Source organism: Euleptes europaea, chromosome 10, assembly GCF_029931775.1.
Source record: "Euleptes europaea isolate rEulEur1 chromosome 10, rEulEur1.hap1, whole genome shotgun sequence".
NCBI classification, from domain to species: domain Eukaryota; kingdom Metazoa; phylum Chordata; class Lepidosauria; order Squamata; family Sphaerodactylidae; genus Euleptes; species Euleptes europaea.
In genome coordinates this window covers 47353908-47498086 of record NC_079321.1, presented here as the reverse complement: position 1 = coordinate 47498086, position 144179 = coordinate 47353908, and the positions used below count along the sequence as shown (strand labels likewise).

At 41.8% G+C, this 144179-nt stretch overlaps 1 protein-coding gene across 1 annotated transcript; it reads right to left on the bottom strand.

The window, feature by feature from the left end:
- Window positions 1–46790: 46790 nt before the first annotated feature.
- Window positions 46791–142091, bottom strand: CD109 (CD109 molecule). Its single transcript, XM_056856180.1, has 33 exons — window positions 142006–142091; window positions 139945–140105; window positions 124459–124487; window positions 120005–120235; window positions 119130–119255; window positions 117157–117196; window positions 114716–114800; window positions 111511–111607; window positions 110194–110323; window positions 107421–107530; window positions 104515–104694; window positions 103046–103147; window positions 102883–102945; window positions 99984–100166; window positions 99575–99727; window positions 98317–98391; window positions 96022–96085; window positions 95655–95805; window positions 93164–93278; window positions 92042–92155; window positions 90598–90813; window positions 85282–85435; window positions 83804–83980; window positions 81657–81738; window positions 76098–76326; window positions 72714–72879; window positions 71468–71658; window positions 69470–69625; window positions 69313–69378; window positions 56613–56755; window positions 51255–51411; window positions 50368–50470; window positions 46791–46966 (listed from the first exon to the last, which is right to left on the bottom strand). Exons 1-33 carry the CDS (start codon window positions 142089–142091, stop codon window positions 46791–46793), a joined length of 4311 nt encoding a protein of 1436 aa, XP_056712158.1.
- Window positions 142092–144179: the final 2088 nt, after the last annotated feature.

Sequence of the window (144179 nt, the reverse complement as noted above, 5' to 3'; positions counted from 1 at the left end):
ACATGGTAAGTATGCAACAATCTCCCAAGAAGTTGGGTTTCTTTCTCAATGGGAAATCACCACAAGAATCTGGAATCATAAATGCAGAATCTGTAGGGGAGGAAAGTATGCTTAACCCTGTCCCCTGTCACTTTTATGCTCAGAATTGCCTTCAGTTTTTCTACCAATGGACTGATGAAGATATCTGTACAGTTTCCTTGATGGGTAGGAAAACCATTTAGTAAGGTAATTCTGAACAGACAATTGGTGGCAGGGAAAGGGTAAGAGCCTTCTCTTCCACCATTTGTCTACCAATCATAGCCTCCTACAGTTGCTTTTCATTTAAAACAAAAATCCATCCACAGTGTTTTGTTTGATTTTTTAAAATCATTGTAGCAAACTTCAGAATTAATAACTTTAAAATGCAAATCTGTGAAATGTTAAACTGGTACTATGGGCTTATTCAGAGATTGCCCATACAGCATACACAGATCAAGAACTCCGAAAGATATTTCCAACTAACAACAGGATGGACTGGGAGCAACATCTACAATCTACTTACCATATGACCTGAACTGCAAAATGTGAATGAGGTCTTATGTAACAAGAGCCTTAAAATTCCTCTTAGTTGTAAACTATGGACAATTTAAATGGTCAGAAAGATCAGCCTTAATGAAGTTACATTTAAATCATGTCTGTAAACCAGTTCTCTGTGGGGAAAATACTTGCAGTGTACCATTTGGACAAACACTTTCAAGTGCAATCATAAAACCTTTCTAAGAATATATTTTGCCTCCCTTCCACCTTCTTAACTGTTGAGCCAAGTTCATTAAAATGATTTAGATGGTAGCAATGGATTTTGGGCTGAAGGAACAAGCTATGTACTTATGTCAAGGAAGTCTGATCCCAGTGGACTCCTCTTTCAAGGCCTAACCTGGCTAGCGAAGAGAAAACTTGCCTTCCAGATGTCATAGAAATACCTCTGGCCAAATTTCTTATGCCAAAAAGTCTCCAATTTATTGATGTCTGATGCTCTAGGTGTAAGTAGCAAAAGAATACTAGTTATTCTTTGGGGAAGTGATCAGGCAACAATATCAGGCTACAGTACAATTGTTATTCCCATAGACAACGCCCTGTAAACTGGCTGGTCATTCCAGGGGTATCAAATGAACATTCCTGGTACTGTTTTGTTGTTGTTGCTAAACAAGAAAAAAAGAAAGCGGAAAAATACCAAAAAACAAAACAAAACCCCACTCATTACAAAGTTTCCAAAACACAAAAAGAGAGAAACCACCCTTGACCTTATCATTCCATGACTTTATAAACAAACCTCATCTTTCCATAACTTACCAGCCCTTAAATCTTCTTGATTTATGTTTCTACTTTGATATGTCATTTTAGACATGACAGTAATCCAGTCATTAATATTTGGGGCTACAGAGGTTTTCCAGTGTTACAGAACACCCAGCTCATGATACACTCCCTTTCTGAGGTAGGTACACAATCTTTAACATAACACAATAAAGCAACCTCCAGGATCACATGGTCTTCTAAATAATGGCACTTCCAAATAATGTGAAATACCTTTTCATCACTTTCTTATAGTTCATATAGGCTGCTGGAATTCAGAAAAAAAATACCACATGAGTAGAAGTGGGAGATGACTGGGTAGGGGTACCTTTTTGTTGTTGCCATTGTTTTTACAATAAGTATGTTAGAATTATGTTTAAAGTGGCTACAGTTTGATTTATGTAAAAGTATTTTTCCAGTTATGAATACTTGAGAGGAGCATCAGTCCCATCATAGCTTTTCCTAATGCCACAAGTGTTCAGTCTCAAAGGGCAGATCGTTCTAATTGCTCTTGATCTCCTCTCTCTGCAATGCATGGCACCTGTGAGACAGATCTTGGTTAGCAAAGCAAGGCTTGTAAAAAAAAAACGTGGCTGGAATTAGCGCTCACATATTTGAGACATATGCTTCACTTTGCTTTTTCCAATGAGCCATCTCTGCTGCTCTCTTTGTGCTCCCTCTTAGCAAGCTGTTTCAGAAAAGTCTTGAGTTTTCATTGCTAAAATAGTTTCTTGGCAGTGGGCTATAGCTGACATTGGGAAGCTCTGTTTTATTAACTGACTTGTCATGTACAGTCTGCCCCGTGCCAATGGAAGGCAGCTTCAGCTGCCATGAAGCACTCCAAGCAGTTTGCTGGCCAACATAGACCTTGAATGGCTGCAACCCACATATACTCCTTTTAGTTGGTTAGTATTGGTGATGTTGGTATATAAACCATTCCTCCATAGCCTATATCCTGCTTTTCCAGATACTTCATTACTTTGAATAAAGACACAATGCCTGACAAATTGAAGGAGCAGACATTCACTCCTTTTCCAAACCTAGGGAGAGGTTTAAATCATCCGGCTATGCTTTGGAATTTGCATGAACCTTCATACTGGACCTTAGACCTTTTAGCCTAGCTTGCCCATCTCTCGCATTGTTACAGTGGATCCAGACAGGTGTCCATTTCCTTTGGAAAGATCCAGGATTATGTGGTATGGTAGGTTCTTAACCTCTCCATGACTCACACTTCCTCTTTCAGCACTTGAACTAACATGCAAAAGGCTGCAGAGAAAGGTGAATTTTCCCTCCTCCTTTCAATGTATCATTAGGTGTGACATGATTTATGGAACCATCAGAGTAGTCATTTTTATAAATCTTTTACTGTTGTGGTTAATATATTTGTAAAGTTTTACTCTTTGAGAATTACCTCAAGACAGACTATGGTCTAAAACGCATGGTCACTTAGCCCAGTTCCAGCCCATTTCCATCCCTGTACCACCCAGGATCAAATGAACCCCCATTACCTGGAATGAGCAGGGACTAAACTGTGTGCAAATGGATCCATGTAAACAGAAAATGCGGGTTCCTGCTAAGTAAGCCCTTCCCCCCCCCCCGGTGATTGGTCCTTTCAAATTGACTAATGGAGGCTTCCCCCCCTTGTAATTTTAAAAGCATTTTAAAAACTAAAAAAACTAAAAACGGAGCTACCTGAAAGAAGGGGGGGGAATCCAAGCCTCGTTTTAAAAAAGACTTTCTTTTTCTCAGAAAAAGCTCCCAAGTAGCAGCAGGCAGGAAGCATTTGAATTCCTGCCTCTTCACAAACTGCCATGTGATTGGCTGTGAGTGATGCCAATCATCTCTGTTTCCCCTATTTCTGTTTCTGTTTCTCCCAGAAGAGGAATGGGAAAAGGCGGGTTCATTTCGCTTCGATATAGGGCTGAAAGAAGAGTAAATAAGTTATCGTCCTGAAAGCCTCCAGACTAACAAAGACTACAGTCAACAATAGCCATGCAGATTAGCTTTGGATTTCACACATTAACAGATCACTTCAGGATACAATTGGTTCCATATTAACATACCATACCCTCATTAGCACATTATCTTGATACTTACAGGACAATGATTAGCACATTACCTTTGATACTTTTTGCAGGACAATGATTCAGCTCAACCCCCCCCTTTCTGACTATATATTACTTTTCCTACACACTTGACACTGAGAGACACTGTCCTTCAGTGTTACTCCTCTGAAGATGCCTGCCACAGCTGCTGGCGAAACGTCAGGAAAGAAAATACCAAGACCACGGTCACACAGCCCGGATAACCTACAAGAACCAATGAACTCTGACCGTGAAAGCCTTCGACAATATATTAAGGTATCATCCGTTTGTGAAGATTTGATCCTGGGTGAAACTGGGAGGGAACTGGGCTGGAACGGGGCTGGAACTGGGCTAACTGACCATGCGTTTTAGACCTAAGAATAAAGGACCTGATCTTGTGGTTAACATCTTTGTAACGTTTTACTTTTTGAGAATTACCTCAAGACAGACTGAGAATAAAGGACCTGATCTTTCTCTATACAGATTATTATCTTGGGGGGGGGGGTTTATAACACGAGGGGAATCTAATGGGTATTATGAGTACTTAACCAAGGAGACATAGGGCCTATTCTTGCACCCAAAAACTGAAGCAGTTACATGCTAGTACCTCATACTGAGGACACTGTAAACACAAAACGCCAAGCGCAAAAATATATGTAGAGTGGCTTTTTGAGCAGCCGCAGAGATAAATGCTAATGCTCACACCATTCTGTGCAGCTGTGGCTAATGGCAGCTCCTCCCCTAGCCCACCCCGGTACACCTCCCAGGATGCTGGCTTGGGCTTTTATGCCGGTGGGACGCCGGCAGAAGGCCCTGTTGGCATCCCGGGGAGGAGCTGCTGCAGCAGCGACCAGCAACCGGGCCTTCCCACTGGTGTTCATGCCACTAACGCCGGCATAAGTAGCTCAGATGCCAGCACGGGGGGCCCAAATGCCGGCGAAGCGCCTTCCTGGCCTCCTAAGGGCTTTTGCCCTGGAGGCTCAGGAATGCGCTGTAAGAAGCTCCTAATGGGTGAAACTCCGTATTATTTGCTCCCAACTGCCAAATGTTGTGATACTGCAATTAAAATACGCAAAATCAGGATGAAATTTTTTTTAAAACCTTCTTATATTTTTAGAAATATTAATATGAAAAGTTTAATCATGTGATATGTAGTAATATCTCCTATTTTAATAATATTTTAATAATATTATATTTTATTAAACTTTGTAATTTGTATTCGTTTTACAGTTTTATCAAGTTGATAATTTGTAGTATCAACATTTGGCTGGTCAAATAAACCGTATCAATAAATTCATTCATTCACAAATTTCTTAGAGGAAGGTAAATATGCATGCAAATCACCCACAGAACAACTGACGCCCGGAACATAGGACCCCTGACCTATCTGGTGCTTTACTCACCCAGGAAAAATGGAGAGCTTGTAGGTCCTATTGTACTGCACTGAGGATGACAGAAATGCTACTGCATATCACTAAGGCATTTTTCAATTAGCTTTCTTGAAAACAAAAACAGAAAAAATCATTGACACTGTGGGTCACTCTAAGGTTAGATGTAGTTGTGGAAAAATATGTGGCTGCACATTCCATGGAAGGTATTTGCACCATCTTTGAAAAACTCTGGAAACCTAAAGCATAAGGATTTTATAAAAATCAAAGAGCTATTGCTGGCATCTGGAACCAAAAATGTAAGGTGGAAATATTTGAGTTTCTGGGGGCGGGGCGAGTGAAAGCTTTAGTCGATCTTAGGTTTTGTGGCAATATACTGCCATCTAATGGACAAGAAACAGAACTCTTTTGCCATTAGGTCACAGCTGACTTATGGCAACCCCATAGGGTTTTCAAGGCAAGAGACGTTCAAAGGTGGTTTGCCATTGCCTGACTCCACGTCACATCCCTGATATTCCTTGGAGATCTCCCATCCAAATTCTAGTCAGGGCTGTTCTTTGGGGGACACAAAAGATAAAAAAAATATATAGTGTGTAAAGCAGGGCCCCCCAACATGGTACCCATGTGCGCCTTGCTGAGTGTCTTTCCAGTTGCCTTCCTGTTGCCAGCCGAGTATTTTTAGAAAGCGAGTGGGGCCAGGTGGGGCTCTAGCCCAGCAAACCTCTGATTGGTCACTGGAGGTTTGAATGGCTGTGCAGATTTTTAAAGGCATTGCTTTGGCATCTGCTGCCACCACAGCACAAGTATTTTCACTGGGCCACTGAAAGTAAGCTGCAGCAGCTATTTTGTGGATGGCTCCACCTCCAGCAGTCATTTTGTGGCAGCTGTTTTCCGGCGGCACCTACCACACTTTGTCAAAATTGCAAAGCTGCCTGCAGGCTTTAAAAGGTTGGAGATCCCTGGTGTAAATTATATCAAGAGCAGCTTGTACAGGATCAGTTTCCTTTTTGAGGAGAAAGATAGTATTGGAAAGTTTAAATTTCTTTGTAATAGTCTCTATGTTAACAGATTCACGTGAAACTTACTGGGTGATCTTACACCAATCATTCCTTCTCAGCCTCTAATGGTTTTTATGAGTATAGAATGGAAGAAGGGAGATCCATGTAAACCACCCTAAGTATTTTGGAGGCAGGGTTTGATAAAAAAATACACTAAGATCCAAACTTAGGGTTGCCAGGTCCCCTTTTGCTACAGGTGGGAGGCTTTTGGGGCGGAGCCTGAGAAGGGTGGGGTTTGGGGAGGGGAGGGACTTCAATGCCATTGAGTCCAATTGCCAAAGCAGCTATTTTCTCCAGGTGAACTGATCTCTATCGGCTGGAGATCAGTTGTAATAGCAGGAGATCTTTTGCCGCTACCTGGAGGTTGACAACCCTATCCAAACTAGACCTTACTTGTGACATAAGTTGGGACGTGGGTGCCTGATCTGACTCACTGTCACATGTGTGAACTGGGGAACTTATATCGAAAATGCTCTGTTGCTCCTTTTGGCTCCAGAATTCTGCAAGGGGGGGAGGAGGGGCTTCCAGTTTCTCACCCATGCAATTTTTGCCAGCAGATAGATACATGGCGCCAGAAAAACGGGCAAACAAGGGCTTCCCCACCACAGAATCCTACTCAGGTCTATTCAATGAGGCTTACTCCCAGGCAGGGCTGGACCTAGGGGGGTGTAAGGGGGCAGGTACCCCAGGCGCCGGGCAGAGAGGGGTGGCGGCAGGAAGTAAGGGAGCCTCAATTGTCCAGAAGAGATGGCTCATTCTACAGCGCGCACACCACGTCCCCCTGATTAGGTTGCTCCATGCCTGTAATGTGTACCCCTCGAAGATATCTGCTTGCTATATCTCCTCCTGATTTCATGTGTTGGCCTCCTTCCAGTCACTCACCATTCAGAATGGAAAATCTTTGCATCAGTTGTGACTGGATTATTCAGACCCTCCTGATGGAAAGAAATAGTAGAATCACTTGACAATTTTTGCCTCTCTATGGCTCCAGGCTTCTCTCTCGATATTCAAGAGGCATGTCCAGTTCAGCTACTCATGTGGGAACAAAGAGGGCAGGCTCCTCTGAGAGTAAGTAATTTTTATACACTGATGCTAAACCTAAACCTAAGAGTAATATGAGATGCCAGTTTTCACTCTGAAAGAAAACTGAAGCATGCTATTAGAAGTTTGGACAACACTGGCATCTCCAACATTGTGCTGCTGTTACTCTTCAGCTCAACAGAGGAGAAGCAAATCTACAAGGTCTGGGGCAGTCTATGTACTGTAGCGTGTGCACAGTTTTATTTTCTGAAATGCCAAAGTCCCCTTTCCCCAGCACATAATAACATCAAAATTATCCCGCTCAAGAGCAATACAACATACTGTCTGGATCAAGCACTGCTATAGCCCACAGAACCACCCAAGGAAACACACAGGAATAATGTTAGAGACCCACATGGGATGTCAGGCCCCCCACAACAACAGGATGCTTACTAGACTGTTCCAATGCAAAAGCTGGAGCAGTATCACCCTTTTTATAGGCCCTGTCAGAAAACAGCTGCCTGCTTAACATGAAGCAGCAATTTGTGGTCTGTGGTAGCAATATGTGTTTTTTCTTCTAGTGCGATGCTAGAAATTCTTCAACACTTCGTACAGATATATTTAGGACATTTTTTTTTCTTACAACTGCTGTTATAAATTATGCTGATAAAGGCTATTTACTCATCCCTAGCCATATTTGGAAATATCTTTGCAGGGATGAGCACATAGTTGGGGATTTAAACAAACAGAGAATATTAAGGACTCTGAAAGCAGATCTAAAGCAATCAATGAACTGAAATTCAGAATTATACTCTTCAGCCGTCCTCGAGTCTCTTGCAGTGCCATCCTAAGCAAGGTTAGACACTTCTAAGTCCATCGGCTTCAGTGGGCATAGAAGACTGTAGCTTTGCTTAGGGCAGTGCTATCGCTCTCAGTTTTCTTGATTTCCTCCTCTTCCTCAGACCTGCAATCTTCATCTGTTACTAAAACTAAACCAAAAGCATGTATATATGAAGCAGAAGCACATTTTTCTTGTTACCCTTGCCTTCATTCCTCCTCTCAAAGCCTCCGTCTATGAAAAATTAAATTGTAAATGCCTCAGGGCAGGGACCAATCATTGTGCTTACTGTGTACTGTGCCATGTATATTAATGCTGCTATATAAACAGTGAACAATATGTGATTCTATGTTACCTATAATTGCCTGTATGTATTGATTTTTTTTTCCGATTGGCAAGCCATCTTCCATTTTTTAGAAAGGCAGGGTATGTATTTGTCACATAAATAAATAAACAATAGTTCTGAATGGAATTTCTTAATGATCTGAGAAAGAACAACCTATAAAATGTTATTTTATGTGAAATGTCTTGATGTTTGGTCTGAATTTGTGAATTTGTATTTGGTTATTTTGTGTGTGTGTGTGTGTGTGTTCATCAGCATTTACTTTCCATTCCTCCCCTGCCTATAATTTCTGTCCTGCTTCTGTATTTCTCCAGCATCTAGATATGTAATCTTACTCTCCCCCGTTCCTTTCATGTTCTCTCTCTTAAACTATTGTGTTGGTTTGTTTTATATACATAAATTTCATTCTTTTCAGTAAAAAAAGATACATGTTGCCTTTATAAGATCTGTTCCAAAGTAAGGTTGTAGATTGGATCAATAAAAGAAATAAGAGCAATAGAAGATAGGTTTTCTATCAAGTCCTAAAAAGGTACAGATAGTCCCCTGTGCAAGCACTGGGTCATTACTAGGGTTGCCAACCTCCAGGTGGTGGCTGGAGAACTCCCGCTATTACAACTGATCTCCAGCTGATAGAGATCAGTTCACCTGGAGAAAATGGCCACTTTAGCAATTGGACTTTAGCATGGCATTGAAGTCCCTCCCCTCCCTAAACCCTGCCTTTCCTCAGGCTCCACCCCAAAAATCTCCAGGTATTTCTCAACCCAGAGCTGGCAACCCTAGTCATTACTGACCCATGGGGTGATGTCACATCACAACATTTACTAGGCAGACTTTGTTTACGGGTGGTTTTCCATTGCCTTCCTCAAGATGCCTAATTTGACAGGCTCTGTCTCTCATGTCCACTTGCTGTCCACTGTGCCAGTTTAGTGCATCATTATTCTAATTGACTCAAAAAATGAGCAAACTCCAAATTCCCGGTTTCTTTCCTACCACTGCACAGCTGCACAGTTTCTTCCCAGGCCTTTTGTATCCCCTTTGAGCTATGATTTTTATATATTTATTCATAATTAAAGTCATCTTTTCCCTTTGCTTTCCCCTATTGAGACCACTCATTCCCATTACCAGGCATGATTTAATACATCTGCTTCTCGGACTCTGAGGCCCAGCTGTAGCTTCCCCATTCGAACAATGGGAAAACTCCTACCATATGCTTCTTGGCTTTAATGTTGGGCCACAACTAAACTTTCAACAATGATGTCATGAGGGCCTTGCTAATCAAATTGTCTGTAACAACCCTATACAGATTAACGCATATATTCCAGACTGTAATGTGCAAGAAGACCAACTGCCAAGACTATTCTGTAAAACCAAATTCAGCAAACTAAGCTCTACATTGTGGGCCTGTTGGCACTAAGGTGGCAAAGCTTTGTTCAAGTTGTACCTCTTCAGACTGCGGGCGGGGGGGGGGGGCTCACATGATAGAATGGGTTCCCCACTAAAGAACTAGAAAGTCAAGGTGAAAACTAGGCTGGAATCCTTCTCCCTGACGCGAGAGCTGGCGGATTGTGCCAACGTCCAGGAATGACCACCAGAACCACTAGAGCTTATAGAAATGCAGTTGTTTATTTACAGTGCTAAATACACACTCTATCCACCATATCTCCCGACACAGACTCATGGAGCCTAACACTTATATACCTAATGCCACCACCAGGCATCAATTAGTAGTTCAGGCTGAGTCACCCTACAGGTGCAACACATCACCTCAGCCTCTGGCCTCAACTGGTTCTGGCCAGGGTAATCAGGCCTCCTAGGAGCTTTCCAGGCCATGACATCAGCCCAGGTTGACAGTTAGATCCCCTACATCTAACTCTGCCTGCCACAGCTAATATGGCAGCCTTGCATATTCCAACACTCCCTAACGTTTAATTTCTGTGTGGAGGAAACTTCTTGGCGTGGAGAGTCACGCATGAAGGACCACCTCCTCTCGTATTGTCCAGCCTGCCAGTTGAGATTTGCCTCTGGAGCCCTGGTCTCTGTTCCTCTGCCTGCTGACGTAAAGTAAATTTATAAAGGTGCAGGTAAGTGCAAGGAGTGAACATATGTACAAAAATTAAGGGAAACACAATCAGGGTTTTTTTAAAACAATTAGCATAAATAGTCCAGCAAGATATGCAATATGACAAAAGAAATTGTCCAATGGATCACATAAAAACAATATAGCTGTCCATGAAAGACTTTCCTGTACTTCTCGGTAGCTGGACACAAAATGTCAAAAATGAGGACCACAGCGAGGAGGTGCCAGAAGAGGTGCCCGGACGTGTCGTCTAGATCATGCACACGTTTCGCACATGGCTTCATCAGCTACACATATCAGAAAAGTTTATAACAATCATATCAATTTCAAAGAGGGACCGAGAGGATTTCTATATAGGTCTCCAAAGCATGGACAGCTATATTGTTTTTATGTGATCCATTGGACAATTTCTTTTGTCATATTGCATATCTTGCTGGACTATTTATGCTAATTGTTTTAAAAAAAACCTGATTGTGTTTCCCTTAATTTTTGTACATATGTTCACTCCTTGCACTTACCTGCACCTTTATAAATTTATCTTGTGTTGATATTACCTTGTAGTGCTGTTTGGATCTTTTCCATCATCTATACAGCACTGAGCCTTCATTCTCTCCATGCTGACGTAAAGTGGCAGCCAGAAACAGGTCTTGTTGTTGCTGAAGGCACCTCACCTTTGGAATGACTTTCACTTTGAAGTTTGCCTGGCACTTACTTTGCTCTCCTTTAGGTACCAGGCCAATTTTTTTTTTCTTTACACAGGCTTTTAAGTAAAGGGTTCCATCTTTTTAAATGTTTTATGGTCTGCTCCTAGCCTGAGGACTGTTTTATCAATACTATTTTAAACTAGGGTTGCAAACTGCCAGGTACTAGCTGGAGATCTCCTGCTAATACAACTGATCTCCAGCCGATAGAGATCACTTCCCCTGGAGAAAATGGCCGCTTTGGCAATTGGACTCTGTGGCATTGAAGTCCCTCCTCTCTCCAACCCCTGCCCTCCTCAGGCTCTGCCCCAAAACCTCCCACCGGTGGCGAAGAGGGACCTGGCAACCCTATTTTAAACTGTTCCATTTTATGTGCTCTGGATTGTTTTTATTGGCTGGTTTAACTGGTGTGATTTTTAGTGAATTGTGTCATTGATGTTTTCATTGATGTTTGCTTTTATTATTATTTTTCTGTGTTCGGTTGTGTTTTACTGTTTTAAGCTGCCTCGCATAGGTCTAGAAAGGCAGCCTATAAATTTTTGAAATAAATAAATAAATAAATCCAAGAATGTGAGGCCCCACTTGAGGTCTGAAAAGCTACAGCCCAGACACAGATTATCACCTCAGTGAGAAGTGGGCTATTGCGGAAGGGAGGGGAACAGATCTCCAGCCAATCTTTCTGGGAAGGAAATTCCTTTGCTCTCAGTGCTAAAATAAAGTTCAGCAGTCACCACCTGAGCATGAAGCAAACTTCAAGAGGCAACATCTTATGGGAAGATTGTAAACCAGTCAAGCACATCTCACTTCCTATTTTGAGTAACTGAAGTTCTTGATGCCACAGGGAAAGCAAACAGTTCCAAATTCTTAAGCAGAAAGAAATAGTCTCACAACTAGGCCATTCACAAATCAAAAATCCTACCTCCAGCTCTACAGTGAAACCATTACCATTTTAGGGAAAAACTTTGCAGAATGTTATTCAACCTCTAATCATTAGAACGATTCTTCAGATTTCCAGCTCTCCACAAGTCGGTGGGGACAGGCCCTCGTCATTCAGGCCAGCCAGCATTGCCACCGCCCCCTCACAACTGCCCTGTGCATCTTGCAGGAACGGCAGGTTAAAATGTACCAAATAAATTCATAAACAAAGCCTGTTTTGTGTGCCATTGCCTGCAGAGGGGAGGCAGGTGATAACCAGAGAAAAAGCTTCCTCAGTGGTGGTGCCTACATTTGGAATACCGTCCCTCCTAAGGCTCACCTTTATTATCCATTTCTTATCAGCAATAAGACGTTATTTCAAAAATAAGACAGTAAAAGCAAACACCAGTTCAAGCTTGGTTATATCCCATGTCAGGGGAAGTGGTCTGCTTTAGGCATGACTGATTAAACATCTGCAGGACTAATGAGTCTAACTTTATCACTGCTCTTTAAGAGGGATATAACTAAACAGGAGGTGATTCAGAATACTACAAAGTTGATAAAGTCTTTAGAACTGGACTCAAATACTGCTCATAGCCTATCCTAAGTACTTGGTAGGAAGGGAGGAGGCAGACAGAGTGAGCAGACAGAGATCTGGCAACGGCTTTAAAGAACTCACCCTCAACAATTGGTATGAGTATGTCATACACAACAGAAGGTGCAAATATTATCGCTTTCGGGAATGTACTTGGGAAATATCCTGGTGTACACATTCAGCAGAATGAGGTGGTAATAAGGCAGCAAAGTCTTGAGGTGACAGAATGGACTTTATCAGATGGCAAGTAGAAGGGGGTCACATTTTTAATATTCTGTATGGAAAAGTCTCCCTACAAGTAGAAAGCTAACTAAGCAGAGAACAGGACTGTGATACTAGCTTTCTACCTCATGTACTAGGAACTTTTTTTATTTGCATGGAACATTTAAAAGTGGTCCATCTACTGCCTGAAAAAATAAGCACATTCTACCAGCTCAAGATCAACTGTGAGTTCATTCAACTGTGCACAGGGCATGCAGAATAAGTCCACCAGTTACCAATGCAAGGTCCAGCCCAATCCCACGAATGTTTATTCAGGAATCAATCCAGTTTTTTTCAAGTATCTGAGCACTGGACTAAAACCTTGTTTTTACTGATCAGTTCAAGTTTGGAAAGCTGGCAATTTATTTAAAATGGCACATATGAGACAGATTTAGACAGACAGGGGTTATTTACTTTAAATCTTTGTTCAAAAGTACCACTACAAGTTGTCACTGTTCCCTCAGGCCAATCAGTTGAGGACACAAAGCACTGGGGCAAAAATTCTCCTCACTTGCAATAGCTCCCACCTTTTCTTCAGATGAAGGTCTAACATGCCTGAAATGGATCATTCTGAATGGAAACGCCTGCCAGTCCTTCAAGCCACCCCGCTACATTAGGCATTCACACTAAAATTGTCAGCCATGGAATGTTATTGAGGCTTCCAAAGTAGGAAGTCTGGTGCATGGAAAGATGTTAGACTCTGCAATGTTTCTTGGCTCTAGAACCTACAAGAACAGAGTTTCCTAATTATTTCTGCATATAGTTTTGCCATTTCCAAAAGCCTGATTATCCTTACAGACTCAGTGGAGATGACTGGCAATTGCAGTACAACCCTAATTCACTATGAAAATCGCTATCAGTGGGGCTGTAATGGTTTCTACCTTAGAGATGCTTTTGACATATACTCCCCACAGAAACTTCATCATGGTGGTGAATTTTTTGTTTGTTAGTTTGTTTGCTCTCAGAGGTCATTTATGCATGGGACTTTTACCTGAGGTTGGTTGCTGCCTAGACCCATACTTTCCAGTTGGGAATCTCTGCACCAGCAGTCTCCAAGCTCAAATCAAGTTCTGCCCCTTTAAATGCTGCTTTGTAATTGGCTTACTTCGCAGTGCTCACTGTGAGAGAAGATTCCCCACCCCAAAACCCAATTGTTGCATAAAAAACCATTTTAAGAACAAAAAATTGAGTAATCTTAAAGAAGGGGGGGGAGAAAAGCCTCGGTTTTAAAAAACCTTTCTTTTGCTCAGAAAGAGCCCCAAGGAAGTAGGAAGCAGGAAGTGTTTGAATCCCCGCCTCTTTGCACGCTTCTTTGTGATTGGCTGTGAGAGATGCCAATCTTCCTTTTGCCCATGTTTTGCCTCCTGCATGGAGATTTCAGCTGGTCTGAGCTCAGGGAAGATGGAAGAGTCAGGTTATCAGAGGAATGGGAAGACCCGGACATTGCGAGGGCTGGCAGCGAGGTCATTTCTAATGGATGGAAAACATGTGCAGAACTCCAAGGAACAACCAAGTTAGACAGGAGACAAACATGAGTTCAAGTACCTATGCATAAATGACCTTACACAGCCACCATGTAGTGGAACTCACTATGCATATCCTGCCCCATACTTGGCAATGGATATAAATAGGTTTCACCTATCTCTCCCATTTTTATCCTGCCGTTCCTCCAAGGAATTTTACATCTTCCCCTTTGACTCCATTTTATCCTCACAATGATATGAGGTAGGTTTGGCTACTCAGTGAGCTGACCAAGATCACAAAGTAAGCTTCACAGATGAGAGGGAATTTGAATCTGGGCTTCCTCAGTCCCAGTCTGATAGGGTTGCCAGGTCCCTCTTCGCCACCGGTGGGAAGTTTTTGGGCGGAGACTGAGGAGGATGGGGTTTGGGGAGGGACTACAATGCCATAGAGTCCAATTGCCAAAGCGGCCATTTTCTCCAGGTGAACTATCAGCAGGGGATCAGTTGTAATAGCAAGAAATCTCCAGCTAGTACCTGGGAACCCTAGTTTCTGGCCATTAGTCCTAATGGGCTTTGATGAGGAAAGTTCTATGGCGGACAAACAGGTAACTGATTGTGGGGATGCAGTTACACTCGCAAGTGGCAACAATTGGTTCTTAGATGTTGTCTTTTTAAAGGAGTTAGACAAAAATGGATGTTAAGTGTCCTCTAGACACTAAGGAGTATCTTATTGTACTCTGAGTCAATATGCCTAGGATCCCTCTGTACATCTGTCACTAGCAATTAACCACAACAACTAAATACAACTCCCTATTCAAAAAGAATACATCTGCTTTGCAGGTGCTGGGCACAAGAAACGGGATGTCTGCATCTTGTCCTGCTTGTGAGTTTCCGGGAGCGGTCTGTAGGAGAGCTGGATCGCACTCCCCATTCCGCTTGTGTTGCTTTCATTTCTTCAGGATGACCCAAAACCTCTAGGGCAGGGGGAGGTAGGTTTCTTGCTTCTTAATATTTGCTGAAGGGTGCAGTGTGAAGTGGTTTAGCGATGGTGGGTACTTAGATGGCAATAATTCTAAACTCACAAAATAGGAGTAAAAATAGTTTTATCCAGTCCATCCATCCATCCCAAAGAGCATTTAAAAAATTGAATTCTGGCTCTGTTCCACATTAGTGATGCGGAGAATATCCTCAGCAATGTGTGTGTGTGTGTTTGTGCTGTATAAAGGAGACTTTATGCTAATTAATCCCAAACATAGACCTCCTTCTGGCTCAAAACATAGAATGTTTAATACAGATCAGAATTCTAGACAGTTATTACACATTGGAAGGGTAGGGAAAATTTATTTCTGTTCCATCCTGCTCATGAGTTCAGCGATGTGGTTAAAGAGTGTTATTAAGGACTAGCTAATCTGCATTAAGTGATCTTGAATGATCCCAAACAGCAGTTTGGACCTTGGGTATGCATGAGGTTTCCATCTCTTTCCTAACTGTGCTCCTGTGCCATTGAAAGCTGCGCGGCTGTCAGAAATACAAAGCAGCCGAGTTGCTTTTGAGCAGGCATGCCGTGCAAACCTTTGCTTGCCGAGCCATCGCATGCCACGTATCCGTTAGTACAGTGTCCAAGTGGCTCCTCGTTCTCAGTCAAAGTACAGGCACTGGCCAGAAAATTGTCCACACGTCAGGACAAAAGCCATCCATGCTGCCTCTTGCGTTCAACATTTGTTCTGTTATGATTGACGGTGAAATATCGAGCGCCAGTGTGGTGTTGTGGTTGGAACGTTGGACCGTGAAGTTCCCTGGGTGACCTCAGGCCCGTCACTATCTCTCAGCCTAATCTATCTCTTGGGTTTTTTGTGTGGGTAACAGGAGGGAGGAGGGGGAAACCAGATATACTATCGAGAACCCTTAGAAAGAATAGAGGGGGGGGAATAAAAGGAGAGCATACCATCCTCTTCCAGTTCTGACAGGGAGACTCTCCTTGCCTAGATTCCTCACTTTGATTTGGATCTGCACAAATTTTTTCCATCAGTGGAATGGAACTATCCTGCTTCTCCTCACCCCACTGCAGCCAACTGATTTCCATGTCTGCCGTGGGAAGGCTGGTGGGCAGTGTAGTCTGGATCCAACCCCCTTTATGAAAAAAACTGCAATCTTTCTACATTCTGGCTCTTTCCCTCTTTCCCCCACTTCTATAGCCTTCCTTTCAGATTCCACTTCATGCCAGTCATCTGAACAATGGTTGCCATTCACATGGTTCTGCAACTGCTCCAGCCCAGCAATGACAGTAACCACATAACTTTGGGGGCATTTCTGGCTCTATTCCTGAGCTTTTAACAACATATCAACAAAGAGAAATTCAGCAAGTGATGCATGTCCTGCTACTAGGGTTGCCAACCTCCAGGTAGTAGCTGGAGATCTCCTGCTATTACAACTGATATCCAGCTGATAGAGATCAGTTCACCTGGAGAAAATGGCCGCTTTGGCCATTGGACTCTATAGCATTGAATCCCTCCCCTCACCAAACACCACCCTCCTCAGGCTCCCCCAAAAAAACCTCCCCCCGGTGGCAAAGAGGGACCTCGCAACTCTACCTGCTATGGAGGTAAATAGTTAAGGAAAAGTTAATGTGCTAAACATCAGAATGTCAGCCTGCTAGTCGAAACACTGGATTGAGGCCAGTAAAAGAGACAGTAGTCCTCAGAAGGTGTTAGAGTGCCATCCTTTCTTGGTTTGTGTCTTACTGCAGTCCTAAGCATAATTACACCCTTCTAAGCCCCTTGACTTCAATGGACTTAGAAGGGTGTGATTGTGTTTATTATTTAACATGTACTTGAAAAGCCAAAATTCAGTTGATACCTCCTTTCCCAAAATAATCTCTATAACTAGGGGAGGTGAAGAAAACTAGGTGTTGAATAACTGTCTGCCATGCAACTGTTCAAGGAACAGCAGCTATGGAATGGGGAGGGCCAGTAAAAGACATAGGCATAGCAGCAGCTATGCAAAAACATTCCCTCAGCTACATACTAAAACCATGGTGGGGGGAATCAGATTTTACCTCGCATAAAGCCCTACAGGGTATCATTAACAAAAATGTTGCATAGATCATGTCAACTGGAACCAAAAAGCTAACCTGCCTGGAAGAAACGAGCTCTCCGTATTTAAACTCAAGCCCAGGAACATCATTACTAACTGCTCATGAAAGCAAGAATTAAATAGAGGGGCTAAGAGGCACGATTCCAGCAGACACAAATGTTGCCGTTTGGAAGTGGAGCTCTTGGAAGGGCGTCAATAGCTAGAGAGGGAGAATCAATAGCTGAAAATACAAAACAGAGGAAACATGCTTTTTTGTTTTTCACAGAATTAATCACAGCTGTGCAGCCCCAAACACTAAAAACAGAATCATATTTGCAGATGAATTTTGAGACAAAGAAGTCAGAAAATTATTTGTTCTTGATTTTGTCCAGAGCAAAATAACATCAATCGATTTATCTGATTTATACAACTGTTATGCATTGGGAGAGGCAGCACAGGAATATTGTATTATATTGAACCGTTAAATAACTGTGATTTTACCAGTAACAATTATATTTCAGAGTTCATTAAATTAAAATACTTATTTAAAAAAACAACTGTAAGGCCCACTTTATGCGACAGCTTGGTCTAAGTCAAGGCCCAGCTTTGGAGCATACAAGAAGATGTCTCTGACAATGTTCAGCATCGTTTTCATCCCTGCTGTGTTACCACAACCTGCTCCCACTTCCCTGTGTTGAAAGGAACCAGGATCTCCAGGTCAATTGCTTTTGCAGCTCTGGTTACAAAAACCTAGTTCTACTTCCAAACCACCTCAGTGTAGTGCATAAAACACTGAAAATCCTCTGTTTAAAAATTTAAAATGAAATTGATGTGCCTCATCAAGAGAGCCAGCATGGTGTAGTGGTTTAAGTGTCGGACTAGGACCTGGGAAAGCCAGGTTCAAAACACCACTTGCGCCATGGAAGCGTGCCAGGAGATCCTGGGCCAGTCACACACTCTCAGCCTCAATCCTGGCAAGTATTTGAATGGGAGACCTCCAAGGAATATCAGAGGTGTAACATGGAGTCAGGCAATGGCAAACCACCTCCGAGTGTCTTTTGCCTTGAAAACACTTCTAGGTCGTCAGCTGTGACTTCACTACAAAGTAAACAAACAAATAAATAAACAGCAAAAAGTTACAAAATGGAGAGTAATTTACCCTATTCTTGCCTAAGCAAAACACTAGGATTTGTCCTAGGAATATAAACGTTCCATGGAAGGGAGAATTTCTCAACATGCAACTTCTCCCATCACTGCATCGCTACAATGGGAAGATAGTTTCAGTTGGGTAGGCATGTTGGTCTGCAGTAGAAGAGCAAGATTTGAGTCCAGTTGCAACTTATCTGATGTATCTGATGAAACGAGCTTTGACTTTCGAAAGCTTATACTGTGGAAATCATGTTGGCCTTTTAGGTGCTACCAGACTTGAATCTTGCTCTACAATAGGAAGAGCTGCTCCTAGAGAAATTCTGTCTTCTATGCAATGCTACCAGGGACTTCTCTAGACCTGGTATCCCTAACAGAGCAATCCTAAACAGTCTCACAGTCTTCTGAGTCCATTCTTCCATCTACTTAGAAAGGTTTTACTGTTCATCGTCACTTACCTATCTAATGCCACCTAGCAAAATTGTCAAACCTTTCAGTATTTCAAAGTAGTTCTAGATGTCAATCCTGGAAGCACTGTGATTTTCCTAATCTAACAGGATATAATTGATAATACCATAAAGACTTTATTTCTGCTACCCTATTGTGATATGACTATTGGATTTGCCAGATTATCATAGCTGGTTTTTTTCCTGGCAGGTGCCAGTATTCTGTGCCTTCAGCACTTGCATGACAGAAGAAAGTTCTAAAGGTGAAGCTTTTCCCATCCCTGTATCTACATTGTAGATAACTGTCTGTAATTATCCTTGTTTTACAGCTTTTAAAGACACAGGAATAACGAAAAATGTGGCAACTCTATCCACAAATAACAAGTGGTCCTGAGCATGTTTAAAGAAGGGTGACGGGAGCTAAAGAGGAGAGTTTATGCACTTTTCATAGTTGTGTATTGTAAATTATCATACAGAGAAAAGTCAGGCTGAAACAGTTCTTTTACAGAACCCCTGCCTTCTCTTATATTGAACACCCTAGAAGTAAACTTCACAAGAGTTCAGCATGAATTATTTCCAAATAAATGTGCTTAAGACCGCAATTTAAGACCCTCCCCGAGAATTTTTAATAGTTTAGTGGGCTGGATGAGCCTTAGTCATTTTCAAAAAATGCCTTATGATCTCAATTTGTGGCCTATCTTTATTAATAATCGTGTTTATATAAAACATCTTTAACAATATAAACTCCCATTTCAAATGGAAAAAGCTACTAAAGTTCACTTGGATTTTTTTTTTCCATCCATGCTTCAGTCCCACATTGCAACCAACTACAGAAAAAAAGGACAATCTTGAAAGGCCAAGTATCAGGTAAAGAATAAAGCAGAACAGCCCTGCCAGCTGCTTGCTATAAATTCTCAGTGTTTGCAAATAGGTTCATATTTTCTGTAACAAAAAAAGAAACAAAGGGAGATGTAGAATTCCATCATGATGATGTCCAGTGTTGCTTAATGGTTTGAGTGTCAGTCTACAAAGTCCTGGATTCAAATCCCTATTCAGCTTTCAAGCAGTCTTTTTTTTTTTTTAGATCCTTGGAGGAGAGGAGGAATTGAAAAAATGTGGCAGATATTCTACTGTCTTGATTGTCTACTGTGTCATCCTGCTCAACTTTCCATGTATCAGCCCCCCAAAAAGTGTTGCCAAAGTGAGTTCTGAGAGACCAAGGGGGCCTTCACCCATGCCCCTCTCAACATAGGCAAGAGATCATGTGTGAACAGGCAAAATGCTGAGATGAAGAGAGATGAAGGTGACAAAGAAAGAGAGGTGGCAACAAGAGAAAGAGAAAATGAGAAAGGAAGGCAGATAAAATGGCAATGCTATAAACTACGCCAGGATTGGGAAATAGACTGAAATCATATCAATGCAAATCATGTAAATTGGGGAATAAGCAGTCAACAAACAATTTGAATAGCAGAAGCTATTCTACAATAGCAGAAGCTGTTCTACAAACTAGATGTATTTTGTCCATGGCTAGTCCAAACGAGGAGGGAAGGTAGCATGGTATAGCCTAATCTTGTCAGATCTTGGAAGCTAAGCAGGGTCGGCCCTGGTTAGTCCTTGGATGGGAGACCACCAAGGAATACCAGGGTTGCTGTGCAGAGGAAGGCACTGGCAAACCACCTCTGTTCGTCTCTTGTCTTGAAACCCCCCATAAGGGGACACCATAAGTCGGCTGCGACTTGACGGCACATTACATACACATGCACAGCCCAAACGAAGCCCTCCTATGAGGGATGTGTGTATAGTGTCAACAAGAGGGAGAGGAGGGGGAGATGGAGCTGCTGTGCAAGAGGAATGGTGAGGTGGAACAGACAGTTCGAGCTCAGTCAAATGGAACTTGGGGGAAGGAGGTTGCCGACATAAATCACAAAGGACTAATGAATGAACTGGTAACAATGAACCTATAGTATACTCTGGAACAGATAACTAGCTGAGTGCTAATTTGTAACCTATGAATATACTCAAGCCTCCCTCCTCGGAGACCCTCATTGCCGCTCATTCTTTGACACATTTACTGCCTCCTGAACTTTGTCCTCTCAGGTATCCTCAACTCTCTTGGTGTTATTAGCAGATTTGGCCTAACAACCCAAATGGGCCTGTGTTGTCTTTCAGAGGTTTAGTTGCTCTGATGTCACAAAAGGGACTTGCTTGCTTTATGTCACACAACTGACTAATTATTGGAAATGGGGGAAGCTTCACCGCCGATGGTGAAGAGGGACCTGGCAACCCTACTGATTCATCAGCAACCCACACAAATTTAAAGTACATTACATGAAGACCTTCAGCTATCATTCATGTAATGTGTCTCCTGAAAGGGATCATGGTTCCAAGCGCCTGCCTAGATTACTGACAATCTGGGAAGACAAGCCATAGTCCTGGAGAACACATTGGGAGGAACATGAATGCCAGCTACTATGTTTCTGTTTGCTCTGCCCGTTTCCAGAGAGGCCCCACCCTTAGCCTGCAGCTTTCCCCTTTGGCCTTGGATGAAATAGTCAATTAAATCCAGGTCTAGCCCAAAATATACCTCATTACAGGGTTTTTAATTGTACTGATTCTTAATTGTTTTTGTTGTTGTAAACTGTTGTGGAGGCGAATAAATATTCTAAGCAAGCAAGTTCTTCTTCTTGCAAATAGTGGACATGGATTTACCATTCAGGATAACAACTGTGAATCAGCAACCTGCAAAACTGTGAGCATCCCTGATTATAAAACCAGATCAAAAAGTACACTTACTCCTCCTCTACAAATGAAAGAGTGGTAGATAAAAGCTCTTTTGGGAGGTGGGCTGGGTGGGGGGAGCTTTCCAACTTCCATGACATTTTCCAAACTAAAAACATTATTGGTTTTAAGCATGTTATCAAATCAAGCCAGAAGACTCATTTGTGAAAGCCTTTCCAGGTTACCAAGTGTGGAACATCTGAATCAAATTCCATTAAAGTTTCCAACCTTCTGCCTCATGTGAGAAATATCAAGGTTTCTTGACTGTCATACTATGACTATTTCCCCTAATTTAACAACCTTTTGCATTTAATAATCTTTACAGAATGAAATCATTCTCATAAAACACTGTGTGACGACACAACAAAGCAATTTCACATGCTCATAATGAAACATTCAAGGGTTATATGTGGAATACATCCTGTAATACTTAGTAAAAGCCTGAACTGTGTGAATAGATATTAATTTATTTAAATATGAAATGTTGAGGATTTGTAAAAAAGTAGTTCCAAAGAAGTAACGAGCATATTCAAGTATACCAAGCATACTTAAATGGGTTGCTCATGGTTATTGGACTTCGTAATCAAAATATGGCTACTTAGAAGTAATGCCCTGCAATTTCTATTGGATTTATTTCCGAAAACCATAAAGGTTGGATCCAAAAGGCAGAAAATGGAGCTGTGCTTACAGAATGGACCTCTCCAACCACAGCCTGCTGTACTCCCAAAATGCTGCACCGGGGGGAGGAGCGGTTAGGGGCTCTTGGGAACAGCATGGAGAGCAATAGGGATCTGCAGTGGGATTCGGGTTGCCACCTCTGCACTGGCAAATTCTTAGAGATTTGGGGGTGGATCCTGAGGAGGGTGAGGGTTGGAGAGGGGAGGGACCTCAGCAGGGTATAATGCCATAGAGTCCATCCTCCAAAGCAGCCGTTTTCTCCAGGGCAACTGATCTCTGTCCTCTGGATAAGTGCAGAGTTCTACATCTGGGTAACAAAAATGAGAAGCAAGCATACTGGATTGGGGATACAATTTTGAGTAGCAATTTGTGTGAACAAGATCTTGGAGTACGGGTGGAGTATAAGCTAAATTTGAACTGTCAGTGTGATGCAATGGCAACAAGGGCTAATGTTTTCTTGTATCAACAGAGGCATAACCAGATCGCAAGATGTCATAGTCCCGCTGTACACTGCATTGGTCAGGCCGCACAAGGAATACTGTGTGTAGTTCTAGAGGATTGTCTCATTATACTATTATAGGGTTTCAAGGTAAGGGTTGGTCGGAAGTAGTTTACCATTGCTTTCTTCTGTGCAGTACTAACCAAGGTTAGTTGTAGTGGCACTGCCGTGATCTACGAAAGAACCTATACCAGTGTCACCTTCCACTACTGCTGGTGCCCAGTAGCTAACCTTCAAAGATTCCTCTGCCCCCATCACCATTGGAACTGCCTGTTCTCTTCTGCAGATGTGGCCATTGATCCCTGAAGTGGGTGGATGCATCTTCGTCTGGTGTCTCAGCTGTGACCATTCCGTCTTGAGTGATTCTGCTAGGAGTTTAGTCTCTTGACAGAGTCTAGACCCCTTACGGCATTGCTCCCAGCTTTGCTGACACACAAACCCCCTCACCACATTAAGGTGTGCGTCCAAAAGGGGGACTACATTATGATGATACTACATTACTGGCAGAAAATAATGAAGACTTGAAACAACTACTGCTGAAAGTTAAAGGAGAAAGTGCCAAAGCAGGACTACAGCTGAACATCAAGAAGACAAATGTAATAACTATAGGAGAATTACTCAACTTTAAGGTTCACAATGAGGAAATTGAAATTCTTCAAGACTTTCTATTCCTTGGCTCCATCATCAACCAAAAGGGAGACTGCAGCCAAGAAATCAGAAGAATATTGAGACTGTGAAGGGCAGCCATGAAGGAGCTAGAAAAGATTCTTATGTGTAAAGATGTGTCACTGGCAACCAAGATCAAGTTAATTCATGCCATCATATTTCTATGTATGCTTGTGAAAGCTGGACAATGAAAAAAGTTGATAGGGAAAAAGATTCCTTTGGAATGTGGTGTAGGAGGAGAGTGTTACAGATACCATGGACTGCCAAAAAAAAAAAAAAACTAAATCAGTGGGTTATAGATCAAATCAAGCCTGAACTGACCCTAGAAGCTAAAATGACTAAACTGAGGCTATCGTACTTTGGTCACATTATGAAAAGACAAGTCACTAGAAAAGATAAATCATGCTAGGAAATATTGAAGGCAGCAGGAAAAGAGGAAGACTCAACAAGAGATGGATTGACTCTATAAAGGAAGTCACGGCCCTCAATTTGCAAGACCTGAGCAAGGCTGTTAAAGGTAGAATGTTTCGGAGGACATTGATTCATAAAGTCGCTATGAGTCGGAAGCGACTTGACAGCACTTAACACACACACACAGTTCTAGAGGGGTAATTTCAATAAACGATATGGACAGAATGGAGCAGGTTCAGAGGAGAGCGATGAGGATGATCAGAGGCCTGGAGACCAAGCCCTACCAGGAAAGGCTGAGGGACTTGGGAATGTTTAGTCTGGAAAAGAGGAGGTTGAAGGCGAAAATGATTGCTCTCTGAAGCAAGGCTGTCACTTTTAGGAAGGCAGGGAGCTGTTCCTGTTGGCAGCTGAGGATAGGACTCGCAACAATATGTTTAAATTACAGGTGGAAAGGTACTGGCTGGATATTAGGGGGGAAAGTTTTTTACAGCAAGAGTAGTTCAGCTGGGGAATCGGCTGCCTAGGGAAGTGATGAGCTCCCTCTCATTGGCAATCTTCAAACAGCAGCTGGATGAACACTTGTCAGAGATGCTTCAGGCTGATACTGCTTTGAGCAGGGAGTTGGACTAGATGGCCTGTATGGCCCCTTCCAACTCTGTGATTCTATGATTCTATAAGCAGAATCGAGTTTATACATTCAAGTGTGAGACATCTCATGAGGAGCAATGTGTATGTGTGAAATAATCCTAAACTGCATTGTTGTTCAGTTCCACTTATATTTTTTACTTACTTGCACAGCAATATCCAGGAATGCCAACTCAGTTTGGGTTTTGAAGTTTTCCTAGTTAGAGAGTGATCTTTGTTTCTACCCCTTACCAATAAGGTGAGTATCTTGTGAGTTGCTCTGAGGAGTTGTTTTTTAGCTTCAGGGCCATGGAAAATGGTAGCTGAGCCTGTGACATCACCACTTTTCAGAGCTCATGCTCTACAAATGTGTTTCCAATCACCAAAGAGGCTGGTTTGGTTCTTCCAACATCTCTACTCCTCTGATGACCAAGGCAAACTTGGCTCCAACAATTACAGCTTGTTGATGTAGCAACAGCTCAGTGTTCTAGTGTCCCGCTGTGTGGCTGAACTCCTAGCACACTCTAGTACATTTTCCCCCCCCACAGGATCTGTATAATTAGAGCTTTATAAGAAAGGAGGGAACCTTGGAAATTTTCCCATATGAGAAGAAAAAAATCTGGTCACTATCATTATATCAGCACTGGCCCCTTTTGAAGGTACAATGGAGCAGGCAATAGTATATTCCTGGCCACCCACGTGCTGAGGACTAATGGAAGTGACACTCTTGTAATCAAGTCCAAAGTCTGAGTCACTCCACTCTCCTCCATCTGCATGTTGAAAAGAAGCCACTACTCCCTGGTGGGCTTATAGAATAGTGCTATTCCCAGGATGGAGGGTGGAAATGTGGAGGCTCTTTAATTCAGTCCAGGTTTGTTTTAGATGCTCCAGTGTTATTAAATCAGGATTTTTCTCTCCCTTTTGACCCCACATAGCTGTCTCTTGGCTCCTGTCTCATCCTGAACTAACTTCTGAATAGCTAATGCCAAGTCCCAGTGCTACCTCCATTCTATTTCTGAGCAACACATACAGTGTTCCTTGAAAAGGAACTCAAGCCAACCAAGTGTGAAGTTGTTTTTAGTGTCAGCCTTTTGTGTTTCTTCCACTTGCTACTTCACAGCAGAAGATGGTGTCGCCAGCAGACAAAAAGGGGAGGGGAGGAAATAGCTGCTTTTATTTAATTAGTGTTTTTAAAGATTCAGATGCAACTCTTCACCAGCTGAGTTAATTAAAGACCATTATTCTTTTTAATGAGGACTGAAGAGGTGAATATAACATGCCTCATGTGTCACATTCCTTCTCAGACAAGTTTCCATAATCACAGTTCAGTTACAGTGACAAGTAATGAAACAGAAGATACAATAATTGTAAAATATTCAAGTTGGAAGACAACAATACCAAACACGCACTGTCTTGTAAACATTTTAAAAACCATTTCTAATCCAAAATTGATTAAAACAAAATGTTTAAAGCAGGTTTTAATATCCTTAAAGAGTCTTAACTTTTTTATGTAGGCTAAAGCTGAGTTCACTCATACACTTCCATGGACCATCAAATAATGACTTGATACGCAGGGTCAGTTTACCCACTGGGTTCAGAAATTCAGTTGAGCTCTATTCACACATTAGAGTAAACACATGTATATCCTGTATGTACATGCACATGTCTGTTCGTAAGTGAACACTGGACAGAGGAAAATGCTGAGACCTGACTACGCTGTACACTTTTCATAGACCCTCCCCAAGTCCACCCCAATAACTTCCAGTCAGACAGCTGCACATTTCTGATGAGGAAATTCCCAGGTGCATGGGGCTGATTAGCATCAGGACAATGGCATGTAGGGGGATTGAGGGGTCATAGTTTCCCCTGTGCTATTTTTCTGATTTGAAATTATCCAAGGAGGTCTATTTGCTCTCACTGTACCCCCCATTGTGATGGGACAAATAAGTCTTTAATCCAAACTGCTCTCACATTGCTAAGATGTAACTATGGAGTGAGAAGTATCTTTATTGTGGTGTGGGAGTAGCTAGTGTGTTGCCCTTCCTTCAGCACTCCAGCAAAATCTGAAGCCCTACATCAGGAGAGAGGAGTAGTCCCATACCATCAGTGCACAGAGATTTCTATGAGAAATGGTGCTGTTGTGCAAAGTAATTGTACTACTGGCACCTCCAACATCTCTTTGAGTTTCTGACATTCCAAGGTAGCACGTGAAGAACTCTGTGTGTGTGTGTGCGTGTCCTACGTACTACTGCACTCTACTTCAAGATAAACCTTGCTTATAGATGAAAATCTAATTTCTGTGGGTATACATATCAAAGCTATTGCAAAACACAGATACCATTTTTAGTAAATTGTTCACAAAACATTACAGCATTCTAGATCCATTTATTCAGCAGTAAACCATAACAGGAAACACAACAAAGGAACACACTTGCCTCATTTAGTTTTCATATGTCCCATCTTCTATAAGAATTTAGCCCCTGTAAGCATGCTAGATAAAATCACAAATACAGCGTTACTTCTCAAAACTATAGTTGCAAAATGTGGTTTGTAGTACTGAATGGAGAGTTGATAAAGACTCGAACTTCAGAAGATACTGGTTTTTTTAAAAAGGTCAGCTAATAAACAGTTTGTTTTATGAAGGTTCCATAATGCAGTACATTAATAATGCTTTCAGGGATACATCCAAAATAAACTTCACGAGGCTGATGGGAGAGCTCCATAATAGGATGTCCACTGCACAAATGGGAATATTTGTAGGGTTGCCAACCTCCAGGTGGTGGCTGGAGATCTCCCTCTATTACAACTGATCTCCAGGAGAAAATGGCCACTTTGGCAATTGGACTCTATGGCATTGAAGTCCCTTTCCTCTCCAAACCCTGCCCTCCTCAGGCTCCCCCCCCCCAAATATCCAGGTATTTTTCAACCTGGAGCTAGCAACCCTAGAATATATGCTATATTACTTTATGTCATGGTTGCAGGGGGAATCATTGGATGCAAAGTCTGGGTATTCCCTGCTGTGAGTAATTCCAAAGCCTTGAAGACAGATTTAAGAAGGAGAGAAAACTGGTGTTTTTTTCCAGTATTGATTTTGTTGGGAGCCAGATAAGCTGGTTGATAAAGTATATATTTGTTGCACAAGTGTAAACATAGTCTGCCTAGTAAACATGATGATGTGACATCACCTCATGGGTACTTAATAGTGAGATAGTTCCTGATATGGAATCTAAATTTCTTTCTCTGTGCCTTCAGTCTAGTTCTCACAAACAGAAGAGGAAGCAGTAAGCCTTTCTTGACTTACTTGGGATGCCAAATACCTTCCTGTGCCAGCTCTGTAACAATACATGGCTTCTTTGGGTGCCAAATGTCTGTCTCTGCCTACCTTGCAAGTAAAAAATGGTAGTTCCTGTAAAACTGAGGCACTTTTTCATAACTGCCTGAAGTTTGGCCAAAGAGAGCCCTTGGGTGAGGGGTACTAGCTCTAAGGATTTCATCCCAACTGGCTGGAACATGAAGATGTTGCAGCCTAAGTGTTTATGCTATCCAGTGAAAATTTCTTCCATTGTACACAATAGGAGCATGGAAACAAATGAAGGTCATGACAAATGAAACAAAAACAAAAAAGATGAAAACAAAACTTAATGGAAACCAAAATATCGCACACATCTACTCACTATAAAGTACAGGTAAGTGAACTCAGAAAATCCAGACTTCAGTTTCATATTCTATTAACATGAATACGAAGTGTAGAATTGAATATAACTTATTACTTGTATCTTGGCTAGATGTTTAGTAGCAGCTGCAGTAGTACAGAAGCAGGGAGTTTTATAGTTACATCTATGGAGAACAGCATTCTTCAAAGTCCCTTGAAGTCAATGGGCATAGAAGGGTGTAACTTGGCTTGGGACTGTTGTTAGTCCCAGAAATCTGTACTGCATCAGTAAACAATAACAACATTCATAAGTTGATTGGGAGAGAAGGCAGCATGGTATAGAACACATCATGCTGTCAAACCTATGACCATAATTGATATCCTACAGAGCTTGTTGGCCGGCCATTTTTGCCATATGTGAAACTACAGAACATTAATTCCACATGTGAACATAATACTTTTCCCCACTTGGATCAGAACTTTTAAAAGCATTCCTCTAATAGATATATGTCTATTCTCTTGCATGGTTCTTTGTGACTGATTCTACTCTCACATCTGGTAAGTCACAAGGGTCTCTTCTAAACACACTTGAGTTACAAAAGTATGAAACCACTTGTGTAAGATATTCAAGCCAGGTTGTTGTCTTTAAATCCCCCAAAGCCTTTTTTCTAAATAACTCACTGGACACTCTTCCGTCTTTCACCACCACAATGGCCTGCCTGGGATATTCATTCACTGTGCCAATATGACACCAGTTTCTAAATTTATAGTCATCCATACTTGTCTTTGCAAACATTCTGAGAGTTTGGGAGTAATATTATACCTGTTTTGTAGAATGGTAACATGGTTACAAGGAGGGAAGGCAGCATGGTACAGCTTGATCTCGTCAGATCTCAGAAGCTAAGCAGGATCAGCCCTAGTTAGTATTTGGATGGGAGACCACCAAGGAATATCAGGGTTGCTATGCAGAGGAAGGCACTGGCAAACCACCTCTGTTAGTCTCTTGTCATGAAAACCCCATAAGGGGTCGCCATAAGTCAGCTGTGACTTGATGACACTTTATACACACACACACACACACACACATAACATGGTTACATGACCAAGACAGAAAAACTATAGGGGTACATTGGATTGGTTGCAGCCAGCTTTTTCTCTCAATCTCATCCAATTCTCCTCCTTATTATAGCCTCTATGTCACACGGCTTTTTGTACAAGTCAGATCCCCATGACCTTTCTGGGTGGTCAAAGGGAGCCCCTCCTTCCTATGGGGAGCAGTTAAGACACTTAAGGCTGTTTAGCTTGGAAAGAAGGTGGGTAAGGGGAAACATGATAGAGGTCTATAAAATTATGCATGGTTTGGAGAGAGTGGACAGGGAGAAGTTTTTCTCCCTCTCCCAAAATACTAGAACGCAGGGTCATTGCTGAAGCTGGAGGATGAGAGATTCAAAACAGATAAAAGGAAGTATTTTTTCACACAACGCATAGTTAAATTGTGGAACTCCCTGCCCCAGGATGTGGTGATGGCTGCCAGCTTGGAGGGCTTTAAGAGGGGAGTGGACATATTCATGGAGGAAAGGAGTATTCATGGCTATTTAGAATGGATACTTGTCATACTGCATACCTATTCTCTCTAGTATCAGAGGAGCATGCCTATTATCTTAGGTGCTGTGGAACACAGGCAGGATGGTGCTGCTGCAGTCGTCTTGTTTGAGGGCTTCCTAGAGGCACCTGGTTGGCCACTATGTGAACAGACTGCTGTACTTGATGGGCCTTGGTCTGATCCAGCAGGGCCTTTCTTATGTTCTTATGTAGAGAGCCAGCGTGGTATAGTGGTTAAGAGCAGTGGACTCTAATCTGGAGAACCGGGGTTGATTCTCCACTCCTCCACATGAGCAGCACACACTAATCTGGTGAACCGGGTTGGTTTCCTCACTCTTCCACATGAAGCCTGCTGGGTGACCTTGGGCTAGTCACAGCTCTCTTAGAGCTCTCTCAGCCCCACCTAACTCATAGGGTGTCTGTTGTGGGGAGGGGAAGACGAGGTGATTATAAGCCGGTTTGATTCTCCCTTAAGTGGTAGAGAAAGTCGGCATATAAAAACCAACTCTTCTGCTGCTGCTTCTTTGCTACCAAACTTTATAGTTCCTACCCATATGATGCATAAATGTCTAATACATTGCATGGTCTATTTATGGACCTTTTTGACCCAGTTTCTGTGATAGATGTTGGTAACATTCCGGCTTCAGAAGGGACTGGAGTAGGTGGTCCTTCAGGTATGTTGGTCCCAAACCATATAAGGCTTTGAAGTTCAACACCAGCACCTTATATTGTACCCAGAAACAGAATGGGAGCCAGTGTTGATGAGCCAAGGCCACTTCAGTCAACATCCTGGCTGCAGCATTCTGCACCAATTGAAGTTTCTGAACACTTTTCAAGTTGGGCTGTGGCTCTGTGGTAGAGCATCTGCTTGGCATGCAGAAGGTCCCAGGTTCAATCCCCAGCATCTCCAGTTAAAGGGACTAGGCAAGTAGGTAATGTGAAAGACCTCTGCCTGAGACCCTGGAGAGCTGCTGCTGGTCTGAGTAGACAATACTGACTTTGATGGACCAAGGGTAGCACATTGCATGACGATAGCACATTGCAGTAATCTAATCTAGATGTAACCAGAGCATGAACCACAGTAGACAGATCTTTTGTGTCCAGGAAAGGGCGCAGCTGACTAACCAGTTGAAACTGTTAAAGGACTCCTGGCCACAGCTGTCATCTGCTTATCCAGCAGGAGGACTGGGCCCAAGAGCACCTCCCAGTCTATGGAACTTCTCCTTCAAGGGGAGTACAACTCCATCCCAAACAGGTGACACCTTAAATCCTGGATCAGACATTCCTATCACCAGTAGCACTTACTTCTTGTCAGGATTTATTAACCCACATCCACCTCAAAACTGCCCCCAGGCACCAGTTCAGAGTTATTACACCCTCCCTGAGATCACCTGGAAGCACAAAATAGAACTGAGTGTCATCTGCATATTGGTGACAACCCAGCCCAATATCTGAATGTAAATGACCTCTGGGAAACCCAGACCCAACTCTTTTCATTTGGCCCTACGCTCCTACTTCCCCTGGCTATTTTTCTATTTTTCTTTTGGAAGAGCAGAAAGTGCCAGGCAGAGCAAGGGTTAAGCATAATACCTCCCAACCTCCAGTTCTTCCCTGCAAATGCCTCCTCCAAGTGCTATGTTAATATTTCCTCACAAATGCAGATTTGGGGGATTCTTTTGTTGCTTCATGGATATTGTTCAATTTCACTTCATGAGGTTGAACATGTGGGCTATGACTCACAAAAGCTAAATAAATGCATTTGTCTTTAATAAGCCACAAGACTCTCTTTTATTTCAGCTGCAACTAACATGGTGACCTTTCCGTAAATTGCTGCATTGGATCTCTGGCACTGTTTTCATGCAGAACAGCAGAATGGACTGCTCAACTAAAAGCAATATTATAAGGAATCTCTATGACAGGCTGATAAATCTACGAATGAAAAACTGGTCTTTTTCTCTTGCTAAAATACTCTATCAGTTTAAGATACTTCTGTCCGTGCTCCAGAGGAACACTGCTGCCATGTCTGCACCAGTGCCCGTGCATGGCACAGCCATGCTGCTCACCGGTGTCAGTGGTTCTGCACAGGTGTCAGTGCCCATGTGGATGGCTCAAGTGGCACTTACCGGCGCACAGGTCACAGTGCATCGAAACCCCTTTTAGTCCCCCCTCAAAGTACTGCTCTGTTAGTCTTTCTGTCATGATAGTTGTAAAAAATTTAAAGTCCACATTTAGTAACAATATTGGTCTGTACATTTGCGGTGGTGTTGGATCATTTCCTTTTTTATATATTAATGTTATATGTGCATCTTGCCACTTAGGTGGAATATTTTTCCTCTTGTGTATTTCATTCATTACCTGTTGTAAAAGTATTGCTAAAATTTCATCAACATATTTATAATATGTTTCTGTTAGTCCATCAGGTCCCAGTGCCTTATCTTTTTCAATTTTTATAGCATGATTGATTTCTTGTATTGTTATTTCTTGATTTAAAATTCTTCTATTGGTATTTCTGCTAAATATTCTTTCATGCCTTCTTCTATAAATTATTTTTTATAAAGATTTGAAAAAACGTCTTTATTGTTCACGTGTCTCTTGCTGTGTGTTCTTGATTTGGTTTCCTTTCTTAATCCCTAATATTGCCCTTTTTTCTTTTTCTTTTCTTAAACAATATGCTCAATATGTTCCGGGTTTGTTAGCGTGTTCAAAATGCCTTTGTTTTTCAAAAAAATATTTTTTTTCTGTGTTTCTTCTACCTCTAAGAGGTCCAGTTGATTCTTTAGTTGTTTTAGCTCCTTCAATTTGTCTTTGTTCAGAGTGATTTTATGTTCCTGTTCTAACACCATCATTTAATCTGTTATTCTCTTTACTAGTTCTCATTTTCTTTTTTCTTTCTTGCAGCTATTGCCAACAGAGTCCCTCAAATAAAAGACTTGCTTGACTCCCAAAGTGTTATTGTAGCAATTCCGTCTGTGTGGTTGATTCTAAAGTATTCAATCAGATCTTTCTTGCATTTCTGCATAACCACATCTTCTAATAATAATGTATCTTTCATCCTCTATCTTCTTTCTGTCCTTTCTCTTATTTTCCAACTTAATTCAATTGGATTGTGATCAGCTAATGTCCTTGGCTGAATTTCTACTTTTTCAACACTATTGCCCAATGCTTTTGTAATTCAGCACATGTCAATTCTTGAATAAGATTGATGTCTCTCTGAAAAACATGTAAAGTCTCTTCTGTAATGTTCCCCAGGCTTCTATCATTTCTAAAATGTCCATGCACTGAAATACATCATTTTTGGGAGTCCTCCCCCACCTCTGGGCATTTTTAGATTTATCCCTATCCATTTTCAGGTCTGAAACTCCATTCATATCTCCAGAGATCAAAATCTTCCTCTCCTTCATTATTTCCTGACAAGCAAACCCTGTCTTCAAATACGGCACCACTCTGTCTCCTCTTCAACCCGTTCTGTTTTTCTTGAACAACCCATATCCATCCAGTACTATATTCCAATCATGGAAATCGTCCCACCAAGTCTCTGTAATGTGTACTAAATCATATCCCTCTGTCTGCATTAAAAGCTCAAACTCTTCCTTCTTAATGCCCAGGTTTTGGGCATTGGTACATAGGCACCTGTAGCCTCCCATCTTCGGCTCCATTTGACCTGGCCTTCCCAGATGGGCCTATACTGTTTGTTCTCCTTCATGGAAATTCCCATGTTGGTGGTCTCCTGACAGCTTGACAGCCCATGTCTTCTGTGGGGGAAAGCAATTTAAAGTGGAAAAGTGGCAGGAGGAGATAGTGAACTCTTCCCCAATTGCTACTTTCCATTTGTTAATATATATTGGAGCCCTTACTTCTTATAAGATCTTGACAGCCATGGGTTTTGTACTGATTTCCACGTTTGAGCTATTGAGTGCATATTGGCCTCTGTAACTTGCCATAGTTTAAGATACGTCTGGGTTGGCTCAATATCATAATCCTTGTCCAGTTGTGATCAAGTGTAAAGACAAATGTGCCAGTGATAAGTGATGTCAATTTGGGTGCACACCAACACAGACTGGCGTAGGTTCTTAAAAATGGGTGTGTAAATTTCTCAGCCGACTTACAATGCATGGGCATAATCCAGTCAGGCTCCAGAACTTTGACATTCCATTGATTTCAATGAGACAAAATGTACAAAACAAACACACACACACACACACACACACCCTCAATAACTCTGGTAGAAATGCAGTTTTCCAGGTACGATTGGAAGGGTGAATTTGACTTCCCATTAGCCACATGATTTGTGAGTAGCTTCTGGAGTGTGCTACCTCTGTGGTACGTTGTAATAGGGATTGTGTAGATTAGTTTACAAGGTGATTGGGTAGCCATTTAAACCTTTAATTCTTGAGTTTCATATAATATTTATCCACGTGGTATGCTAAAGAGGTTACTTTTCAGAGAAAGATCTGGGGAGAGGTATCACCACATGAAGAATTAATTTTGTGGCATTTGTGCTACAAACATTTACCTCTGTGAGTGACGTTGTGTGTTGTTACAGTTTACATTTACAATGCCAGGAAAAATAATAGCTGAAACCAGTAAAAATATTTGTGATCAGTAATTTTGCAGCCCACACACACTGATAACTACTTTTTGAAACCCACACAGATGTAGCTCCTGACCATTATTCCACAAAGCACAGCTAGTTGGACTGGCTTGATTCTCCTTCCAGATCAGTTCCCAAAATTATTTGATAAATTGAGAAAATAATTCTTGCTGAATATTGAAAAAGAACCTATCCTGTTTCATCTGAGTTAGGATTATAATCAAGTAATATGTTTGCAATTTTAGGTTTCTAAAAATCTACTTTTAAAGTAACATTCTTTCTGCATTGTAAAACAAGAAATACACAAAATTTAACACTGATGTTTTATTTCAGGATTATTGTCTGCTATCGTTTGTAAATTTTACAAACATTTCTGACAGAGGGATCAGCTGTATCTTTTCTAAATAATGTGTTCTTTTATTTTCTAGTTAATAGTATGAGACTTTTATATGTTATGATTATTTTCATATACATATTTATTAAAGGACATCTACTTATTTAGTTTAGAATTTTTGGATTGATAGTTCAGTGCTTATATTTTGATTTCTTTTTGTTTTCTAAATCATATTTGAGACCAGGAAAATATTTGTGGTCAATAATTCTGCAGCCCATGCACAAAGAAAACTGTGCATCCCTACAGACCATTCTCCCACAAAGCACAGCTAGCTGGACAGGGGCTAGGGCTTGACTCTCCATTCAGCTAAATTAGCAGATTATTTGATAAATTGATACAAGGCTAAAGAACTCTTGCCAAGTACTGAAAAAGAACTGTCCCCATGGGCAATCATAGAATCATAGAGTTGGAAGGGACCACCAGGGCCATCAAGTCTGGCCTGCCCAGCATCCCCATAATTATGCCTCCCATGCCCTCTGGGGCTCGGGGGGGCAGCCATCCAGCCCAGTGGTGACATGTGCCCCCACTGCTTGAACAGTAGTTGACTCAGCCACTGCTGGGCACACCCTCCCAAACTGCATGGGGCAACAGCCACCTCTTTGACTCTGGGGAGGCTCAGGTGGGAGTGGGCCAGGGTCTGGCCATGATTGTGGAGCCCCATCCTGGGCTTTTGCCGACGGCCCCGCATTCACTAAGAGCACCCCTGATTGCTGCAATGGACTGGGATGTGAAAGTGCTCGAGTAAGCCAAGCTGAGTGGCTAGGGTTGCCAACCTCCAGGTACTAGCTGGACATCTCCTGCTATTACAACTGATCTCCAGCCGATAGAGATCAGTTCACCTGGAGAAAATGGCCGCTTTGGCAATTGGACTCTATGGCATTGAAGTCCCTCCCCTCCCCAAACCCCGCTCTCCTCAGGCTCCGCCCCAAAAACCTCCTGCCAGTGGCGAAGAGGGACCTGGCAACCCTATGAGTGGCCCTGTGCTGCTACAATCCAGCGCAGCAAAAGTCATTCAGCTCTGTGGTGCAAATGGGTATTAGGTCACCCATTGCTCCCTTTGAAAACTAGCAGCAGTTTGGGAAGAGACAAATCGGTGAACTGATACCAGTTACCATTGCTGACAAAGGGTCTGAGCCAAGTTGCCTCTGAGGTTCAGGCTTTACCTGTTTACTTCTGACCGCCATATTCTATACATGGGTTCAAGTCTTTTTAAAGAGTCGCTATGTAACGCTATATAAGAGCCCCGTGGCGCAGAGTAGTAAGCTGCAGTATTGCAGTCCAAGCTCTGCTCACGACCTGAGTTCGATCCCAATGGAAGTTGGTTTTCAGGTAGCTGGCTCAAGGTCGACTCATCCTTCCATCCTTCCGAGGTCGGTAAAACGAGTACCCAGCTTGCTGGGGGTAAAGGGGAGATGACTGGGGAAGGCACTGGTTAACCACCCCGTAAACAAAGTCTGCCTAGTAAACATCGGGATGTGACGTCACCTCATGGGCCAGGAATGACCCACAGGGGACCTTTACCTTACCTTTTATATAACGACTGGATTTGAACTTCAGTAGTTGGAGTCCTTCACCAGGTTTCCGTGGTTGGCAATTCAGAGGTTAAATTGTGCAGACCCAGTAGTGTCATAAGACCCTTTCGCTTGAGGCCTTTTCCAGCACAGTCAATTGATACAACAGTTCCAGAGCTACCTTCTAAAACCATCCGTTAATAATGATCCAGTTCACAGCACTTCCACTGAAACCTCACCAACTCTCACAGTTCCAGAATTGCAGTCTTCCCTCTCTGCCTCCTGTGCATCCCTCTCCTTTTTCCGGCCTTCTTTCTCCTTTCTTCACTGAGAGAAAGAATAGCTGCTTTTTCCAGATCACAAGGAATAGATGGACTGCTAAGAAATTTGGTTGTTAGAATTTATTTATTAGTTCTTCAGAATTTGGACCCTAACATGAAGCTCTTCTGAGAACTTTGATTCCCTAATTCTTTGACCTCCTTTGCCCTTTCTCTTCTACTATTGCTGTTAATTTCAGCGCACAGAAGAACTTCCCAGGGAGATTTTGTCCTAAGCCAGTTATTTCTTCAAGAAGGAAAATGCGTTATTTTGGCAAGATTTGATCTCAGGAAAGTTGTGATGCCTGCTGGTAGTTAAATCAATTAGATGCTTTTTTAATAGGAATGTTTATTTGTTTATTTATATTGCACCTTTCTCCCCAGTAGGAACCCAAAGCAGCTTACAACATTCTCCCAGCCTCCATTTTGTCCTCCCAACAACAACTCTGTAGGGTAGGTTAGACTGAGAAAGAATGATTGCCCCAAGGTCACTGAATAAGCTTCCATGACAGACTGTGGATTTCCACCTGGATCTCTCAGAACCTAGAACAACAGTCTAACCACTACACCACTCTTGAATTCTAATGACTTTCTGGGCACAGAAGTTAAACATCGGAGTCTACCACCTTAAAAAAATCAAGTGACGATATCTGTTCTTCAGTGACTCCCCATAAGAGTCATCCATTTCCCACAAAATTCTTGAATACAATTGCTTTGAAATACGCCCAGAACACTTCTTTAGGAATGCCATCATCAATTATTCCACCCTCCCTGTTCATCTCACTGCAGAGCCATGCACTTGGAAGAACCCCAGGATCATGCATGTCTTGTAATGGAATAGATTCACAATCTTATGTGACATTTGTAGGCCTCTTAAGACAGATCTGAAGATGCGTGTCTAACAACAGTAAGAAGTCCTGAGGGAAAAAGAGAACCATTGACACTCCAGCATGCTGCTTGCAACACCATTGAAGCATTGCTTGTTGTGATATTGTTTGGCTGCTGTGGGTGAACCACAAACGAAATATGTATTTGCTAGCCAAGGGAGTCTTGGGATCAAATTATAAATTGTTTAGATTTTAGAATGATCAATGAAAATGACAGCTGTCATGAATCAAATAGTGTTCTGATGTTTTATGCTTAATTCTATCAGCAGATGTAAAATCTAGTCATCACCACTGTTGCAAGGCACAGGCTGGAGATACAAGAATCGTGTTTGGGATTTTTTCCAGCTGTTCGGCATTACATACTATTTCCACGGTTGATTTGCTTAAATGTGGGGAAAGAAAGTCCTTGTTTTCTAAAGTAGATGACACCCAGCTCTGCATCTCTTTATCTAAGTCTCCTGGCACGGTAGAGATCTTGAACCACTGCCTAACCACTGTGGTTAAATGGCTAAGAGAGAACAAATTGAAACTGAATCCTGACAAGATAGAAGTAATGTGAGTTGAGAAAGCAGAGGCCTTGAAGGCCATTGCACTTCCCACCTTTGATGTAGTTCAGCTAACTCTTGCTGACTCGGTTAGAGCCTAGGGCTTCCACAGGATCCAGCATTACCGCTGGAGAAGCAAGTTAATGCAGCTGCCCAAAAAAAAACTTTCTTCCAACTTCATCAAGCCTGGAAGATGGCCCCCTTGACTCAGCAAATCTAGCCACCTAGATCTATTTTACACTAACACTCTTGCCCTCCACATGGGTTCTAACCTTGAAGTTAACCTGGATGGGTTGGGATGGAGTAGCACAGCTTGATCATTATCAGGAGCTAGCTGGGGCATGCACATTACACCCATTCTGCAGTTACTCCATTGGCTGCCCATCAATTACTGGTATGAATCCAAGCTATAAACTATTACGCTCAAGGCCCTGCAAGGCCTTTGATCTTCATATCTGCAGAACCTCCTCCCCTCCTGTGTTCTGCCACAACTGCTCTGTTCATCTATTCTATTGTGCCTAATACGCTGTTTATGCTATGAATATTCATATTTCAGTAATCCTAGTCCTGGTACGTTTTGTTCAATGTCTCCTCATATGGTTTGTATTGACCTGCATTGGGTTTATTAGATATCTCTTTGTATATATCATTTACACCGTGTAATCTGCTTTGAGTTTCACTGAGCAAGGCAGGCTATAAATACAGTAAACAAATAAACAAAAAAATACTTTCTGCAATCAAGTATGATCTACGCATGCAACAGAAAGAGGTCGGAACAAGGCAGTAGTACCCCCGAGACGACAGAATGGTCTGTACCTCTTGAGACAACAGGTAGGGAATAATATTTCTGAATGTTCTTCTATGTTGGAATAGGTAAGTGGGAAACTGGCAACTAAGAAACGAGCACAAAAAAGCATTCCCCCCTGATATGGTAGCCTTCCACTCACATCAAGTTTTTTCTAAAATAGAAGACATTTTAAAAAAATGGCACTATGACAAGGTGCAGTACCACTTCAGAATGCTGCCACCACTTTGCTGCAACTATAGTGTAGGTGTAAGTCAGTTCTTCTAACCAATCCAAGCAAAAATAGGTTATGTTTCCAGATGGGGTTAAAAAAACCTTGATGTAAGATTCAAAAACACAATCCAATTAATGAATATTCTGATGCAAATATACTTAATTTCCGTTTGGGAGTATTCAGTCATTCACTTATGTATTGGTCTACCCTTCAGTCTCTCTTTCTCTGAAGTCTATCCTGCAAGATGTAGCATAAAAGTATTGAAAAACAGCAGGTTATCACAGCAGAGTCCACAAATCTCAAGAATATTTGGAATTTAGCTCTATCAGAGTATACATGTTTGATCTCTACTTCCACAGCTTCCCCACACCTCATTGTTTAAATTTTAACTCCAGTCTGCAGAACACTTGCACTGGCATGAGATCAATATAATTGATCGGAAGAACTGGTAACCTGTTCCTTATTTATAATCTGGTTTTGTATTGCTATAGCTCTTTTTCTAGAGAATCAGTAAAGTTCAAAGGCTGCACTCCTAAACTTACTACAATGTAACCTGAAATCAATAGAACTTACATCCATGTAAATGTTTGGATTTGAGTGTAAATTTTTGAATACTTGAAATCACACATGCTTTTAATGATTATTTTATTTAAAATGCTTTTCTCTCCCCTTTCTCAGAAACCATGGCTTAAGGTGGCTTATAATTTAAAAAAAAAAAATGGAAAGGGATGATATTATAGGTGAAAAACCTAAAGCTGAAACAATAATCAAAGAAGGTATATCCCATCCCACTCTACAGCCCCATCCTTTACTATAACAGTCCTCGTAGAAGAAGGATTGAACCATTCCACCAAACAAACAAAAAAAGATTTTCAGTCATACACCTATGAACAATCTCCTCTATTGTGCTTTAGTGCACTTCCAATCTTGGTCAAGTAACCCTATAGCCTTCACTGGAACAATGGAGACAGTAGGTGCTGTCCTAACCCTCTGCCCTGAGGCAGCCATGGAGAATAGCCATGCCCTGACCGTGGCAGATTTTACAGCCTGACAAAAGGGAACAGATTTGACCTGATGAATAGAACTGACTTGCAGCCCTTCGCATAAGACAACTGCAGGTCCTGAAGGGCTTTAAAGGTTACAATAAGTATCTTAAATTGAATTCACATTAAATATCACATTTTTCAACTGGAATGCAAAACAGGATGTCATTCATGTTTCAATCACTTATTGCCATCTAGTGGAAAGGAAAAAATGCTTAATATAATGCAGGTTAAAATTGGATGGCTCTCCTTGGTTGCATAGGTTTCAAATCAAGTTTCCTGTGTAATATTTGTTTTGCTACAATCATTGTATCCTATACAGAATTACTTCCAGAATCAGCAAAGGCTTTTTTTTGTTTAAGATGGGATAAATTCAGCAGAGGAATCATTAAACAATTATTGTTAAGTTCCTGGAAGTAGCTGTACTGATCATTGTTTGCCTCTGCGTGCCACATTTGTCCCTGATAATTCTGGGCTAGGTATACCGTGCATTGCAACCATTTGCCCTGTTTGCCCCTTAGTGTAGACGTGTGTTTCCTTATGAGCTCTTAGCATGTTAGCGTATTTCCAACTATTGCAATCTAGTTTTTGATGTAGTTATCAACCCTCTCCAAATGCCCGTTACAGAAGAGGAAGAGAAAGGAGGAGTTGGTTTTTATATGCCAACTTTCTCTACCACTTAGGAAGAATCAAACCAGCTTACGATCACCTTCCCTTCCTCTCCCCATAACAGACACCCTGTGAGGTAGGTGGGTCTGAGAGAGGTCTAAGAGAGCTGCGACTAGCTCAAGGTCACCCAGCTGGCTTCATGTGTAGAAGGGAAATCAACCCGGTTCACCAGATTAGCGTCCGCTGCTCATGTGGAGTGGGGATTCAAACCCAGTTCTCCAGATCTGAGTCCTCCGCTCCAAACCACTGCTCTTAACCACTCCACACATGTCCTCTGAGTGCTGCAGGATGATGAGTACCTTCAGATGATGTGTGGACCAGTTGATTGCTTGACAGTCCTTTGATTTAGTACAGTAGTGATTTGTTCACAAATACTGAGTTCACTGATTACATAAGTAGGTATGAAAAAGCTTTAGTGCCTAGCAAAAGCCAGTGCAGGATAGGGCAGCTCTGAGACTGGTGTAATATACTTAGTAAAGTGTCTAAAAGTATACTAAGGGCTAGGAGAAAAACTGAACATTTGCCTGGGGGAAGCTAACTGGACAGTTGTTTTGACATTTTTGTGCAACAGTCACAAGTCTAAAATGGAAATTGATGCATGGAACATGTTGTGTAGATCTTTAAGACTTGTGTTCATATTATTCCTTCATCCCATGCCAGTAATGGACTCTTAGAACATTCTTGCAAGAAATATTGTTGAAGGCTTTCATGGTCAGAGTTCATTGGTTCTTGTAGGTTATCCGGGCTGTGTAACCGTGGTCTTGGTATTTTCTTTGCTGACGTTTCGCCAGCAGCTGTGGCAGGCATCTTCAGAGGAGTAACACTGAAGGACAGTGTCTCTCACTGTTACTCCTCTGAAGATGCCTGCCACAGCTGCTGGCGAAACGTCAGGAAAGAAAATACCAAGACCGCGGTCACACAGCCCGGATAACCTGGAAGAACCAATTATTGCAAGAAGTTTTACATTAATTTCCATTAACTTCAGTAGGTTGGATCTAAATTGGCAATTTCTACTGATTTCCCCTTTCTGCTGCAGACTCCTTTTATATCATTTCTCAGAGCCCCAATCCCCCAGGAGCAGCATTTTGTGGAGATGTGGGGGGAGGGGGACAGGAAAGTTTCACTCTCTGATAGAAAATTTAGTCTGGTCCAGCCCAGAGGATAGGATAGCTCAGCATACACCTTGCTTTGCACATCTGATGGCCCTCTGTGACTAGGAGATCTAAGTGCACCTTAGACCGGGATGGACTTTCCAGAGTTGATCCAGAGCAACTCTAACCATTTTTATATATCATTTGTTATTGGTTGTCACGTCTTGCTTGAATCAGTCCTAAAGAACAGGCTGCCCTCGGACTTCAGATTGTCCCAATGTAGGACTTAAACAGGGTCTTCGGTAGCAAGAGAAAGAAGTCAGAAACTGACAGGTGCCTTGACCAGCCTGATCTTTTATCTAGTCTGCAAATTTCCTGAATTTATGTCTATGTGCTATCTGAGCTTAGCAGCAGAAGTTATCTAGATATTCCTGCATCATCCTCTCACCGGGAATGGAAACCTACTTAATTAATTAATTAATTAATTAGTACTTTCTTGCTAACAATTAAAACTGCATAATAAAATACATCATAAAACCAATTAAAATCCAGCACTAAAAATACACATTTAAAACAAAATACAGCAAATTAAAACACAAGGCAGGAAAAAGATTGTTGAGAAAACATCTTGACTCACTGGTGAAGAACAGTAATGTAAGGGGACAGATACATATCTTTGAGGAGGGAACCCCATAGTTTTGGCACCACAATGAAGAAGGCCGTATTTTAGGTTGCCACCCATCAAGCCTCAGAAAATGGGGGTACCCAAAACAGGACTCAAAGGACTGTAGCTGTTGGGTAAGTTATTTGGGAATAGGCGGTCCTCAAGGTATGCTGGTCCCAAACAAATTGGGGGCAATGTGGATGGATCAAGATTGGAGTCATATGGTCCCTACAACCCACTCGTCTACATCCTAGTTGCAGTATTCCAAATACTTTAAGGGCATCCCCACAGAGTGCATTGCAGTAACCTAATCTAGATGTCACCAGGGCATGTGCCACAGTTGCCAGATCATTTCTGCCTTAGAAAGGCCACCACTGGTTACCTAGTCAAAGTTATTAAAAGGCCCATCTGGACAGCACTGTCACCTGCTTACCCAGCAGTAGGCCCCAGTCCAGCAGCACCTCTAAACTATAGACCTGCTCCTTCAAGAGAAGTGTAACCCTATCTAGAACAGCAAACACCTCAAATCCCAGGCCAGTCGTTCCACCCACCAGTAGCAATTCTGTCTTGTGATTAAGCTTCAGTTTATTAGCCCCTTTCCATCCCAAAACTGCCTCCAGGCACCGGTTCATGGTTCCTACAGCCACCCTTGGATCATCTGAAAGCATGAGCAAGAGTTGCATGTCATCATATTGGTTCTGCTCAGGCCAAATCCTCAGACAACCTCACTCAGCAGATTCATATAGATGTTGAAGAGCATCAGAGATAAGATGGAACCTGGCAGAACTTCATAGGCCAAGGAACTGAGCAGCATTCACCCAGCACCACCTTCTGAGATATCCCCTGAGGTAGGATCAAAACTACCACAAAATGGTGACTCCTAGTCCGAGCTCTGAGAAAGTATACCATGGTCAATGGTGTCAAAAGTCGCTGTTACTGGTTAATCCAGGGAAAGGTGCAAAGTATTCCATCCTGGAATCAGTTCAAAGTAGGTGGATATGCCATGTCCTGGCTATTTGAGCTTGCTACCCAAATAGGTATGTATACATGTGTCAGGGCTGTAATGGGCAAAGGTGTCCCCCTGCTTGCACAGGCCAAACACATGTATTTTTGGAGCCTATATACTTGGGATCGTCACCTATGTATACCAAGATCCAGATCAACATTCTTAAAAATGACAGGAGACACTTAAACAAATGGGGTTTTTATTTCACAAATGGGGGAAAAGGACAAAATTCATCTATGCAATATAGAAAAGGTAGCAATGAAAATTACAAAGCGGAAAAAGCAATGCAGTATATAACACACAAAAACCTTTCCCTAGAAAACCTGCTGCCTACCTAAATGGAAAATAAACCAATAAATGTAAATAGGCAGCTGCTTTGGCCAAGGATAGATAGTGAGGGTTAAATTCTTGTATGTAAATCTGGATTTGTGTATATATTTTATAGTATAAAATTTATACAGTACCTTTCACTAAAAACAAACATTTTCCATTGATATACAAATATCGTAATCCAGCATTTAAAGGATTTTATATATTTACTTTTGAACATGGAGTGACATCACTGGCTGGTCTGATACAGGTCTGAATCCAGTATCCACACACAACACATTTAATTCGGAGTGCCGGGTTCACACCATATAGACAGAGTTCCTAGCCCCTTTTGTGCATATGTTGCCCTTGCTGGATTGTTCCCGCCACACAGGAACAACCTGACCACATTCATAACAAGTTGTTATTTTAAAAAGCAATCGCAATTACATATAGAAACCAGTGAAAAGGCAAAGGCTGGCTACAAGAGAAGGTCTGTTTATGGAAAACTCCTCTGAATATTTTCCTGTGAATATTTCTCCTCTGAATATTTCCCTGTGATCCACAACATAAATTTTTATTTTCATTACTATCGTAACTCTTTCCTCAAAATAATAAAACGTCCCAACGTCAAAAACCGAGTAGTCTCCACCCAGATTGATTGCTCTAGAACTCATATCAAACAGAATAATACTAAGCAAAATTAAGATTAGTATTAGTTACAAATACTGTACATACTAATAACCTGTACATATTGCAGTACCAATAAAAAGAGAGAAAATTTTCTCATAATAATTATACAAATACAGAGAGGAATACAGTCTAATATTCTCCAGATATTCGCTACATATTCAAATGTTTACCGAATATTCCCTGAATATATGATACCAGTCCTTGGCATTTAATAGTATTTGATCACCATATCTGCTTGTTTATTTTTGGCGGATGACATGCTATGGTGTTGTCAGTATTTTACAGCTGAAAATCTTATGGGATTATGTATTTGATGTCCACCACAATTAAAGCAAAAGAGATGCCAACAAGCCTAAAGGAGTTAACATTTTAAAGCAGCTTTTCGCACTGAAAATACACATTTAAATTTCAAGGTCAATGAATATTTGGAGAAAATAATTTTAGCTCTAGTACTGTAATAGCAACTCTGGTTAGAATACGATTGTTAGTGAAATATCACCACCTCTACCACTGCTGGGCAAGGAGGACGATTCTTTGCCTAAAGAAAAAATGAACTTGTTGAGCTACCATCTTAGCCTGTTTCTCAGCAACAGTGGAAAGAGACTCTCGTTTTGTTGTGTTTTCATTTCAAGAGTGCCCTATGGCTTTGAAATGCACTCTTATCTATCAAATCAAAGCACATACATTTACAAAAAACAAACCCCTACACAAATGTCAATCAGAATCCCTTAAAATTCCTCAGGATCTGAATACATATTCAGTCATAACAAACAGGCATAACAAACCGCCCTGCAGTTCATCAGCTGCTAATGCTTGTTTCCCTTGCAGATTTGGGTAGACAAGCTGAAATCGCATGCTGAGCCCAGCTGTGCCTGAGCCATCCACTGGATCAGTTGAGAAGTAGGGGCAATCGATACATTTCATATTGCACATTTCATATGGGAAACTGAACATTTACCAAATTTCAGGCCATGCCCATATGTCGGTCAGTATGAATAAAAGATAAGAAGCCTTGAACTTGGCTTTCAGACAGTTTCACCTTTAAAAAAAAAATAACCCAAACCATACTTTTTCCCCTTCAGCTGAGAAACAATTCTTTTCAGCATTTTTCATCACGCACTTATACAATTGCAAAGGATGCTTCCTAAAAATCTCACTTTGTTTTACTTGTCTTGCTAATTAGCCCTTTCCTATTTTGCACATTGTACAAACATCTAGAGTGCAATTAATTGGCCAAGATTGGTTTCTAGAACACAACAAAGGAGGCAAATGATAGTGACACTGTGCTAATCTGAGTCAGCAAAACTAATTCTGTTAAACTCATTTGAACCCGAGACTTGATCTTGTGCTACTAAAGTCTGAAAAACTTAAAATTGCATTGTAATGGGCCTAAAACAAATCAAAAAGCAAACTTTATTGATATAACATACCATACAATACAATTCAATACATACAATACATTCAATTATAACAACCGGTCAACTATACTCAACCTTACATTTCCCGTTCAAAAATACAACCAGTTATTATATATTTTTAAAAAAGCAAACTCAATGAATGGCTTACACAGTCTTTTCTTATAAGTCATAACACCAGAACACTCTTCTTATAAATATATTTTGTTATTTCACTTGAATCACCAATTATTATTTTTTTGCTAAACAAATCTGACCAAATCTATATACATATAAAAATTGGAATTTTTTTCATTTTAACAAACTAGCCAGAATTTGGCCTGAACATGCTGTCCCTATTGGGAGATCAGACTCTGGCTGGAATGGTTATAGGAGAGAACAATGAGAGGAAACACTGTTTTTTACCTGTGGATTTTCCTTTCCGAGAGAACCCTCTTGAGAGGATCATGCCCCTTCCTGTTAGATGTATATCATTCTTTTGTTTCAGATACAAATTCCTGCAGGGAGAACTAGACCTATGAGTTTTACTCATTTTTGTTACCAATGGCTGCCTGCCATAAATTGAATCTCAGCCTCCGCTGAGAGAACTTGAGAAGCCTCCTCATCCAGACAACCATTGTCCAGAAAGGCTAAGGAGAGGGAGGGGGGGAGAGAGGGAGGGAGGGAGGGAGGGAGGGAGAGAGAGAGAGAGAGAGAGAGAGAGAGAGAGAGAGAGAGAGAGAGAGAGAGAGAGAGAGAGGGAGAGAGGGAGAGAGGGAGAGAGGGGGAGAGGGGGAGAGGGGGGGAGGGGGGGGAGGGGGGGAGGGGGAGGGGGAGGGGGAGGGAGAGGGAGAGGGGGAGGGGGAGGGAGAGGGAGAGGGAGAGGGAGAGGGAGAGGGAGAGGGAGAGGGAGAGGGAGAGGGAGAGGGAGAGGGAGAGGGAGAGAGAGAGAGAGAGAGAGAGAGAGAGAGAGAGAGAGAGAGAGAAGTGTAGTATGGGATACATGCCTTCTTAGACCAGCCACATGTACAGAAGGCTTATGTGTACCAAAAACAGTTCACAGGAGAGGGAAATTCCTGAAGAACTATCTGAATGCGTTCCACAGAAATCACACTCGTTTCCACAGAGGGCACAAGACGATAGACTCTGCATCACTTCAGAGTTATAGCTTCTCATTGCTCTTCTCCCTATGAAAGAATGGTCAACAATGATGCTGGAGTATGACAATCCTATCACAACAAATTTAAATTTTGTATGCTTTAAGGAGAATATATTAATTCATCATTGAAGCAGGTATCTAAAACGCTACATGGCTGACATGGTTGTTCAGTCCAAGGTCATAGAAATCCTGCTGTGACACGTGTCTACAGGGGGGTCTCAGACCTACTCTACAGTGATTTGGACTCACACATCATCTCAAGACAAAGGATATACAACATGCTATACTGCAATTACAGGTACAAGTTGTTGGGTTATATTATTGTTGTTGTTACTGTTATTATTGTTGTTACTATTATTGTAGTTGTTGATGTTATTTTAGGAGTGGTTGGAATATTTTTTGATACTATATTTTTGAATGTCTACAAATATTGCATAAGATGAATAAATTAGAAGTGCCAAAAATTCAGTTACAGTTACAGCCTTAATGATATGTTCTTTTGCAGTAGGCCTCATAAGGTTTTTACTCCAGCACTGATCCAAGCTTTAGGACAAACCAACAGGAAAACAATTATTTTAGGCCAACTGCAATAAGATATTGGCTGTGGCTTCAGAAACCCAGAATATATTTCACATATAATTTTTTGTAAGTAAATGCCCTTCAGCAAATTTCTGAGTTTTCCGGGGAAATAGCTTTAAAACAATGCAACCAAGTTTTGTTTTAAAGCTGGACACATTCAAGGAAAAATAATCCACCAGCATTTCTTCCTTTTTAAAAGTAAATCTTCACCAATGCACATCATGACTTGGTTTAGAGCCCTGGGAAAATTAGGTCAACTAATTTCTGTTACAAACAATGTCTTTCAACCTGCAGGTTTTAATTCAAACAAACAATTGTATAAATGATGCTTTAAGTGATGAGAGCAGTTCTTGTAAGAAAAGTTTTCATAAATTCTTGAAGAAAGTTCTGTTATACAAGCAATTAATCAAAGACAACCAGGCTATATCCATGTCTTCCAAAAGTATATTCTATTAATTAGACTTTGCATTCATAAAAACTAGCTGTGCCAAGAAATGCATTCAAATAATGTACCACATATATGGTATGCATTCATTGTATTTTACTCTGAACAATGGCCCCAGAGTGGATCAAAAAATCTGCACAGTTAGGTCATGTACTTAGGGTAGGGGATGTCTACAAAATGGGTCAGCCTTCAGGTCTACAGAAAAATCTGAAAGGGGAAAAAAAGCCAACCTTACAAGGCAAACAAGGAGCTCTCACTATATTTTGTCACAAGATCACAGCCACCATTCTGAGGGTTGCTTAAGAACCTCATAAACAGGAGATATCAGGAGCAGTGGGAAAAGGAGGAGGCAGGAGGGAAAGGAGGTGAGCAAATGTGTAAAGTGGCAAGGAAGGTAGAAGGCAGTGACACTGAGTGAGTGAGCTAGGCAGATGCAATGGGGAAGGATTAGGAAGCGGTGCAGGTACTGATAACCGAGCATGACAGCAGTAGCTGGGAAGGGAGGGGGAAGTGGCAGGGGAGAGAAAGGGAGCAGTAGGAGGAAGAAAAAAGGAACAGGAGGAAGCGGAGACCAGCGGGTGTGGGATTTCCTCTTCTCAGCAAATTCCTCAAGGGTTTCCGCTTGTACTACTAATTATGATAAAAGAAGGTAGGACTCATAAAGGCCCATATTAGGCAAACTTTTCACTAAACTCTGTGTGTCAGTGGTGTCCTACCCTCTAAGCATGCCTGTCTTGCCTAGCTGGACATCTGTGCATAGATGTTAACATTTATATATAGTCTACACATGAACAGTATGGGCACACACCTAAATTGCACAACCACAATCTTATATGCAATCTAGGAAGTAGCTATTTATCTTGGAACTCTTATGTTGATTTTACAAACTTGAGACCTATGAATACTTTACACACATTAATGTGCACCTGGGGGAACCTGGGGTTGTAACGCATGTGCCAGTAGGCAAGCAGGTAAGCACAATCCTACTCTTCCACCACACACAGCATCTACCCAATGACAAGTTCACCGAAAGAACATTCTAGAACACCATTAGTTTTCCTGACACCTTTCAGTATTAGGGCCACAATACAATGCAATCTAACTGAATATGGGAATGTTCCACATGTATCTCCTATGTCAAAAATATTTTTCCACATATTTCTTGTGCCCTGTGTCACCACCACATCCAAACGGGGCTTCATATTCCATTCCTAGGCAATGCACAAACTACTTTCACATTGGGAACTTGCGTATCTGCTGTGGGTGGAGATCAGGTGGATGAGAGAGTTCTCTTTTGAATGAGATACACCTGTCTCCCAGCTTCCTACAACGCCACAACTCAACATGCTCTTTGCATATAACATGGGAAAGAATAACTCATTTCTTAACTCCAGGAAATCACAAGAGGTGCACAGAGCCACTTCCAGAACCTCAGCATGCCTGAGTCTTTCTCGGGTCTCTCATCCTTTCCAATTTAATGGCTTAGAAGGCTCTTACCCTTAATAATGACAAACCTAAGCATTCCCCTGTCAAAAATTTCCAAGTTATTCTGTCCATTCTTATTTTTTCTTTTCCATCAGGTATATTTTAGTACAAACCTTGTGCAAACCCTACATTTTAATTAAAAAAATATTTACTTTATAGCCCACCTTTCTCCCCAATGAGGACCCAAAGCATCTTACATTGTTCCCCTCTCCCCCATTTTATCCCCACAATGACCCAGTGAGGTATGTTAGACTGAGAGTGTGTGACTGGCCCAAAGTCACCCAACCAGCTTCCATGGCTGTGTGCCCTCCTTTCCTTCTGTTTTCTGAGAGCCAGCAGCATGGTGTAGTGGTTAAGAGCGGTGGTTTGGAATGGTGGACTCTGATTCCCCACTCCTCCACATGAAGCTAGCTGGGTGACCTTGGGCTAGTCACACTCTCTGAGCCCCACCTACCTCACAGGGTGTCTGTTGTGGGGAGGGGAAGGGAAGGTGATTGTAAGCTGTTTTGATTCTTCCTTAAGTGGTAGAGGAAGTCAGAATATAAAAACCAACTCTTCTTTTTCTTCTATACAACTCTTGACATAAGAATACTATCACACTAGTAGCCACCTAAAAGATAATTATTAAGTTGGTAACTGAACAGGTCCAACATTAGTTCTTTATTTTAGAACACAAGGGATCAGATCCGTCAACTGGTGTCAACCAAAAATATGCTACCACTTGATGCCACTTAAGACAGAGAAAAACATTGCTGCTCCTACTGTGAATGGAATTAAATTTGTTTCTATTAATGCTTGTGCATCACACACAATCCGCCATTTAATACCCTTTATTAAATTAAAGAGCTCATTCCTCACTGTGCTGAACACAACTAGGTATTTCAGCACTGAATGTATTGTCAAAACTGATGTGCACTTACTGGGTTCGTAGTAATCCACTACATTTACGGAAGCATCTTGAGTATTTGCAACTTTGAAATATCTCACAGTTGGAACATCCACACAAAATTCTGTTTTATTCAACTGGAAAATAAGATAGGATACGTTCAAAGAACAGGACATGCTTCTGAAAGGTACGACAATATGACTCAATGCCTAAGGTCCTCACTGCTAAAAAGAAATAATGCCAGCATTTCATGGAATGGTTGAACATTTTGCATGAACAAACATCAAAAGCTGTGCAAGCAGTTACAAATGCAGCCTCCCACCAAACAGGGTGGGCAGATGGCATTGTCAAAGTATATTTGCAGATAACAGAACATGCCACACACTAGTTCATTCACACATGTACACACACAGGTTCCAAATTCATGGGGAAAGAATTCACACAAGGCCAGGGCTCCCTCCCACTTTCTTTCTTATGCGGAGAGCACATTCTGGAAACATGCTGTAAATTCCCATTTGGTATGCTGTATCAGTTTCAGTTCTGCCCACTGACAGTTTTCAAATGTTGATTTTAAATTGGTGGGTTTGATATATTTCATTGCGTTTTGTTGGAGTTTGCATTGTAAGATGCCTTGAGCTCCTGTGAGGTACAAAGGTGGCTAATAAATATTTAAAATAAATATAGAGTATATTCAGCAAGCTGGGTCCACAAAATCTCTATTCAAAAATGTTGCATTTACTCCTGTAAGAATCCCTATTTTGACTACAGAAGTAGGATGACTTCTTATGAGAATACTGTTGTTTTACCAGTTCAAAAAAAGGATTATTTAGATTTTTAAAAATAACCGTGTATATTACGGTAATAATTTTAGTCTAATGGAATTATGACAAAGGGTAATATTTTTGTCTAGTGTTGACTTACGTAGTCCAAATATAAATATAATTTGCCTTCATCTTTCTCCACTTTCCTAATAATATCATCTGGTGGCACAAAACCAGGTGTCAGAGAGAAACCACTCAACAATCCAACTTCCATAAGAACCATACCAGTCCTTGAAGATGTGTCAGTTCCCAAATACCTAAAAAGGGGGAAAGGAGAAGAGACATTTCATTTGGAAATAAAACAATCAAATACTCTAGTATTAAAACCTTTATGCAGAAATGATGAAAGAATGGCTTAGTTCCGAAACCTGACTAGGCTGAAGAGTATGAATGCTCAGGTGCAAGGATTCTTACAAAATAACTGGTGGTGTTCCTGTATGAGCATATGATATGACACATTCTTCCCACCTTTGACTGGGCAGTGTCACGCAAACTGTATGAACATAGAGCCATATGAGCTACACGCTGTGTATAAGCCTAGTGAAGGGCATGGGTGCTCATTTTTCCACTGCAAAGATAGAGGGCACAGGTTCAAGAAAATGGATTGGATCCCGTAGAGAGTTTCCATGGACAGAAGGATTTCCATCTGTGGAATATGAATTTCCCTACTCTACCCTCCTGCTGCAGTCCAAAATGGCAGCCAAAATGCTACTCCTGGTGAAAGGTAGGGTTGCGAACTCCCAGGTGAGCCCTGGGGATCACCCAGGACTATAACTGATCTCTAGATCAGAGACCAGTTCCCCTGGACAAAATGGTGTTCTGGAGGATAGACTGTATGGCATTATACCCTGCTGAGCAACCTCCTCTCCCCAAACCCCACCCTCACCAGGCCCCACCCCTAAATATCCAGGAATTTTCCAATCCGGAGTTGGCAACCCCAGGGGCAGGAGCTCTTCAGGAACAGCATGTGGATGAGTCTGAGGTCTGCTGCAGGAGGGGGAAACAGTAAAAAAAAAACCACTCCCCCCTCTGTCATACACACACACACACACATGTCCTTCCATAGAAATCTTCTGTGGGGTCCAAGACAGTTTTTGAACCAGCTCCCAGTTACTTGGGAAAAGCACAATTGTGTCTAAGGGCCAAATTACATGCAATGGTGTTCTTGTGGCTGGCAGGAGGACCCCCTCACCATGTTAAAGTGGAGCAGGCTGAGGGACTCTTATACCTCTGCTGCCCCTTATAGCCCCCAAATGGCTATACATCCCTCTCCAGTGGCTGTTTCGGAATTTGAAAAGTCATGGGAGGTGGAAACAATAGCTCTGCACTGCAGGTCTGGTCAGGATAGGGCCCTCACAGCATTTTAAACATCATACCCTCGCTCACGTCCCAAAGTTAGAAATGCACTCCAGCTGTCCTAACCTGTAACCTTGCAGTTACCTATGGAGTAACGTAACAAAACGCTTGTGTAGAATATTCATTTCCCTACATTTGGAAAATATTAGACATATATTCATCAAGTGATTAATTTGACCCAGATTTGTCCGCTGCCACAACTTGCAAGTGAGTATTTCTTCTGCCGTCTCCTTCTTCCTCCTACAGGGAAGAAACCAAGCCCTGTGACAGAATAAGAAAGGGGAGGTGGAAATGCCAAGAAGATGCCTACTTCTTGCCTGCTAGGGGAGGTAGAATGACAGTGGCAAAAGATATTGTGTGAAGGCAGGAACTCCCTTGGGCTATACTGAGAACCGAATCATCTTTTTCTCCAAACGAGCATGGATGATTGAGCAAAAATAGTTACAACCAACATTAATAAAATTAACAGTAGTTAAGATAGCCTAGGCCAAATCCTATTCTGGAGTTTTAAGGCTTTTAATTGGGGTTTTACTGTTTTACATTTAGAAATTATTATTAATTTTATTGTTGATATTGCCACTTCTGTGCACAGGTTTAACTTGGGGTTTGTCTGCGCACGTCCTCATTCTCGCTCCTCCCTCTCACTCATCCTTCCCAGCTGTCATCCAACCCCTCCTCTCTGAGTTGGAGAAAGAATCGGGCAGCCATGCCGCCTCCAATGCCCTTAAGCAGCTGGGCGAGCCGTCCAGCTGCAAGCCTTATTCCAAAGGCAGCAGCAGGGTGAAATGGTGACCTGCGCAAAGCAGGATGTGTGGGTTTTTAAAAAAAAAATTAACAAGTGCAGGATTAGTGATAGAACGATGAATAGTAAAAGACCAAGTGAGTGTTCACCCTCTGTATGTCTGGTCATTATGAGGTTTGTTTTGGTTGCTCACTTGCTCACTCTTGTTCCTGAATGATTTGTTCCCCCTTTCCCCTTCCTCTATCCTGGATTCCTGATTCCAAATCACCATCCCTCTGAGATGGAGGAGGAGAGAGAGAAGGAGGCAGCAGCAGCCAGGGGAGGAAAAACAAGGGGAAAGATATCCTCTTAGTCAGCGCGGCAAGTGCTTGAGGTTGCCCACTGAGGCAGGCAAGGAAATGCTCCTCTAGTCCCACTGTAATCTCCCCATGCTTGCATGTGATGTGGCAGCACTGGTGGCAGTGGCTACTGTGAGTGTTGGGGTGTGTGTATATGTGTGAGTGTGTGTATCTGTGGATGGATGCCTTGTGTAAATGAAACAGCAGCATGGAGCACGCGGGCACATGCACAGTGTGTAAACACACACACACTTCCCTGGGGTGGCAGGGAGTGATTCTCTGTTTTGGTTGAAAATGGCAGAGGAGGGACTAATGCATGCGCCAATGTAGGTCACCCTCTGTCTAGTGATTTACCACTAGAGCACATACGTAAACAAAAAAACTTTTTAAAAGAGGGGTTGCAAGTCGATGACATCAGGCGCTGTACATTTTAGCTGTGGATGCATAAGTACTCCGGGAATTTCTTTTGGGGGAAAAAGCCCCTGTGCATAGTAATTTGAGAATTCAAATTCAAATGCTGTGCATTAGGAGAACAGCATTTTGAACGCAAACAGCCCATGCATAAAAGGCCTGTACATCAAGCAGAAATAAATCTACTGAAAACTTAATTTGTTGATGGTCCCATTAAGTAACACTTCTGATAATTTGCATAATTGAACTAAAATAATTTAATAAAGCCTCTAGGGTTTTCCTCCTTTCTCAACATCCAGTGACTGCTCACGAAAGCACTCCCTCGCCCACGATGATAATCTCAGAACATTTTAGATACCTGAAAACCACATCATCATGTCAACACATGACTAGACTATGAAAATATATTTGTAGCTTTTTATTTTATATGAGATAACACTTTAGTGATTTCTGATGGAGTTCTTGAAATAGGTATCAGAAGTATACTCTTTGGCAGGAACAGTAAAGCACCACTGGTTCCCTGGAAGGGAGTGTGCCTCCTATCTCTACTCTGAATGCCTGACAGTAGTTAGAAGTAACTGAACAAACCGTTGCTTTTTCTACAAGGACAATTTGCAAGCGAGGAAGACTCGCTTTTCAAAGCCATGCTCACAGGCTTGGCAGCATGGTGGTTTAAATACAGATACGGCTTTGAAAGAAGTTCAGCACAACCGCTGACTGAAGCTGGCTCATGAGATTAGACACAAATAAAACCATCTGTGGGATGAAGTGCCAGGCCAAAGTAGCTGCTATTGAAAACAAATAACTAAGCTGGAACAGCACACATTGTGTCTGTGTTGTAACTGTAGATGGGAGGAGACCTGACTGCCATCAAGGTGCAATTATTTTCTACAAACAAAATTGGGTTTTGGATCTCATTGAAAAACTGTTGCCTCCAGGCTGGGCCCTCCAGTTTGAACAGATGGTCTATAGTCTGGGCTTATTCTATTGTTACTGGTTCTTGACCACTGCCTTTTGGACCTCACACCTTGCCTCTGCACTTGCCTGCCTGGTGGATTTGGACAGCTTACCTGAGCTCAACTATACTCCGTGGACTTCCCCTCCCTTTGGCCCAACCCTGAGATTGTTTTGGCAGCTCCGTATGAACTTCTGACTCCCTGGATACCTGATCTTTGGTTTCATTTCAGACTCCTATCCTACCAGGCATGAACATCAGTGCCTGATGCATTGCTCCATTAAGGAACGGGAGAATAAGCTTCAGGCATCTCTGACTGAGAAGGGGAAGGGAGGATTGGATGGTGACATGGGAGGGAGGAGAACAAAGCTCTGTATTCCAGTATGAATTCTCTGTATTCGTGAACTGGATTAGACCCTTAATTTATACATTATAAAAAAAGGTAAAGGTCCCCTGTGCAAGCACCGGGTCATTCCTGATCCATGGGGTGACATCACATCCCAATGTTCACTAGGCAGACTTTGTTTACGGGGTGGTTTGCCAGTGCCTTCCCCAGTCATCTTCCCTTTACCCCCAGCAAGCTGGGTACTCATGTTACTGACCTCGGAAGGATGGAAGGATGAGTCAACCTTGAGCCATCTACCTGAAACCGACTTCCGTTGGGATCAAACTCAGGTCGTCTTTATTTAATTCACCCTCACTACAGCCATATGAAGAAGGCCATAAGTACGCTTATTTTACAGCTAAGAAATTGAATTTCAGTAGGAGACATTTCCTCAGAGATTCTTGGGCTAAAATCCTAAGGACACTTTCCCTATTGAACAACGTAAGACTTATTTCTCAGTAGACTTGCTTAGAATTGCTCCCTTGTTGACTCTCTGACTGATGTGAGATCTGAAGGGTCTCTCAAATCCAACAGCCCAACAGCTGCATTTTAACTATGTGCATTGTTTTTAAATTGTGTGTATTCATTACGTATTGGGTTTTAACTTGATGTGAGACGTTTATGATAGTTTATATTCTTGGAGCTTTTGTTGTTTTGTTAGCTGCCTTGAGTCTGAGGAGTTAAGGCAGGGTATAAATAGTCTTAACCAAATAGATAAATATCAGTCAGATGATAGTGGTTCTAAAGGGATATAAAACCACACAGCTAGCTACATCTTGGTTGCAATATTAATTGTATGTGACTAACTATGAAGTCAAACAGCCTGGTCAAGGTAGGGATGGTAAGCTTTAATAGGATTCAAAGAAAAACCAGGAAATAAAGTACACAGAGGAGGAGAAGGAGAAGAAGGAGAAGGAGGGGAAGGAGAATAACTTGCTACTTTATCCGAAACAATATTGACGCAGACATGTACCCTTGATTCATTGGGATTACAGCCTTGGTGGGGTAATTGAATTATTAGAAACAATGGCAAGTTTCATTTAATAATATTTTGTTAATAATATTTTGTTTCTAAATGTGTCTATCATTTACTTGATCAAACTATCACTTCTTCTGTTTCATTATGTATACAGTATCTGATCCCTTTCAAAACATGTTATTCAGGGGAAAGCTCTACATAAAGATACAAAAGTGCTCACCTGTCTCACACGTTATAAACATTCTATATATACAAAAAGAAGACAACTGGTGATTTCACATAAATTTCTTACCTAGTGCAAACATTCAAGGTTACGTGGTTTATTTGATTTTTATTATCCTTCACAACAACATCCAAGTCAAAGGCTTCTTGATTCTGTGTCGGTCTACTCCTCATGTCATTATGTGGATTTTTCACATTGTACACAATATTGAGCTACAGGAGTGCAAACGTAAAAAATTGGCAACATGAGTGGAGCATGTATAGTGCACTGTCAGATCTTACAGAGGGACAATGACAAACCCCAGACAAAGAGGCAAAGGTAGACACAAGGCAGTCTAGACGGTAGGTTCTGAATTTTTTTCTAGTCTGACATCTGGTATTAGCATTCATCATAAAATATTTTGTAGCCAAACAGTATGCTGCAAACTACTTTGGGAAGAAAAGCAGGGAATGAATGAAGTCAAAGAAACAGAATCAAACACACTATTCTGAATCGCTTACCAGGTACGCTGTTAGTAATATCACATTACTTTGAATAATGGCCAAATCTCAAATTTTTTGTGAATTCCAAGATTTGTCCTTACAAACTACCATTTGATGGAAGGTTTGCATTTACTGTACCCATCATCTTGTTGATTTTTGAGAGTTTCATAAAATGAATCCTCTATACCCAGGAAAATGATAGTATTGCAAATATCCATTCATCCAATAATGAACAAAGAACACTAGCTGAAACCATTCTGCCCCCAGACTCAAAAAATTATTATTTTTATTTAACATGCATATATGTCATAGTAGCCCAGGAGCCCAGCAAATTCTCTGTTAGTGTTCCCTATTAGAACTTCTGGGGAAGTTCTTCCTCTCATTATTCCTTATTTTTTTCCTGTGCTTCACTTTCCTTCATATCACATGCACAAGTAACAAGAGAAAGACAGCAATCCTAAGCATGTCTTCTTAGCAGTAAGCTCCATTTTATTCAGTGGAGTTTATTCCCAGGAATGTGTTCTTAAGATGAGACTGAAAAGACACAATGAGAGCCAAATTCCTGGGTGAGGGGTGGGGACACTCTTCTGTTTAAGTATAATTGTGGCTGCTTTATCTGGTCACTTCAAATGGCAAGTTCAAAGATGACATTGGTGCTTGAGATGTCTTTCAAGATGGTCCACTCATGAAGAACCACTGAAGAAAAACTAGCACCTTTTTAAGAAGGTCATGACTTTCCAGCAACAGAACCCATAAGTGGAACCTTAGCCAGGAAGGAAGACCACCCAAAAGAAGGCAAAGACTGAACCAGCTATATGAGATGTATTCCAGGACATATCCCACGAAAACAGTTGCCTTACACTGAAGAATGCTTCGATCAAATGAACTAACAAGGTAGTGTCACATTCTGCCCAGCAGAGGGCATTGACAAACTATTCAATCATGCCCATCTGTCAGATCTTGGCTTGACGTTTGCTACCACAATCAAATTCTCTCTTACATAGCAAAACAAACTAAAGGTGAAACTGCCATCAAATTAAGGCTGCTTCCATGGAACTAACTTCCTTCAGCGTTATCTTCTAAAGTTAAACACCACTGATCTTAGCAATCATAGTTAGGATCTTACCACTCAGTTCTAAAGATAGAGGGCACTGACATCTTCAGAAGAGAGGGTGGTGATTCCCATGATTTCCACTCCCATTCACAGAGACATACCACAGACTCCTTCTTTGACCCCTGTGCTGTTCCTGAGGGTTGGCTGTCCCCCAAGAACAAAACTGGGGAAGGAGTTCAGTGGGCTGTAACCGGATGGAGAAAGAGCCTTGGCTACTTACCGTGAAGGCTTCTTCTGCTCAGAGGGACGAAGGGCATCTTTATGATGGGTGTTTCCTTTTCCTCTTAGCTCGGGAGGCAGGATTTAATATTTAAATTTTTTCCTGGCTTCTCAGGGTAAACGCCCCCTATTGCCAGTTCTAAAACTTTCCAAGCCTTAGAATATTAGTAGGAAGAAAACTAAGAAATGTGTTAAACTTTACGAAATTGTAATTTGAACTACGTACACTGTGAACTTCAACAATAACCTTGAAACATAATTATAACTGAACAATTGATGGACGTCAGGGAGGGCAAGATGCCCTTCGTCCCTCTGAGCAGAAGAAGCCTTCACGGTAAGTAGCCAAGGCTCTTTCTCGGCTCAGAGGGACAAAGGGCATCTTTATGATGGGACATATAAGAGCAGTCCCCGCCCTGGGAGGGTTAGACGTCCTGTAATATGCTCTGTAGCACTCTTCTTCCGAAGGCGGCGTCGGATGAAGAGTAGAGGTTTAATTTGTAGTGTCTAACAAATGTAGACACAGACGACCAAGTAGCCGCCTTGCAAATTTCTTCTATAGAAGCTTGTCTATCAAAGGCAGCGGAAGTGGCTGCACTTCGGACTGAATGGGCCGTTATCCCTCCAGGAATGGGTAGTTTGCTTTCCTTGTATGCTGTTTTTATGCATAAGGAAATGGTGCGGCTAATTGATGCCCTTGACATGGGCTTACCCTTTTTTGGTTGAGAGATGTTGATAAAAAGAGATTCAGATTTTCTGATGCTTTCTGTTCTGGTCATGTATACGTGAAGTGCTCTACGAGCGTCTAACAAATGCCAAGTCTTCTCTAACGGTGTCTTAGGGTTAGGGCAGAATGATGGAAGGATTATGTCTTGTTCCCTGTGGAACTTTGTATTACACTTGGGAATGAAGGAGTGGTCATGGCGTAGGACTACCTTGTCCTTGTGAAAGGTAATGAGGCCTGGTCGTATCGAGAGGGCTCCTATTTCAGATACCCTACGCGCTGTGGTTACCGCTGTCAGAAATAGGACTTTCATTCTTAACCATTTTAACCCAACCTGTGAAAGCGGTTCGAATGGAGGCTTTGTAAGTGCGGTGAGAACCGTGTGTAGGCTCCAAGTGGGAAACCTGTGTCTTGTAGGAGGTGCGGTTATAGACAAACCCCTAAGGAATGATTTTATGTGAGGATGCCTGGTTATTCTGTAGCCTGCTACTCGTGGCACTATTGTGGCTATTGAAGCTAGCTGCCTTTTTAAGGTGGCGATGGCTAACCCGATCCTGTGCCCTTCCTGTAAGAAGGAAAGGATGCCAAATGTTCGTGGTTTGAGTGGGTTGATGTTTTTGCGTCTGCACCATCTGGTGAATGCCTTCCATGTTGAGTTATAGATTCTCTGTGTTGAAGGTCTGTGAGCCGCCTGGATGGTATTAATTATATCCTCTGTGTATCCTAATCTATGCAACCTGTCCCTTTCAATTCCCATACGGTCATTTTGTACCATCCTGGATCTGGATGACAAACTGGGCCCTGAGTTAGAAGGTCTGGTCTGGTTGGTAGCTTCCAGATGTTGTTGTTTGACATCTGAATTAAGGTGGAAAACCATGGACGTCTGGGCCAGTACGGTGCCACTAACAATACATGTGCCTTCAGCGCCCTTATCCTCCTTAGTACTCTTGGTATGAGTGGAAGGGGTGGAAATGCATATAGCATCCCCTTGGGCCAGGGAGCCGTTAGAGCGTCCGTTTGTTCCGCTCCTATCTGTATGTATCTGGAGTAGTAACGGGGAAGTTGATGATTCGTAGTGTTCGCAAATAGGTCCACTACTGGTGTTCCGAATTTTTGTGTGATGCAGTGGAAGATGTCTGGATGAAGAGACCATTCTGCCTCGCTGATCGTCTCCCTGCTGAGCCAATCTGCCTGTACATTGATTGTTCCTTTTATGTGTTCTGCGCGTAGTGACGCTAGATTGGACTCTGCCCACCTGAGTATCGGAAGTACTTCCCTGTGTAGTGCTAGCGATCTGGACCCCCCTTGTTTGTTTAAGTGTGCCTTTGCGGCCACATTGTCTGTCCTGATCAATATGTCTTTCCCTTGTATTTGTTGCTTGAAGCTGTGTAAGGCCTTGTAAATCGCTCTGATCTCCAGAGCGTTTATATGGAGTTTCTGTTCCTGTGGGGTCCATGTTCCTTGGGCTATGTGATTGTGAAGAGTCGCTCCCCATCCAGTTGTGCACGCATCCGTATATATCTGATGAGGAATTGGATAAATAAACCGAAGGCCCTTTGACAGATTGCTTGGGTCCGACCACCATTGCAAGCTGTTTTTGGCATCCTTGGTAAGCAGGATGTTGAAGTCCCTTTTCTTTTGTATGTCTCTTTGATACGGCCTGAGGAGCCGTTGTAGAGGTCTGGCATGCAATCTTGCCCATTGGATAGTGGGTATGCATGCTACCATGTGTCCCTGCAATTTGGCAAGGGACATGAGTTTGGACGATCTGGCGGCATATGTCTTTCTGGCTAGTGCAGAAATGAGAACGATTTTTTCTCTTGTGAGAAATAGTTTGTTTTGTTGTGTGTCTATTTCTACTCCTAAGTGTGTCAGTCTTTGAGATGGAGTTACCTTGCTCTTTCTGTAATTTATCAGGAATCCGTGTGATGACAGATTTTCTATTACCAGTTTTGTGTGTTGTATGCTTTGCTGTCGTGAGTCTGCACAAATCAATATGTCGTCTAAGTAGGGGTGTATTCTTATGCCCTGTTTGCGCAGTTCCGCCACTAGAGCCACTAGGACTTTGGTGAATACCCTTGGAGCAGATGTTAATCCGAAGGGGAGGGCCCTGAATTGGTAATGAATTCCTTGATAAAGGAATCTTAGAAAGCGACGGTGTTGAGGGTGTATGAGAATATGTAAGTATGCCTCTGTGAGGTCTATGGAGGTTAGAAAATCCATAGGTTGTAATGCCTCGGTTACTGTTTTTAATGTCTCCATCCGGAAACGCCTCAAAGGGATGAATCTGTTCAGAAACTTCAAATCTAGGATGGCTCTCCATCCTCCATCTCTCTTGGGAACTGTGAAGAATACTGAATAGATTCCCGATGAGCATTCCGATGGAGGCACTGTCTCTATGGCCTTGATATCTATCAAGTGTTGTATAGCTTCTAGTGTTCTCTGAAGTTTGTCCTTGTTCCTGGAGACTGGTGAAATTACTAGTCTGTTTGATGGAATGTGAGCAAATTCTATTTTGTATCCCTGAGTAATTATGTTCATGACCCAATGGTCTGGACGGGAGGATGACCATTGTGGTTGAAAATGATTTAGCCTTCCTCCCACCGGCTGTAGTGTGGCGTCACTGTTTAGTTTGGCGACTGGGCTTACTCCCTTTGTCGCTCTGATAGGGTGTGAACTTTGAACCTCTATTAAACCTTCCTCCTCTCCGAAAGGAGCTACGGTTCTGGTTCCATTGTCCACGGCGTTGGTCAGATCTGAACCTTTGAAGTGTGTGGTAAGAGCGAAATGTCTGGTTTTTGTATTCCTTTTGAAGGGTTTTTGGTAATGCCTTCTTCTTATCCTTAGTTTCGACTAAAATGGGATCTAGTTTGTCTCCGAACAGCCTTTTTCCCTGGTAAGGGAAACCCATTAAAACCGATTTTGATCGGTGGGTCGCTTGCCATGGGCGGAGCCAAAGCGCCCTTCTAGCTGCCGCTGTGGTGGCCATGGCCCTAGCTGCGTAGGTCATAGTGTCTAGTGTTGAGTCGGCCAGAAAGGAAACTGCCCTTAATAGTCTAGACACGCCCTCTGTGGCCTGCTTCTCCTCTTGGGGAACGAGCTGTAACAATTTTCTGGCCCAAATTATTGCTGCTCTAGAGACCAATGCCGATGTCACTGACGCCTTAATAGCTAATGCAGATGCTTCGTGTGACTTTTTGCATGCTAGTTCTGCCTTTCTGTCAGCAGGGTCCCTAATCAGTGTCTGATCTTCCTCAGCTACTAGGTCTGCTGTGTGAAGTGCAGTGACTGGTGCTTCCACTGGGGGGACCTTCAGTATGTCTGATGTGGCTTGATCTACGTTGTAGAACTTTCTAGATGTTATAGGCCACTGCTTTGAAGTCATTGGTTTTTCCCATTCTGACTTCATGAGGGACAGGAAGTAGTCTGGTACCGGTATCACTCTGTCAGGAGTGTCATGCATGTGAAAGAACTCTTTGGTTCCTTTTTTACTCTGAAAATTCTGAGTGTCAGTGTCATCTGAAAGATCAAGTGCAGCTAGCGTCTTTGATAATAATAGAGGAAATTCCTCTGCACAAAAAACCCTTGATTGTTTAGGGTGTTCAATTATATCTTCCCCATCGGAACTGAATTCACCTTCTTCCCTTTCACTATCATTGCCACCTGAATAAATAGATTGATCTCCTTCATCCCCTTGCATGGCCTGATGCATAGAGCCGTCTTTAGGGGTAGTTTTGGTGGGCCATTTTCCCTCCCCTTGTGGAAAACCAGAAACATTGTCTGTTGTGGGTTGGTTCAGGGGGGGGGGCATGCTGAAATAGCCTTGGGCTTGCACACCCTGAGCTGGGTAACTTTGCATAGCAATGGGTTGTACTGCTCTTAAGCCTTCAGTGAAGGCGTCTTTAATCAGGGAAGTGAGCTCTGCCTTTAAGAAGGCTAGACCTTCGTGTTGCAGAGGGGGGGGGATCCTACCGGTAGATGGAGTCTCCGCTGCCGTTTGTCGTCCTTGAATTACAGGCGAGCCGCCTAAGGACGTACTGGCATGAGGCAAAGGCGAGCCGCCAGCCTCCTGGTCCCGTTCCCTGGAAAGTTGCAGGGAGTGGGCGTCGGGTGCCAGAGGGGGCTGCTGCTCCGCGTCCGAAGCTTGTGTTCCCGAAGGTAAAGGCGAGCCGCCAAATTCCTGGCCCCGCACCCGAAGGGATGTGGAGGAGGAAGCAGACGATGCCGCTGAACTCCTCGCGCCGCCCGCCGCTGTAATCTTTCCTGCGCGGGCTGTTTCGATGAGGCGTTTGGCGCGCTTGTTACCGGTCGAGCCGACCTTTTTGCGCTTGCCACTGCTGCCGCCTGCATCGCTTTTTCTTTTTGCTTTTGCCTTCAAGTCAATTTGCTGACTTGTGGAAGGCTGGATTACCTCGGATGGATGAGGTGTAGCCTTGAGGAGACTAGGATCCTTATCGGCTGTGGCGATGTAATTATCTCCCTGCCGATCCGCCATTTTGTTTTGGCGGGAAGGGATCTCTGTTCTTTTAAAAATTATTTTCTATGTCCTTACAAAGGAATAGGAAAGATTAGGATATAAGATAATAGTATAAGTAGAATTAGAATTAGATATAGTTAGTGGAAATAGAGTAAGGCTCGATAATTCTATCCTTAATAGCAGAGAGCTGCAAAGGCTGCTCTCCCGATCAAGGCAGGAAATAGAACTGGCAATAGGGGGCGTTTACCCTGAGAAGCCAGGAAAAAATTTAAATATTAAATCCTGCCTCCCGAGCTAAGAGGAAAAGGAAACACCCATCATAAAGATGCCCTTTGTCCCTCTGAGCCGAGAAGTAGGGAAGTCCTGCTCTGCAAGGGTATCTCACTGGATCCAGCGTCATAAGTTAAAAGTAGTCATACAAATATATACTTAGCAGTATATACAACAACATATAAGTAACTATTGCCCATTCACTGAACTTAGTGTTGTTGTTGTTTTAATGTTTCGGACTCCATCCAATTATCTCTGTTTCTGGCTAGCATCCATTCTACACCCTGATCCTCTTAGAAAGGACTAAACTCCAAAGGTAAAAATCCGTTAACATTTGTCCTCTGTTGATAACATTGCTGTCGTTATTATGAGGTATTAAAGGGAGGGAAGGCAAACCATGTTCTTAAAATGTAATGCTTTCTTCAATCTAATTTTTAATATATCAAGGCTTTTAAATCTTCCTATGAATCTTACCCCTGAGATGTAGTGAAAGAAAACCCCCCAAACTGCCAGGTTTTTGTTTCAAATGACACACCCAGAGGGTTGCAAATCCTTTCCTTTCATTTCAAGCTCATCCGACCAAAGATCTTGAGTGAAACATACAAGGGTTGCAAATCCACATTTGTGCAAACAGGCGTTTGAAGCCCCAGAAGTAAAAAACAGTTGGCTTATGGAACTTCAAGGTTTAGCAAGATAAATATATAAACGGATTAATAAAATATAAGAATAAAGACAACAATGACAGAGCATGTCATGATTTCCAAATTGACAAGGGATCCAAAACTACCAGTCCAACTCAAAACAAATGCCACAAGATCCCCCCCAAAATAAAGTAAAACGTGCCTTTTCTCTATTAGAGGCATGCTGTGAATTTGGTCAAACCAAGCTGGAAGCAAATCAGTAATTTGTCATCACACACACACTGCTGCTTTAATATTTGCCAAGGAAAGCAAAAGGGGAAGAATTTACCAGCAACACAAGAACATCTGAAGCAACAAATGGAATGACCCCTTAAGAATGATTTTACTGGAAGGCCTAATGTTTACTTTTCTGTTCCTTCTTGACCCCGGACAAAGAGAACTCAGTGCAAAACACACAAAAAAGTTCACTGAAGGATGCTTTACCTTGCTACAGTACCTGGGCAAGACTAGAAAGGCTTGTGCTTACCTACAAACAAACCAAAGCAAGAGTTGTTATCACAAGCAGAGATGGTTTTATCAACTCAGTTCTTAGACACATTTGCATGGTGGTTTCAAAAGAGGGGTGTCTATGCAGCCAACACACCACTATCCCTTCCCAGCCTACATTTAACTGTGATTTGCATCCATGCTTTGTACCTGTGCCTATCCACCATGGGGACTGCGAGGACCAGGTCATGCACAGCCCACTTTTTATCCATTTGTTGTGCACAGTCCACACATTCCCTCATGACTGTGCTTATGATGCACAATGGTGCACGATGTACATCACACAGGCTTTGAGCTGAGGGGTTCCAGTTCTTACTTCTTTTTATGGTCTACTTCTAGCCTGAGGATTGTTTCATTAAGATCGTTTCCGACTGCTGGTTGTTGTTTTACGCTGTTTTTAATGCCTGGCTTGCTTTTATGCTGGTTTTATGGCATGTTTATTATATATTTTAATGATGTTGCTTTTATGCTTTTATTGTGCAGTTTGGCATTGTGAGCCACTTCAAGCAGGTCTCTGGAGAGGCACCAGGTTTGTGTTTTTTTAATTCCCAAAAACCACCATTCTGTGGTTTGACAATGGTTCTGTTGGGCTTTCACTGCCAGAGTGGGCCTGGGTTCTGGTGGGAACCTGCACATTGCATTTGGTTCCTCTGGGCTAGCAAATGTGACCCCAACTTCAGTCTCTACTTTAGAGATTCTCTGGATTGACATAGGTTTTGCTGGCCTTGCACTGCTTGAGTGGGCCTTGGTTCTGAAGAGCTTCCGCACATTGCAATGGCTTCTTCTGGGCTTGCAAAAGTGGCCCCCTGCATTTAAGATCGCTATGTAGGGTTTCTTGCCCTTGATTGTAAAAAAAGACAAAAAATCCCAAAAATGTTTTAAATGCTGGCATTCTGTGGTTTGACAATGGTTTTGTTGGGCTTTCACTGCCAGAGTGGGCCTGGATTCTGGTGGGCACTTGCACGTTGCATTTAGCTCATCTAGGCTAGACAAAGTGCCCCTTGCCCCTTTTTTTGTGCTGTGATTCTCTGGTTTGACATTGATGCTGTTAGACTTTGTCATACTGGCTTGTGGGTCTGCTGGATTTGTGGGTTCTGGTTTGGTTCTGTTGGGCTTGTGCTGGTTCTTGGGTTGCTCACAGTCATGCCTCTTTGCTTTTCCCCTGGAGGAAAAAGGGATATTTTTTCCTCCACTGGAAATAATGAAGGATGGGGGCACCTTCTTTGGGGGCATATAAAATTCTATCCCGATTCAATCATTAACAAATTTGGGGATTCTTCTAACAAGAGTCACCAGCAGCTATTCTGCATATTTGGTGCATCTACCTTAAAAAACAGCCCCCAAAGCCCCAGAAAAATTCCCAAATAGGCTAAAACAGAGCCAATTTTTTTTTTCAGATTCCCCAAAATACCCTGGGGAAAAACCCATCCCGTTATGGGAGTTTGGGAATATTCAGGAATCCTGAAACTTTTCGGCTACAATATACCCATATCCAAATCTGCCCCAAAAAATTTTTGCACACCCCTACTCACTAAACAGCAAACTCTAGTTTTCTTCATAAAAGTCTTACATGCGATAGAGATATTGTACTCGTACTCCTAAAAAATATGCCAGTTTCCCGTTCCTGGGCTAGCAAGAAAACAGTAAGATGCTGCTTGAAAGGTTTTCACCAGCCTCTCCCCAGCCTCCCCATTCTTACAAAACTCCCTTTACAGCATAGCCATTCAAGAACATTGGAAGGTCAGAAGAAGAGTTGGTTTTTATATGCCAACTTTCTCTACCACTTAAGGAAGAATCAAACCAGCTTACAATCACCTTCCCTTCCCCTCCCCACAACACACACCCTGTGAGGTAGGTGGGGCTAAGTTTGACTAGCCCAAGGTCACCCAGCTGGCTTCATGTGGAGGAGTGGGGAAACCAATCCAGTTCACCAGATTAGTCTCTACCGCTTATGTGGAAGAGTGGGGAATCAAACCTGGTTCTCCAGATCAGACTCCACTGCTCCAAACCACCCCTCTTAACCACTACACCACACTGGCTCTCTGGCACTGAAGTTGAAATGGCTATAATCTGATCTAGCACTTGGCCTGAAATTAGCATCCCTGCATCAGCAAGTAGAGTGACATCTGTCACATCAAGGTTGGGACAGATATACTACATTGTATGAGCTGCTTTTTAGCTAGAAGCTAAAATGACTAAACTGAGGCTATCGTATTTTGGTCACATCATGAGACGACAAGAGTCACTGGAAAAGACAGTCATGATAGGAAAAGTTGAGGGCAGCAGGAAAAGAGGAAGACCCAGAAAGAGATGGATTGACTCAATAAAGGAAGCCACAGCCTTCAATTTGCAAGATCTGAGAAAGGCTGTCAAAGATAGGACATTTTGGAGGACTTTCATTCATAGGGTCGCCATGAGTCGGAAGCGACTTGACGGCACTTAACACACATACATGAGCTGCTGCTTTGCCAGAATGGCTCATAGGATCAGATTGTAGCCATTTCAACTTCAGTTGAAAGGATCAGGAGCCTTTAATACAATGAAATCTTAGAAAAGCAATAGTCACAATTCAATGCTATATCATTTAGATATGAAACAGATTTAGTTATGGGCTGAAGGGGAGGATTTCAAAGTCTACATCTTTTTCATTCAATGGGAATCTTGCCAAGTTAAAAAAAAAGGTAGGAGATGGTTCTAGTAAACCAAAACTGTATTGGATGAAATTCCTCCAAAAGCCTTTCTTTTGCTTTGCCAAGCTATAGAGGATAAAGTGCAGACTTTTGGAACTATACCAAGATAGCTCCATGCTATAAATCTGATTTTGCTGTGGTGGTGCACGGAATGGATATCCAGCCATATGCCTAGATCCATGTTTTGCCAGGGAAACCTTCTTTCTTGTCCCCGTCTATTCAAAGCGAAGGTCTGCCAGATTTCCTGAGACTCTAGTGTAGTGTAGTCCCGCTCTCTGAGGGGTCCCCTTCCTCAAATACACTAACAATGGGTTTGAGAGTCAGGGCCCAACATGGGCACATGGCCGCCACTTAGGTCCAGTCTCCACGTGCTGCTGTCCTAATGCCACACAATAGTACAAACAGCAAACTAACAATGCACACTTACTAAATACTCTAGAACACACTGGGGCATACTTCTGAGTAAGTATGCCCAGGACCAGAGTGTTCTGAGAATATTCAACAGACACTGCTATCTAAAGTTAATTTATTATGGTAGCAAATTTAAATGTATAATGCAAAATTTATGCTTGACTAATCTATTGATGTCAAATCAGCTTTGGCCATTTCAGGATTATTTTTTATAAACCTGCGATATTTTGCATTCATAAATAGTTTCCAGCAGTTTTCCTAGTGCTGGAAACAATCACTGTTAAATTCACTGCCTTCTGATATGATGGATGAATAAATAATTCCCTAATGTGAATCAGAATCCAATCTTGGCCTTCACTACTGGGACTCATATTATTCTCTGGCACATTTGATCTTGGTTGTAATCAGAAACAGCATTTTAAAAAATGCATTAATCAGAGTGGTGATTTATGATACTCCAACATCATGTTGAATTTTATATTAACAGCATATAGGTTAAACTGCAATTTCTACAAGTTCAATGAGAGATGTTTTGTGAATGTCACATGTTCTACTGTCTGTGCAAAGCACAAGACAGCATGGCGTTTGGCCCAGTGGGGCAATTCCATCGATATTAATTTAAAGATTTGTACAGCGGGCTTAAGGCACTGGCAAACCACCCCGTAAACAAAGTCTGCCTCGTAAAGGTTGGGATGTGACGTCACCCCATGGGTCAGGAATGACCCGGTGCTTGCACAGGGGACCTCTACCTTTACCTACAGCGGGCTTGTTCCTAAGCTAAATCAGACCCTAGGTGATCCACAGAATGCAACTTTGATCCATAAACTACACTGCGTCCTCTGACAGCATCATCAAGTATTATGTATTAACCTTTGGCTGGTCAAACAGACCATATCAATAAATATATATCCTCAAATACAGGCAGACCTCAAATACAAATGGAGCCACGTGGTAATACCTTCCAGAGCTAACCTCATTCCCAAACTAGGGAAATCCAAGATCATTAAGTCACAGCACATGCCAAAGTTAGAACGAGGCCCTGGGCAGTGGCCTACTTGACACAATATTGAATCCAACCCTAATAATGCAAAAGTTATCCACCTATAAGAGTTTCCAATATAAGTAGCCTTTCACAGCAAAATTCTTTTCAAAGGGTAACTCCTCCTCCCTTAAAAAAGTATATACTATGGCTACATACCTGAAAGATTCCAAACCCATGACCGCTGGTTAAAACTGTAACCTCCACGGGCTGTGTAGTCGCAATCTAAAAGAAATGGAAATTTTTTAGCATGCTCAGAAACTGTAGCAAAGAGGAGGCACTTGTTGGACAAAGCCTTGCTCCTTTACTACGTCACCTCTTTGCTTTTGAGAACGAAGCGGTTTTCATTATCAAGTCTGTACACGAATGGATTTTCTTCACCTGTTGAATGGACAACTACATCCATTTCTATGTCACTGCCAGCAGTATGGACAGCGCAGGCACTCAAAGCCTGCAGGGCCACAATGGTGTCCTGTTTAGGGAAACAAGAACAAATTGTATTTGATGTGAATGCCTGCATAGTAAGCCTGCCTCAAAGTGCAATAGCTCAGATGGACTCTTAGAATATCAGTTTACACAGGAGCCTCTGCCCCATCAGCACCCTGCAATGATCCATGATACAGCCTCTGAACAAATGCATTTTTGGAGGGAGGTTTGAACTGAGCAAAACCTTCACTTGCCGTTTTAAAAAGCTTTTTCTGTCTTGGCTGAGAACAGGCAGGAGGGGAGAAGTTAATTCAATTGCTTTCGAGCCTCACCTCAGCCACCCTTTTAGAAATGCTAATAGGTCTAGCTGGAGACAATGCGATGGTCCGGGACCATCCCCCCTTCCATAGGTGATCTCTAGAAGGGAACAGAGATTTGGAGGATTGAAGTGCTAGAAAGGCTTCAGGAAGAAACTCCTGGAGACGTCAGGAAAAGCTTCTTTGACCTGGCCTGACCTGGTCAGTGGGAGGAGAAAGAGGGATGATAAAACTCCTGGGGGCAAGGAAGGAGGGGTCTCTTTTGTGCTGATTCCATCAAGGCAGACAGAACTCTTGTCTGTAGGGGGCAGTAGCTGCCATTCACTGGCCTGCACACCTGAAACAGCCTGTAATGGAAACCCTGTAGAACACCTATAACTTTCTAAGCTAAGGAGCCTGCCTTATCTTTAACATCTGCTGGGGCCTGTACAGAGGGAGGCACAGAGGGATTGCGTTTTGCCCTTTTCTTTTGAACCCCTTCCTCAATCTGTGCTGAGAGTATGCTTGTGAACATTTTCTTTTTAATAAATACTTTCGAACTTTCAATACTGGTAGCGGTTCTTTGTACCACCCAGACCTCCATTGTCTTGGACACGCTGTTTTAAAAGGAATGCCCCGGGGGGCAGGGGAGAGGCAGTCCGCTGACAAGCAGCTACTCCCCCAGTGGTGCACAAGCCAAACAGCCCACTAAACAGTTCAGTTCCAGCCTTCTCACAGTAGCACCAGCAGTCCCCTACTCGCCCTCCTTGGCAGCGCTTGCCACCTTCTGGCAGAAACCACAGCTAAGGAGAAGCCAGTTTCATCTTCTTTATAGTGCTGACTGGAATGAATCAAAGCCAAAGAAAACTAGGTGGTGCAAGGTTCTTCCATACATTAAGCCATTTCATTTTTGCTCCACACACTGGCTGAAGAAGCATGGGGTTTTATGGTTTAAAAAGGCAGAGCGTTTTTAGGGAGAATTAAGATTCAGCAAATTGTTATTTACAATATTCTTCATCAGCATACATAGTATTATTCAACGTAATCCTCATAACAATTCTGTGAGGTAAGACAGGCTAAGGTACAACTGATTATGCACTGTGGAGTAAGGACCTGAAAACAGGTCTTTCCAGTTTCTATCCACTACCCCTCATACTAGCCCTGAATGTTGTTCTGGGGTGGCTCCTGGTGAATTTCACATTTAAAGGAGTCCTGTGTTTATCAATGAATAGTTTGTTAAATATTTTCTTAAGTTTGAAATGATTTAATGCATGCTTTTCAATACAGAAAGTAACAATTCGAAGCAGTACTGTGACTCCTCCATAAACATAAAAGCAGGTGCTGACCGGCCCATTTTGAAAATAAAAAATCTCTCCCTCTTCCTTGAAGACATGTGGGTAGTATTTACTTCACACATTCCTGCAACTTCAGAAACCCCTGACTGAGCAATTCATTTACCAAAATTCATATGTTTTGTAAGTTTCCAGTATGAAACTCTGAATGAAATACAGCATGATAGAACCACGTATGAAACTAATATGCATTCTAAGAAGATTCCAACACAGTTAAATGTATGAAGATCATGCTCTAACCTGTGTAGAAGTATAACCTCCAAGGCTGTTCCTTTGCTTGAGTAGCCACTTCATAATGGGTACCCCTTCTAATAATCTCTGTTGTTTAACATGAGACAACAGGGCATAGCCTGCAAGCTCGGTATCAGTAGAGGGTGGCTGCCAGGAATCAGACAGTTCAGTAGCTGGGGATACCCAGAACCGGAGTTCTCCTGAAAAAAATAAAATGTCTCTCGTATCACAACCACAAGAAGTGTACATCTCGTCTGTATCTTAGGCCATTTATGCAGAGTCAATTTAGATGCTCGCTCAAAGCTTTTTTAAATCCGACCTTTAAAATGACTATTCACAGTCCTGATGCAACAGGAGAAAGTCAAACCAATTCCACCCCACCCACTTGCCTTCTCCTTCGTTTGCATAGCCATTAGCAATTGAGGTTTGCATAGCTAAGTTGTGGCTGTGATTCTTCATGTGAATGCTTGTATGGTGGTGAAACAAATGTAAAAGGTTACGTTAAAGGGGCTCTTAAGAAATGCAAAGCAGGTATGTGTCGACTTCACTTGGGATTTGTCACCCAGTGCATACTCAAGGAGCAGCCACAATTAATCTCTTATCTGTGGTGAAGGTACCTGTAAAATACTGGCATTTTTAAATAGCTGTTTGTCACATTCATCTTCCATTTTAATGTCAGGCTTGTACATAACCACTTGCTTTGCTGCCTGCTCCCATAAAGCTTGCTTTCGGGGGATCATGCAAAAAAGTAAGGAGTTGGAAGGGCATTTTTGATGCAGTCAAGATCCTTTAATTGACTAACATATCAATCAATCAAACAATCAATTGCACCAACAGCTTTTATGGAGTTAGCAACATGGGTGTTATGGCTTTACCCTTAAAAAATCTGAAGCGTACAAACAGAAGATTTAATATGTGAAGAGATCCAAAATATGTGAAGATATCTAGGTACCCTTTAGGTACCTAGATTAGTTTGCATGAACTGAAATATTGTCGTCGTCCCCCAATATTACCTACTGCTTCTGAAAGGCTTCTGAGTAGGCACATGGGACCATAGTTGTACAGAAGGTTAGGAAACCCCCAGCTCTGCAAATGGAATTCTGTGAGTGGTTCTTAAATAAATAAAATCCATACACCTTTCTCTCAGATATACCTTTAAGCTTTTTTAAAAATCAAATCTCAAATAGCGTTCTGAACTTTGATCCTGTTTCAAACACTCCTGTAAGTGCTTCCCTATGTAAAAAAAGTATCTTACCTTGACGTTCTGATTTGCCATTCAAGATGTTCAGTGCAGTCTTTGCTTGTGAGCTCTCAGCCAATGATAAGGCATATGTCACAAGGGCCAGTGTATAATTATCTGATATTCCTTCACTTAACTTCATTTCTAGAAAATTCAAAGCCTTTCTGATGTTTCTGTCATACTGGGTAAAAAAAAAATGATATTGTAAGAAATACAGTTCAACAGCCTAACATTTAACCAAACAAATGCTGGTTACAACAGTGGATTAAACTACCGATGCAAATACAATAAGTAAAAGCACTAGTTCATTTATATTAGGACTGTGTGCTTGCTGCAGTTATGTGGGAGCAAACAAAACCCACAGAATATTGTATGCATCGCAGAATTTCCATATGAATTGCCTGCATTGCTGTTGGGAAGCGAGGTTTTTTTTCCTGCTTCCCATAGCATTGTGGCACATTCACGCACCACTTGGAGTTTCCCCAGCTTTTCTCTGATTATTCTCAAACCAGCTTTGCTGTGAAGTTTTGAGAAAGATTGCAGCAAAGCCTGAATGGCGGTCATATGGGTGGGAAAGTTTGGATTTTCCCACCACAAATGGGAGCTATTTCCCCTAACACTATCCTCACTGTGACCATTCCCCTCCTACCCTGGTAACAGAGGGGTTTTTTTAAATCAGCTATTGAATATCAATATAATAACATTATAAAAATCTGTCTCGGAATTCCCAGCTTTCATTAAAATAAAATAAGTCCCTAGCCCTTTTGTTGTGGAGATATAAAGGAAAAGGCATATCACAACAACAGAAATGGTAGAGGCTTACTTTAAAAAAAACAAAAGCTGGGAATTCAGGGGATCTGAAACATGGATTGTTATAACATTATATCAATATAATAATAACATGAATAACAATAGCAACAACATCATAATTAATATATTAATATTATAACATTGCAGCAATACAATAATATTCAAATGCCAATTTTAAGAAGCCCTTGAAAAGCACTGGTGGCCTGGGGGATGGCCCCTGCTGGGGACTCAGGCAGGGAAACTGGGAAACCTGCCACGTGGAAGCCCCGCTGCTGCTGTACTATCTCTGTGTAGAAACCACCTGCGTGTGCACTTGCCCTCCAAGCAGTGGGCTATTCAGGGCAATCTCTACAGAAAAGATGCTGCCTTTCAAAGAAAGAGCACTGGAGTCTTAAGTTTCTGAGCGTGGGGCTCATACCAGATGACTGCACTCTGTACCATCAGGATTCCTAAAGTCAGTGTCCTGAGCTAGAAAGCTTAAGAAGAACGGAGTGCAGCACGCAGAATGCCAGGCTCTTAGGATTTTCTTTTTAAGATTTTTTTCTGTGGTTTGGATGGTATTTTCTTTTACTTTATGCTGCTGCTTTTTTGTGTCATTTATGCTGCTTTTTGCTACTATGATGTTTTATATTGGTTATGCACAGGATTGCAGTATTAGAGAAGATGACACAGCGCAGAGGTTAAACCATGTTTTTTTTATCTGGGCATGTTTGCCTTGACCTGCTTTTAGTGTCTTGGCTTGTTTTTATTGTTTTAATGACTAGGTTTATTTTTACTGACTTGTTGGTATTGCTTTAGTTGTCAGCCGCCTCCAGCAGCTTCTCTCAGCACCAGAACTGTTCCCCCACCACTGCTCTGCACGTACTTCAAAATACAATTAAAATGTCAGAAAATCTCATCCTTTCCTATTGCGCTCCCCATTCACCAGGTTAATGTGTCAGTATTTTTGTTCTGTTTCTCTTTTCAACTTCTCATTTTAGGAATGTTTCAGAATAAAACATTCTTGCTTACACACAGCAATGAACTGCACAACAACTACAGCTCATTTTGCAAGCCTCAAAGGGAGAATTTCATTCATGCTGTTTGTACCAAGGATAGTTTTGTGTTAAAGTATCTGTTTGACCACTATAGTTTTCAGATCAAATGCTGATCTTTAGCCCCCAAATTAAAAAAAAGAAACTCAAATGTGTTTATTTTTAAAACAAGGTAATGGGTTCAACAGCATACAAACATTTATTTGCTCCTGGTTCTTAGAAAAAAGGGAAATTAAAAGTGAGAAAAAGAGTGAAAGGATGAAAGTGAGAGAGGAAAGAAAAAGTGAAAATAAATTGTTCTTTGGACCACCAAAGAGGACAGAGTTGTACTTGCAGCTTGTAAAATAGCACAACGCCACCCTCTGCACTTGTTTAAAGAAAAACTAGATTGGACTGGGTCCAAGCAGCATTTTCTGCCAGCGGATGGAGGAAGTGATTTTTGTCAGTTCCCCTCCTCTCATGCTGTTCCCAGGGATCTTCTGTCCCCGAGGAACAGCACTTGGGGAGTTCCATTGGCTGCAGAGGGAGGAGGAAGCCTGAAAGTTATGTCGAAGGTTTTCACGGTCAGAGTTCATTGGTTCTTGTAGGTTATCTGGGCTGTGTAACCGTGGTCTTGGTATTTTCTTTCCTGATGTTCGCCAGCAGCTGTGGCAGGCATCTTCAGTGTTACTCCTCTGAAGATGCCTGCCACAGCTGCTGGCAAAACGTCAGGAAAGAAAATACCAAGACCACGGTTACACAGCCCGGATAACCTACAAGAACCTGAAAGTTCTGTTCTGCTAATTCTGCTGTTCTGTTCAGCCTTCTGTAGGCAGAAAATGATGTTTGGATCCAACTCATTGCCAAGAAAATCTTCTAAAAAGGGGGATAGTTGAGATGGGATTCATTGTTACAGTCCATGCTAACCTCAGTCATAAGTGTAATGGATTCCAGGACAAAGGATTGGTATAAACACAAACACAACTCTCCCAGGTGATGTTTTGCATGAAGGATGTGCTAAAATTATGCATGTACTGTGACATGCAGGAAGGTTGGCATGATGTTGCAAATCAACCCTCCTACATGGCCATTAATAGATTCATAAAGCTGATACAAGCATCTTTCTGCTTTCATATGTACAAACCAGCAACAGGACAGGGATTGAATTTTCACATGTGAATTCAGCCACCGCATGTGCAAATGAAGTTATAGAATCAAAGCCAACAAACAGCCCATTATGCAAGACCTAGAGACCCTTTCAGATTATATATTAGAATAGCACAGGTTATTATTCACACAGGTTATTATTCACAAAGGTTAGAATACAGTCCTTTGAATTATGAATAAAATGTTTTAAAGTAATTTAACAAGTCTCAAAAGTAAATGTCAACAAAATTCCTTTTTTTAGTGAAGGAAGTACAATTTATTTCAAGCCATAAAGTAGTTGACACTCTTATTTTTTCAATAACAGCAAAAGAAAACAGTGATGCTATTTATCTGTATTCCTTAATTTAAAATATTGTTCAAGTATATTGTTGCCATTTCACTTTTTAAAACGCATCAGTGATATTACTACCTGATTTGTTTGATACTCTAATAGTGCTGCCGCAATATAAGCTGTAAGTGAGACAGGGCTATCAATGCCTCCTTGCAGATCACTGTGTAATACTTTTCCAGGTTCCAGGAATTCTCCACTCTGTGCCTGATGGTTAACTATCCAAGCAGCTGTTCTCTCCAGTATATACGGATCAATATCTATGTAAGGCTGAGCTTGAAAAAAACTTTTCAATACAAAAGCTGATAACCTAGGGAGAAAAGATGATCAAATGTAATACATGCACAGCAATATATTTTACTATTTAACATAAAGCTATTATTTAGGTTGCCTCAGAGACACGCAACTCTTTCTTCAGCAAGTATTTTTATTTATTTATTTTTCGAATTTATAACCCGCCCTCGTTCCCAGCGAGCCAGGCTCAGGGTGGATAACATTTAAAAACATAAATATCCAATATATAAAATCATCAAGTAGCAAGTATATGCAATGAAAATGGAAGCCAAATTTGCACATTATCATTATAAGTGGTTGCAAGTAACAGACATGGTACAATGTTTTTGTGAGCATGATTTTCTGCCCGGCCCTGTAAGCCATCCAGATGATACTCTTGAGCTCTTCAGACGGAAAAACTGGGCATAAGAACAAATAAATGACTCAACTGTATTTGGAAAATATACTGGGCTGGTTCTACAGCATTCTACAGTGTTCTATTCTAATCATAAAGAGTGGAAAGTGTGTTATGTCACACTTACAAAAGCAATGCTGAGGTGTGGCAGGTAACTTCTCCTTCAGCTAAGAGAGGTCCTAAGTCAACTTGCAATGCAAGAACTAACGTGCAAAGCCAAAACAAGTACAGATGTTTCACCCACTATCAGTTGCAAGTTTTTCAACATTCACTGTCACAGCACTGGCTTTTCACATCTCACCTTGAAGAATTCAGTGACCTGCTTCACCTTGAGACTCAAGCGCTAGTTACTTTTATGCAAGCAATAGCAGCACTTATTTCATGTGAGTGCATGCCTAGCAATGTTCCAAGATGATGCACAGGACCCATGAACTGAAAGCTCTGGTTGTGATGTAGCGTGTACCTGGCCCTGATGCAGTATGGAGGGGGCAAGAGGAGAGATAGGGTTACCAGCTCTGAGTTGGGAAATTCTGGAGATGTTGGAGGTGGAGCCTGGGAAGGGCAGGATTTGAGGAGGGAAGGTACCTCAGCAGGGTATAATACCATACAGTCCACTCTCCAAAGCTGACATTTTCTTTAGGGGAGCTGATCTCTATAGCCAGGAGACCAGATATAATTCCAGGACTTCTCCAGTTATCACCTGGAGGTTGGCAACCCTAGGGAGAGATCTACACTATAGTAGTGCAACTCCAAAGTCTGCTTTCCATAGCAAGATAGAGATGATAGTGAACTAGGTAAAAAACAGAAACAAAACAAAAACCTAGAATGGCTTCAGTACAATTCATTTATCTGGAAATCCTGCCTGAAAGGGAAGCCTATTACAGCCTTCCTAAAAGGGTCAATTTATAAAAAAGGATCCCAAACACTGGAATAGGAAAACAGTTCAAAAGTATATTTCAAAATAAACTTTCTAACTTCTACCTGGTCTACTCCAGTGTTATATTCACACAAGAAATCAAAGTTAATTCCTTGTTTGTTTAACCCTGTGGGCTGGTTGTGTCAGGGAAAGAAGCACACACACACACAAGCTGAATGGTTTGGAGAGAGTGGACAGGGAGAAGTTTTTCTCCCTCTCTCATAATACTAGAACATGGGGTCATCTGCTAAAGCTGGAGGGTGAGAGATTCAAAACAGATAAAAGGAAGTATTTTTTCACACAACGCATAGTTAAATTGTTGAACTCCCTGCCCCAGGATGTGGTGATGGCTGCCAGCTTGGAGGGCTTTAAGAGGGGAGTGGACATATTCATGGAGGAGAGGGGTATTCATGGCTGTTAGTTAGAATGGATACTAGTCATGCTGCATACCTATTCTCTCTAGTATCAGAGGAGCATGCCTATTATTTTGGGTGGGTTGGAACACAGGCAGGATGGTGCTGCTGCACTCGTCTTGTTAGTGGCTTCCTAGAGGCACCTGGTTGGCCACTGTGTAAACAGACTACTGGACTTGATGGGCCTTGGTCTGATCCAGCAGGGCCTTTCTTATGTTCTTAGGTAAGCTGAGTTCTTGGTTTATATATATTTTGAGATATGAATAAATGGTGGCAGCATGTGAATGAAACGGTGTTTCAGTTGTTGCAGGCTCTAACGTATAAATAGAATGTTGGTATGGAAGTATATCCCATTAGGCTTCATGAAGGCATAAAGACGAAAATGTGTAATAAAGATGATGTCACTTCATACACTGAAATACTGAAATGGCTGTATGAGCTCAAGGTTGGCAACCTGTTGTAGAATTCAAGGTTCTGATATTGTAAACATTTAATACTGCTCTGTCAGCTGAAGCACACAGCTGCAGAAGCACTCAGCTACAGAAGCTGTCAGATAGACAGAGCCATGTCCTTTAACCGTTGCAGATGGCAGAAGTGTATTGTATCCATTGCAGCTTGACTGATTGAGCTACAGGCTACTGACAAGTTATGGTTTATTTATAGAATGCTTTAGCTAAGAGATGCTGGAACTAAAGTTGACTGAAGAAGCCGATCTACAAGATAAATGGTTCTGAAATGGTCTAAATAGAGATCTTTCTCTGACTAAAGGTTAGAGAAGATCCTGATGGTCTGACCTATGAACTTCCTCCATCTACCAAGAGATGTAAAAACTTGGCAGCCTGATTCTTGCGTGAATTAAGAACCTGATTCTTGCATGAATTAGGAATAATTTATTCTTGTCTCAATTTCTGGAGAACTCTCACAAAGAGAGGTATTATGTCATACAGTCTGTCTCTCTGAAGACTGATTGTCTGGAATAACTGCCTGTACAATGCTTCATCCTGAATATGTGATGAAGGTCCTTATACTCTAAGGATTATAAGGATATGGATCTTACCATGTTTGAATATGGTGACATTGAGAACTCATTTGTTCTAACAAGACTAATGTCTTCTCATAAGGTCTATGCTTTATACAGACTTCCTAGTTCTGACAGACAAGATGTAAATGCCACTAACAGAGCATATTCCAGGGGTTTCTCTACACAAGGAGGAAGCACTGAATATACTCTGCAGTCAGTTCTAAGACTGAGGTCTCACACAGAACTGTCTGACATACACATGCATACACAAATATGCATTACAGACAGCAATAACTAACACATAGAATAACTCTAATTGGAATACATATAATTGAAATACATGGATGGAGATCCATGGAGCCTTAAGCTCTTAAACTGAACTATACACAATACTCTCTAAAGATTGACACTGCCAGAGAGATTGTAGAATAGAGTTTATACTCTACACATAATGTTAAGCTTTACACATAGCTTCAAATACTGATTAATTACAGTATAGCTCTTAGCTATACAGCAATGCTTACAGCAATGCATACTCAAAGATGGCTTTCACATAGCCTTTTATAATCTGAACATGGGTTTCAAACCCATAAACCTCAAACATATAGAGACTCTATGGTTTCATGCCTTCAGTCAACAAACAGACTGATGTAAGAGCTATGGTATCAGCTCTAACATGAAACTATGGAACCAAAGAGATCTCTCTTTGAAATAACAGAAAAATACTTAGAGAATACCTGAAGGAAATCTAACTATTCTAAAATGAACTTATAGAATCCTTACAGAAATTCTGCAATGACATGACTGGGTAAAGTATGATTATATTTACATAGAATGAATCAGAATACTTATTCAATGCACTAACCATTATTTTACAAGGTTTCTATAAACTGTATTATTTCCTGAATGAAATATATACTTGAAAAACACTCATATAGAGTCATAGAGATTGTTGATATTGCTTGCATACATAAAATGACATTATTGTTCCTGTTGAACTAACTAATATAGTTTTATTTCTGTAACCATTTACACACATATATTTTATGTGAAATAAATAGTATTTTTATTTAAATATTCTTTTCATATTTTTACTGGAACAATTTAATAGAAAGTCTATCTCGCAAGAGGTGGAAAGTGTTGATCCCTGCTTAGTGGGTAACGGGCTGAATAGATACAGATCCCTTTTTAGGAAGGGGTCAATTCTAGGAGCTGGGTTACGTTAACGGCATGGACCGCGACACAGTAACCAACCCCAAAAGCTCTATGCACTGTCTGAATGAGGGGTGATTAAAGGGGACTTGGCTACCCTTTCTGCTGGTGTCTCTGTGAGTCAGAGAAAGGACTGGTATGTGAAATGGCCACAGCTCTCTCTATATTTTAAAAGAGGCAAGACGGATAGTGACGTGTGACTGCCTAACCCACCTGTAACCCTGAACCTATGGGAGAGAGGTTGTGGAGGGTGATAGGCATTTTGTGAGTGCGGAAAAAGGTCGTCACAACTCTAGAGCCTTGAAATGAAACACTAGTAACATCTCTTGTCTGGATTCAATTTAAGTATAAGTTTCATCCAACTACAGCCTCCAGAAACTGGGATACAATCATGGCAGCTATTCTTGGCTACTTAATGTAACCAGCGCTAAAGTCATGTGTGTAGTATTTTGATGTCACCTAACCCCAGAGTTCCAAGTGATCTCTCTCAGTAGCTTTATGTAGATGATGCATAATATCAAATACTGAGGAATGATAAAAAGGCAGAATGGAACTACACGTTACATTTAGTTCTGTGGTTATTTTTCTGGCCTTTAAAAAATAAAATAAAACAGAAAGCAGCACTGGAAGCTGAAGAACTCTTTCGCCTCATGCTGCCGTCTGCTGAAAACTGCCACATCCAAGCTACTTCTAGCCCCACTGGAGAAAATTTACTGCATGAGAATCTCTAGCACAACATGAGGACCACAGATTAAAGTTACTGCCTCTAACGTACAAGTTGTCACAACAACAAGACTTGCACGTGCAAGTGACTTTACTATGCCAAGCACTAATTTACCAAACTCTACCAGTGTTGCTATACCAAGCAGTAACTGATGCACCTTAGTAATAATTAGACTTTTTTTAAAAAAAAAACACAGTGTATTGTTTGTTGGTTCTTGTAGGTTATCTGGGCTGTGTAACCGTGGTCTTGGAATTTTCTTTCCTGACGTTTCGCCAGCAACTGTGGCAGGCATCTTCAGAGTAGTAACACTGAAGGACAGTGTCTCTCAGTGTCAAGGGTGTAGGAAGAGTAATATATAGTCAGAAAGGGGTTGGGTTTGAGCTGAGTATTGTCCTGCAAAAGTATTGTCCTGTAGTATCAAGATAATGTGCTAATGAGGGTATGGTATGTTAATATGGAACCATTGTATCCAGAAGTGGTCTGTTAATGCGTGTAATCCAAAGCTAATCTGTATGGCTATTGTTGAATGTTGTCTTTGTCTGGAGGTTTTTCAGGGCAGGAAGCCAAGCCTTATTCATTCTTAAACTCTCCTCTTTTCTGTTAAAGTTGTGCTGATGTTTATGAATTTCAATGGTGTATTGTTTGGTCTGAGAAACAAATACCTACCATGAACTTCCGGAGGGATCGCTGTTTCCAAAAGCACTGAAAGAGCCGTCATCCCTTTGAAAGAGAAGCTCTCTTTGGTAGCCTGAAGAAAAAGAATGAGAATTTAGGATGACTAATTTTTTTAATAAATAGTTTATCCTGGCTGAATATAATCTCCCTGTAAGGAAAATATAGCTTTACTTCAGTACGTAAAGATCAGCATTAGTATTCTTCATGCAACAAGCACACTAGTCTTAACGCTGATTGCTACACAATTATTCATCAAATCCACCAAGAATGGTGCAAGGAACAGTGGGTTTAAACCACAGGTGTGTTTGTGTGTTAAGTGCCGTCAAGTCGCCTCATGGCGACCCTATGAATCAAAGTCCTCCAAAATGTCCTATCTTTGACAGCCTTGCTCATATCTTGTAAATTGAGGGCTGTGGCTTCCTTTATTGAGTCAATCCATCTCCTGTTGGGTCTTCCTCTTTTCCTGCTGCCCTCAACTTTTCCTAGCATGATTATCTTTTCCAGTGACTTTTATCTTCTCATGTGACCAAAATACGATAGCCTCCGAAACCACAGGTAGATTTATATTAAAATATTAGGAAGATGACTGTAACTGTCAGAGACATTTCACACATTAGACTGAAGCCAACCCAGGTTTGCCACTGGATAGAAGCCATCAGCATTCCTTGGCAAATATACCTGTATAATATGTATTTTTGTTGTGCTCCCACTTTACATATCTAGATAAAAATTTTAGCTTGTAAGTGCAACCCTAATATAACATGTACGGTATAACTCTTATGCCACTTAAGAAAAAAGCTGGACAAATATCCTTCAGGCATATTTACAAACATGGTATTCTACTGCAGAAGGCTTCCAATTTTAAAATGTGATGCACATGAGACACTGGAGAAATTGATGGATAGTTCTGTTAGTTTTGTATCAAAGAACTATTCATAAACATTAAGCAATGTTTGTAACAACAGTTTTGGAGCCTGTACCCTTTTAGGAATTGAGATAAAGTTTATTTTAAGTCATCTTGAGTGTACTTCTGTTATGATGTATAAAAGAATACATAATACACAATTAAATACCAGTTAAGACCAGACCAGATACAAGACTAGAAGAAGCAACTGAGCAACCTTAAAGAAATGGAAGGGGTTTTTGTTGTTGTTTCATTAAAACTATTCCACCACCAATCTTGTTTTGGTCACAAAAGCATGTTAAGAACATTGCTTTAAACCCAACACCAAGACGATTTAAGCAAAACAGAACATCAAATGTCAAATTTAACAATGCAGTTATGACTCATTTAAAAATAACTTGAATAAAAGTAATGTTTGAAGACTGTTTAAAAACATTTTGGTAATATAAATCAACCTACAGGGAGTGACAGATTGCTTGCTAACATCAAAGAGGTTCCTTAGAAAACAGATGTTCATTATTTTTGAAACTAACTGTGTAACTTTAGGGTGGCCAAAGTCCAGTTGTCAGGCCAAATATAACCTATGGAGTTCAACAAAGCAAACGAAACCGTTTCTGTTCTCAGTGGATTTTATTTCCTCTTGGCGGGAGACTGCTCTGGGATGTCAGTACAAGTCAGGCTTACACCAGAGATTAAACTTGGCCGACTGGGTTTAAAAAAGATGCAACCTCTGGGATGCAAGGACAACTCAGTAGCCAGGACTATATGTATGCTGTGGTTTCCTCCCAAGAACCGGAAAGGCCCACAGTGGCTCACGGCAGACACAACACAAAACCATGGTTCATTTTAACTATGTCTGTTTTCACACAAGGATTTCCCCCCTTATGGAAAACAAGAAGCCCCTGCATTAAAGGGGAACAGCCACAGAACATCGTTAGATCATGATGGGTAGCCGTGTTAGTCTGCCAATAGAAGTAGAAAAGAACGGAGAAGATGAAGCCACAGCTCACTTCATCCAGATCAAGCTCATACCCTGCCAGAAATTTTGTTAGTCTTTAAGGTACTACTGGACACCAAAAGGGCACAAACCACCCACTCAAACACAAGAGGTTAGCTTACACACAATGTAATTACCAGAAAACAACATACGTTCTTGCTTCTAGAACTGAAGAATGTTGTGGGATATACGTCCCTTACCAACAGCCACAACCAAAAACTACGTAAACAATCTTACCTTCTCTCATATACGACACAGCTGTCGATTTAGTATTGTGCTTCAGCTCTCCTGTTTTAGTCAGGTAGTCCAGAACGTAAATATTAGGTGCAAAATTAATCATGTTCTGTTCTCCACAACCATAAGGCATTTTGATCAGTGATGCCAAACCACTGATAGAAGGGCCCAGCATGTCACCTGAAAGATACAGTTTACAAGACAACACATGAAAGTGCTTTCATCAGCAGTGTGCAAACTCAGCTGTTTCCACACTAATGTTTCGCTGTACCTTGGTTCCCTTACAGAAGCTCTGGTTTCAGGAACATCCACATAACATTCTCTATTCCTCCTACTTCTGGGTTTCCCCTTGCTTTGCTGTGATGTTTTCCAAACAAGGTTTGGTATGATCTTTTGGGGGAGATCCCAGCCAAATAGCCTTCAGAGGCCATGAGGATGGGAAGGTGTGAATTTTTGTAGGCCCCCACACACATCAGTGCGATTTTCCTAACATGAACCCCAACCCATACACCAGAGAGATTTTTCAGGCTTTTAACAAAATTGGTAATTGACAGATTAAGCTTGTCACATTATAATGATATACTGCAACAATGTATTAGTTCCAAGCTTTCATTTTTAAACAGGCCTCTCCCTTTCAGAGGCATAAGGCAAAACACACTGGCTGTATATTTCCCCTTATAACTCTGAAGCCAAAAGGTCTAGAGCATGGGTATCAAACATAAGGCCCACAGGCTGGATCTGGCCCTTGAGAGCTCTTATCTGGCGCACAAGCCAGTCAAGGAAGCCACCCACCCCACCCCCCAATCTGTACTGACGAGGCTTGGCCTGGCCCAACCAAGTGACATTTATGAGTTTGACACCCGTGGTCTACAGATTTTTTAAAATACATTTTTGCAATATATTGTTATTGCACTACAGCATTGTCGATTGCTGATATAAAAAAAGCTTGAAAATGCCCTCCAGTAATAGTGATAGGCAGAGGAGGACAGAGAGGCAAGTAATATGCTGGGAAAATGCTGTGTTGATACTTCTCTGCCTTTGCATTCTCAGTGGCAATGAGAGATACACAGAGATCCCTTTCTGTGTGGAAGCATCCCTTGCAATAAAGACCACAGAAAATATTCTTTCTTTTAAGCATTTGAGCTAACTATTTTGCTTGTTCCCTTTGGAACACAACCACTGAAATTATCATAAATACACAGCATCACATTTGCAGGTAATAGCAAACAATAAAAAGAAGATACACAAAAATGTATAAAGTAAACATAAAAAACAGACCAACTACTATATTAACACTGCAGGGGGCAAGGAAAAATTGTTGTGAAACACCTCTGCCAGTTGCAGATTCAAGAACGGTCACAGTTTTATCCTATAATATCCTGCATGCTAATTTAACCAGTAGACATCCAGAGCACCATCAGCTTTATTTATTCTTTAACAAGAAATCAGGCAATTTGACAGATGAAGATGAAAATGCTTACCAGCAATAGTGAATTGCACTCTTTCACTGCCAGGTACAACCTCAGATGGAAAAGTGAAAATCAAAGTTTCTGTTGCAGGAGTTGGTAAAACTCCAGTTCTTTTGGTGAAGTCCAAAAGAAGGGTTTGTGAATAAAACTGTTCTAATCCCTCAGCCTAAAAAATGAAGTTTAAATGGAATTATTATTATTATTATTAACCATCGGCTACATCAGGATCAGATGATGCTCCAACATTCTGTGTGGACTAATAAATGAAAAAAGTGAATGCAATACCAAATCTTCTCACACATTTTTCTTCAGAAGTGTTGATATATTCCTTAAGTAACATTTTGCCAGAATGGCATCTTATCAAACAGCAATATATTCATCTCTTAAAGATGAGTAACTGTACACTTGCAGCAAGGTTTCAATTGAAAAGACAGGTCTTCTCCACCCAATATGCAGTGCTAAAATATTCATGGAATCAAATTTAATTCTTTAGTCTCAGAAAACCAGGACTGAATTGTTTCACCTTGTCAGCTCTCTTTTCTGTGGCGTCTATGTGGGGGGGGGGGGTGACCGCAACGGGAACAACCCGTGCTAAAACGGAGCCTTGGCTCACCTGTGAGGGCTCCTTCTTCTCTGAGCGAAGAGGACATCTGATTGGCAGGTTATTCCGTTCCTATTCTCAGGGAGAAGGCAGGATTCACAAATCTTTACTTCCTGTCCCTGTGCTAGGACGGCCCCCCAACTTCCAATTCAAGGACTTCCAAAGCATGAATCATAGACCGGAAGAATATAAACATGTAGAAAGAACAGTTAACAATTTCTTCACAAACCTGAAGACAAAGAACATGGTGTTAGTCAATAAAAAACAGGCTAACAGCAACACCCAGGTAACAGTTGAAAAAATAATGAAGAGTAGACACTCCTTGACTTGAGGGTAGTCACTTCTGTAGACACTCCTTGACTTGAGGGTAGTCACTTCTGCTCTTAAAATCCTGTTGTTACTGCGGCTCTTCGCCCAGGGCGGGCCAGATGTCCTCTTCGCTCAGACAAGAAGGAGCCCTCACAGGTAAGCCAAGGCTCTGTTCTCTCTCTGAGCTGCGAGGACATCTGATTGGCGGGATCTTCCAAAGCTGCCATAATCTTGGGTGGGTTACACGTCAGTTGCTACTTGTTGGAGTACCCGTCTCCTGAAGGCCGCATCTGCAGATGAGTGTTAATTTTATAATGCCTGACGAATGTGGACAAGCTGGACCACGTCGCAGCCTTGCAAATTTCTTCAGCCAAAGCCTGCCTGTCAAAGGCTGCCGATGTGGCGGCACTACAGACCGAGTGGGCTGTGATCCCCGATGGAATGGGAATTCCTGAATGTTGGTAGCAGAGTTGTATGCATTGGCGAATGAACTTGCTGATGGAGGCGTTGGACATCCGCAGTCCCTTGTTAGGTGGTGTAACGGAGATGAATAGAGCCTCGGATCTTCTGAATGGTTTTGTCCTATCCAAATAAATGTGGAGTGCCCTTTTAACATCCAATGTATGCTAGTTCTTTTCCCTCGGATGGGAAGGGTGAGGGCAGAAGGACGGCAGATGGAGCTCTTGTGCTCTATAGAATCTTGAGTTGACTTTGGGAACAAATGTCGGGTCAGGGCGTAGAACGACCTTGTCAGAATGAAAAATGCATAAAGTCTTTCTGGAAGAAAGAGCACCTATTTTGGATACTCTTCTGGCCGAAGTCACCGCCGTCAGAAAAAGAACCTTCATAAGTAGAAAAGTTAAGGAAACTTCCCGTAGTGGTTCAAAAGGAGATTTTGTCAATGCCTGCAGGACCAGATGCAGACGCCACGTCAGAAACCTGTGTATTGTAGGAACAAACAGGGTTGAAACTCCTTTTAAAAAGGTGGAAATGTGAGGGTGCCTGGTGGTAGGGAACCCATCAAGGTAAGGGATGACTGTGGCAATAGCCGCCAACTGTCGTCGTAAAGTTGACGCTTTTACGTTCTGAGCTATCCCATCTTGGAGGAAATTCAAGAGATTGATCGTAGTGGTCTGGATTGGGTCGAGGTGTTTCCTGTTGCACCACCTCACGAAGGCTTTCCAGGTGAAGCTGTATATACGTTTCGTAGAGTCTCTTCTTGCTTCCAACACTGTGGCCACGACTTCCGAGGAGTATCCCAGATCTAACAGCCGTTGCCTTTCAAGTTCCAGGCGGTCAATCTTAACCAAGCTGGATCCAGGTGGAGTACGGGACCTTGATGTAGAAGGTCCCTGCTCACTGGGAGCTCCCATGGTTGTTGTATGGAGAGCTCTCTGAGCACTGGGAACCACGGTCGGCGGGGCCAAAGTGGGGCAATCAGTATGACGTGGGCTTTTTCTTTTCGCAATTTTCTCAGGACCTTTGGGATGATTGGCAGGGGCGGGAAGGCGTACAGTAGAGCCCTCAGCCAAGGAGATTCCAGGGCGTCTACTCCCTCCGCCCTTGGGTGAACGAACCTGGAGAAGAACCGAGCGACCTGATGGTTCTGGCCGGAGGCAAACAGATCTACTGATGGATGACCGAAGCGCTCCTGAATTTGAGAGAAGATGGCTCTGTTGAGGGTCCACTCTCCCTTGTCCACCTGCTGTCTGCTCAGCCAGTCGGCCTGCGTGTTCAGGTTGCCCTTGATGTGCTCGGCTCTGATCGATGCAAGGTGTTTTTCTGCCCAATTTAGAATGACTAATGCCTCGGTGTGGAGGGAGGAGGAATGAGACCCTCCTTGCTTGTTTAGATGTGCCTTCGCCGAGACATTGTCTGTCCTGATCAGAATATGTTGGTGTTCGATCAGCGGCTGGAATTGTAGGAGTGCCCTGTAGATCGCCCTCAGCTCCAGTCTGTTGATGTGAAGGTGAGTTTCTATGGCTGTGATCTCCAGAAGATGTTGAATCGCAGAAAGGGTCCGAAGATATTTTTCTGGTCTTTTGGATTTGGGGGAGACAATGAAGCGATCTGGAGGATTGCATCTGAATTCTATTTTGTGGCCTTCTTGCATGACCCTTGATACCCAGGCATCGGGGTTTGTCAATCTCCAGGTGTCTGCGAAGGCTTGAAGTCTCCCCCGCACTGGCGTGGAGCTGGAGTCATTGCTTATGCTGTTTGTCACCAAATCTGTTAGCCTTATTGGACCCTTGTGCTTGGAATTGGGAACTTTTCCCAAATCTGGATCCCCTCCGAAAGGAACCACCTCGTCCTGAGTTCCAGGTGTTTCTCCAGCCGTCCTGTCTAGGTTGCGCCAGTGAGTGGGACGCTCTGAAGGGCCGAAAGGAAGACGAGAAGGAGGCTTTCCCTTCCCTTTTGATGTATTTGGGAAGGGCCTTCTTTTTGTCCTTTGTCTCAACTAAAATGGAGTCCAGCTTAGGACCAAAAAGGCGGCCTCCTTCAAAGGGGTAACCAAGGAGCAGGGCCTTAGAGCCATTATCTGCTGTCCAGGGGCGGATCCAGAGGGCTCTTCTTGCCGCCGAAGCTGCTACGAGAGACCTGGCAGAGATGGACATTGACTCTAAAGACGCATCAGCCATAAAATTAATTGCTTTTAACAATCGAGTAAGACCATCCAGCACTCTTTTATTGTCCTGGGGAACTAAATCAATTATTTCCCTTGCCCACATAATGCTAGCTCTGGCAAACAAAGCCGTTGTAGCGGAGGCTTGAATGGAAAGGGCGACTGCTTCATGTGCCCTTTTGGTGGAATAGTCTGTCTTCCTGTCCAGGGAGTCTTTAATATTACCAGTGCCATCTTCAGATATGAGGCTTGGTGATTGAAGGGCTGTAACGGGAGCCTCCACTAGTGGGACCTGCAGGAGGGCCATAGCTCTTGGCTCTAAGGTATACATTTTCTTTACTGAGGCAGGCACCTGTCGGTTTGACATGGGTTTCTCCCATTCTGAGTGCAGCAGGTCCTCAAAATACTCAGGAAAAGGCACAGTCCTCTGCTTTGCCTTCATCCTAGCAAAAAAATCCTTAGTACCCCTGAACTTGGTTTTGCTTGTAATAGCCTCTGAATCCTCATCCTCATGAAGGTCGAGGACAGCCAGGGCCTTGCAAAGGAGGGCTTGATAATCCTCACTAGCAAAAAGTCGAGACTGCTGATCTTGCTCCGGGGCCCCATCTTCCCCCTCCTCTCTCTCTTCCTCGGAAGAGAATTCACCTTCCTCTTTTTCCCCTTCGCCTTCTGTGGATATAACAGGTTGGCGTTTGGAAGCAGTACAGGAAGGAGGGGCTTTCCTTGCAGCTTTTGTTGGCCAAAGGGTTATAGGCAGAAACACTAGGTTCTGAGTAAAGGGAAGCCCTGGATGGTGAGGAAGCCCTTGAACTCATCTGGCCGAGGGGCCTGCGATATGGGCTAACTCTTCCCTCAGAGCCCTTCTCAATAACTCCAGCATGCCCTGGTTTTCCGACCCCCCCCCACCGACGGGGGAAGGGAGGCTTGTACATTACCGCGTGTATCTCCTGCAGCATTTTCTCCCAAAGGACCAGCAATGCAGGATTCCTCCTCCACCACACCCTCGTAACTCCCAGGGGCCGAACGGGGGGTGTTAGGTGTGTCCTGCGCTGCGCGCGCGCCCTCCACCACTCGATTCTTTTTGGCACCATTTTGTCCGTCTTCCCCAGGTTGCTTTCTTTTAGAAGATGGCGCCTCCGCGGCAACCCGCTTGCGCCGCTTTTCCTGAGCGGCGGTATCCTCTCGCTGTTTCCTCTTTGCGGCCGCCTGTGCAGTCTCCTCACGCCTCTTCGCCCTTTCTACCGCCTGTGCGGTCTGCTTTTCAAGTGCGGCGTTTTTGTGGCAGGTCAGGAGCCCCTCAACCTGTTCCTCATCCCCTGACATGAGCTCCTCCCCCGAGAGATCGCTACTCACCGCCATAGCCCTCAGTATTGAGGGGGAAAAAGGGGGGGTTCGACGAACACAAGAGAGAAAATTGAAGAAAAGCAGGGGAAATCGAAATAGGAGGTATTTGGATGTTAAGATAGGCACAGTAGGGACTAGAAAAAACAGGTAGAAAGAAAAAAGTAGATAGGGATTAGGTAGTAGACAGATAAGGCCTAGCTGTGAAGCTTGCTCTGACACTGCTTCTCCCTCTGAAGGCAGGAGAGAACTGGAAGTTGGGGGGCCGTCCTAGCACAGGGACAGGAAGTAAAGATTTGTGAATCCTGCCTTCTCCGAGCATAGGAACGGAATAACCCGCCAATCAGATGTCCTCGCAGCTCAGAGAGAGAAAGTTCTATTTATCCAAGTGCTTCAGCTGTCTTGTATACATGTTCTTTAAATATTAGCTTTATACTATCTTCACCTGAATTACCTTCACTAATACTTTCTGGATGATAGCATCAGACGCAAGGGCTGAAATTGCTGTCACTCTGATAGGAATCTCTCCAATATGCGTTGGTTTGATTGGGAAAATGACAGTCTTCTCATCTTCACTTGGTACCCATACTGATTGTTCGTTGTCTGTAGCATTTATATCATTAGAAATAAAAATTTCAAATGTGTCACTTCTATCAAGGGTCACTGTAACCTACAAAACAGAAGCAGAGTTGTTGTTCTCTTAATTTTCTGTTACTAGCAAAGTTAATGCTATAGTATTCTTACAAACTTCCATTTGTTTCTATTTTACTGCTTACCAGGTGGCAAAAAAAAGATATTATAGAGAAGTAACCTCTACCGTTTGCTTGCTAGCACTCATCAACCTTAGAATATCTAGCAACACCCATGAAAAATGCAAAGAGGGATAGGGAGAAGAAATGGGCAACTGGGAAACAGGAAAACTGAGAACAAGACAGATATTATGTCAGGATGTGGGACAGAAATACAAAAAAACTCAGACAGCGTAAGTAAAAAATAGCAAGAAGGAAATAAATATGAGCCACACTGGCATCAAGGAATACTGAGTCACAGGCTGCATTCAGACATCACAAGTATTCAGACATTAAATTGCAATCAGGAATAAACACATTAATACCATGCTCTTTTTGTTCCTCCCACCAGTCTCCTCTCCTTGCATGCACAAAACTTGATGGAAAACTTTCCAGTTTTCCATCCAAGCTTCAATATAGCACGACTTTGAGTTGGTATGTTGGAATTTGCTCCCCACTCCCCCCCACAAAAAAAAACCTGAATTCTAAATCTTAACTTAATCCCAGTTTAGAATCCCCATTTGCAGAGGGGAACAAACTGTAATTTGTTGAGATACCTGCTTTTGGATGTAGCAGCAAATAGGAGCTAGGGCAAACAAAGGTAGTTTTCAGTAAAGTTAAATTTGAAAATTGTGGAATGCAGTTCTATTGTGGTCTCCAAAGGTAAATTAGGATGCAATCCTGAAAATACTTTACTGGGAGTAAACCAATTGAGCCAAATGAGATTTACTTCTGAATCAACAGGCTTCAGTTTGCTCCCTACCAGTTCCAAAATCTTTAAAACACAGAATACATGTCTCAGCCACCTCATAACTTTAACGATTTCAAAAAACTGTACATCTATGCAATATGCAACATCAGAATAGCTCTTTGGTCTTTAAAATCTTTTTCCATTCAGCTTCTGTCAAGGGAAGCCAAAACAAAGACACTTTTGTTCTTTTTTGCAATGATGTAAAAATAAAAAAGTATTTTTCCTGTCCTCTGTGGCCAATATCCAATATAAACAGGTTGCCTGTGAATCTGTCTCAGGTAGATAATGATCTTTCCCAGCAAAGTCAACAAAGCAAAGAAATAACAAAACAAAATAAATAAATTTTTCAGTATTTTTACCTCACTACTTTCTTTCATATAATTGAAGAGATGTACTTCCAATAAAAACTGTTCTCCTCTTACAACACTTGATGGAAGGTTCAAGGAAATAAAAAAGGGCTGGAACACTTCTAACTACAAAACAAAAGTTACACAACAGTGAACCCTTGTGGTACATAAGTTTAATTGTTAACGCAATACAAGTCATTCAAAACATAGACCATTTCTGATTAGAAGAACTTCACATAGCAATGGAAGACATTGCCAAGAGTTTGCCAAGAAATGCAGAACAGCCATTCCACTCCATCATACCAGGGACTAGAGTCAGCAACACAAACTGGAGGAGGAAAACTTTCACCTGGAGGCAGCCTCGCCCCAGACTCAAGCCCCCTTCCAGCTCTCTCTTGTCCTGGGACCATTTTCATCCTAGTTATGTTATTAAACTACTAGCTAGTCGTTGAGTATCCCTCAGCCAAAAAAAATCTGAAACACTTTTGGTCCCAGTCATTTCAGATATTATTAAACTCACTAATTTTTTACTTACATGCTTAAAAAACAAAAACTCTCTGCTTCATCTTAACAAATCTCAACACAGCCAAGAAGAAAGCTAATCAAAACTATCATGGATCCACAGTAAAATAATCAGTAAACATTCTGGCCCTTTTCCAGCTAAGTCAGTTCACAACAAAGTCCTGCTAATACTAATGGAACAACTTTGTTGCAATTAACTCAAGACTCATTTTGCTTTCAGTAAGATTTTATCATGAGGTACTTTATCTGGGCTAGCACCACTTCGACTACTGTTAAAAACAACTACATAAAACAAAGGATCACGGATGTTGTGAATCCTACATGAGAACCTCTGGAGAAGGTACTTGAATCCCTTCCTCACCTGCTACCTTTCTGTTGTAACTTGCCCTCCCCTAGCTGTTTCCCCCCACAGAATTTCAAAAATCTGTTGTCAGGGCTGATATGTTTTGTTCTGTACATTTGGTTAATTTGGGACAAAATATGGACAATTTTCCACCCACATAAACCATTCCTTCCAAGAGAAAACTTGGTGGCCTAGTGCCCCAAAACTAGGACTGCTCAGAAATAACTTAAGTCATAATTAAACTTGAATTGACTGGAATGATTTGATACCTCAACAGGTGTTTTTGTTATACCAAGTCCAAGATTTTCAGATATTATAAAAGCACTGGCTATCCATGAAGTAATGGTATCAGGAACAGTGACATCCACTATTTCTTCCGTAGAACTGAAGAGGGAAAGAAAACAGAAAAACCTTGTAATTCCGCAAGTACAGACACTGATAATTATTAGTACATTTGGGTTTCTTTTCTTGGTGAATTGGTGGGTGATTTGCTGAATTGGGAAATTTTTAAAAAATGAGGACTGAGTACTCAGCTTCCATCCCAGCATGAGATGGATTGACTCAGTCACGGAAGCCAGGACTCTCAGTTTGCAAGACTTGAGCAAGGCTGTTAACAACAGGACGCTTTGAAGGTCATTAATTCATAAGGCCACCATTAAGTCAGAAGTGACTAGACAGCACTTAACACACACACATGGTTGTAGACGTGCAATGGATACACACCTGGGAGTCCTCACTGGATTCAAATAAAATCTCAGGATTAATTAATACTCCATGAAGTAAGGATGTCTGCTATATATAAGTACATTAGCATTTGGGTGGGCAAACACTATAAAGTATTATTTTAATTTTCTAATGAAAGTATACATAAATGTATGGTTGTAGAAAAGCTTGTGTTTCATAGATTACAGTAAAGCTTTTGACTGTGTGGATCATGAAAAGCTACAGTTGGTTTTAAAAGAAATGTGTGTGCCACAACATCTGATTGTTTTGATGTACAACCTATACTCCAGATAACAGGCTACTGTTAGGACAGAATATGGAGAAACCAAAAGGTTTCCAATTGGCAAAGGTGACCGACAAGGATGTATTTCATCTCCCGATCAGTTCAATCTATATGTGGAACATATAAGGAAAGCTGGATTACATTTAGATGAAGGAGGAGTGAAAATTGGTGGAAGGAACATTAACAATTTGAGATGTGCAGATGACACCACATTACTGGCAGAAAATAGCAGAGACTTAAAATGACTGCTGATGAAGATTAAGGCAGAAAGTACAAAAGCAGGATTACTGCTGAACATCAAGACAAAAGTAATGACTGCTGGGGAATTACACAACTTTAACATTGATGAACTTTCCCTAGGCTGAACATTCCCTAGAAGCTAAAATGACTAAACTGAGCCTATCGTACTTTAGTCACATACGAGAAGACAAAAGTCACCGGTAACCTATACACAGAAGTATAGACCACAGTTCTGAATCATCTATCCAAGTAAGTTTACGAACTATTTTATATAGTGCAATCCTATTCCCTGTACAGAAAAGCCCTCTTGAATAATTCTGTTTTGCATAGTTTGCATGCTCCATCTAGCTCCGATAACAGTCAAAACAAAGCATTCCGCACCACCTGGAATTTCTGAATTAGAAATTGTATATTCCTTTATTTTCTAGCAGTTTATGCTATTCCATCTGGTCTATAGAACGTCCCCAATATTGGTGTTTTTCATATGTAAAACTTATAGAATCTGGCATCTGGTCTGGAAGAGAACTCTTGGAGACTAGCTGGCTGCTCTAGTCATGATTCTACCTTAAAAGTGCTGAAAGGAAAGGGAGATGGGAGAAAGACAAGCCTCATTTCTCCCACACATGCTCTATTTTATATTCTAGCAAGGAACATACAGGATGACTAGGAGCAGCCTGTCCAGTACTATGACCGGTCCAACAGTACAATCAGTCCAGAAGTCAGACTAATATTGATATAAAGTTCATAATTAATAAGTCTTCTACTTGTGGCAGCAAGTAAGTCTACCTGGTTTCAAAGGGTAAGGAGTTTTCCGGATTGAACTCCTAACATTGGAGGCATAGAGCTAGGAACCCAAGATGGGGGAGAGGGTACAGAGCCAATGTTTGGAGGAAGATTGGTAACAGAGGCAAAGCAAGTTAATAGTAGCTTTTTTTACCCAGATGGCATTTTAAACTCATTGAGTGGCAGTAGGGCAGTGGCCACTGTCTCTGCTTTCTGCTTCCAGGAACTCCATACCTTTAAAAATATACCCTATATGTATACAATCTGTACACGTAGGTGCTCTGACTGATGAGGCACCTCTGCTTTTGGCTGGGTTCTCAATTACATAATCCTCCTTCATCTCCATGTATTCACTGTTTCCAGATATGAATCATATGAATAACCTGTGGTGGTAGAAAATGCCGTCGAGTCACAGCTGACTTATGGCAACCCTGTAGGGTTTTCAAGGCAAGATGTTCAGAGGTGGTTTGACATTGCATTGGTCACCCAGCAGGCTTAATGTGGAGTGGGAGATCAAACCCGGTTCTCCAGATTAGAGTCTGCGTTCTTAAGCACTACACTGTGCTGGCTCTCTATGAATAACCTAGTGATAGAAAATAACCTAGTGATAGAAAATTCTTCACTGATCAATGCACAAATGTTAATAATGCAAAAATGGAAAACTGCTCCATGGTATGTTAAAAATTCCGCTGTAAAGAAATGTGAAGAAAACCCTTCCATTCTCCTGTTACCTTGGTGTGATTTCATACCAAATCCAAGTCTCTGGAAAATTTGTTCTTACATGAGGATTACCAAAATCAGCAGACACTGATATGGGCTCCAGATGGTTCGTAGATTCTTCATGTGCAAACTGATAATCGAGAGCATCATACTCCGCTTCATCTAGGAAAACAAGAATATTACCAGTAATTTTGTGATATTTTTATAACCAACCAAAATAAATTGTATGACCAAAATAGACTGTACAGTAAAAAGTACAGGCAAAATACTGAAAATATATACATTGCATCATACATCATAAACCACGTCACTCTCTTTCTTTACAACCAACAGCTCATGAACTATGTACAATGTATTAGATAATCTGTCATTACTTACAGAAAATCAGGGGGTCATGGCGTCGTGGAAGGCTGGCATCAGTCAATACCCAGAGGTTACATTTCTGAATACCATACATAAAAAGATATTTCAATTAAAATATACAACATATAAATACATTAAAACATATAACATAGGTACACTTTTTATCCTCACAATATTTTATTAATTTAATATATTTTATATGTTATAAACGAAGATGTTTTAACTTAGAAGGAAAAACCAATACAAACAGTGGGGCATGAGGAGAGAAGCCTTCAGTAGCCATAATGACTGAGCAGTCTTCTGCCGCATTGCATCTGAAAATATGTTTATGCTAATGAATTTGGTTTTGAACTTACCTACTGAATCAAGATTAAGACTTGCATAGCAAAACTTTTTTTACATGTTGGGGACCTGCAGAGACTCGCAGGGAGGAATCTCATTTCCCACTCCCTCTCTCCCTGTTGCTCTTCCTCTTTACCTCCCACTAGCAGTGCCTGCACCCTCTCCCCTTTCCTTTTGTCTGCCCCCTGCCACCTACCTGTCCTTTTCTGTTTCTCACCCTGGGTCAAAGGTCGTTTATGCATGAGAGTTTAACCTGAGGTTCGTTGCTCACTGTACGCACACTTTCCTGTTGCAAATCTATGCACCAGCGGTCTCCAAGCTCAAATCAGGAAGCATTTGAGTCCCAGCCCCTTGAAAAGCTGCTTTGTAATTGGCTGTAGTGCTTACTGTGAGAGAAAAGTCCCATTCCCCCACAGAAACCCAACTGCCATGTTAAAAAGCATTTTAACAACAGAAAAAACACTGAGTTTTCTAAAAGGAACGGGGGAAGAAACCCAAGCCTCTTTTTTAAAATCCTTTCTTCTGCTCAGGAAGAGCTCCGAGGAAGCAGAAAGCATTTGAAGTGCTGCTCTGTAATTAGTGCTGTCTGTGAGAGAAAGGGCACTTCCCCAAGCTTCCATGTCCTGCACTTTGCATATGCATGGGGATTTCACCTGGGCTGATCTCAGAAGAGATAAAAGAATCAGGTTAATAGATAAACGGGAAGTCCCAGGATTTGTGAGAGCTGGCCATGACATCATCTCTAATGGACTGAAAACACATGCATAACTCCAAGGAACAACCGAGACAGACCAGGGGCGAACGTGAGTGAAAGTACCCATGTATAAATGACCAAAGTTGACCCTGCCTTGGTGTGGTAATGTAACCAAACTTAACCTGGGTTTGGTTCAGCACACTCATCTGTCACACACACCATAAAGCAAAGAAGGCTTTATTAAAGAAATTCAAGAAAAGTTTTTAAAAACAACACATATAGTTCAGTGCCAGTTCAAATGCACAGAAAATAATAAAGCTAAACTGGCTACCTACTTACTCAGTTACTACAGCAAAGATGTTGGTTTCTTATAGCTAAAGCATGGCATTCCACAGCATGCAGCAGTAGTTTTCAAGCAGCCCAGACAGAGTAAGGGGAGGAAAACAAGAAATGCAAAGGGGGAAAGGGGTGTCTTCTCCCATCACAGACTATACTTTAAAGAAAAAATTGTCCATAACCTTCTGACCATCCTCAACCAATCACAGTGCTGTCTCCACAGAATATTCTGGACAGGAGTAGGCTGCCCCCTCCTTTACCAGATTCACAGCTAAACTGTGTGAGCTAATTAACAGGCTTGACCAGTAACCGTCAACTGATGGGGTAGCTGACCCCTGCAAACAAGTCAGAGTGCAGTGGAATGAAAGTTTAGCTGGAATTTTCCTCTAAAATGGTCTCTCTCTTGACACCCTAGCAGCCTCTGCCCCCATCCATCTTTTCTTTCCCATACCCTCATCTTCAGCATTCCAATTTTTTGTTCCTCCTCCATCTTTTCCATCCCTTCTTCTTATATCTTACCTTTTTTTAGTTTGTCTCTTTTCCTCCACTCTGCTGACACTAACCCATGCTTGGAATCCTTAGCAATGTTGGCTGGGATTGCCTAGCAACCTCCAAAATGACCACTGAGATCTTACAACATAAGTCTTATGAGATCTTGGTGGCATTCTTTCTTAAATTTTAGACTCTTTAACCAAATTTAGACCTCCTTTTTTACATTATATATTTTCTGCAAACATGGGACTTTCCCCAGGCTTAAAGAAAAATCCCCCTATCTCTACATGGCCCCATTTTGCAGTGTTTTTGAAGTGCATTCTGAGGCCATTGTTCAGAATTAAAATATAAAGAGAACTTAACATTTTTTAATTTTCATTTGAACACCAAAACATTGTGAGGTGGGAGGGCAGGGTGAAAACAATGTATACCTTTTAGAACTGTACCTGAAAGACATTGTAGGAACTTTGGGCTTCGTTGTCATAGTGTGCTGTATTATACAGACTTAGTTCATGATATATCTAAAAGGGGAGAAATCCACTGTAAATATTTTGAAAACCTTTAAAAAGTAATAATAGCTTATTAATAATTCAATATACAAAAATCCTGGAAAGTGAAAAAGCATGAAATACAAAAAAAGTTTCAAAACAGTAAAGGTAAAAGGTAAAGGTCCCCTGTGCAAGCACCGGGTCATTCCTGACCCATGGGGTGACGTCACATCCTGACGTTTCCAACACAGACTTTGTTTGCGGGGTGGTTTGCTAGTGCCTTCCCCAGTCATCTTCCCTTTACCCCCAGCAAGCTGGGTACTCATTTGACCGACCTCAGAAGGATGGAAGGCTGAGTCAACCTTGAGCCGGCTACCTGAAACCAACTTCCGTCGGGATCAAACTCAGGTTGTGAGCAGTACCTGCCCCGCTTGCATAGCTGCTGGATGCTGGAATCTCCCACCAAAGGTGTCCTTGCCATCATATCCATGGGCCTTGCTGTGCCGGGCCACCAATCCTTCTCCTTCCTGTTTGCGTCACAACCTCTGCTTTGGTTTGTAGCGCCTGTGCCTTTAAAAGGGCTTGTCGGCAGGGGCTGGGAGTGTTCCAGAACTGCAGCGGCCAGCCAAATATCCCACACTCTACAGGTGTCTGAGGTACTGCTCCCTGTGCCTGCTGCCTGGCAACTGGCTACTCTGCCCACCCGTCTCAGCTACAGCACTGGAGCCTTGTGCCACTTTTCCATGGTTACTAGGGACTTGTGAGCAGCCCTCAAGGTTGAGCTACCCACCACTCATTTTTATTATTGATAACAGTTGGAGAAATTAATTCAATTAATACTGTGTACATTTTAAGGGAGGGAAAGCCTTTCCCCGAGTTATTACCAAAGCTTCTTATTCAATTTAACCTGTTCAGTAAATTTTGTTCCAAAACCAAAGGCATCTAAGTTCATGATGCTGCTCTTTCAGAATCGAAAAGGAATAGTAATTGTTCTAAGCATGTCTGCTGACTTCCCATATGTTCTTCTTGCATATTTGTAAATATAAAGAAATCTCCACTGTACTCTCTCCCTCTCTTTTGTCACAATGCAACTGCTAACTTAAAATGGCCTTCTCAGAAATCCCTTTGGCTATGGTGAGAGGAAACACCTTTTTAACCATATGCTATTTACACAGCTTCAAAGATTATTTCACAAGAAAATTTCTATTAGACTTACAGCATCTTCTGAGATATCACTTCTTTTTCCAATCAGCTTTGTACTTTTGTCCACAACTAAAAGGCCAATGGTTGTTTTAAGTTCAGTGACATTGATTTTGAGGGTAATGTTTTCAGAAGGTTTAGCTTTATTTTTACTCCAATACATGTTAATCTGCAGGTTAAAACACTGTGTTAGTTTGCATTCTGCAGTTGGTGATTTGAAACGGCTGATTACTTTCAAACAGGCTGTTACCCAAGAAACAAACAAAAAATACCCATGTGTTGCCTTCACAGATGAACATCCTGGCAGGCTATAAAATCTTTAGGAACAAACTATAATGTAAGAGACTTGTTTTGGAACCAGAAATGAGTTAGTTAGCGATTTGGATTGCAGCTTGTAAAGTATTCTGTAAAATCTAAATGCTTACCTGGTTTTTAAAAGCAGGATGTACAGGAACATTTAGAGCATCATTTATTATTTCCCCACTATCACTCACATAGTAGGCAATTATGCAGGCCATTGGGGCCCAAGAATTTTCTGGTGTTAAAGTGAAGGTTGAGGACTGCAGCTCAGTTTTGCCCGCAACTACAATTTGTTCTTTGGACACCACCTGAGTGAAAAAAATATCAAGTTGGTTAAGCTACCTAGAAGCTGAGTTGCAGTTAAAATTAAACTGCAATTGCTTCTTTAAACAAAAAGCTTTTTTTTTTTCAAATAAAGTGCTGAAAGCTTTGATTAGCTTTTTGTATAGAAGGAAATTTGCTTTATAGGCAACCTAGAAATTAATAGCACTGGTACAATATAGATATCAAGTGGCTAATGTTGTCTCAACTGAGGAAAAGGGAATAGCAGGAAAGAATACAATAAAAAAGAAAATAATAATAAATTCTAATATGACTAATAATAGATTACAATGAGAGACTAATTAAGCTTTCGTAATTTGAAATCTGTAGAGTTGATAATTTTGTTTTAGAAAATATTTGGTTTCGGTTTGTCAGTATGAAAGGGAATACAAAAATATTAAAAGTGGCCTTTCCTTCTAATCACTCCTAACTCTGATTGGGAGGTGGGGGAAATCATATAAAACAGCAGAGCATCATATAAAACAGCAGAACAAAGACCAACATTTCTTTCTATCCATTTTACCAATCAGGATGCAAAATGTATGGGGGAGGGGAGAAGCCCACTTTAAAAATCACAAGAAACACTGGAATAGAGGCCATTTCTAGTGAAGACTACAGAAAACTAAATAAGCTTTACAGTATTCATTTTAGTAACATAAATCTACCAGGACACTGAAATCATCCACTGACAAAACTCAGCTTTATGAGCCACCCTTTTAGCAGGTGGTGACAAGTGGCAGGTCCTTTCCAGTGCTGCCCCTAACTTATGGACTCTGGCAACTCTCTTTGGCCCCATCCCTGGCAATGTTCACAGAGGCAGTGAAACACCATTTGTTTCCATCTAACCTTTTGTTGTATCTGGAGCGTCTACTTCTCCTTGCCTTTTTTACGCATTAACGGGATTTGACTCAGCTTTAAACTTTGTATGGTTTAATCTACCGAGAGGACTTAGCTACTGAGAAGAAGTGGCCTCTATTCCAGCGTTTCTTATGATTTTTAGAGTGGGCTTCTCCCCTCCCCCATAAGTTTTGCGTCCTGATGGATAAAATGGATAGAAAGAAATGTTGGTCTTTGCTCTGCTGTTTTATACGATGGGCGATTCTATTAATGTCTGTTATTACATACTTGATGTTCTGTAAGCTGCCCAGAAGATCAAAAGGTAGGATATAAATGTTTTAAATAAATAAGACGTTCTTTGTGTGTTTCTTTTAATATCAGTGATTTCCGCATGGGAAGGGCTTGTGTGGTTTTCTCATTGCTGGTGAGGCTGCTGATAAAGCCCACTGGAAAGGGGCTTCCACATGGCAGGTCTCCCCACAGCTTCCCTGCCCCAGTAGCAGCCGCCACCCTTCTCTGGGCCACCGGGGCATTTGCAATTGTTTTTAAAAAAATCTGTACTAGATATATTGATACACCACTACAGCAATAGGTATAACAGGTTCTCTGAATTCCCAGCTTTCCTTTTTATTAAAAAAAAAAAAGTCTCTATCCCCCTCCATGGTGAAAAATAAGTCTCTATCTCCTTCCATTATAAAGAGAATCCTTTCCCCTTAAAGCTCTACAAGGGAAGAAGATAGAGACTTACTTTTTAAGATAGAAGCTGGAAATTCAGAAAACCTGTTACACATATTGTTATAACAGTATATTGATATATCAATATGCTAGTGCTGATTTTTCTTTAAAATAACACCTCCCTTGGTGGAGGAGGGAAGAAATGGGGACAACATGGACAGGAGTTAGGGAAAATAGCTTGAGAAGGTTTGAGAAAGATCAGAGAAAAACCAGGGAAACCACAAAAGGAGCAGGAATGCACCACAATGCTGTGAAGAAGCGGGGGGGGGGATACTTCTCAACAGCATCGAACCTGGGGCAGACAACCCATGCGGAAATGGCCATCGTCTCAATGTTTTAAGCATTACAAAAGAAATTTCTTTTGTATGAAATTTTGTATGAAATTTCTGCTTAACTCAAATGATAGTAAATGTGCTCTATGAATCCCAGAAGTTGTTCTGCTGAAAAAGTAATGGGAGCTATCTATTGGCAACCCAGCGGCAACATTTCACTTCAATAACATATGTAGAAAGGAAGCATAAGCATGTCTCCTGAAGTAAATAAAACGAACAGAGCAAAGGTTTCCAACAGCACCCATTTCAGCTGGGTCTTCTAACAGAACTTAATTATTTCATCTACTGGTGGTGATGCTTCAGTATGGTGACTGGTCATCTGAATCCTCTAATACGTTACAGACGAGTAGTGAGATTGTCAGCCACCCACCATACATTCAATACATAAGTTCAGCACAGAAGTCATCATTTTTCAGGTTGCAATGAGGCATAACTTAACCAGGAGCTTTTTGACATGTGACCAGTCAATCACTTCTAATGGCTGTCTCACATTAGCTTGACAGACGAAATGATGGAGGGGAGAAGAACCAACATATCAAAGAAAAAGATCTTTTATCTATCACTGGGTACTATACATAAAGTGTGCTTGCTCTTGAATTCTTGGGTGGGAGCTAAGCATATTTGAAAAAAATAAAAATAATACAGTATTTTATCTAAAAACTACTAAATAAATATTTCCCCTTTAGAATGACATCTCTTTCTTAGCATCAAGCTTTTTTAGTATCTTGTCATGCTGTTTTTCTTTGTTTGTACTGAAAAACTTTAAAAACAAATGCAAAATAATTCAGATATTATCTACCATATAGCTGATCTCTGTTACGGGCCTGTTGCTTTTAACGCTCAGCTCCAAAGGTGTCCCAACCTAGAAAAACAATGTAACTTGAATAAATATGTCAATGATGGTGTAATGTGTTTGCTACTGAATTTAAGAAACCGATGAATAACTAGTGAATATAGGATACCTTTACATCTTGACTATTCTTTTTAATTACGAGGTAAGTTGAACTGGGAGAGTAGAATACATCATTTATGACTATAGAAGTCTGACCATCAAGAAATTTGGCCTGTAAAAAAAAACATCCAAGAAGTTTGTGAATAAAATGATACAAACTCATGAAGCTACATAAATATTTAAAGGACTTCACTGGGAAGCAACTCGGTATGTTCCTTGCCTTTTTTTGCCATCAAGTCACAGCTGACTTATGGCAACCCCTAGGGTTTTCAAGGCAAGAGACATTTGGAGGAGATTTGCCATTTCCTGCTTCCACGTCACCCTGGTATTCCTTGGAGGTCTCCTTTCTAAATACTAGCCAGGGTCAGGGCTGAGAGTGGGTGACTGGCCCAAGGTCACCCAGCAAACTTCCATGGCATGAGTGAAGATTCGAACCTGGGAACGACACCTTAACCACTACACCACTCTGGCTCTCTACTTCCCTTCCTTGCCCACTTAAAAGTCATATAATAAGCAGCATGCTGCATTCTAGTATCAGCTCATCAATTCTTCTAGATTAGTATCATCTTATCTGATTGACAGAAGCTCTCTGGGGCTTTAGTGAGGAGTCTTTCCCTGGACAGCTACTACATTTCCTTTTAGGTGGAGAGGCCAGGGATTGAATCTGGGACTGTCTGCATATCAGCAGGTTCTCTATGACTGAGCTATGACTAAGGGCACATTCCTGATGGGGGAGGCAAATCAGCTTAGGAGGCAGTGTGTGCCCCTTATGCCGGTGTCTGTGCCACTTGTGCCATCTAAACTGGCATGAATGCCAGTGTAGGTGCACTTACACTGGCCCCCCAGGACTGAGGCAGCAGCGTAGCCCGCGGACACTGGCTGGGCCTCATGCCGGCTTCCTCCCAGCGCAAGTCCTCATGCCGGCGTCCCAGGTGTTTCCAGGGCATTCCAGAGGGCGGAGCTGTGGTTAGGCAGCTTCCTAACCCCTTCCAGCCCGGGATCACCCCCATAAGCAACAGTGGTGTTGTGCCACCTTTTCGTTGGCACCGCATCCCTGTTTTTAATGGGGCTTTCCCCTCTTTTCCTGGTTTTTATTTAAAAATAGCCCTTTTTCCCCCCACTGCAGTGGTGAAACCTCTTTGGAGGTACAGCGCTATAGCCACGGCCACGCCATCCCTGGCCACTGCAGCTCTCAGGAATGAGCTGTCTATCACCTGAAGAACACAACCAATAAAAGAAATTCACAGGAGTGATGGGCACAACCCACAAGATGTTTTTGACCTCTTCCTGTTCATTTCAATGGTGCTGCTCCAGAACCTCCTAAACTAGGTTGCTCCTATATAGTTTAGCTATCTCACAACACACATTGTTAACAGGGTTTGCATACTATGCAGAGTTACTCTAGTCTAAGCCCAATGAACTCCTCGGAGGACTGATTCTTTGAATCTACTTGGAGAAAAAGTAATAGGAAATACCTACCTTAACTTTCAATGATGTTGTATTAACCAGAACTGGAAATTCAATCTGAATCATTCCATTTTCGGGGACAGAGTAGTTAAGGTTCTGTTCTCTCTGAAATTCATGTCTGACAGAGATTGTGACATTATTCTTTCGGTCATCAGAGCTCAATGGATTGTTGTCAGCTCTTGTTACTTTCAGCTGAAAATGAGGGGGGGGGAGCACATTCATAAATTAAACCAAAAACTGCATTAAAAATTAAAACATTAACATGCTTTTTGAGAATACAACACCAATAACAAGATTTATACTATACTCGTGTTTTTGAAATGCCAACAGGATATTCAGCATTTACAGCTTATAACTGTGAATGTGCAACATCCTGACAAACTCTTCTGTTGCCTCATGGCAGATAATGCGCAACGTGCAATTCTAACAAGAGTTTAACATTTTGTTTCAACTGGGCCTGCTCAGAATTTATGCATTTCTACAACCTGCAGCCAAAACTGAAACAGAGCAATCCTAACAGTGATGTCCCTATAATTCCACGGAACTCAATGGACTTAGAAGGGTGTAGTGCTATTCAGGGCAGCACTGTCAGTTGCCCTTAATGGGGAACATACAGCTTTTTGTGGACTGTGTGATCAACTACTAATCCAATGTTTATTTTCTGCCAATCTACAGAAGAATGCAGTTTCATTTAAGCTTTAAACCAACCTCACGCAACCTTGGCCAGTGTGAAGAAGAGGAGTTGGTTTTTATATGCCGACTTTCTCTGCCCCTTAAGGGAGAATCAAATCGGCTTACAATCACCTTCTCTTCCCCTCCCTCACAACACACACCCTCTGAGGTAGGTGGAGCTGAGAGAGTGTGACTAGCCCAAGGTCATCCAGCTGGCTTCATGTGGAGGAGTGGGAAAACAAATCCAGTTCACCAGATAAGCCTCCGCTGCTCATGTGGAGGAATGGGGAATCAAACCCGGTTCTCCAGATCAGACTCCACCGCTCCAAACCACCGCTCTTAACCACTGCACCATGCTAACCATGTTAACATCAGATCCACAGAAAACCAGTGACAGTCCTCACTAGATATCTTTGCTACCAACTTAATAATAATTAAGAGGCTTAATAATAATTCCATCTCCCCAGAGAATCCAGGACAGTATGGTTTTATCTGTTCATGGGTCCAGTCTCCGGATTTAAGTATCCTTAGATTTGGCCAACTTGGCTATTAGAAGACTGATGTTATGCCTCAATACTGCTGTCACTGCTTTGTTCCAAACTGACATTTCATGAGGTTACTGAGCACTCACTGTTGGGAGATCACTAGGCTGTTTCACTTAACCTGAAAAATGCCCGGGTTTGGCGGTTGCCAGGTGGCAGAACAGAGGAAACCATGTGGGGAACTCATGACAGGAGGAAGTAGGGTGCCCTTCACAAGCCTTTTCAGGTTCCCCACTGTGCAACTGGACCTGCCATGGCAACCAGCACCATGCACCTAGGCCATAGTTTTCCTAGATAGAGGGTAGCAACAGTAATGTAGGGCAGAAAACTGAAGATGGGAAGATAAAGGTATGTTGGCTTGTGGATCGGAAGGAGAGGAGGCAGCAAAGGGGGAGGCTATGGGGGCTTTCAAGGATGGGAAAAAGTAAACAGGGTGGGAGAGGGAAATTCACCCCAGAAGTCCTTGCAGGTTCCCGCTTATATGACATCTAATAGCAGTAGGGTATTTCACCATGCCGATCAAAATAGTTGCCCAACAGGATCACCCAGAGCTAAGGCAGGTATTTCTGCAAACAAAGAGGAAATCCCTCTATGTTGAAAAAATGTGGGGTGGGGGGATCAAAGCAATATCTGCACATGCACAGATGTGACAACAAACTTGTTTCTCACAAAAACACCTCACAAGAACTCAGGAAACATAGTGGGCTTCTTAGACCTGAAAGAACAGATAGCGTGAGGTAAAGAAAATGGAAGCAGAGACAGCAACCACATTGAAGTGAAAGGGTTAGAGCAGCAGGAGTGGGAGGCAGGAGTGGGAGGCAGGAGAGAAGACTGAAGTGGAGGGAGGAAATGGGGGACAAGGAAGAGGTGGAACTAGGGAGGCAGGTGGAGGAAAAGATGGAACCATCAGGGTCAGTGGGCCAAGGAAGAGAACAAGGGATAGGGTTGTTCAAGCAGCCACATTCAACAAACCAGAAAAGGTTGAAGAAAAACAATTACACACACACACAAATCAAATCTACTATTCAGGATGACTGGTTGGGCTTGCTCCAATAAGTTGCATCTGGAGAATGTTTACCTGTGGCAGACAGCAGTCAAAACATATTTGATCTTCCATGGTTATTAATGATAGTATTTTGTAGGTTATAGATATTTTGTTTATGTATTAAATGGTATTTAACTTGTGTATAATCTACTTATTCTGAATAGTAGATTTGATGTGTGTGTATGTATCTTTTCCCCCTTCAGCCTTTTCTGGTTTGGTGGTTGGTTTGTTCTCCCTTTTTTGTGCGAATCCTCTCACAGCTGTCCTCAGCCACACGGTACAAACAATCTCAGCTTTGCAAGCACCCTGGGGCACACTAAAAACAATCTGAAACATTTTTTTCATGTGTTCCCATTGTAGATTTCTGCTGTAGATACAACCACAGAAATCTTGGATTTTTAATTTAAAAAATTGTTTTGCTAACTATACATTCATTTAAAGTTATGGCAAAAATGAAACCTGCTGCAGATACTCTAACTTTCCAAGATCAAAAATCCTACTGAGGTCCAAAGTAAGGTTTTCATGTTTTTATAAGATTACTTCAAGCTATTTCAAGAACATACATATGTCTCTGTGCTGTGTACTTCATTCTCCCAGTATTCTTTATCCAACAGCTGTATTTATAAGGCAAATAGTAACAACACAGAAAAAAAACTCACCATGGCTATGAAAGTCAGAGAAGGCTTCAGAACGTTTGGATACTCAGAAAATTCTAATATGTAGTCATAGAACTTTGGAAATATAGTGGTACTTGCATTTTGAGAGATTCCTGTTCATTAAAATATTTAGACATGTTTTAAAAACAAGTGTATAATCAGTGGTTCCCAAGACTAACAAAAAAGTTCATATTCCAGACATCAACTGCTGTTGCTAACAATCTCAATAAGAGCCCTGAACATTTAGACATCCTTCCTTATATATAGCAATGATTTTAAACCTTTCAACCTTTCCAGACCACTGACCACAAGCCCCACTGAGCTGCAAAGCTGGAAGAAGGTGAGAGATATGAGTATCAAGAGTCATCACTATCAAGGCCAGGACTGAAGGCAGCAGACCAAGAAAGCTGAAGACAGGGAACACAAACAAAGCACCAGGTTCAGACTATTGACCATGCGTCACTGTTCTGCTGCTCATCTCAACATATTTGCAAAGAGAAGAGAGAGGCATATGGAACCTTAGTCTCTGTGCATGTGCACTAGCAGAAAGGTAGCAGTGCATGTTCACTTCTGAAAGGCGGCAGACAAATAATGGCAGCTCTTGCAGGGGGTTGCAATCCAATGGTGTTCTGCAACCCACCTGAGGGTCCTGGCCCATGGGTTAAAGACCACTGCTTTAAGTTAGAGAAAGAAATATCACACTGAGAAATTTCAGGAGTTCCACAAACTCCTCAGTTCTTTGCTTCATTGTTAGTAACTTATTTTAATAGCACAAAAGATCATTCCTGTTATCCTAAAAAAATAATTAATTTTAATGTACAAATTATCTGAGATAAATGGAAATCTGTTTGTAGATCAATGGAAATATGTTTGAATACATGTATTCAATCAGCAGCGCATATGAAGGATTCTTCTACAAAACCTTATACCAGGGTCTCCAACCTTTTTGAACCTGCAAGCACCTTAGGAATTCTGACACAGCGTGGTGGATGGAGCCACAAAACAGATGCCACAGAAGAGCTGCTGAAGGTAGAGCAAGCCATAAAATGGCTGCTGCAGCTTACCTTCAATCACACTGTGAAGATCCTTGTGCTGTGGTAGCCCGCAGGTACCACCACACTGGGGACCCCTGCCTTATACCAATGGTACACACTGGATTAAAACTTTTTTAAATTCTGTCATTGGTATTCTAAGAGAGAAATCTGTCAGGTACAGCTTTACTGATATTTGGTAGGACTGGACATCAATAAAATCATATTGAAACAAAGTAATAGTAATGATTACAAATATCATTGGCATTTTCTTGAACTGGATTAGTTGAGATATGCCGTATTGCTTCCTTGTACTACAAATTCAGTGGACAATTTTCTAATAGGACCACGTATTACTTTGCCTAAGAACTGGAAAAAGCACAAACTGCTATTTAAGGCCCAACTAGAAAATAAATGTGGCCTGACCTGCAGTCACACGTAGGTTTGAAGTGCAAAGGTTCCCACATACTGCAGGGCCCAAATCAGCTCAGGGGAACAGCAGAAGGAGGGGTTTCAACCTTCCCTCCCGCACCATTTTGCCAAGCCAAATGGCTGCAGGGGGGCCCTATTTGCCCCATTGCGGGACTCCATGTGCCCTGACTATAGGACAAGCAGCCTCACAGTGGGGCAACCAAGGCTGTTTTGGCTCAGGAAGACAGTGCAGAAGGGAAGGCTGGAACCCTTCCTTACCCATGCATCGCACTCCCAAGCAGGATTCTGAGGTGAGGGACTTATAAAAGGAACTGAACCAGAAGGCCAAGAAAACTACAGTTCCCATCAACCTCAGGAGAAATGAGGGCTGAAGAAGATTGGGAACTGCAGTTGCAAGAGGAATAGCCTTGAAGGCCTTATACTGGGTTTAATGAGCTCTTCCTCCTGCTGGCTACTTCCATACTTTTTCATAAAAGAATGTCTTGTTGACTGGCAAGGAAGAGAAGCTGGCAAATAACCCCTGTGTGTGTGTGTGTGTGTGTGTGTGTGTGTGTGTGACTTGCCTGAGGTTTTTTCAGGCTTCAACTATGAGGGCTAAAAATAAACTCTCAGTGGAGACATGTGCAAAAAGTAATTGTTTTTTCAAGTCAAGCTGGGGAGGTCACTCATCACTAACTGGAAATCATTACACGTGGATTCTAAATCTCACCTGAATCTTCTGTCTTTGTTGTAAGCCATATGTTTCCCAAAAACTAATTTTAAAATGAAAGATATGCTGTATTTTTGTGACAAGTGTAATTCTGTGCCCAAGTTAGGGTACAGCATAACTGCTTGACAGATTGAAGCCAAATCTGCATAACGTTAATAAGCAGATACCACCTAAAACAAAACATCACTTTTGCAGTGTAATGCTTGGCAAATGGTGACTGTGTGTGTTTTCACATGGAGGTTTCCCTGTAGTTTGTATGCTGACCTGCAGCGGTTTTTCTCTTAACTTCCTCACATCTTCATTTTCCACTGAGTTTTCATTCTGTTGTTTCAAAGATGGTTGAGAAAGCACAAAAAAATACCAAGGAAAAAAGAAAGAGACCCCCCAAAAAATGAAAATGAGGATGTGAGGAAGCTTGGAGAACACTATTGCAGATTGGCACCCAAACCATGTGATTGTGATGATACAAAAAAAGACAGTCCACTGCAGATGGAAATCATTTGCTCTTCACACAACCAGCCTGCATTGTTTCTTGCACTCTTTTGTTATGAGATTCAACAGTAACTATCATTCCTTAAAGGAAAGTCCATATTAAACAACGTGCCTGTAGGTGATTCTGTAACCACAGCGATAATTTCTATAGGCGGTCCATAGTGTGAGTTCCATTCCCCTTCTGAGAAAGTTATAGCCTGCATCTCTTGATTGTCAAGTGTGAAGTTCACAGATCCATTAATCTGAAATCAGGAAAAATGACAATGATTAGTTTATTTATCTTTTGAAAAGAATACCTTAAACGGAAAATCAGGACAGACCATACTTGTTGTTATTGCACTTCAAGGAAAGGTGGCAGTCATTATTAATAGTGCACATTAACAAGAGACAATCCCACAAAGACTAACAAAATTTGTTCTAACGAACTTATGTGAGTCAGAGTTCACTTCATAAAAAAGCTTACACTGGGATAAATTTTGTTAAGTCTTTAAAGTGCCTCTAAGCTCCTGTTTTATTTTGGAGAAAATGAGACTTCTTTCCTGTCACCAGAGGGGTAAGAAAGGCAGCTACTGACAAAGAGTCAAGGAGCGGGAGAAGTGGCAACTTGCAAATCACATGTGGGTTTGGTGTTTTAGATCCAAAGAACTGTGCAAAGGGATAGGGATAAGGTGGCAGAAAGAAATAAAAATAAAAGGATAAGGATCCAGTAATCACAGGAAGCATAACTGATAGGGGTTGGCAAAAAATAGAGGGAATGGGTTAGAGGAGGCCTGCACAATTTGTGACATGTCAAACTGAACACATCTGCCAGATACTTTGACAGCCCCGCTGCTTTCACAGTCCCAAGGAAGGAAGAGGAGGAGGAAAAGAGTTGGTTTTTATATGCCGACTTTCTCTACCACTTAAGGAAAAATCAAACCAGCTTACAATCACCTTCCCTTCCTCTTCCCACAACAGACACCCTGTGAGGTAGGTGAGGCTGAGAGAGCTGTGACTAGCCCAAGGTCACCCAGCTGGCTTCGTGTGTAGGAGTGGGGAAACGAATCCAGATCACCAGATTAGCCTCCGCTGCTCATGTGGAGGAGTGGGGAATCAAACCTGATTCTCCAGATCAGACTCCACCGCTCCAAACCACTGCTCTTAACCACTACACAACGCTTCATTAAGCCACTGCTAAGTTTTTATATAGTTTGTGAGCTGCATTCAGTGGTAATACGTTGTGTAGACCAGGAAGCAACAGAGGCAGACGAAAAGCTAGGAAGAGACTAGGGTGGTCTATGAAAGGATTTTTTTTTTTAAATGATGGATATTTTTGGAACTCGCTTGAGTGAGAGAAGTACTCTTGTAAGGAGAAGGCAAATTTATCTTGTCACCAAGAAATCCTCAGTGGTCTCCAAATACAAAAGAACAGGTGCTTAAAACAACTCACCATCAATACTTTAGTGATATTTTTGTTACGGTCCCAGTAAGATGAAGAAAAACAAGTGATAGCTACTTTCCCTTTCACCGGCTTTCCATAAGTATACCTGAAACAGTCAGATAAATTCATTATTTGGGGGCATTCCATTTGTAAAGGTAAGTTAAACCAATATCGTAAACCAACAGGAATCCATTTGCCTTTAACATAATTACTGTACATGATAACTTTAGAAAATAATGTTAGGAACATCCTATTTCTAGCTCTGGCAATATTGCAAACCACACTTAATCAGTGCAGCAGCTGTCTACTAGTCTAAAAATTACATCAACTCTCCTTTTTTATTACAAAGTAACTAGCACAGAATCCATGAATCCATATAATATAGCTGGAGGATACAAGCAACATTAAACAGTTATTGGATTTTTAAACTGCTACTGGGTGATGTATCTACACTTTTAAAGACTCTGCGCAAAGATCTGGCTAGTACACCTCCTATCCCATTCACTACTGGATCGATTTACCCTACTGCCCTTTTCCTACCTGCTTTAGAGCAAACTTTGGGACTATCCAGACAAGGGTAATTTTGCCCTGGTGAAGGATTATTCCCCAGTTACCTAATTGTGGGATTATAGAGATGGTTCTACACATCATTTAATACAGTGTTACATCCCCATTCAAGTCTGCAAATTTCTATCACACAACAAAAATCCTGTGTTTATTTATTTGTAAACTCTATTTCCTGCAATAGGACTAAATTGTTTCATTCGATGCTGAAACTGATCATTTAGTTAATTATGTTCTGATTTTCTTCCTCCCTTGCTCCACATCCCCAAGGTTCACAAAGTCCTTGCCAGCTGCAGAATCCTCTCATCCTGGCAACAGGATAAAGCAATGGAATGTTCTGATTGCTTTCCCCACCCCAAGTACAAAAGGAACACAGACACACAACTCAATGCCTGCTGCTTCCTCCCCCTGCTACAGAACAGAAGCCAAGCGTCAAACCAGCCATTTCCTCTACATTCTCTTCTAACACTCAGAGCCTTTAGAAACAGCAACTCCAAGCTTATACTTTCTCCTCCATAAGGAAACTGTTCTTAACTGAATATTCTTTGGTCTTGTCTCTCCAATGCCTCAGGAACACCAACATTATTTTACTCCCAAGTGGCAAACTTTCAGGCCAGTACATAAATATTGCCCTGGCCTCTCTATATGCAGTGTTTGCCGAGTGTGTTGATAAAAGTATTTTGTAGGAGGTAGTCCTCAAGTATTCCTAAAAAATCTTCTAGCCTACCATCAAGAGAACAGGGGTACTGTATTGAGTGGGGACTTTTCCTGCCAAAAATACATGAGTGCCCACTTGAGCCCCCAAAAGTATATTAGTGCCCCAAAGCACCACAGTGTGGAAGATTTCAGAGGGCATTTAGAGCAGATTTTGCTGTGTGTTTTAAAATCTGTAAATGGATTTTTATCTTTTGTGTTCTGCAGCTTGTAGTTGCACTGTTAGCTGTCTTGTGTCCAAGGAAACAAGGTGGGATAAAAATGAACAAATAAAATAATGCCCAGCTCTGTTCCTGCCCCTAATCAGTCATTTCCACATGTAGGTTGTTACTTGAGATCCTAGCATTCTTGCTCTCTATTGCGGCACTGGAAGCACTATTTAACTGTAGTACTCCTTACTTTTGAAAACAAATAAAATATGAGCTTCCCCACCCTCTTTCTGGACAGTCGCAGGGCTTTGGGGAAAGGGACCATGTCGCAGAATATTTTTAAAAAGCAGTGCAACCAGGAAAGGACAGGGCACTACCAACATCACCTGCTCAACCACTTCACCTGCAAGGTGCATCAACCGTACATTGCCATTCCACACTAAGGTTAGTGCTGCAATTCCATTTGAAGGGACACAAAAATCACAACAAACCAAAGATCAAACAAGAAGACAATTTACAACTGATTACCGCTGATTGTTCACAATGTCCTATGCACTCTCCAGAATAAATGAGTACATGAATAATGGCCATAACATAGAAAATAGGCCTTTACAGTGCAGCCCTAAGCAAAGTTACACCTTTCTAAATCCAGTGATGTCAACCGGCTTAGAAGGGACTAGCTCTGCTCAGGAGGTCTCTGTGAGAGTTGCTAACTACGTCAGGTGGGGGAGGGGAGAGCATCTCCCACACTCTCAACTCTTTTTTACATTTTTAAAATTGTGACAATATTATTATCAACAATGTGGAAAGAGAAGGACTAGATCTGTGTAAAAAAAACACAAAGTTCTACATTTCTTGACATTGCAAGCCCAAACCAAACGTTGTGTGTAACATAGGATTGCTATGGGGATGTGTAGCCAGACTGCAGTTGTGAGTTCCCCCTTGCTCAAATAAAACTAACAATAGTATCTTGCTATTGGCAGCCATAATTTTATCAACTATTAAGAATAACTCGGAACAGGAGAAATAAGAACCTAACAGCACAATCCTAAACAGATTTACACCCTTCTAAATCCACTTACATCAACAGACTGAGAAGGGTATAACTAGTTAGTGGTATACTATAAGTAATGTACATTTATTTTAATAACAAACTGATTTTCTTCCAGATCAAAAGATATTTAAACACAATCTCAATTTCAAATCTTTCTTGGGTGTTTCCATGCTTAGTTTGTTCATCCTTCTACCAGATGAACGGTACCATCCATGCTGATTGTGCAATTCGGTCATGCAGACTAGTAGAAGAAAAGTTGGTTTTTATATGCCGACTTTCTCTACCTTTTAAGGAGAACTAAACCGGTTTACAATCACTTTCACTTTCCGTCCCCCAACAGGCACCTTGTGAGGTAGGTGGGGCTGAGAGAGTTCAGAGAGAACTGTGACTAGCCCAGAGTCACCCAGCAGGCTTCATGTGTAGGAGTGGGGAAACCAACCTGGTTCACCAGATTAAGAGTCCGCTGCTCATGTGGAGGAGTGGGGAATCAAACCTGGTTCTTCAGATCAGAATCCACCACTCTTACCCACTACATCACACTGGGCCTCAGAGAATCAGGGCAGAGCTGCCAGTGTCTTGATGGGACTGGAAGCAGTGGGAGGGTGGGGAGTACTTCTGTGTGGAGATGCCCTCGTGAAAAAAATTTTAGTTTCATACGTACTAAATAAGCATGTTCCACCCTAAACCACAAGGAATTCCTACTCATAAAAGGCAACATGTACTTTTTACTTACTTTGCTGTGACAGCACCAATGAAACTCTCATCTTTTGAAGAGTAAAACAGAGGTGTTGCTAGAATGACTTCAAATTTTGGCAACACTAAAAAAATCAAAAGTTATAGTTGTTTCATAAAAGAAATGGGGTGATAATGACTGCAAAATTATAGGTAGCTTTCACTGTTTAGCTTACATACTGTTGCACTCATGGCTCAGAAGGGCCTTTTGACAGCGAGAGTAGGGTCATAACTAATGTCTGTAAAATTTTAGGTAGCACTCATTGCTTTGTTCATTGTATCCACCATACTGTCACACAGTTTCTCTAATATATCCAGTTGCTTTCATTGTTGTACATATTATATTATTTTACTGTATGTAAAACACTACTCAGATTCTGTAATCCCATTTTATTGCACTGCTGATTCTCTGTTGTTGTTTTTAAATCTGTCTGCCTTGAGTTTCAGTGAGAAAGGTAAAGGAAGTAAATAAATAAATACATAAATAAATAACATTATATGCTTTACACAAATAATATAGTCATAACCAGAGTCATAACATTTCAGTACAACACAAATAATATGTTTATATGTCTGCCAATGTTGCCAACAGGCCTGGAGAAAAATGTCCTGCCCCTTTAATAGAGAATTACTGTGTAGAAATGGACAGTTAAAGCTTTTCATTAAATGGAGGTAAAGAAAATCAAATGGCAAATAACATCCCTTTAGACTCTATCAAAGATACAACATTTTTTTCTTCAGGCAGCTGGCAACTCTAAGACTGCCTACAATGCAAATCCAATGTTCCACACTGCTTTTCCTGTCATGGCCTCTCCCCTCCCCGCCAAAATCCTGGGAACTAGTTTGGTATTGATATTGAAAATCCTGGGAACTACAATTTGGTACGGATATTGAAAAGATCATCATCTTTCCCCCTACACCCACCGTAACAATCTAGAATGACAATTCTCAATTGTTCTCTGGGAAAACAAAATTTCTTTTAAACGAACTGGAAGCTTGGGCCTGCTTTCAGACCCTTATATAACTAAACAATTTGTAGAAGGGTGTAACTCTTTTTAGGATTGCACTGCAAACCCTCTAAACAAGGGATAGGAAATACAATTCCCTTGGGAAATATCGAGCCACAAAACACAGGCACCACTCAGAGAAGCCTTCCTCCCTTTTAGCATCTGAAATTACTGGTTGACAGGTAAGTTTATCAAATGACAGCAACACATAGCCAGGGAGATCGTTGGCAGGGTGGTACTGCCTACCTCTTACAAACTGAAGTCAGGGCTTCAGGGACCCTTTCTTCCGTAACTTACATCAAAACATAACATATATCAAAAACCATTTTCAAACTCATGGTCTAGGAACAAACTACTGAACTAATGCAAGATCAGAGGGGAGAATGCAAATGTATATTAAGGATCAATTACCAGGAGCTCAAGGAAGCACTACTCAGCTATATTTGGCACTGAAGCCTCTTTCCTCTGACTTCTGGACATCCTGCCATATTCTAATTTCAAATACTGTGCCAGAGACTGCTTGCGAAGGAATACAATGACAAATGTAACTTATGTCTTCTTCAATAGTTCCACCCCACCAATATGCAATTACTTTTGCAAACAGGCAGATTGAAAGGAAGGATCTTTACATTTGAGGCTTATAGGGAAAAGTTACTCTTGATGGTGTGTGTGTGTAAAGTGCCATCAAGTCGCAGTCGACTTATGGCGACTCTTGATTAGCAACAGCTTAAAAGAACTCTGGTGACCATGGAAGGCTACATGCTTTTGTATTGCAGCCATTTTTATTACCAAGGTTATCTCAGTGATGTGTGTGTGTGTGTGTGTGTGTGTGTGTGTGTGTAAAGTGCCATCAAGTCGCAGCCGACCTATGGCGACCCCTTTTTTGAGAGGTTTTCATGGCAAGAGACTAACAGAGGTGGTTTGCCAGTGCCTTCCTCTGCATAGCAACCCTGGTATTCCTTGGTGGTCTCCCATCCCAATACTAACCAGGGCTGACCCTGCTTAGCTTCCGAGATCTGACGAGATCAGGCTAGCCTGGGCCATCCAGGTCAGGGCATCTCAGGGATTACTGGCTTCTTAATTCTTAATTTTCTGTTGGGCCTGTTCTTTAGGGGGAAGGTTAAATCCTTTCTTTTAGAAGCAGGAAGGCTCAGTAACTGCTACTATACAACCACAATTTGGACTCATTAGCCAAATGCATAGCAACTGTGCATTAAAAAGTACATTTTGGTTGCCTTAACACACACATTTATCAGACACTTCCCAGACACTTTTCCATATGTCAAATATAGAAATCATGAGGCACATACAAAGCAGATCTTCTGATATTCTACATATTGAACTCATAATAATTAAGACCTTTTTGTAAACTTCATTCATAATTATCATTCAACACCCGAAAAAGGATATTTGTTATCAGACAGGCAATACTCACCATACTCCATCACAGTAAACGTCTGATAATGAGTTTGATCCTATGGGAAAACAAACAAACAAAAAACCCTATAACACATGTTTAATTTCCTGGTTCATTGGGTTGGGCCACGGCAAAAATTCTAGCAACTACTTTTTAAAAAATTAGGCATATGTTGAGCTGCACTGTTTCAAACATGAACATTTTGGGTTTCATAATCACTAACATCAAAAGTTCAAATAACATCAGTATCATTCAAATATCTATGGAACTGACTGTGCCCCAAAATCCTTTCAAAACTTAAAGCTCACAAATTGTGGCATAAGTGTGGGCCGTAGCCCACATTCACAGATACACGAAATGGTTTCCTAAACAGGAGTATAAATGTCCATATATCGATATAAACACAGACAGACACACGTATGAGAAAAAAAGTTTACGAAGTCAGAATCTCATTATTCTCTGTTCCCATGTGTCTGTATACCTACTGAATTAGGAAACCAATTAATGTACCTGAAAAGTACACAAATCTACAAAAGGTTGTGCCATAACTAACTTGCTAGACTTTAAGACATCACAAGACTTTTTGTTGTTTTTTATTACAACAGGCTGGCACTCTTCCCTCTAGACTTTATAATGTAAGTACAAAAATTCCAAAACATTCAGAATTAGTTTTGCCATTTTCCTTCAAAGGGGATTTAAGAATACAAAAAGTAATCTGTCCTATTTATCCCATGTTTGAGAACACTATAATTCATCATATTTAATCCAAATACTGGTACAAAAACACTTCCAAGTTTTTGCATTCATATATTTAGCATGCAGAATATACAGTAGCAAGTATTACGACCAAGTCCCTGCCAATGGTACTAGAGCACAAAAATTAATAAGCTAAAGACACTCAGTCTATTCTAAAGATGATCTCCAAATACCATAGTTAAACACTGGTTTCACTCTGAAATTTTGGTTCTGATTGCATTTCATAAATTTAATAAATTGCATGTTGTTGTTTTTTAATGTCATTAATCAGGAACCATTAAGACAACTGATAAGGCTGCACACATCCGGCTTTTAAGCTTTTATCTCAAGGGGGCAGTTTTCAAGTGGCCACCATAGTCTGAAGGAATACCCGCCAGTGTACTGGACGGCTATATAGACTGGGAAGAGGACACTGAAACAGCACCTTCCTAGCAGTTTGTATTTGTCATAGTTTGTTTTTATGGATTTTGCAAGCTGCCTTGAAAGGCATTTATTGGGGAAAAACAGGATAAAAATCTTTTCAGTCATTAAAAAAAGCAAGTTAGCATCCTGCATGTGTTATTTTAGGTTCCCTAGGTCAAGCCATCAGCCACTGCTATGAGAAATTTGGCTTAGATAAACAAGAGTACCCCAAGGAGCCATTTATTAATACAAACTTGTCATAGAAAAGGTTCATCATCTACTTCATCATTTCAATGTTGGATTTAATATCTTTGAAGTATCGTATTTTTCGCTCCATAGGACGCACCTGACCATAAGACGCACCTAGTTTTTAAAAACTTGTCTTATGGAGCGAATGCGGCTGGGGCATGCGCACCCCGACGGCCAGCTGGGAGGCGGGCGGGGCAGCCCAGAGCCGGCTGGGCGCGTCCCGGGAAGGGGGGCGGTGGGTCTTTAAACTGCTCTGCACTGCCTGCCTAGGTGAGATGAGGCCAGATGAGGTGAACCCCTGAAATTGTGGCAGTGCCCCTGAGACTCAGCTTGCGCTCAGTGTTTCTGGCCAACTACAACCCTCATCTCTCCTTCCCCCCCTTTTTTTGCTGGTATTTTCACAGGCAGATGCGGTCTTTTTGGCACCTTTATCAAAGAGACTACCTACCCCGCATATAAACAGGAGTTCCTCTCTAGCAAAGAGGAACTAACCTGGGAGGCAATTCAAATCGTGAGATTTTATCACCGATTTCACTGATAAAAGTACTGCATTTTCGCGCACAATTCACTTTATTAATACGCACATTTACTTCAACCTGTATCGACCAATCACCCAGCACAGGATATCTGGATATTTTAAACTCCTTGGAAATCTTGCCCAGTTTTCCATTTTCTGCCAGCCACTGTTGAATCAAATTGCGCCGAGGATCCTATAAAGAAATCCATACCATATGTCAAACTGTGGATTTAGTAACATGACAAACGTAAGGAATATCCAAACTGGAGAATTACAGCAACATAGTTTATTAAGAGTATTTCAACAGGTTTCATATAACAGAGTAAATTGCAGTCACGGTAGCTTCAGAAATATGGAATTTGTTCCAGCAGAAGTCATTTGCATAGAAATTTCAGCAGCTCAACCGCTACTGATGCAGGATGATCTAAAATGTATCCCTCTCCTTGTTCATGCTCAAATCAGTTTCTCAGAAAGACCAATGTAGCTTTTTAACCAACCTGTTTTGATTTCTTTCTGTCACAACATCTAGCTATCTGTTTTTATCATGCCCTTTCTTCAAGAAGCTACAAATGGTATACATGTTCCCCTCCCCCCGCCACTTTGTCTTTACAACAACCTTGTGAGGTAGGTTAAGCTCAGAGAAAGTGTGACTGGGCCAGAGTTATCCAGTGAGCTTCATGGTACAAAAAAGGGACCTAAACCCAGGTTTCCCATGACCTAGTCCAACACTCTACACTGCATTGGCGCCTTAGCAGTATGTGACAAACTGTGTAATGTAGCCTCAGTTCTCTTTTGAAAAGAAAAGGACTGATTTCTGAGCAAAGAATCATCAGGAGTACTTAATCTCTGCCCACCAGTTTCTTGTTCAAACTTGACCCCTTCTGAAACAGGAAAAACATTGGGGTTTCTACTTTTAACAAATAATTTAATGCCTGTACTTACCCGAATATATAAATTTACTAAAGCATTGAGTGGTTTGAGGTCAGGATGCAACGTAACAATCCGTATTTTTACATCTTGCCCTGGTTTGTACATAGACTTATCCGTCTGGATGAACACTGAGAAGCTCTTATGTTCAAATGAAAGGTCTGTACTGTTAGAAAACAACAGTGCACCCTCTGCATACCCTTTCAGTAGCAAACTATAATCACCAGTAGGACTGCCCAGCGGGAGCTGGAAGAAAAAAGAAAGAACAGTTCACCATGTTGAGATTTCTTAAAAGATTCTGAATACACAGACATAATTAACACAATGAATAATCAAAACGCACAAAAATAAAAGGTTAAAACTACAGTGATATCACAACTCCCCTCACAATGTTATCGTTTGATAGCCAATAAGGTGTTTCATAAACATATTATATATCATAAACGTAACATGTCAACAACTTGAACATGAATGAAGGGAGAATTCTATTTTTCGTGCTGAGATAGCAACACCGCATACTTTGACTTTGCATTCCTGATTCTTGCTCTGGTAAGACTACTTCCATTCCAACAGTCACTGCATAACTATCTCAACCTTCCAATTTTCGTTAAATAGCCTCTAGTTCAAAGTGATCTCCTGATAGTGCAGGCACATATTTGTGTATTGTGTAAGGGATGATTTATTCTAGGCTTCTGCTTTTTTATTTATTTACTAATCTTACCTATGGCTTTATCCAGCATTAGCCATCTAACATAGACCACTGATGCATGGCTGCTTTCTCGAGGTCACCCTGTCGTCCGCTTCGGGGCTTTGCTTTGATTATGCTTGCATTTTCCAACATCAGAGGTTGTCTCCCTGTCCCTGTGTGCTTTCTGGATGCTAAACACAAATCCAGAAAACGTGGGCAAAACACGAAAACACGCAGGGAAAGTGAGGCAACCTCTGACGGTAGGAAAATGCAAGCATAATCAAAGCAAAACCCCAAAGTAGTCAGCACTGTGACCACGAGGAAACAGCCATGCATAAATGGCCAAAGTCTGTGTTGGTTTAATGAAAATGGTGCTGTGGTCTTATCTGCTAATGTTTGCAGGCCTTACATCTGCTTTTACAACAATCTGCTGTGTTTTTTTCCAGCAGCTCAGCTCATACAAAGATAAGTGAATCACATTAAGAGAGGAAGATAAAAGCCTCTTGGATATTTTGCCTCTCAGTTACTTTCAAGAACTTTCTAAGGCTGTGTTCACAAAGATGTTTTGCTCTATCTTATCTTCCTAACCACAGCAATGTTCTCCAGAGTGTCCACATGAGGTCGCCATGCAGCAATTTGACTCAAAGGGCTGCATTAGATGCTATCTCGGCAAATGGTTGTTCCCAAACCCAACGTAAGAAAATGCTTATGGAGAGAATCAGCGAGCAGGGGAAATTGTGTGAATTCCTAGCCCCTTCTATGCCTGCCAATGCACTCCAACAAATACCCACCAAATATCTTAAATTTTTTCTGATATATAGCCTTGCTCTGGCTTCCAAGTGAAGTTTGAAAGAAAAAAAACCAGTTGGGGTCATTTGCAGAGTGGAACTGGCAGTCAGGGAAAAGATTTAGCACCTCCTATCCACACAATCATCCCTTTCCTTCCCTCCATATTAGTGTTGTGAAGGAAACACCGGTTGTGGAAAATCTTTATTTGTGTTGTACATCTACCTCAGCCCTATGTCCAACTGACTATCTCTGTCACAGGAATGTATGCCAATTCTCTTCCAAGAAAGTGGGATCAGGATAACATGCCAGGGGCTCCAGTCCTATGTGGCACTGTGTTACCACAACAAATAACAGAATCCATTCCAAGAACCGCTGGTTGAGGACAGCAACTCGTAAGGTCTCAGACCCATACGATTCAACTCCATCACCAGCACTGGCAAACCTGTCCCTATCAGGCAGCAGGGTCAAGCCCTTTCCTCAGGACAGGGATTCATTGGGGGTGACAAACTGCAAGGAATCTTACAAATCCTTTCACATATCTATTACCAAGAAAGGAATGAAGTGGCCTGTGCAGCTTCCATTTCCTCAGGAAAAAAGAGTGGCCCTTTGATAGAAGAACATGCTACTTGCAACAGGAATTCTTCCACTCAGAGAAGGTGCTAGACAACCCCTACCTGCCCTACACCAATCCTCCTCCTGCTGCTGGAGAGAGGCAGGAGAAAACACCTCACAGAAACGATTCTCCCACTTCACACAGGGTGACTCTAAAAAGAGAAGAGTACACAAGTTTCCTCCCTTTCCAGAAGCCGTCTGACATGGGTACAGGGCAACATCCTAAACCCTTCACTTTGTACAGGGCTTCTAAAAAAACAAGAAGCATTTGTATTTCAGTTATGACCCACATATCTGAAGGAAAACAGAGTTGCGCTTATCTGTAACTGCTGTTCATCGAGGTCTTCTGTGCAGATACACACCAAAGGTTTTTTTCCTAGCTTTAAGCCTAGTGAGGGGATGCCCCTCCCCTCTGGAGCAAGTGGGACAGCTTCCCACTGAAACCTTCATGTGTTCCTGGGCAGGGCATCTCCCTACCGTCCCTGCCTGCCACCGCCAGCCCCAACAAAGGTCTAGGCAGAACAGTAAGAGAGATCATAGCGGGGCAGGAGGGAGGGAATGTGTGTTTGCACCAAAGACCTCAATGAACAGCAGTTACAGGTAAGTGCAGCTCTGTTTTCATCTTCGGTCTTCAGTGCAGCCCCACATTGGGATTTTAGCAAGCTACTTGCACCAAAGGCGGATGGTGGCCATCTTACTGGAACAGTACATGTAGTACGGCCTTCCTAATTTCTGCATCTTTCCTTCACTGCAGGGCATAATGTTTGACAAACATGTCTTTACTTGACCAAGTCACAGCTGTGCAGATCTCCTTCAGGGGTACCCTACTGTGGAATGCGGCTGAATATCCTTGAGCCCTAACCAAGTGTGCTTTAACCCCTAGAGGACAAGACTTGTCGGCTGACCTATAGGCAGTGGAGATAGCCGTGACCACCCACTGAGCTATCCTCTGGAATGAAGCAGCTTTTCCCTTCTTTGGGCCAGAAAAACAAATAAGAAGTGATCTGTTGATTCTAAAGGGTCTTGACCTGTCTATGTAATACAGAATTGCTCTTCTTACATCTAGCAACATCTGCTCTGGAAGACGGGTTTGAAAAAACACAGGAAGAATAACCGCCTGTGAGAGGTGGAACTGCAATACCACCTTGGGTAAAAACTCCAAGCTAGGGTGGATAACCACCCTCTCATTAAACACCTTCAAGAATGGGGGGGGGGGGTCTACCCTAAGAGCTGCTAGTTCGCTAACCATCCTAGTAGATGTTAGAAGGGTCATCTGAGACATGTTCCACCCGAGGGGCATGTTGAGCTCCAAGTCAGAGAAGGAGTGGGCTGGGGATTCCTTACGAAGCGAGGGTGTTCTTGGTGGCACCAGGATCACTTTGGGCTCTGGAGACTCAACCAGGCATACAGGAGGGGAAGGTGCTCTATTAGCAGGGCTCTTGTGGGGCCTAGGCTGCTTGGTCTTCTCCTTGTGCTTAGTCTTTTCACAATGCTTCTTAGCAGGTGGTTCCAAACTAGCACACTCATGATCCAGGTGTTTGATAGAAGTCGCAGGCTTCATATCCGAGGAAGGTTGGGTATCCACCAAATCCGAGTGTCTCGGGGTCAACTGAACCGAGGTGGAACTGAGGTGAGCTTTCTGTATCGGAACCACTGGAACCAACTGGACTGACGGTGGTCTCTGCAGGGTTCCTGAGCCTATCTTGGGTGGAGGCGAGATCAGAGCATTCTTCCAGAGGGCAGCTTTCAATCTGGCAGCTCGGTCAGACTGCGCCTTCGGAGTGAAACGCCGGCAAACCTTACAAGCCGTCACATTATGGCCCTCGCCAAGGCACAAGAAGCATAGGTTGTGTTCGACAGAGTGGGTCATTTTGGTCCCACATCTCAAACACTTTTTAAACAGGGCCTTAGACAACATCGCTAGGCACCGTCGAATATAAGATCTATTAAGAACCATGGGCTAAGCACCAGTATTGAAAAGAGGCCTGGATCGTAACAACAAAAAGGCTAGACCAGCTAGGGCTGTCTCAGCCTGGAGTTAGAAAAATAGGTTGAGGAACTCACTGAGTGGCTGCTGGCACAGTAAATTTCCAAGAAAACGCTAGGGAAATGCTAGGAGTGTTCACTATCGACGGCAGCAAAGAAGGAACTGGAGGGAGAGGGATGCCCTGCCCAGAAGCATGTGACAGTTTCGGCAGGAAGCTGTCCCGCTCACTCCAGAGGGGAGGGACATCCCCTCAGTAGGCTTAAAGCTAGGGAAAAAACTAAAATAACTTGTGCTATTCACAAAACTAAAATGTCATGAAGATTAAAAAGATATAGCATCAATTCAGGAAACATTTTCTACAGATTTTTAGTACTTCAGAAAGATAATACTTACAGCTGGAAGGACAAGTGTCCCAAACGAATCTGTATTTAAAAAGAAGAGAAAAAAATTAACCCTGCTTCCTATATCCAAATGGCTTTCTAGCCCTGAAGTACATCTCCAAAACACTGTATTTATATAATGATTTATTTGGGCGGGGTTTTTTTATGCAGCCTCTCCAGAATCCTGCTTAACACCACTGACGATTAAAATAATAAATTATCAATAGGAAAACAAACAAACCATTAAAAGGAGCCCAGGGGCACAAAACAGCATAAAACAAACCTCAGGCCAGAAGCAGATCATAAAACTGGAAAGCTACGGCGGCTAGACTAGTACTGGCAGGATCTTGGAAACAGGAGGATATTCCAGATTTGGAAAAGTGGCAACAAAAGATGGACGAATTTGCGGTGATGGCCAGACTGACCAGCTTGATGAAAGAGAAGAAAACTGAAGAATCCCAAAAGAAATGGGAATGTTATTTTGATTATGTTAAATTGAAAGGATAGATTGTTAGATATAAGGATCAGCTTATAAAATTTACTATATAGTATAGAAGGAATTTATTAGCTAAAATGTAGAATATAAGAACAATGTATAAGATGTTTGAAATGTAAGATGAAATAGACTCCCCAAAGGAGTGCAAATTGTGTGAATGTATGTGTATATAATTTGTTTGTTTTTTCTTGAAAATGTTAATATCTTTTTTACAAAAAACTGGAAAGCTTAAACTCTTGAGCCCTAACACATTTGTAAACAAATATTCAACCACTGTGTTACCCTTGTCGTGGTGAGCTTTTGCCACAAACAAACATTAACCAAGGACATAATTTCTGTGTAGCAGGATAGTTTGAAATTGTCACAGGACTCCCCTAAAACAAAGGGAAATTTAGGAATTTCAGCCATAAAACAGGGCCATTTTCTCCTCTAGACTGACCTCCACTGTCACTCCTGTACCTGGACAACAGAATAAGGCAAAGCTCTCCCTCTTTCTCTTTCCTTGTTGTGTCTTTCTCTGTCCATCTTCTCTACTACTACATTTACAGTGCAACCCGGTCAAGGGAAGTTTGTACAGTCGCAGGTGTCCTCCACTCACCGGTGGCTGCACCTCCCAGTAGCCTACCCACACTGCCGAGGGAGCTCCCAGGCCTCTAGACAAGAGCAGGCCATGTGGGCAGATTTATGGTTTTAAGTATCTCTAAGCAAGATAAGATAGGGAACACATGCCTGCTGGACTAAGACTCTGAACTATTTCTTACTGAGGCAGTAAACCAGTGCCTAGGGTGGAAACCAGCAGACTGGAGAAGGATTGCACCTCAGTGGCTGAGTTCAATCCCTGGCATCTCCAGTCAACATGATCTCAGATAGCAGGAGTTGGGAAAACACTCTTCGCTGCCTAAGACCCAGTAAGTGCAGATGACACTAGATGGACCAGTTGTTGGACCCAGGCTGCCTCATATGTTCTCACTGCAAGTGGGATTCATATGGCTGCAATGATCTTCCATTCAAAAATACTTTCTGTGCATAGATAACTAGCATGGCAGGGAAAAAGCTGTGCTGGAAGTCTTCTTCCTGATCTATAATTTTTCTGTGCATGGCACTCAATCATGTGACCACCATTTCCAGTCTAATGCTCCCAGACAAAGGTTTGCCACCTCTAGTGACAATTAGGCTAAATTACAGCAAAGTAGATTTGCGTTTTTAATATCTTCATTTCAGCCTCATAAATTACTAGTTCTTTCATTGTGAATCAATTATACATTCTTCATCTTCCCTAAGGAACAAGAACTGATAATTTAAATACTGCTTTTTGCTTTGTAGCCAATGTCACTTCTCATTTTAATTGTTTATAATGACAGCAGTAAGATTGTAATTACAATTGTTTACAAATTAGCAGTAGCATATTCTGCTACAGAGTGAAACACAGTACCTTCCCCCCCAAAAAAGAGTTGATAATTTACAATTTATTTATGAAAGCTGTAAGACAACATGAAGTTATTAATTAAGCTGGAAGGAGAAAGTAAAAAAATCTTAAAAGGAAAGTAGCCTGGATAGTGCTCATATGGGACACAGCCTGGTACTACAGCTACATTTCACATCTGAAAAAAAGAACCTGAAATGCAGCAGGTTGAAAATGGTCTAACAGGGAAGGGGCAAATCCAGTACATCAGTTTTGCCAAAGGAAGGCTCTGTATCTTCAACACCGGGGCTACACCCCATCCAATAGAGGTATATCATACTATTTTCTCTGACTGAGGTATTACAGAAAAATTGAAGAAAAGGTAAAAAATGACACTTTTTGCCTGATTATGCAGGAACATTTTGTGACGCTATTGCAACCCATGCCAATATTGTGGACCTAGGGAGCTCACTGAGCATGAGCAGTTAGGCACGTTACTAACTGCAAGCCCCCCCTCCCAGTTGGGCTTGCAATGAAGAGGGAAGCCCAGAGTTCAATTGAGGGGATTAATAATTTTCCTTTGCAGGTCAGACTGGAGAAAGTCTGCAGCAGCCTCAGCAGGATTCATCAAGAACATAGAGGGAAGAAACAGCCCTGCACTTTGAATTAAAGTTGTGGAGTTTTCTTTCTTCCCCTTTTTTATTATTGGGAATTGTATGTTGTTCACCAATGTTCTGAGTGCCCTTCCTGAAGGGCACTGAAGATTTTGTATTCTTTAGTGTGGCTATGTTTATAGTCATGATTTAGTTACTTCAAGTTGCATAAGTTGTACTGTTTATATTAAATCTTTGCGACCTTATAATTTTGAAGCAATTTCACATTTGTTCAGTGTTTCACAAGGGGTGCTGTCGTTTAATTGAATTTTGAACCTCCCCCCTTATCCTCTAATAGGGATTTGTGTAACTAGGATTGTGCTGGGTTACACTATATTTTCATTACTTCCTGTTAATCTGTGCACTCAAACCACAAGAAGCATGTGAATACTAACACAAGTAGTGGTTGGTCTCTTTTTTTCCTTATTAGATTTGAGTTTTACATTATTGTATTTTGACCTGTACTTGCATTTGTTAGTGCTTTTGTCCCACTGGAGTTTTTTCCATGCCTCCTAAGTAAAATATCTGCATACTGAGCATCCGTATACTGCATCTGTATACTGCATCTAGGAGCCCCGTGGCGCAGAGTGGTAAACTGCAGTACTGCAGTTCAAGCTCTGCTCACGACCTGAGTTCGGTCCCAACGGAAGTTGGTTTCAGGTAGCCGGCTCAAGGTTGACTCAGCCTTCCATCCTTCTGAGGTTGGTAAAATGAGTACCCAACTCGCTGGGGCTAAAGGGAAGATGACTGGGGAAGGCACTGGCAAACCACCCCATAAACAAAAGTCTGCCTAGGAAACGTCGGGATGTGACATCACCCCATGAGCCAGGGGTTACCTTTATACTGCATCTAAAGAAGTGGGCTTTAGTCAATGAAAGTGTATGGTAGAATACAATTCTGTTAGTCTTTAAGGTGCCTCTATTTGTGAATAATATACTTGCAATAGATGTTATCAATATATTGTTGCAATGGGTTTAAATTCTTGTATGTAATAAAGTTAATACAAGTTGCATCACAAGATATTCCTGTGAGAAGTGAGCCAACTTTGTATAATGAGTGTTGCATCTTACAAATCCTTGCTAATTAAATATCCATGGATCAAACTAGCCATGCATGTCTCTCCCACGGCTTTTTTGAAAGCTGCTGGGGAGAGGGGGCACAGATTCAAATTGGAGCCATAATATGAGGGAGGTGGTTTAAATTCTTCTCTCCCCCCCTCCCCCCGAACATCAATTTTCTCACTGCAGTACTGACCCACCCCAGCTGCTATTTATCCTGTGGAGAAAACATATCAATTCCTCTGCAGTATGATGTTAGCCCCTTAATTTTTACCAAAAACAGTCAACAAAAACCTTTCTACAGCTGCTTCAGCACAGAAGTGTTGCTCTGCCTTGCCTCCCAAACTGGAGCACAGGGTGGGGCGGGAGAGAAGTACATCATTGGGCAATGGTCCACTTTTTAGGTTTCCCCCTGCTTTGCTGCAATCTTTCCCAACCTTCCTTTCCAGAAAGATCTGGAAGGTGTTGATTTTTGAACCTTCCTGACCACATCAGCACCATTTTCACTATGCTGAGCTTTTAAAATTGTGCACCAATTTCCACATATAGAAAAATTGTGCTTTAATTCCATCATGGCTACTTCCTCTCTGATTTTGTCAAGAGATCTGTTATTATTTTTATTTTGACCATTGCCATAATGGCCAGGCAGCTTAGGTTTCCGTTTTGTTAAACAAAGCCCTTTAGATCTTATCTTACACATGGAAAACACTGCTGCAGAGGCGGGGGGAATCACCTGCAATCCAACCAAATTATTGGCAGTAGTAGAATAGAAGAAGCTACTTACAGCAGTGGTTACTAAGTCAAGGCAAATATCTGTGCCAAAATGTCAAGTATTCTAATGCAAAGGGGTCTACAGTCTGTCTTTCTTTGTTACATGGCTGTGAAAGATTCTGAGGACATCTGCTTGAACCTTTTGGACAAGGTCTCATAATATGAGGAACCATAACAAAAATGTAAGAACAAATTCCAAACTTTCAAGCAGAAAAGATAAGCAACATCAGGCCTTGGTCTTATTGAAAACTTGGGAGCTTAAGAACGTCAACCTGGCCAAGTTTTAGACTTTGTTTTTAATCTTTAAAGCAATCTCACCAGCGAAGTGGAAAATAATCATGTACTCAAATGAATTTTCCCATGTCCTTACTGTTGAACTTAAGATTAAAGCCAATTAAACATAATAAAAACTTCATTCACAATGATCTAAAGATACTCTTAATAAAGAATACAATATAACTCCTTTTTATCCTGAAACTGCTGATGTGTTGCAGAATTATATTTCACAGTGTTGCATTTGGAATTATAATTAAGAGCCATTACTTAAATGACATAAGTTCTATACAAAAAGCTCATCGGTAGGTTAGATATTCTGTTGACTGCAATGTTATGGATTCTTTCATGAGCCTCTTTTGCAGCAGAATCCAGCTTTAACTAACGTATGCCTAACTAAAGGATTGTCTGATTGGTGGACAAAGGGATGGAGAGTTCCGAGCCTTTTCCCAATCACTCCACCCTACTTTCTCCTTCCCTACTCCCCACCCTCCCATCCATCAAAGCCATTGCCTCAGGCAGGGGTGTCAAAAGTGAATCCATCTTGAAGGGTATTTTCCAGCCTAGTTCTTTCCCTGACTCTCCGCAGGTGTTAGTTACCCCACACACACAGTGGCTAACTTTCAAGCACATGTTCTCAAGCCTGCTAAATTATTCAGCTGTGGATCTGGTATAGGAGGGGGAACCTGCTCCTACCCTGGAAAGTTCCATGAATCCCTATGATTGGTTGAGGAGGTCAGGATGGAGGTTATGTTCAGCTTTTGTCTATAACAGTAGCTCAAGAGAAGAATCCTTTATTCCTGTACCTTTCCCCTCCTACACTTCCTTGCTACCAGGAAGATATTTGTATTACGCTCTGGAAACTCTTTGCCTTATGAAACAACTGTGCAGTGTTAGGATTCCAGTAAGTAAGATAGGTAGTCAGCGTTATTATTTTTTGTGCATTCTACTGTCGTTGAACTATATGACTTGTTTTTAACATCGTTTTTAAATTTCTTCAATAAAGCTTTATTTTGATTTATGGTGTGCGTTACTCAGGGAGTTACAGGTACCAAACCCAGCCATGACAATGGGCCAGTCTTGTTTTGTCAAAAATGGCCTGCCTCCTTCTGTTCCCCCAAATCAAACAGTCTCTTAAATCCTGAGAATATATGGACAGATCCCCTTTCTCCCAATCCAGAAGCTCTATTCAAAAAGGGAGTAGGAAAAGAAGCAATGCTGTAAGTAGCTGATTCACTCTTGGCTGTTCCTGAACCTAGTTACAGAGGGCTTCTCCCCCCCCCCCCAAAAAACCCACAATGCACTGTGAGACATGGAAATGAAGAATCTGTGTTGGGTTTTGGTCACAGTGGTGTGTCAGGGAATGCTGGAAATTGACAGATAAAGACATCTTGCAGTCTGCAAGCAGAGATTCATGTTACCATCTGCTCTAGAAAATCACGCCCCCCTTTTCAAGACTCAGTCCAGTGTAAGAAGCAGCATCAAAGATCCCATCACAGCATTCTACTCCATGAGTGATTTCACTACCTCTGTGACAAATGCCAGCTCCGTTATGAAGTACCCATCATAGCCAAAGCAACATAAAAATGTCACACTGCTCACTGAAGTGAGGGATATTCTAACCCATGATGGTGCCCTGAGACAAGGCTCTACTGCTTATCTCTCCCTTTCAGTTGTATGCAACTAATGGTTGTTCTCCTAGCTACAATAATCAAATGGAATGGGATGTGTACTTGACAGGAAAGCAGAATCTCTCACTACAGTCTGAGGTTAACACTCCCATCCCAAAGCAGGAAGAGAGACTCCAGGACAATCATTAAAGAATACTTGATTGTTCCAAGATCATGATCCTAAAACAAATCCCTCTTTAGTTACTATGGCTCTGAGCATAGCAGCGGCAAGGAGTAGGTTTATTATTCAAACTTGTCAGGGCTTGGGACCTAAGCAGGGTTGGGCACAGTCCGTACATGGATGGGAGACCACCAAGGAAGACTGGGATGGCTACACAGAGGAAGGCAATGGCAAAACATCTCTGCTCATCTCTTGCTAAGAACATGCCATGGAAGGGGTTGCCATGAGTCAACTGCGACTAGACAGTGTGTTCTTCCTAAGAGAGACTATCAGTATAAGTAGGTGAAAGATTGTGTACTTTTTAAACTTTTTATTTATTTTAGATGCTCCAAGTGTTCATAGACATTTAAATGCACAAACATACTTGAGCCTGGCAAGGGGGTTATAGAAGTTTTTATAACCTGATTTGTTGATTTCTTTGAAGCCCAAATTAGCAAAAGAAAATAGAAGAAGAAGAGTTGGTTTTTATATGCTGACTTTCTCTACCATTTAAGGAAGAATCAAACTGGCTTACAATCACCTTCCCCTCCCCACAACAGACACCCTGTGAGGTAGGTGGGGCTAAGAGAGTTCAGAGAGAACTGTAACTAGCCTAAGGTCACCCAGCTGGCTTCATGTGTAGGAGTGGGGAAACAAATCCAGTTCACCAGATTAGTGTCCGCCGCTCTTGTGGAGTGGGGAATCAAAACTGGTTCTCCAGATCAGAGTCCACCGTTCCAAACCACTGCTCTTAACCACTACACCACGCTTCACCTTTCCCTAATAAACATACAATTGTCCACTTAATATTGCCTTCAGGCATCCTCTCTTTGCTTGGGTCTCAAAATTGAGACCATGCTTTCTGGACAACAGCGGTGTTTCTGCATCTCTCCATACCTACAAGTTGTAAGCATGGGTATATAAGCCTAGGGAATCCTCACACATCCTCACTTCCACCTTCTGGATGATCTCTCTGCCTATATACCAGCAGTAAGAGGAAGAACAATGTTGAGAGGCACAGAGTGGTCCACACCTCCAGAACAACTACTTATTTTTCAAGACATACTTTCAAGCTCCTCTCATAGCACCCTAAGGTACTCTGACACACAGTTGGAGACTCACCTTAACTGTTCTTTTTGTTTTCAGAGAAACTAAAATTCAAGCTGCATGAAAAGATATATTTGATCATATAAATGCACTTTCTTCATAGTAAAAAAGGTGTGGCAGGTAAGTTTTTCTTCAGAAATACATCTACAGTAATTTTTAGAACATCAGTCCTAAAGATGTATACATGGTAATAATTCTCTCTGATATTTTCCTGGTAAGTATGCTTATGCCTTCAGCCAAAGCACTGTATCCTTAATCTATTGCGTAAAAACCTGGATCACTGAAGAGTGACATTTAATCAGAAATCCGGAACTTCAGTCACCAGAGGTAACCATATGATTAATTCTGGCAATCAGCAGGGAAAGCTTCTAGTATACTCTACCACAAAGAAAAAATTAGTTTCAGGAGTATATTGTCATCCAATTGAAGTACTTTTGTGGATGTCTTAACTCAGAATTATAGTTTAAGTTTTTTTTCCAAAATTAGACTGGGAATCCAGCAATATCTGAGTCACATGGCAGAGCAGGGATGTAAGCAAGACTATGGCATGTTTGGATTATAATACGAAACTCACTATCAAACCCCATCCCTGTTGCATTGCTGTTCAACATCTTAGCATTCATCAGCATTCTCTTGGCTGCTTTATCATTATTAAGCAAGCAGACAGCTGGCTCAGACAGCTTTTCCAGTGTTTATATGATCATTGCTTGTCTGAGCTTGTTAGCTATTTTCATAGTCACTGTCTGTTTAATACCTCCAGGTTGTGATTTTTCTTTCTTTCTAACCCCCTCCTTAACTCAGAGTCAAGATTTCGCCTTTCACCAAAATAAGCATCAATTATATCAGCCCCCAAGTCTTTGATGTTTCATACTTGTCAGGGATGCTCTAGGCGGATCCTGCAATAAGCAGGGGGTTGGACTACATGGCATGTATGGAGCCTTCCAGCTCTAGGATTCTATATATGATTGCGGCAAGTCACTGTCCTAATAATTTTTTACAAACACTTTAATGCTTTACTCAGAGTATCTTTCTTGCACCTTAGTATGATTCTTCAAGTTCGCAAAATAAAGTTAGCTTTCCCTTTTTAAGGTTTTAAGTGGTAGGTTTCGCCTATGTTTATCCGCCATGATTCAAGAGAAATGTACCAAGTTACTGTATAATGAGAATATCTGAACTTTTGTTAACTTGCAAGAGTAAAAAAATGGTTCAAGATGAAAACAAACTGAGCCACCCACAATTTATGTATCTGTGTGACACCTTCCTTATTCAGGAATGAGTTAAAGAAAACATCCTAAGCAGACTTACGCCCTTCTAAGCCCTGAGACTTCAATGACATGTGCTTATGAAGGCACTGACAGCCATTTCACACATTACCTAACAACCCAGGCTTGCCAGTGAGTGTTCTCACAACAAGAAGTAAAAGCCAGTCCTGGCACGCTGACAAGAGTTCTTGCAATAGACTCATGCTCCAAATACTTTTTTTATTGTAGTAACACTTTTACATGTTTACCTGTCTTAGGTGGATACATTAACAAAATACAATGGGTGGCTCTGCTATTGACTCCTTATAACCATTCCCATGAATTGTACAAGAAGGCTACACCAGTACAATGTCTCATACTGTTGATGAGTCTAAAATGCAAAGGACCAAGGCCTTTCTTTTATACCCAGGCAACTTGGGCTGCATTCAGACACCACAAGCTGGCAGTAAGCGAGATGTGGGCAAAGGCATCTCCTACGCCAGCCTCACATGCACACCTTGCTCCCTCTCCTCCTGTGAAGAATCCCAGTTAGAAACTTACAATGCAGTCCCAGTGGAACACATGAAGCTGCCTTATACTGAATCAGACCCTTGGTCCATCAAAGTCAGTACTACTCAGACCGGCAGTGGCTCTCCAGAGTCTCAGGCAGGGTTCTTTCACATCACCTACATGCCTAGTCCCTTTAAGTGGAGATGCCGGGGATTGAACCTGGGACCTTCTGCATGCCAAGCAGATGCTCGTCCACTGAGCCACGGCCCCTCCCCATAGTTGCACCTAAGTCAACAGAATTCAGTGAGCGGAGAAGGGTGTACCATCGCTTAGGGACTGAACTAGCAGGCTGGTTACACATAAATACAAATGCATGATATTGGGGACAGAAGGGAAGGCAAGCTAACTCACATGCCTGCATTTATCATGGGTAACCAGAGTTAGTTTCTAATTGGGATTCTCTGTAGGAGAGAAGAGGGGGAAAGTAGGAGGAACAAGGTGCACGTTAGAGCCTGGTAACAAGCCAGGCTTCTTGCCCTGCTTTAATGCCTGGATTCGGCTCTATATTTATTTATTTAGGATAGTTCTTTGTTGCCTCTTCAAAGTCCTGCTCAAGGCAGCTTACAATTAAAATCACCACAATACTAAAAACAAGTCATTGAACATAAGTGACGTAAGAACTATTCATAAAATAGAAACAGACCATAAAAAGCTGATAAGATAGAAACCTCTAATTAAAGGCCTGGGTAAAGAGATATGTTTTGACCTTGTCAAAGAACTGATTCCTCTCTATCCCCTACCCTGGGAACCTGAAATAATTCCCCTTCTGGTAGTTTTAATGAAACTATCACCAACAGGCTTTATAGATTCAGCATTATGCATAAGGCAAAAGGCAAGCAGGTGCAATAAAATAACAAAATCTAGCTTCCAAACATACACTTGCACACGTGAAAGCAGGCAGGTTTACAACATCTTCAATCAGCATAAATAACAAAGCAGCAAATAGGAGATGTAGCAAGATGGTCCCTTGCTACTTACTGGTCCTGATGATATTGGACCATGCTTGGAAAAACTTCACCAGATATTTTTTGTTATTTTTTTTGGCCGTCATCACATCTGACTTATGGCAACTCAGTAGGGTTTTCAGGGAAAACCATGGGTGGTTTGCCATTGCCTGCTTCCACATTAGGACCCTGGTATTCCTTGGAGGTCTCCCATCCAAATACTTGCCAGGGTCAACCCTGATAAGCTTCTGAGATCTGATGAAATCAGGCTAGCCTGGGCTATCCAGATCAGGGTGTCAGATGGTTATAGGCTAACTTTATAGTCAGTCATATTTATTGTGCATGGCCACAGGCCGCTCCTTTCCTCATTCGATGGCTTTCTTTGCTTTGATTTTCCTGGCCGCGAGGCCATAAAGTGCCATTTTCCAGGAAACAAAAGGGTAAATATTGGAAAGCAAGAAAATTAGTTTATCGACATCAGATAATAAGTGGAAAGTGGAAATAATATTTGCCAGGAACTTATTCTGAGGTTCGATGTAGAGAGGGCAGGCCAGGATGTAATGGAGTAGATCTTCCACTTAGCTACTGCATATACAGATACGTTGAACCCAGGGTGTTTTTTGAAAAAACGACTGGCAAGATGCTCCGTGGACATAGTTTGAAATTGCAGTGATGTCAGAGCTGCTCTAAGACTATAAGTGTAACTTTATAGAAAACAGGACCACTGACCCCCTGGCCAGTATAACCCAATCAAGAACGGGATCCAAAAGATGATTCTCAAAGAGGAACAAGATTCCCCCCTCCTATCTAACATCTGACTATCTGCTTTGAAATGCAAAGATTCAAGCTTTCATCTTATCTTGGGAACAGCGGAGAGAAGAGTTTGTAAGCACTTAATATGGAACTCTCCCTGTGTTATTTTTTAACACTTGGCTAACACACCAGGAACCAGGCTATAGGTTTAAATGTATATGACATAGCCAAACACTGATGTTTAAACTGTCAGGTTGATTGATAGAGAGGTGACTATCTTTCTTGACAGACCTGGTGCTAAAAGTAAGTAAAGTAGTGGAAAATGTATATGCCACCTCTCCAGAGGCCTAGTCAAGGCAGCTTACAACTAAAACAATAGAACAAAACCATTAAAACACACTGGTGTTGCCCTCAGCGATCCTTCCTACCTGCCCTGTTTTTATTGCTTTTATGTTTATTGATGTATTTTAGCTCTGGTTTTAATGAAGCATTGGGTGTTTTTGGCTGGTTTTAATGGTTTTGAAATATGATTTTATTATGTATGATTTAATTTGTAAGCCACCTTGGTGGCTGCTCTTCTACCACACAAAACAGAGCATCAGCTAGGAGGCAAATGTGTGAACTGGCCCTACTTCTCATTATTTATTTAATGCAGAGGTTAAAACTATCCAAAGGAAGGAAGTAATAGCTTTGGCTGCCAAAGTCCCATTAACATCTTACTATGGAAATGGTACAAAACAAATATAGGCACCATGAAACAGACATGATGTACAGTCCCAAATGTCTTTTCTTCGCACTTTTAAAAAAACCAAACCTAGCCTCAGTTGGCTGCAAGTCTAAGAGAAGCAATGGGAAAGGGGAAAGGAACTGTTTTAATCTTTTCCCTTCCAATCATTTTTTTGGTCAAAATAGTGCACCAAATCTGTTTTTTCTCCTCACAGAGAAGGAAAATGAGCATTTACCTCTTGTCCCTCAAGTGGAAAAGCAGCTAGGGGTATAATGGCCAGAGAGAAAAATATTAAGAGACTTTCCCCTCTTTCTCTCTACCCCCCCCCACACTAGTTCTTCAATTAAACTTAAGTCCTTTTAGGAAGAAAAAGGCATGGTACAAATATCTTAATGAAATAAACACATGCATAAACAGATAAATATGCTCAAAATGTATTTTTGAAGTGCTGGAAAAAGACACATGCATCTGCATTTCATGTCACATTTGGACCTCAAGGAATCTTCTTATAGTCATCTGAAAACTGGTCCTACTCCTCAGAGAACAGAGGGAATCCCAAGTTCTTTTTGAGTTCACAGTCTGAGGGTTTTTTTGTAATGAATCAGAATTTGAACTGGGAGTGGGAGTACAAGTCAGGATGGCTCTTCATTAATTTTTAGCTGTGAGATCTTCTCTTTGTTTGTTATTCCACATAATGAATTCTCCTGCTTTAGATTATTCAAAAGGCTTCCCATGCATTAGCTCAATAACACTGAAAATTAGTTTACTACAGATGGGAGTGGGTGCTAAAGGCTATGTGAATGTCTTCATAAAGCTACTTCATGGCTGAGACTTGTGTTTGCTTGGAAGTGGACTACAAACAGCCTTAGAGCAGGAAAGAAGGCACAATCTAACTTACTTTGTACAAGATGGATTCTTTCAAGGCAAATACACTGTCTCTTCCTTTCCATTCTCTGCCCGCCCAAAAAGCAAGTTACAACCCATCGCATACAAAGCCTGCATTATGTCTGCTCAAAGCTTACATCAAATCAACCTGCAACACAAACCTGTGGCTGCTGACTCAGATAAATTTCACTGATTTACCTGGAACTTCATCCCTAACAAGAGCGTAGAGGATTCCTGCCTTACTCTTCTCCTGAAGAATCTCCTTCACATTATGGAAATTTCCAAATGGTGCACAGTCACCACTCTTCCTCGATTTCTACCAGACATGCAAAGCTTGACAAAGAGTTATTATGGATATTTGCAGAGTTTTTCTACACTATGGGATTACTGTGTAATAAATACACAGATGTGTTATTCATTTCTTGCCAACAATCTTAACATTTTCCTGCAAAGTTGTGTTTCTGTTGTCCAGGTGTCACATTTGACCAACACATAACCCCTGTTCAGTAGTTACATACCTAGCGGTGTGACCAGATACATGCAATCGCCATTTCTTCTGCAAGGGGCAAAGTATGGATTTTCTGCCTCAACACACCCTTACCAGACCCCAGATTAATCCAGGGTCTGGTACACACATTCTGAAGCTGGAATATATGCATGAAAAGGACTACAAATGACAGTGTTTTGTACCTTCCCACATATAGTACATAACAGTAATATGGAATGTAATGAGAGGTATTTAGTGAATATTGTCTACATTTTCTTAATGGTTGTTAGCATAATGTACCCTCCTTCTACCTGATGGTCACATCCTTTTTCATAATTTTGTGGTTCGGTGCTTTATTTCTATACCATCTAACCTTTAAGAAAAAATAGCCAAAATCACCTTCCCTTGCCAAAATGGCCAACATTTTGCAAACCTTTTCTTTCTTTATTTCACTAGTTCTTCTGATGCCATGCCTTCACACCATCCAAAACCAGAGTACATATATAACCCACTATATAGCTCTAAAGATGAATATCTAGAAAAAAAAATATTTCAAACAGTAAACACCATAAAGCTAAAATTTCCTCTTCCAGCAAAGTCAAGTGACCCTTTGGTTTAGAGGGGTTCTTTCTACGTTTGAGACTGTGTGCTGCCCGTCTCCTGCACTGATACACACATTTATCTAGATTTCTTTAAAGAACAAGGAGAACAAGAGCACAACTATAAAGAATGACAATTCCATAAACTATTATTTACTGATGAGAAACAGTATAGTGTAGTGGATAATATGTTAAACCTGGGTTTGCGAGACCTTAGTTCAAATCATTGATTGCTATGCTGGGCAATTAACTCTGTCTCAGAGTTGTTGTAAGGATAACCTCAAGTCCGTTGTGAGGGTAAAATGGTTTGACTTTAGCTAGGGTAACCTGAGCTTCCTGAAGAAACAGTAAAACATAAATGAGGAATAAATATAATGCTACTGAAAATGAACTTTAATTTTGCCTTTCCATGATGCTTCAGGAGGGAAGGTTGCATGGTATAAGGGAGAGGCTATGGCTCAATGGTAGAGCATCTGCATGGCATGCAGAAGGTCCCGGGTTCAATCCCCGGCGTCTCTAGTTAAAGGGACTAGGCAATTAGGTGATGTGAAAGACCTCTGCCTGAGACCCTGGGCAGCCACTGCCGGTCTGAGTAGACAATACTGACTTTGATGAACCAAGGGTCTTATTCAGTATAAGGCAGCTTCATGTGTTCATGTGTATAGCCCGGTCTCATCAGATCTTGGAAGCAAAGCAGGGTCAGCCCTGGTTAGTGTTTAAATGGGAGACCACCACCAAAGAATAACAGGGTTGTAAACCAGAGGAAGACACCGTCAAACCACCTGTTAGTCTCTTGCCTTGAAAACCCCATAAGGGGTTGCCATAAGTCGACTGTGACTTGACAGCGCTTTACACACATGATACTTCAGGAACATTTCAGCTGTGCTCCAGATACTTTGGGTTGTTAAGGTGGACCTTAAGTACCTAAGGAAGATGTGCATTCTGGTTCTATCCCAAGAATTCCAGTTTCAGAAAGGAAAAACACAGGCACTTGAAGTCCTGAAAAGCACAACTCAGATTCTGGGCCACCACCTCAGAATAAACACAGAGCTCAGTTGGCTTTTCTGAAGCAATTCTTCTCACCCAGTTCAACTTTTTTTTTCTACTCCCTTGCCAAGGCTACAAATGTTCTTTCCAGCCACATGACTCTCCTATCCCAAGCATAAATTCTGGGAAAGGGATCTCACTGAGGATTACATTTAAAAGACAGAGCCTGCTAGGGGACAAGTGATGGGCAGGGTCGATAAAGGAACAGGGAGAGCAGGCACCTTATTTTTCAGAAGTTAAGCACTAGCTATACATGTAAACAACTAACAAGTAAACAAATAATTTCACTTACATAAAATGCTGCTAATCACAGTGCTCTTTTCCCCATTTATACACAGATTAGGATATACCTATTTTTGAACTTTTTAAAATTCAGTATACTATGGACAAAGCATCAGAAGCATCCTCTGGCACATTCAAGCCTACCAAATGTATTTATTGTTATTCTTTAAGTTTACATTCTTTACATTTATTACAAGTCTTTAAGGTACCAGAGGACTCTTCTTTTGTTTTTGGTGCAACTGACTAAACATTACTATCCCAATGGAATTCATATTAAAGGCATACAGTGCTAGAATTCCATCTTTATTAACAGAGGCTAATTACTGAAGGAAATACTTTATTTCACATTCTTTAGGACAATGTAGTCACCTCACCTCTTTGAAATACAGCTTCCCCCCATAGTACAGTGTTGTTTTCAATGGCCACCTCTGCTTTTACTGTAACCTCTGGCGGGCTGTTCTTCAACAGAGCTACCCCAATACTCATATTTGTTCCAGGCCTGAAGGTCAAAGGAGCTGTCAACAAGTATCCAGGCCTAAAAAACAAAAGGAACTTAAATTAAAGGTATGGCCCGGCTCATTATTACCGAAGCTGTTGTCCCATAGAAGAAAACAACAGAATATAGTTTTGCTGCTACAAGAATTGTAATAGCTGAAGTTTGGAAGCAAGTGATAAACCTTCAATTCGTGACTGGAGAGGGAAACTATGGATGTATATGAGGATGGCCAAATTAACAGAATTCCTACATGGAAAAGACATGGAAGAATTTAAAAAAACTTGGGCAAAGGCCATCACATATTGGGATAAACTGGCAAAAATGGGTTTTACTATTTTAGTTAGTGAGTTATAGAAACAAGTTTATTTACTTTTTATTATTATTATTATTATTATTATTATTATTAACAACTTTCAAAACTGTTTAGACACTTCTGCGGAAGTCAGGTGATGGGTCACTTTTTAAAGTGGGTGGAGGGTCAAAAGGGAATATCTGCTTTGTTGAACTTTACAACTTTGCATGATTATAACGGATACTCTTTTGTATTTTCTTTTTATTTTTTGTTATTATTGTATTTGTTTGTTTTGTTTTATATTATAAAAATAAAAAAATTACAAACAAAGAAGAAGAAGAAAACAACAGAGTGATTGTTTCCCTTGTTTACTAATCTGAGGCCAAGCTCCCAGGGACGCAGCCAAATTAACAAGCAACGCCAGCATTAAAATATCTGGCGAGAAGTTTTATTAGCATTGTAACTCTGGAGGCCTAGCAAGTCTCAAAAGAGAAAAAAGGACAGTGCTAACAACGTGGGACTTGAAGGAGTGACAAATTTGCCCGCCTAATGATTAAAATCCACAGTGGGTCGCCGTGTTAGTCTGTCTGCAGTAGTGGAAAAGGGCAAGAGTCCAGTAGCACCTTCAAGACTAACAAAAATATTTTCTGGTAGGGTAGGAGCTTTCGTGAGCCACGGCTCACGAAAGCTCCTACCCTACCAGAAAATATTTTTGTTAGTCTTGAAGGTGCTACTGGACTCTTGCCCTTTTCTACTAATGATTAAAGTAATCCCTGAGGAAGGGATCTGCTCATCAGGCCTCTCTGTCCCTGCACATGCAAAAACCACATCTTTGCAACCTGCCATAATGAATCCGCTCCCTCTCCCCCCTCCCCACTCGTTGCTTCTGCAATCACAAGCCCTAAAGCGGATTAGCAATTCCCCCACCGTCCCCCCTCGAGCGTGCACCGAAGAGCTGGGCCACCCAAACTCCTGGGAGCAACAAGACCTCTTGCCAAGCAGCGGAGCCGCGCTTTAAGCGGCCTGTGCCCCAATGCACCGCACTCTGCTCATGGAAGGTGTTGCATCGGATTTGCCACCCTATACTGGTTCCCAACCAGGGGTCCATGGTTAAATTAATAATAATTAATTTATTATGGGTTTATAACAAAGTTATAAACCCATAATAAATTAATATTTTCAATTAAAAGTTCTCTATTATAAATATATATATATATATTCAAATATTACTCTTAAGTTTAATGTTGAACTAACAGTTCTGATTAAAGTTTGTTTTCAAATCCTCGGAATTTTTATTTTGAACCTTGGGGTCCCTGCACCGAGCAAAAAAGTCCTAGTGGTCAAAAAAAGGTTGGGAACCAGATGCACATTTCCCCCCACCCGAATTCTCAAAACTCTGCAGGGGGGCTTATGGTTGAGTTGTGAGAATATGGCTGGGGGGGGGGGAAGTGCATCTAAAGAGTGGCAACTCCGAGGCAAAACCTCCCACGTATAAGTGGCCACTGTTTGCAGCCAAGCCGGGCCTTCTGTCGATGGGCGGCGAGCTAGGGACGACGCCCGCCCTGCTGAGCCCTTCTTTTTCCCACGCTCCGTTCCTCTCCCTTCTCTTCCCCCTCCCCGCACCCCCGGCTCTCTTTGCATTCATACCCGGCGGCGGCGGCCCATGAAACTGCCAAGAGGCACAAGACGAGGCGGGCGGCGGAGGGCTGCCGAGAGCTGGACCGCAGCGGCATCCCGAGCCCGGGAGTTTTGCAACCCGCTTTGCAGAGATGCCGCTTCGCCCTCCTCCCGCCGCAGCTGAGAAGCAGGGAAAGGCGCCGCTTGCAGCGAGGGAGCGGCGGCTTCTTCCCCAAAAGGAAAAGAGCTCCACCCTGTATTGCACCACTGGAGGGGGGGGGCTCTCTTCACGCCCCACGCAGCCTCCCCACTTCTGACCTATCGAAAAGAAGCACGCTGCCTTTCCCAAAACTATCCCCCACCCAAGTTTTGGCCGCCGGCAGGTCTACCCTCCTCCAAAAGGGCAAGGAGTTTTGTGCTCTCGGAAGCAACCCTGAGTCAGAAGCTGAGCAAAACAAGCCTCCAGCCGAACCGAGGGGTGTTGCCTCTTGGCTGGTTGACGACATAAGCAAGCGGGAACTAAGTACATCATTTTATAGGCCATTTATTCATAAAAGGTTTTGCATTGGGTTTGCCCCTCTCTAGATGCACATTTTCCCCATTTGAATTCTCAGAACTCTGCATGGCGGCTTATTGTTGAGTTTTGAGAATATGGATGGGGGGGGGGAGTGCATCTAAAGAGGGGCAAATCCAATGCAAAACCTTCCATGAATAAATGGCCAATTAATGTGTCAGAAGGGTATGGAAGAAGATGGTGTTATTATAAAGCCGCCACCACCGAGTTACGTAAGTTGTGTTGCCTTTCTAACACCATCGGGCTGATTTGCATTATTGCAACCTATTCTGCTGCCCCTAGCTGACCCATGATCAAGTTCCACAGGCCACGCAGTGTCGGATTTACGTATAAGCTAACCAAACTATAGCTTAGGGCCCCACTCTCTTGGGGGCCCCCAAAAAATTTAAAGGGGAAAAAATGTGTTTGCAATATTAAGTTTGTTATGAATAAAAAATCATTTTAAGAGCTTAATATTTCACAATATACTTCTTAATTGTGTTTCAGTTCAACAATTACTTTGATAAAATACATATTTCGTTATGTGCAAATGGCTTTAGATACCTATTAGGTCCATAAATTACCATATAGCATATATTCAACACAAAAAAAAGCGACAATTTGTTGTTGACAAAGGACAGCTGGACATTACCTTCAATAGCTTAGGGCCTCATCAAACCTAAATCCGGCCCTGGGCCACAGTACTATGGTAACAAAAATACTAACGGCCTGAGCTGCCCATATCACGGTGATTTCACAGACCAAGTATTTGGCCAATAAAATCATACAAAATTGCCTCTTGAGATCGTAAGAGGAGGAGCTGTGCTGAATCAGTCCAAGGATCTTGGCCTAGCATCCTAGGTCCCACAGAGATTCAGGGAAGGCCTATGAGCCGGACACATTCCCAACTCATACCTGACTAAGGGACCTTACACATACCATCACATACACTTCTCCACTACTACTTCCAGGCTATAATTGGTATAATTGGTGTTACAGAAGCACAGTTACACAGCCTTATATACACTCACTGCAGCTGATCTGAATTAGGCCACCTGTGGACCTGTGCAAAGCATTGCATCAGCAAACTGCCCAGATCCGGATTCCTGCAGTTCCATTTGGTACCAGCAAGGCTATTGCTTCTGCTGACTTCATCTTTGACCTCTCAGATCTGACAGCTATTACACAGCTGTTATTGACAGATTATTACAATCAACTTGATACTCTGACAGATTCTCGCCTCCTTTATCTAGACATCTAAAGATATGAACTTTTTGAGCTGCTAGTCTTGTATAAAGATTTTTGGATTGCTGTAATTTTGTGTTGTTATTGTCTTACACTTATATGGGCACTCCATGTTTATAGTTGTATATAAACATGGGCACTCCATGTTTATAGTTGTAGTTATTATAACTCCACTGTTATATGTTTTTTTTCACCATTGCACCGCTTTGTAATACAATTTGAAGTTCATTTGCATAATTGAGCCGTGTGCTGGCTTTTTTCTAAACATTTACTGTACATTGGTTCTTGTAGGTTATCCAGGCTGTGTAACCGTGGTCTTGGTATTTCCTTTTCCAAGACCACGGTTGCACAGCCCGGATAACCTACAAGAACCAATGAACTCTGACCGTGAAAGCCTTCAACAATA

Bases quoted from the DNA above. Each gene is read 5' to 3' on its own strand.
- CD109 (XM_056856180.1), bottom strand. From the start codon at position 142,091: ATGCCGCTGCGGTCCAGCTCTCGGCAGCCCTCCGCCGCCCGCCTCGTC. The intron at 114,801-117,156 runs GTGAGTATTGCC...TGATTTTTTTAG, and splicing joins GTTTACTGTGATGGAGTATG to TGTTGCCAAAATTTGAAGTC. The intron at 96,086-98,316 runs GTACAGTTCTAA...TATGGTATTCAG, and splicing joins GTTCCTACAATGTCTTTCAG to AAATGTAACCTCTGGGTATT.